This window comes from Onychostoma macrolepis, chromosome 07 (genome assembly GCF_012432095.1).
Source record: "Onychostoma macrolepis isolate SWU-2019 chromosome 07, ASM1243209v1, whole genome shotgun sequence".
Lineage (NCBI taxonomy): Eukaryota > Metazoa > Chordata > Actinopteri > Cypriniformes > Cyprinidae > Onychostoma > Onychostoma macrolepis.
In genome coordinates, this window is record NC_081161.1 from 25,287,668 (window position 1) to 25,431,846 (window position 144,179).

The 144,179-nt window shown below is 37.5% G+C and overlaps 8 protein-coding genes across 33 annotated transcripts in view; 2 read left to right on the plus strand and 6 right to left on the minus strand.

Moving 5' to 3' along the window:
* The first annotated feature begins 19,204 nt into the window (after window positions 1-19,204).
* On the plus strand, window positions 19,205-54,493 carry phf21aa (PHD finger protein 21Aa). Of its 14 annotated transcripts, XR_009271861.1 has the most exons (18): window positions 19,205-19,487; window positions 24,159-24,213; window positions 24,759-24,848; window positions 24,997-25,029; window positions 25,111-25,203; window positions 29,991-30,134; window positions 31,749-31,994; window positions 32,263-32,346; window positions 33,540-33,797; window positions 33,982-34,140; window positions 34,246-34,297; window positions 34,380-34,459; window positions 34,561-34,618; window positions 48,377-48,399; window positions 48,486-48,664; window positions 49,476-49,551; window positions 50,881-50,984; window positions 51,172-51,312. XR_009271861.1 is itself a non-coding variant. In XM_058780425.1 (17 exons), exons 2-17 carry the CDS (start codon window positions 24,184-24,186, stop codon window positions 51,748-51,750), a joined length of 2,109 nt encoding a protein of 702 aa, XP_058636408.1. In that variant the 5' UTR covers window positions 19,205-19,487; window positions 24,159-24,183; the 3' UTR covers window positions 51,751-54,492. The 14 variants fall into 14 exon arrangements, 13 of the variants coding, with proteins under 13 accessions (XP_058636408.1, XP_058636413.1, XP_058636409.1 ...); XM_058780425.1 differs by lacking the exon at window positions 48,486-48,664 and having other exon boundaries at window positions 51,172-54,492; XM_058780430.1 differs by lacking the exon at window positions 48,486-48,664 and having other exon boundaries at window positions 24,763-24,848; window positions 51,172-54,492.
* A 72-nt stretch (window positions 54,494-54,565) lies between these two features.
* On the minus strand, window positions 54,566-61,635 carry zgc:110699 (uncharacterized protein LOC325371 homolog). Its single transcript, XM_058780452.1, has 7 exons — window positions 61,119-61,635; window positions 60,812-60,889; window positions 60,663-60,719; window positions 60,495-60,568; window positions 59,693-59,840; window positions 59,215-59,308; window positions 54,566-56,701 (listed from the first exon to the last, which is right to left on the minus strand). Coding segments are annotated over exons 1-7 (642 nt in total). The 5' UTR covers window positions 61,120-61,635; the 3' UTR covers window positions 54,566-56,511.
* A 108-nt stretch (window positions 61,636-61,743) lies between these two features.
* Window positions 61,744-65,431, minus strand: harbi1 (harbinger transposase derived 1). Its single transcript, XM_058780451.1, has 3 exons — window positions 65,367-65,431; window positions 62,841-63,529; window positions 61,744-62,745 (listed from the first exon to the last, which is right to left on the minus strand). The coding sequence occupies exons 2-3, from the start codon at window positions 63,508-63,510 to the stop codon at window positions 62,369-62,371; spliced, it is 1,047 nt and encodes a 348-aa protein (XP_058636434.1). The 5' UTR covers window positions 63,511-63,529; window positions 65,367-65,431; the 3' UTR covers window positions 61,744-62,368.
* Window positions 65,432-65,625: 194 nt separating this feature from the next.
* atg13 (ATG13 autophagy related 13 homolog (S. cerevisiae)) lies at window positions 65,626-86,179 on the plus strand. 9 transcript variants are annotated; one of them, XM_058780441.1, is made up of 23 exons: window positions 65,627-65,832; window positions 66,909-66,989; window positions 67,094-67,174; window positions 67,277-67,396; window positions 67,510-67,556; window positions 67,694-67,834; window positions 67,953-67,993; window positions 68,077-68,173; window positions 71,380-71,478; window positions 75,129-75,222; window positions 75,903-76,001; window positions 76,401-76,496; window positions 76,680-76,819; window positions 76,926-77,013; window positions 77,708-77,764; window positions 78,222-78,299; window positions 78,430-78,543; window positions 79,160-79,288; window positions 79,630-80,890; window positions 81,731-81,897; window positions 83,471-83,602; window positions 83,865-84,055; window positions 84,149-86,179. In XM_058780441.1, the coding sequence occupies exons 2-19, from the start codon at window positions 66,921-66,923 to the stop codon at window positions 79,705-79,707; spliced, it is 1,668 nt and encodes a 555-aa protein (XP_058636424.1). In that variant the 5' UTR covers window positions 65,627-65,832; window positions 66,909-66,920; the 3' UTR covers window positions 79,708-80,890; window positions 81,731-81,897; window positions 83,471-83,602; window positions 83,865-84,055; window positions 84,149-86,179. The 9 variants fall into 9 exon arrangements, with proteins under 9 accessions (XP_058636430.1, XP_058636424.1, XP_058636425.1 ...); XM_058780442.1 differs by having other exon boundaries at window positions 79,630-80,775; XM_058780447.1 differs by lacking the exon at window positions 71,380-71,478 and having other exon boundaries at window positions 65,626-65,832.
* Window positions 86,180-89,073: 2,894 nt separating this feature from the next.
* On the minus strand, window positions 89,074-102,844 carry arhgap1 (Rho GTPase activating protein 1). Of its 2 annotated transcripts, none has more exons than XM_058783193.1 (13): window positions 102,698-102,844; window positions 99,182-99,326; window positions 98,125-98,217; window positions 97,953-98,040; window positions 95,431-95,562; window positions 95,238-95,324; window positions 94,998-95,096; window positions 94,780-94,890; window positions 94,496-94,572; window positions 94,198-94,275; window positions 93,965-94,093; window positions 93,632-93,735; window positions 89,074-90,958 (listed from the first exon to the last, which is right to left on the minus strand). In XM_058783193.1, the coding sequence occupies exons 2-13, from the start codon at window positions 99,315-99,317 to the stop codon at window positions 90,788-90,790; spliced, it is 1,305 nt and encodes a 434-aa protein (XP_058639176.1). In that variant the 5' UTR covers window positions 99,318-99,326; window positions 102,698-102,844; the 3' UTR covers window positions 89,074-90,787. The 2 variants fall into 2 exon arrangements, with proteins under 2 accessions (XP_058639176.1, XP_058639175.1); XM_058783192.1 differs by lacking the exon at window positions 102,698-102,844 and adding an exon at window positions 102,309-102,656.
* Window positions 102,845-103,584: 740 nt separating this feature from the next.
* On the minus strand, window positions 103,585-108,987 carry f2 (coagulation factor II (thrombin)). The gene is made up of 14 exons (XM_058782839.1): window positions 108,209-108,987; window positions 107,953-108,110; window positions 107,739-107,763; window positions 107,314-107,385; window positions 107,088-107,193; window positions 106,766-106,896; window positions 106,121-106,435; window positions 105,570-105,680; window positions 105,343-105,469; window positions 105,067-105,234; window positions 104,766-104,939; window positions 104,102-104,280; window positions 103,962-104,032; window positions 103,585-103,832 (listed from the first exon to the last, which is right to left on the minus strand). Exons 1-14 carry the CDS (start codon window positions 108,327-108,329, stop codon window positions 103,677-103,679), a joined length of 1,914 nt encoding a protein of 637 aa, XP_058638822.1. The 5' UTR covers window positions 108,330-108,987; the 3' UTR covers window positions 103,585-103,676.
* A 137-nt stretch (window positions 108,988-109,124) lies between these two features.
* znf408 (zinc finger protein 408) lies at window positions 109,125-112,947 on the minus strand. Of its 3 annotated transcripts, none has more exons than XM_058782835.1 (5): window positions 112,812-112,947; window positions 111,775-111,986; window positions 111,467-111,531; window positions 111,120-111,367; window positions 109,125-111,029 (listed from the first exon to the last, which is right to left on the minus strand). In XM_058782835.1, exons 1-5 carry the CDS (start codon window positions 112,834-112,836, stop codon window positions 109,222-109,224), a joined length of 2,358 nt encoding a protein of 785 aa, XP_058638818.1. In that variant the 5' UTR covers window positions 112,837-112,947; the 3' UTR covers window positions 109,125-109,221. The 3 variants fall into 3 exon arrangements, with proteins under 3 accessions (XP_058638818.1, XP_058638819.1, XP_058638821.1); XM_058782836.1 differs by having other exon boundaries at window positions 112,123-112,921; XM_058782838.1 differs by lacking the exon at window positions 112,812-112,947 and having other exon boundaries at window positions 111,120-111,389; window positions 111,775-111,848.
* Window positions 112,948-128,989: 16,042 nt separating this feature from the next.
* The window catches only part of syt13 (synaptotagmin XIII), an 18,188-nt gene continuing 2,998 nt past the window's right edge, over window positions 128,990-144,179 (minus strand). Inside the window, exons 2-7 of one of the 2 annotated variants that reach the window (XM_058780468.1) lie at window positions 143,257-143,461; window positions 142,074-142,211; window positions 138,892-139,208; window positions 132,691-132,814; window positions 131,767-132,079; window positions 128,990-129,227 (exon numbers count right to left, since the gene is read on the minus strand). In XM_058780468.1, coding sequence (XP_058636451.1) covers window positions 131,775-132,079; window positions 132,691-132,814; window positions 138,892-139,208; window positions 142,074-142,211; window positions 143,257-143,461 — 1,089 coding nt within the window. In that variant the 3' untranslated portion in view covers window positions 128,990-129,227; window positions 131,767-131,774. The other variant, XM_058780467.1, reaches the window with a different exon arrangement.

Sequence of the window (144,179 nt, forward strand, 5' to 3'; positions counted from 1 at the left end):
GGCGTTTCGCTATCCTGTTATCATAAGGGTGATAATGGCATTACAATTGTGCGAGAGAAATACCTGTGAATAAGCAAAATGAGGAAGAGAAATTCAGAACGGGTTGTTGAAATTTGAATTTTCACTTCTCAGAAAGCAATATCTATGCTTTAGGGTACAATAGTCCACAACAGATTGTTTTTATGAGCACTATACTCTCTTATAACACACACACTAAAAACAGATTAAAGCATCACTGTACTGGTTTAGCTAATTAGGTCAATTTGAGGTGTTTGTGATGTCTGCAGTGTTACTGGGGGACACTGGTGAATGTGGGAACAGGAAATAAAGGTGAACAGTCAATGCATAATCCACTCAGGCTTTCTTTTCTCTTAATTAACCAATTAGATGTCTGACTAATATGCTTACTGCTCCGCTAATGCTAATGTAGCCGAGGTGTAAGGTTATGGTTGTGCGCTGTTTGCAGGTCTGTGAGGGGTGTGTTGATGAGAGTACAATACAGCTGACAGTGGCATCAGTGTGTGACATCTCTGCTCTCGGTTCCCACAGCTTCATCTTATTCATTCATTATCTCCACTTCCTCCGTTCTTCATATTCTTCACTAATCACGCACAGCCATTTACGCTCACACGCATTGCTATCCAGAGGGCACGGGTGACACTGCAACGCACACCGCAAAGTGAAGGAAGCAGAGATGATCATCACTTTTTCAAAAAGCACCGTTGAGCCTTCGCTCCATAATTACAGACTACAGTGCACACTCTTGAGTGGGATGTGATTATAGCATTACTCTCTGTGTCTCTGTGTGTGTGTATGACCAGAGCTCTTTGCACCTGTGTCACCCTAAAGACAGCATAGTCACTCAGTTATGTAGATGAACATTACAATAATCAAGATCTCCTGTCAGGTGAGACCTCCACAGGACTCAAATGAGGTTTCCCAAATCCTCCTAGGGTGGACACCATGCACAAGCACTATAGGAACGCCACATCAAGCTCATCTTGGACTCTTACCCCAGACTAAAGCAAAGTGAAGCAGGCAAATATACAAGCTAATTTCTTAGGGCTATCAAAGTTAATGTGTTAATTATAATATATTAATATATTGATATATTAATTGAATATGTATTGTAAAAAATGTAAGGGAATATTAAAAATATGTTTAGCTTCAGGTTTACAGTGGGGGCCAAAATTTTTTAGAACACTAGCATTTTCACCAGCTAAAAATGGTTTTAAGTCAGTTATTTCTATCTTTTGCTGTAGTGTGTCAGTGAAATATAAGTTTATACGCCCAAACATTTATTTTGCCAGTGAGATTTTTGTTAGTACAAGCGGGAGTCTGACAATAGCCAGTGCTCCACACAGAGATCTGATTATCATCCAGTCTGGAGACAGACTAAATCCAGAAGAACTGTGGCAACATCTCCAAGACGCTTCAAGAGACCTACCTGCAAAGCTACAGTAGCCTACTGTTAAAAGTTTTAGGCACTTGTGTAAAAATGCTGTAAAGCGAGGATCCTGTCAAAATGTCATAAATAGATTTTCTTTATTAATTAACTTCTATTAACTAAATTAAATCAACGTTTGGTGTGGCCATCCTTTGTGTTTAAAGCAGCTTTTGCCCTAGGTGTACTTATAGTTTTTCTGCTTTGCAGATAGGCTTCTTGAAGCATCTTGGAGACATTGCCACAGTTCTTCTGGATTTAGTCTGTCTCAGTTTGTTTGGTTTCTTCATGTCACTCCTTGTGATGTGTTAATGGCACAATTAATGGCAAAATGAATGTTTGGAAAAGTAAACTGATATTTCCTACTGACACTACAGCAAAAGATAGAAATAACTGACTTGAACCCATTTTTAGCTGGTGAGAATACCAGTGTTCTAATCATTTTCACCACTGTATATGTCGAACATTAATAGATACACAGTCAATTTAATACAAAGTTGCGGCTGGAAGACACAGTGGGTGTGGTCTGGCCTCGGAAAGGCTTTTATTAAACAGAAATAATAAAAATAAATTGTTCAAATTGGAAAAAAATAAAATAAATAAACAGGTAAACAGAACGAATAAACAAAATAAATTCGTCGTGCTGGGAGTACGGTGAAGGAGGGGCAGTGTTCGAGAAGAAAGGGTCCAGGTAAGGGGCTGAGTCCGGCCGCCGCACGCGCTCCCCTTCCCAGGGCGCGAGGGGCGCTTCCGGGAGATTAAACGGCTCGACAGCCGACTCACGGGTCCGGCAGCGCTTGATCCCTCTATACTCCCTTCCTGGACCCACGAGGACACCAGCGTGCATGCACGGGGAGGAGGCCGGTCTCTCCAGGAGAGGCGCGCTCGGCATTTAAACAGCGGCGGCGATGAGGCTCCATTCGGTTCAGGTTCGCCTCATCACAGGCTGCCAGCCCTGGCTGTTTCAGCGCCCCTCCTCTCTCACACATCATATTTAATAACAATCAGGGAACATAATGATATATTTTAGAACAACAACAATATAAAAGCTATTCAGTCTAGAAAAAACTTTGTCTTTATAACACCAATATTTCACTTTAAATTTAATTTAACACCAATATTTCTCTCACATGTACAAATTGGTCTTTAGACAAAAATATATAACTGCCCAGGGTTGGAAATAACAGGAGCTTGGAGCAGAAATGCCACCAAAATGAATATAAGGCCCTAACAATTCAAGATAAGAGTGTTGTTTTTCCAAATATCAGCATGACTGCAAATGTGATAATGGGTTTACAATCTATATACAATCTATACAACTTCATAAAATCTTTGATTCAACTAATCATTTTATAATAATAAGGGACTTGTATTTTAAACAAAATGTTGCCAATATTGCCTGTTGTCACTTTATTATGGCCACAAAAATAATGGCACACAAAACTAAAGCAGAACCATCACACATCTTTGAACAACACACAGTGGTGTTTTGTTGATGAAGTAATCTGCACTTTTGAATGAACTGGTCGAGCGAATGATTCAATGAGCCATTTAAAGAGAGTCACATGCTTCATTTCTGAATAAACCAGCATTTTCAGCAATTCTGTTGAATGAATGATTTAATGATTCACTCATTAAGGCAGTGCTTTGTTGGGATTAGGTCCATATTTCGCTATTCAAAATGTTATATTTAAAATCTCAGCATTGTCTTAGCATTGTTTGCCTACAGTATCTTATTTCTCTTGAATTTGAAATATTACAAATACATTCAATAAGTCTTGATATAGGTAAAAATGTCCCTAAAATTCAATTCAAGTGGGCATATATCATCCCTTAAAAGAAAAAGCAATTTATGTCACTGTTGGCTGCCTTAAACTTCAGAAAGTTTGAAAGCCCCTGATTTGCTTGCTTGGGTGGGTACTTACTGCTCAAAGTTCACTTCAGATGGGTATGATCCCTCACACGCTAAATGTCAAGTCTGCACCCTAAAAGAACAGAAGTGCAAGTCTGTCACACTCTCAAAACAAAAACAATTATGCAATCTGAATGCCCCAGTGTCACATGTTCAGATAAACACTGAGTAAAATCTTCTTTCAGTCTCTCCATTCTTTACTGTATGTGAGGTAACATCATAGCCACAGGTGAAGGAGTTTCCATATACCCAATGAAACTGGATAACTGAGCCTGGGTACTGAAGACAGGAAGGTCAGGACACACAATCAGCGAGCAGCCTCCGAGAACAATCCTTCTATACTGCCTATCACAGCTCCGGGCCCTCTGACAAAGCAGGCCTGTGAAACCCAGCCTTTCTTGCTGAAACAAGCAGGGCCGATAGCCATCAATGTAGTTCAATATTTCAGTGAGTCGGGTGTGAGTCGCTCATTGAGACAGAAAGAAAGAAATGTCCTACAACACAGGGCAGGTGTGGCTTAGATCAAAACAATCTACAAATATTTCAGTTTCACAGGCTTTCAGATTAAATTCAATGAGGATAACACTGACTTTTTGTTTGGGAAAAGCAAAGTGTCTCAGTAGTTTGTGTTTATGTTCTAACATCTCACCCCCACATTTCACATGAAGGCAACATGATTTTTATTTTACATTGTCTGGCTCAGATTTAGTGAAAGTCTGTCTTTGGATAGGGACTGAATCCTTTGGCAAAAGCAGCGTTGCATTACACAGGACTCAAAGTTAATGAGACCTAACAGGTGCGCTGTTAATAGCTGCACTGGTATGATCTTGCCTTTGAGGTGCCGTTCTGAGATTCCGAGCCGTGTTCAAAATCCATGACATTCTAACTAGCTACTGTATCCATGACAACCACGCTCGCATTAAAGAACACGGGATCTGTTTGTACCGAGAGGGTCAGAGAAACTGCAGAGCAGTCAACTGCACCGAAACAAGAGCAGCCAAGTAAAAGACTGATGGAGGAAATGAAAACAAGAAAATATTTTGTTCATGTTTAACGTACGCTGCAGTGATCATCATTGTTTCCATGACGTCTGGAAGCAGGTGACACACTGACCGTATACCTGAGTCATGATGTCGTGACCGTATGCTAGTAGTTTACGAAGCAGTCCAGTGTAAGAAGAGCCAGTGGTACTATGACAACAGCTAGAGCAGGACTGATGAATGAACATTCGAGCATGAAATGAGAAGAAGAAACGCACAGAGAGAGAGAGGATGGAATAAAGAGGAAGACAGAACAACAGAGATGATGTGTTAAAGGATCTGAATGAAAATATTCAGACTCACAAAAGATCTTAATCAACAAGTGCTCAGGAGATCAATACGTAATTTGTTACAGGAATCAGTTAGCTGCACTAACTTCACATAACACACTGTACAGAATTGTAATGGAATGGCTCTGAGATGGTGGGTCATGAACCAAAAATGCATGACAGGTCTTTCATAGGGCCATCAATAGCAGGGAATAACAATGCTGAATACAAATAACCAATCATATAATTACAGTTAGGATAACAAAAAATCCCTCAGGTTTTCAGGTCACATTTTCCTCCAAAAATGGGAAATGTTACATACAGGAGTCTCATTCTCGTAACATAAAAGAATATATACATATCTTAAAATGTGTATACATTGATTTAATTAAAAAAAAATAATGTTTATTTAAAATATTCAAAATGGTAGGCCTATATTTTACTGTATACACTATTGTTTAAAAGTTTTGAGTCAGTAATATTTTTTAAGACATTAATTAATTTTTCATTCATAAATTCAGACTGAAGTATGCATTAAATTGATCAAAAGTGAAATTAAAGACATTTATGTTACAAAAGATTTATATTTCAAATAAATGCTAGTCTTTTGAACTTTCTATTCAACAAAGAATCCAGAAAAAAAATATATCATGGTTTCAACAAAAATATTAAGCAGCACAACTATTTTCGTTTCAACATTGATAATAATAATAAAAAATTAAAAAATTCTTAAGCACAATATCAGCATATTAGAATGATGTCTGAAGCATCATAGGCACTGAAGACTAGTAATTCAGCTTTTCCATCACAGGATTAAATTACATTTGACTATAAGAGTCAATATCACCATAGAGTGCCTTTCATCCCTCACAATACTCAAAAATGTTGGTTTTAATTTCCCATTCGCTTTGTCATATCATAAATAGTAGATTTAATATGTACTATAGAAACATATTAGCTGAGCTCCCACGCATTTTTTTTTAGATAATTATGGGCCATTATTCGAAGCATAAACCATAAGATATGTCCACCGTGTCATGGACATATATATTTCTGTTAAATACGTTTTCATTGCAAAATTAAGATGCAAATTATATTTTCTGAAAGGTATGATGTCCCTTTCCTAAACAGGGTTATTTGTTTGCTTTCAAATTATTAATACATAAAAGATTTTATGTAAACCTTGTGTTTTTAAAGAAACTCATACAATTCACACAATATTTTTTCGTATTTGGAGAAAACTGTGATATTTGGATGCAGTTTTTTGTTTGCATGTTATTGACCCTGCACCTAGCTATTGAACACACTGGATTATATAGATATGATTTAATTATTATTTAAAATATTATTGTAAAATATCAAGATGACAGGGTGGACCAGCACATGACGGTGTGGACACATAATGCAGAACACGCAAATCATGACAAAATATGAAAATGAAACATTTATTCAACTTCTAAAAAAATAATATAATAATAATAAATAATATAATTACATCCTCAATCACTGATATACCATCTCCTTCCCATTCATTTTCATTCAGTCCACCCTGTCATGACCACTCTATCAAGTCTAAATGGCCGACAGGGTGGACATTTTAAGCTTCAATTAGCATATTAGCTTACAACAAACTGTGTCTAGCTAAATATTTAGTCTGGTTGTTGAAGAGAATTCGGTAATGTCAGGGAGTCTCTGTCACCAGTCACCAGCTCTGGACTCCATGTCCCAGAATCCTCCCCGGCTCACACTTGTTCTCAGTCATGATCACCATCACTTAGAGTTCTGATTCCCAGCACCTGTCATCAGCAATCAAGTCACCATTGATAGCACGCTCCTTCCAGTCTTTCAACGTCTGACATATTTTGAAAATACTGTATTCTAATCACTTCTGGCATATTTTATGCCAACAGGGTGGACCTGTTAAGCTTGGGAAAAGCAAGTAAGCAAACTCAGACTAAGAAAATTTGTCAATTGAAAAGTCACCAACTTATTCACCTCCGCCACTGAAGAGACAAAAAATCTGTTGTCCTGATGTCACTAAAGGGGATGGCCTTTTCTTAAATGGGCGGATTTCCCAACACAACAGGGTGGACAACCGTTCAAGGGATATGGACAAAGTCTTCTTTTTTATTAAATACAAATATCATTTTTATTACCAAATGATCAATACACTCAAATTGAGTTTAAGAAAAAATTAACAAAATATTAATAGAGAACAAATTTTTTATTTTATGATTTGACTATTCTACTCTCATTCAAATTTAATGAGCAGTGCATTGGACAAAGCAAAATAACACGCATCCTCTTACACAAAACTAAACAAATCTAGAAAATGTATAAAGAGCCAGGTAATGCTTTTGTTATGAATATAAAAACTTAGACTAATATAACACACCCTTTCATAGTCATCATGGCAAATGAGTAATGTACAGGACACCAAAAGGCACCCTACAGTGATATTGACCCATATATTAAAAGAATACAATAAAATAGAATTATTATTGTAATAACAAATCGTAATAATTATAATAATGTTATAATTACTATTACAATTTATTACAATTTTGTTACAATTTTTTTACAATTGTTTTTGCTGTATTTACTGTATATTGATGAAATAAATGCAGCCTTGCATGAGACTTCTTCCAAAAATGTTAAAATAAATAAATAAACAAACAAAACCTTTACCATCCTCAAACATATGAATGGGGTATGTTCTAAGAGTCATGCATGAACAAATAATCATGGTTGAATCCAATCCACTCCCTGATCATGTGATTATAGGCAAATATCAACTCAAATATTACAAAAATATTAAGCAGCACAGATAATAGAATCATGTGCCACTGAAGACTGGAATAATGGCTTTTGAAAATTCACCTTTACCATCACATGAATAAATTACATAAATATAGCCTAATACAAAACAGTTATTTTACAATTTTAATAAAATTACCAAATATACTATTTTACTGTATTTTGAGCACATAAATGCAGATTTGGAGAACATAAATACTGCATACATGAATACAAATAATATATTACAGTAATGAGAATCATTATTAAAAATAAGACAATAGCAGATATCATAAAGTATAAAGAAATTGTGGGGTAAAATGCTAAATATCCCTAAATAATCTCATCATACAAAAAAAAGTCTAAGATTTTTCTTATGAAAAATGTTTTATACATTTCTTGACAAATTTTATGCTCTGCACCCATGCAGTCCATGGCCATTTCAATGCATTTCAATGTTTGGTTTTAAGGACATTTTGCTAACTTCTGTATGATAAACATTGCTGGTACTGTACTGGGTGACTCTTCTAATGCAATAAATTGATTATATTCTTATCTTTAAGTGACAGGGCTAAACATTGCATCACTTGTTTAAAAATAGACTATCAATCTGCGAAGGGGGAAGAACATACTCTATTCTGCTGCCTCTGATTTATGCATCTTTTAGCTGGGTTACAATGTGTGCACAACAGTGAGTCAGTGTGTTAGTCATCACCGGAGAGATTTTCTTTAGGGGGGTAAAACATTGTTCTGGAAGGTTCTTGTTTCAGACAAGCACTCTTATCACAGACAAACTGAGAACAATGTGACATTGCTACAAATGTAGTTTCATAAAGGTATGGACGTTTGTGTATTTGTATGCACACGCGGGGGGTACTGTGACAAAATGAGTGAGAAAAGAAAATGATGTTGTATGAGAGAGAGAGAGAGAGAGAGAGAGTAATGGAGATGACAGCATTGTACATGCCCTAAGCCAGATATTTGGAATATTGTAACATTTAAACAACATTATGCTGCGAACTAGACGCAGTTTAATTTCAGTGCATCAAAACATGTATTCCCACAGGGTAATGCACAGTGACCTGAGATTTCCTGCATTCCCGTTAGGAGCCTGGAGATATTTGCACATAATCACATTCATACAGAGATGCCATAGAAAACTGCAAACATCATTTTCTCCCATCTCTTCTGTTTGCCTCCTGATTCAGTTCAGACCAGCAATATCCTGCTGATGTCTCTCTTTTCACAAAGTGCAGCTTTATAAATTGAAAACATTTATATATCTTGAAAAGTAAACATTTGTTGTGTCTTCTTTGCCCAGTCCTAGTTATCTGGGTTGAAAGGTTTTGCTATGTGGAAATGAAGGAAAATTCAATGAAATTCAGTCAAGAAACTGAGACAAAATGTTATGGTATGTTAATTGATCACAATATACATATCGCCATATTAAATTAAATGCTTGCAAATGCATGAACCTGTAACTGAAACTCTGTGTTGTATGGGTTGTATGACTGCTGTGTACACTAGCGTAGTTGTGTATATTGTGTATTGAGAAAAATGTAAGCACTAAATTAAGGGCGGCAGAATTAGTGTAGCCATATTTAGTGTGCATTAGAGTAACACTGAGCTGTTTGCCACCTACAGTGCCTACTGTGACTGTGTGGGAACACTTATCGGGTTTGATTCATCCAGAGCAGAGTGAGACAGAGCCAGAAGAAAAGCGACAGAAGACAGACGAATATGAATAGGCTTAGTTCAGCAAAATATTGGAATTGTTTTGCTTTCAATAAAGTGACAGAAAAATGCATTTGACAGAAAATGGTTTTGTGTGTTCGGTACATATATCACTATGTGATGTGTTTCTGAGATTAGTTAGGTGTATGTGTGTGTTCAGTATGATAATTTAAATGTAATCATCAGCAGGACAGAGCCAGATCAGACTCAGAGGTCACAGAATGCGCAGTGAGGGGGTGACCTTTTCATGCATGTGTAGATGTCTGTGATCCTGACATTTTCCTATGACGCCTGTGAGAACAGTGCAGTTTGATAAACACGAACCCCAACTGAGGCAGATCTGAATGATTCTCACATAAACAACATGGACTATTCTAATGTGACTTTGTTATTGGAGTGGGTGGGATATATCCTAGAACCAAAGGGAGAGGTGACTCATCTTACAGACCTCCGGGACTGAAACATCATACGTCAAAAACACTTGAGGTACGTTCAAATCGCCTGATCACCATACCCAATAACAAAGTGTATGTGTGTGTGTGTGTGTGTGTGTGCATAAATTGTCATATTTAGGTTTTCAAGTGAAAAAAAAATTATATTTATATTAAAATTCAATTTAATTGTTTTACACATTTTAATTAGATCTTTCATTATTTCATAAATACACATGAATATTATATAATATTGACCATATCCTACATACCTAATCCTACCCAATACCTAAACTTAACAACTACTTTAATAAGCAGTAATCAGGAGTATATTGAGGCAAAAGTCATAGATAATAGTTCATTAATAGCACGAATTGGACCTTAAAATGTGACCATGTACACTGCCTTTCAAAAGTTTGGGATCTGTCAGGTTTGTTTGTCATCAAGGCTGCATTTATTTGATCCAAAATACAGAAAACAACTGAAATATTGTGAAATATTATTGGAATTTAAAAACAATATGTTTCTATTTGAATATACTTTAAAATATGATTTATTTATATGATGAAAAGCTGAATTTTCAGCACCATTACTTCAGTCTTCAGTGTCACATGATCCTTTAGAAATTATATGTTGATTTATTATAAATGTTGGAAACTACTTAATATTTTTTTGGAACCTGTGATACTTTTTCAACATTTTTTCAAAATAGAAATCTTTTGTAACAATATATGCTACTGTTTAAAAGTCTGAGGTCAGTAATTTCTTTCTTTCTTTCTTTTTATTTTAAAGAAATGAATACTTTTATTCAGCAAGTGAAGACTTATATTGTTAGAAAAGATTTCTATTTTAAATAAATGTTGTTCTTTTTAACTTCTTATTCATCAAAACAAAATCCTGAAAATGGTTCTAAAAAATTTGAAGCAGCACAACTGTTTCCAACATTGATAATAAAATCAGCATATTAGAATGATTTCTGAAGGATCATGTGGCACTGAAGACTGGAGTAATGATGCTGAAAATTCAGTTTTGCATCACAAGAATAAATTATATTTTAGAGTATATTCAAATATAAAAAAAATTACTATATTACTGTTTTTTTCTGTATTTTTAATCAAATAAATGCAGCCTTGATAAGCAGAAGAGACTTCTTTAAAAAACATAAAAAATCCTACTGATCCCAAACAATTAAACGGCAGTGTGCCCCCTCCCCACTACACATATATACACACACACACATATACATACATATATATATACACACACACATTATATATATATTTAGACAGACAGACAGACAGACAATATGTGTGAGCTTTAAGCTAAAGTGAATTCCCTCTTCTGTTCAAATTCTTTATTGTCTCAGATGCACACCTTACATACCCTCTCCTTCTCTCACTCACTCTCTGTGTCTTTTATTCTCTGAGGTTTACTGGTTATTTCGGTCAAAAGCCAAAATGAGACGCTTTAGGCAGCAACCCCAGAAGCAGCCAGCAATAAGAGGGATATTTATATCAATCCATGGGGTCAGTGTGTCTGCCTGTCTGAGAGAAAGAGAGAAGGGTGTGTCTACTCTCTGCTCCCACAGTCCTGTTCAGCAGCAGTGCTACCGCACACTCTTCTGAGGGTGGAGAACAGAGCACACGGCCGCACGGTTCTGATGTGGTGGTGTGTGTGTTTGGGGGGGATAATAGCAGAAGACTGGGGGGGCTGGTCTGCATGAGGTGGATGCCAGGAGGAGACTGAAACCCCCACTGAAGCAGCACTGCGCACTGACTGAGAAGCAGTCCACTTCACTCTGAGCTCTGTCATTTTCCTAAGTGATTCACGAACCACACTGTCCACCAAACCATGAGAATAATCCTTAAAATAATAAAGCTACAGCTCCCTTTTTAATCAAGGCATTGTGTTCCATTCCTCTTTTAGTTCAGTGATAGTTTTTTCCCTTCATTTCTCAGCGTGAGGAAAGTGGTGTCTGGATTCTGGTAACCTAAATTAGGTTTCTGTCTAGTTTTACTGGACAACACTAGTTACAGTACAGCGTAATATGACAGCACTGAACTGTTGTCAAATATTTTAATCCCTTTGAAAAATGCCTGCACAAAATCCCTCAGTAACATAAGATTGTAGAAATTGTTTGCATATGATGCAGCATAAACTCAATCACAGGTCATATGCATAAAATCTAGTTACTGACTCTATAAATGTGCACAATTTCAAAGTGATTATAATTGATGTGATTATAATAATTACAAGTGTTTAGAGTTACAAATAAATTTGACAAAGCCAACATACCACCATTATTCAAACTTCAAATCTTTCATTACAATGCATTAAATATTCAAACAACATAAGACCTAAATTACTTTCAACCTCAAAAGATGTTTGACTTTTAGTCAAGGCTGTTTTCCAATTCTTAAAATGGTCAAAAAAAAAAAAAAAAATGCAACAGCTTGGTTTATACCTCTTTTCCCTGCACACCAATTGGACCACATAATGACCAGCAGCTAATGGTATTTAGCCTCCCAGAAGCGTCCGATAACATGCATAACCTTGCAATGTGCTGTGAGGGAACACTCCAATTCATCTATTATGACAAATAAACTCCTCTGCGTATGGTGTGTGGGGTCTGGAGATTTTCATTTGAAGTCTGGTCTTGTCTGATCTGGTTTCTTCATCAGTACATTGCAAACAAATGTAGATGAACTCAACACGAGTCTGGGCAACATTTAAGAACAGATGGAGAGATGACTAGTAATAAAGCTATCAGCTCTCATTACACACACACACACACACAAACTGCACAGATGTACCTGACTATTCTGCAATGTTATGATTCAGACTTTCCCTCTTCTTTTCAGGACGGTATGCTACAGTGTGATTTGTGTGAGGCTGTGTATGATTACTCCCAGGATAGACAGATGAACATCACTCACAAAGTGTGCCTGTTAAATGCTGTACAACAGCACACATGCACATACATCTATACACACAATCTATACCAGAAGCCCCTGCTGTATGTTAGCACACACTGATATGATTCAGTGTGTCACCACTGTTAAATGAGTCAGAAATTACTCCCACAAGAGACATCCCTGGCCTTACTAAGGAAGTCTCACTGTATATTCCTCAGGGATGCCTAGAGCTCTGTCCAAGTCATCAGGACTGCCTCACTGCTCTTATTATGGTAATTTTATTCAGAAATCAAAAGGACTGGAGAAATTAAACATTTCTAGAAACACTGCCATGTAATAAGTTGTTTCATTTTCTAATGCAGAATGCATGCAGAGAAGTTAAGTAGGGTCAACTATACAAGCACTATTTAGGCCGAGACTAGTGCCCGAACATCTGTACTAAGCATACTACAACCACACACAGACACCTAGACATGTACATACAAGCACTAATGGAAAAAGACAGAAAAAAAAAAGAATGGACCTAATAACTGAATCTGGAGAAGGGATACAATTTGTTCTAGCAGAAACACGCACAAGTGATGTGTCTGTTTCCATGTGAATAATTCAAATGATTTCATATTCTGGGGTTTTCGTGTGTGTTATTCAAAAACCACTTCACAGCAGCCTTTCCTATTTGAGTTTCAAACATACAGCTTGTAAAGAGTTCTGCTATTGAGATTTCTATTCATTAAGTCTGTTGCAAACATTAAGGATGAAATATGAGCAATTTAACTGTGCTCTAAAATTCACACAATTCACACTGGAAAATCTCTGGGGAATTGCTGGTACTTGCGCTGGTAAGAATAAAAAAACTCAGTTCCTGGAGGGCCACAGCTCTGCACAGTTTAGCTCCAACCCTAATCAAACACACCTGATCCAGCTAATCAAGGTCTTCAGGATCACTAGAAACTTCCAAGCAGGTGTGAGTTGGAGCTGTTTGGAGCTAAACTCTGCAGAGCTGTGGACTAGACTATATACATAATATATATAATAAAATTCTTAGATTAAATAAATATTTTTTGGGTGAAATCTGGTAAAAAAAATAAATAAATAAATAAAGATTTACATAATTATTATAGTTTTTCTATTCAGAAGTAGTTTTAATTCACTAAAGGTAGGGTAAGTGATTTCGGAGAGGCTAGAAATAGCTTTGAAAGCATAAGATCCCACTCCCTGCAATCACTCTCAAAAGCCATGCCTTCTCCAAAACACATGAACGCAGACAGACCAGAAGCTAACCAGCGACACAATGTTGGTTGAGGGTTGAATGCAACACTGTAATATTACTTCATGTCTCATTAGCCAGTGAGAAATCATTTTAGTATAATGTGCATAATATGTATGGAATAACTGACGACGGCTGTTGAATTATTAGAAACACACCTGTGGTGTGCATTTTTATTTTAATTTTTTTGTAATTCATCTGTCTGGAGTCAATTGGGTATATGTCGAACGTCACCTGATCAAACCCGGAAAACAGGTCTCATCGCTTCTGCTTGTCGGAGAACGTATTAATAGCAGTATTAAATAATGGCGATATCAATGGACTTTTAAGGTAATCAGTTAAATCAGCTAGCTGTTTTTATTGTTGACGTTTTATTCGACTTTTATATATAAATGTTACTGAAAAGAATGAAAACAAAAAACTTTTATATATCAATCCACATATGTGATGGACATTGGTAATGATTATCTTTAGTGTCTACTTTGAAGGCATCTTGAGTAAAACAGCTTCATATTTAACGGGGCATTTGCAAAACGCGTGAACTGGAAGCAACGAGACCTGGTTAGCAGAATACGGAAGTGTGTTGCGCATAACCCCTATTATTCTGCTTATACTACGGTTACCACACCTCAAGACATCGGTCAGATTAATTTCTTCTGCATCTCATCCAATGCCTCTGTTGCTAATTCCATGTCATTTTAAACCTAGTAACGGAGGCTTGAGCTGTTGATAGCAGACTAATGCAGTTAATAACTTAGCTATTAGAAAGAGAGAGGGGGGGAGAAAACGTGTGAATTACCTCTCTAAGTCTGTCTGCCTCTCAACAGAGTTCAGCAGCAGCATCTCTACTAACAGTGAAACTTTAAGTTAATTTTCTTTACAAACAGCGCCGTTGTTACCTTGCTTGCGAGAAATGTCATGTAGCTTTTAATTTGCTAAATCATTTTACTGATAAAATCGAGTGTATTATGTTTCCGTATGTGTGTCTTTAAGGGAATAAGAGCGGGAGAAATAGAGTAGGCCTATGTGCTTTACGTACATAATAAAATTAAATTTTGTGGCAAAACATGGAAATTATCTGTTATTTTTATCCTATTGCTTACTATATTTTTTGTTTAGCCAGTGTAGTAGTGGGTTTTGGTTCTTTTGCCGTTGTAGGCTGAACAGCCCCATAGTATAATACAATAATAAGGCCTACTATTCTCGCTCGGTCTGCAATAGTGTAATGGAACGTGCTGATGACGTATCACGTCTGCGCAAACATGGTGCGCAGAGGTATGCAAATTCATACAGTACGTTGACAGGCAGGTAGGACAGCCTATCATAGCCCTTGGACCGAGGGATATGATTGGACAAACATTCCTTCCACAGATGATATAAATGCATAAAAATACATTTAGACCACTTAACTTAATGATTGCTATCAGGATGTGAAGAGACATTCAACCAGCAAAACGAAAAAAAAAAAGAAAAAAGTTTTTGAACCAAATCACCTACCCTGCCTTTAAACAGTAAGCACTTCAATCTCCATCTATATTTCATAAAGAAAACATGTGGTGAAGCACATATTAAAGAGTCGTTTAAAACTACAAGAACAACGAAAACAAATAGAATTCCTGAAAATATTTAGTTTTTTAGACTTGCATATCATTTTAAGTTTAAGGAATAAATTTACTTAGAATAATTAAGTAGATGAATTCAACTCAATGCAAGCTGTTTCCTTATTTTACTGTGTACCTCATCACCATTCATTCTTGTTTTATTTTTTATTTTTCTAACTGTTACAGTTTTATTTCTTGTCCTGCAATCATGACAAAATACATTACAAACCATACTTCAATTAAAAAGAGAATGCGCATATAAAAAAGAGAAACAAAGCCAGCAAGCAGGCAGACAGTGATTACTGGGTATATAAGAGACAGAAACATACAGTATGCAAAAAGAGCCCTGTGGTAAGAAAGATGGAAGGAAACCATCTCTTTTCCTAATTCTATCTCTCTGTGTGTAGTAAGGTCAGAGGGTTTGGGTCAGTGAATGGAGTTCAGAGTGAAGGATGTGGTCATCTTGATGAGAGGTTTAAGGCAGCAGTGGTTCAGCTATATAGTATAGTAGCTTCAGCATAGATGTCAGATCACAGCACTCTCTGCAGCTGAACACAGCTTTGCTTACTCTGTGCCACTCAAACTAACACCACACATTATATCTCTCTCACTATTGCAGTCTAGATGTCAAGAGGAAAATGTGTATCTGCCTGTTAAGTCGAATACTGCTACTCTGTTTCAAGTGACAATACTATCTCAACAGCTGTTTATGAGTGCAATTCATTTATAGCAAACCTTTAAACCCGGGGTCTCCAACCCTGCTCTTTGAGTGTTACCATCCTGTAGATTTCAGCTTCAACCACAATCAAACACATTTGAAGCAGCTAATCAAGCTGTTCATTGTTACTTGGTAATTACAGGCAGGTCTGTTGGAGCAGGGTTGGAACTCAAGTCTGCAGGAGCTCTCCAGGAGCAGGGTTGAAGATCCCTGCTTTAAGGGATTCAAAGGATCGCAGTGTCCTGGACACCAATATTTTAAACGATTTTGGAAAGATGAATCTCTGCTGACCAACTGAGAGTTTGCAATGGAGATTTTTTGGTAGTATTATAGCACAACGTGAGTGTATATGAGCACTGTTTGATTTTGGGATCTGGAAACTGTAATGTCATATCAGACCTAACTATCGGATCAAATAAAAAAAGAATTGAACAGAATAAAATAGAATAGAAAAAGTGGAATATATACCACACAAACAGTGACAAAAAATTGCACTACCATTCAAAACTTCGGGGTTGGTAAGAGTTTTTTTTTTTTTTTTTTTTGAAATCTCTCATGCTTACCAAGGCTGCATTTGACCAAAAATACAGTTAAAAACAATAATATTGTGAGACATAATTATAATTTTAAAATAATGTTTCAGTCTTCAGCAGTGTCACATGATCTAATATACCAGTTTGATGCTCAAGAAAAATTTCTTATTATCAGTGTTGAAATGAGTTTTTGTGGAAACGATCATACACATTTATTTGAAATATAAATCTTTTGTAACATTATAAATGTCTTTCCTGAGACTTTTGGTCAATTTAATGCATCTTTGCTGAAGAAAAAAAGCAATTAAATCTTTCTGACCTCAAACTTTTCAATGGTAGTGCATATTATGTATAATACACTATACTAATGCTATAAAGTATATAACAGCAATCAAAGTTTAGATGACTATAGATGATAGCTGTTAGAAAGAAGATCTTGTTTAATTGTAATGTCTTGGTTGTGACTGACCTTTATTGATCATGTGTTTCAGTATTTTGTTTGTTAGGGTGTCATGCGTCAACTGCATAATGACTGTGTAAAATACACTGTTTGGGAACGAGATGCTAAGCACCTTATCATGCGCCCTTTCATTAACTCTGAGAGTCTCCTTTGCTCTTTACTTTATGTAAACACATGTTGACAAAAAGAATGTCTGACTCAGTCTCTGGCAGCGTAGGACTTCCGGATAAATGGAGTCTTGATTAGTTCAGTCACCTCCGATTAGTCTGGAGGAGCAGTGCAGAAATCCATTTTTATACTTTATCAATGTCTTTCACAAAGATCACAGATGCAACAGCCAATCACAATCAGCCAGAGAGGAAACAGCTCAATGAGTTCCAATGACACAAGAGCTGAAGAGGATGAGTCACTGACTACCAGCTGATCTTTCATTGTGTTAGATGAAATAAAAAAAAAGATAAATAGCAGAAGCTACTGAAGATTCTGATGGCCGCTGTCATGCACTGCTGTGCAATGGATAGTAGGGTCAAGGACCTTAGCAATAGCAAGCATTGTGTATTCCTAGCTTCTTGTGCTTACTTTGCTAAGAAGGTCTTCTAGGAATGTCTATGTAAAGTAAATGCAATCAATCAGTATGTATGCATATCCCAAAATAGTAAACAACTACTTTCACTGATCTCCTGGAAATGTTGTGTTTTATTATAAGATCGATGGTACACAGGCGTCCTCAACTCTTCGTGCCTCCAAACCAAGAGTGCTACAAAAAGAAACAGAGAAACATCAGAGATCTGTAATTAAACACACACGGAAAGCAATGATGCGATTACATTCATTTACACATCAATAGCTTGTTTGCCATTATTTTCGGCTCTTTTTGTTTACACTTTCAATCATCACTTTTTTTTTCTTTGAAAGAAGTTTTTCGCTCATCTGATATATTAATTTCAACTGCTTCAGCATGTTATGTTTGCATCGTCTCGACAATGATGTCAGTCTTCTGTATTTCATTATTAAATGGATGTAAAAATGTTGAGGCTTGTACTTCTTGTTCTTTTTTCGCGGAGTGATAATTCAAAGCGAACTGCGATGACTCAGTGGTGCTGATGACAGAGAGTGTGGACCAGTTTAGGAGGCAAGGGCCTAGAAAAGAAAACGGTGCTGAGAGCAGGATCGATCGCTCACAAACACAGCCCTCTGTCTCCCCCTACCGTTCACTGCACGTGACGGGTGCCACTAGAAAACTGGCCACAACGTTTCTGTCAGTATTGACAAACAAATAAAGAAAGAAAAGTAACGTTAATTCTGGGGAAATTAGTTTGCATTCACTAATCACTATTTATATAAAATGACACCATACAGAACAATTTCACAGTATGCATAAACAGTAGCCTACATGGACCTACTCCTCAAAGGAAGTAGGCAGTGGAAATGCATTATAATGGACATATATTGTGTATGCATAGCAGAGCATTTGTACAAGACAGTTACTTGGCTAAATCACCAGAAATATACAAAAAACATGATGTAATGCAATATCGCTAGAAATAAAATGCTTCTGAAATGAGTAATTAAAGCACTTTTGTGTTGATCGCAATGTGAACGTTGTGTTTGAATGCGTCTAAAGCAGCTCTGGCGGCTTGACGCGACGATATAATAGGTTGACTTAAATTATCATGGATAAAACATAAAAAAAATGCCGTCATTTATTGAATCCGTGAGCAAATCTCTTTCCTGTTGTCCTAACAATATCTCTGGCCCACGCTGGATGCACATTATTGTAACTTCACTCAACATGAGTTTCACTGAGTTTACATCCGGGGCTTTTCCCTAGGCAATGGGGGGCGCACTACAACCGTTCCTTAGGCAAAGTGAAATAAATTCGCCGCACCGTTACATAAACTAGTTCTCTTCTTCTAAGTGTTCTTTCGCGCTCGGCAATAATCCTTTCGCCCCGGTTTGCGACAATATTGAATTAATTTCCAACGTTACGAATAATGTGTTCTGTTGGACGAGTTATTTTCTGCGTTATACTGCATGGTTTTGCTGTCCCATTATCTCTCTCCTGCGCGCATTGATACGCCGCGCGCACAAGCTGGGGGTGAATGGGATGGAAGAAGAGTTCTTGTTTTGTATATCAGTTTCTGTCTTTTTATGTATTTTTGGTTCAAAATCAAGCGAACAAAGCGAAGATTCCTTCTGTTACTCTGTACAAAACTTTAGGGCGCTAAAGGGAGCAAATTCATCCGCGGGATAGGGTTTTAGTGGTGAAATGCTCGGCTGTTTGTAGATATATATTTAAATAATTGGTGAGTGTGTGTGTAAGTGTATGAAGATCGGGGTTTGACTGCTGGAGGAGTGTGTACAAGGGTAAGTGCACCTCGGTTTTTTTCATCTTCATTTTGTGAACTTTTGGGAGCGGTGTCTTGGAACTCTTTTCGTGTTCTTTATGTGATTATGTTGGTAGTGATTTGAGTGGATGTGAAAGCGCAGAGCCAGCGCAGGGGGGTTTTGTTCATTTCTCTTTATTGTAGGAGTTGCAGGAGAGAGAGTGCAGCTGCAGTCAACGAAACGTTATAACTTACAGGCGTTACACAATAACGCCTCGAATGGCACCGAAACACCTTTTAAACGACACTTGGTTAGCAGAACTGCGTTAAAATGGATGAAAATGTGATTCCAGCGCGTGCCGTAGTTTTCACACCATGCCGCCAAACAGTCATGGGATGCCATTATAAATGCACTTTGCGCTTACATTCACATTCACACGAGCAAGGGACGAGATCTCGAGCAATAAACCTGATAAAGTGTGTGTATGTGCACTCTTGATGTGTTGAGCTCGAGCAGCTCTCGCGGTGTTGAGCTACTATTATTGTTAAGAGCCGCTAGGGCGACAAGACGTGTGATCATGAAAGATTTTTTCCCGGTTCGTGTTCTCGGCACCACGCCTTGACATATCAGCACAAACGAGAGCTCGCTGTAATAAAGTCTCCTTAAATCTGCTCTCTTAAATCTGTGAGGAAAGTTGTAGGCCCTGTGTAGTGAGTTTGATGTGTGATTGTGTGAGTATATAAAGTGATGGAGCTGTTTCCGGTGTGGATGCGCTGGAACGCTAATGATGCTGATGAGGATGATGACCTTCTCAAGCTTTCAGATGGCGCTCGGTCCGCTTTAACGACCGGGCCGTCAAGAGCTGCTTTCTCACTCTCTCAGTGTGTTTCACAAGATTGTGTGTCTTTTTTTGTATTAGTGCTGTTTTAGTGATTAGCTCAGCTGGTACTGAATAGCCGTCAAACACTATGTTCCTCATCAAAATCACACCCTGTTGTTTTTGATCTCTTTTATTCTTATTTTTTAGCTCGAAATGGCTACATGTACCAAGTTATTAAAGAATACAGGATTCTCTTCTCTTCAGTTTTGCCATGTTTTATGCATGTGTAGCTGTGCTCTTCCATTATCAACTATGTTGACTGTACAGCCATTTTTTCTTCTCTCCACCTGCTTTTTTCTGCGATGAATTCATCCTGTAAAATACTTGCATTACTTGACGTTTCACCCTTAATGTGCAATGAACTCATTATTTATGTATGCATTATCAAATAATCAAATTTCATGTTTTTGGTTGAAATATTGCTTTTATTTTTAGTTTTACAGTTGTTTATACACAGTTGTATATGTTGTGTCAATAACATGTAAAATATCAGCGTTTACCTCAAGGTTAGTGCTCTTCTCACTGCATGCTGCCATCATGTTACTTTAACATAAAGATGGTGAGTGGATGCTAGAGTTTATTTTATACCAAGTCACTTGACCTGAGTGGTTTCAGGGCCCCATTTTCAGTATTTTTTTTCCCTCAGACATAAGGCCCACACATTCACTGCCCTCCCCCCAACCTCTCAAACCTATTTGAGGATCAAACATGTCATAGATAGTCACAAGATGTATTCAGTTAAATAAAATATGTTCATGCTCTCAGCAGTACAGTGACAATCTCCAATATAATATAAACATGAATGAATTTTCTCTCAGAGTGAATGATTACCACTAAAATGACAAAATTTGTGATAAATAATCGGATGTTAGTCAAACATTATTGCAGTGTCTCAACTCTCAAGTTACTGGGATAGGCTCCAGCATTCATGGTGAATGGATGTTCTGAAGAGTTGGCTTCTCAACAGATAGACTAATTGATGGAGAGATGCAAAGGTTACAAAGACTTCATTAAATTCCAAATCTGTCAGTTCTGACAATTTGGCGAATCCTACATCTCTCTTTCACCTCATCTCCATTTTGTTTTGAATATTTTTGCCCTTACATTACCATTAATAAATTCCTGCAGTGATAATGTATTTTTGTAGGCCAACCCGGAAGTTAGCATCACCCTGGTTCCCTTGACAAAAACCCGATATGATTGGCTTTTGGATTATTGCAGAAAGTAAGCTCTGTTAACAACAAAAGTTACTCATGAATAAACACATCTTTTATGAATTTTGAAGCCTAAATACAATTAGCAGCAGTAAAAACTAAACATAGGCAATAAAGCTTCGAAACTTTTGGTCTTAAAAAAAAAAAGAAAGTTCAGTGTGATGACATTTAATGTCCCTGACAACCTCTGTAGTCCCATTTAGCAATCAACTTTTTCCACACACCTAAAAGCTTTAAAAAAAATCACTAAGGGGCTATTACTGATGTATTTTGTTGTAGAATAAAATGAGAAAATATCTTGAGTGTCAACCACAGAACTTACTTCAGGCATTTAATCAAAAATCCATTTTAAAACAAAACAAAACAAAAACATTTACTTGAATTGGATTGAACCGGAAGTGCAAAAATGCGAACTTATTTCAAGCGTGTGGGCTACAAAAATATATCATCCCTGCAGCACTCTATTAACATATATATTATTACATTAAGTATTCCAGAAAAAAAAAAGCAATCCATTCACCTTCATCATCATGAAGGATTATATCAATATGTGAACTTAAGAAATGAAACATATAACCTGCAGTGCATATTTGAGTGAATTAAGTGTTAATTAAGCAATTCCATATGTGAAAGAACACTGCTTTGAGCGCAGGCCTTGAAAGTTTGGTTAAATTTGATTAGGTTCGAGTGCAAGGACAGAGAATGAGAAAGGGTGTATCATGTTCCTTTTCTCTAAGGAGTAGTTCTGAATTACTTGTGCTTCAGCCTGTTTACTGAGCCAACAGGTGAGGGTTTGGTGTGCCAGTCTGATCAGGCAGGTGTAGTGTGTGTGTGTGTGTGTGTGTGTGTGTGTGTGAGTGTTATGATCACTGGCTGTTTGCCCTTACTGAATTGAGAAGTCCCAGAAAGTTGCCCTCTTTTTGCTCTGCTGTTCTGCTGTGGACAGTTACAATGCAGGATCTGATGTTCTTCATAGGAAAAATTGTATACTTTCTGTGGGTTCGTTATATACATTTTTATATTCCTTTGCTTAAATACTGTCCTGAGGCAGATACATCAGTGACTGGTGCAACTACAGATAGAGGGTGCCACTCTGTAGATGAGTGAGAAGCTCTTAGTGTGTGGAGTGCCCATCTGGTAGTCTCTGCTTTCATTCCGATGAGAAGAGAGTGATGATCTGTGGCAGAGACAGAGACTGATTCTGTGACACACAAGTACCGAGAACAAAAAATAACAGCTCAAACAAACCAGAGAAAGCAGGAAGTGAGTGAATTTGCACTGGCATCATTTAATTCGACTCCAAAGACGCATAAGATAGAGACAGTCCACTTGTACATCTATGAATGAGGAGAAATAACAATGTTCAAAATATAGTGTCTGGCTAATGGCTATAGTCCTGCATTACAATTTTTGATGGAGGCATTGCAACTCTCAACGTGGCGGCTGTTAAATAAGCCAATTGCCTGTTCGTTTAGTATAGAACGTGCTTGTTATTGGCTGAAAAATACCCTTTTGAGTGAGTTGGCCTTAAAAAGCACAGTTTACCATTATATTCTTGATTTGAATGATGTTTTTGAAATTAAGATTTCGGTCTTTCCCAATACAAGATAATAAAGCTTTAAATAGCTTCCAAGTGGTGTTACCAATATGGCCGCCAAGTGAACGTACTTGTCTTCAAGGGACTATGTTGGGCCTCTGTAAATATGCTGACATTGTACAAGGTACTTATTTTTTGCCCAGATTTACAGTCTGGAGAAATTGATGCTAGTTACCGAAAGTCAGAGCCAGTCTGCAGATTTGAGTTGACAAATTACATAGAAAATCACGTAGTATATGATTGTTACAAACTACGATTTTTGTTTTTAGCTTCAGTCTTTAATTCCATCCAGACGGAGGATATCAAACATGTTTGATATTTTGAGCTGATTTTAGAACACGTTTTCATTTGATAGCTTCTCCGAGCAACAGTGCACATGTTTCTGCATGAATTTGTTGTGATGGGAATGACTTCAAAGTCTGGTAGTGTATGATCTTCAGTCGATTAGTGTATGATGGACAGTTTTTCCTCTGTGACTATTACAAAGTCGGTAAGTGTAAGATGCCCAGTGTTTTAAAATCTGTTCTGATTTTAAAAGTCATGTAGTGTATTCCAGCCTTTAGGTACATGCTTTTTAGGGGACAGTTTTTCATATAAGCAATTTGTAGTTCTTCCATTTTAGGAACCTTGATTGAAAGGAATAGTTCACTCAAAAATGAAAACACTGTTACAGAAAAACCTCTGTCTGAAAAAGGCACACAGGTTTGGAACAACATGAGGGCAATGATGACAGAATTTTTATTTTTGGGCTGAACTATCCCTTTAAGTGACTTCAGCGAATAAAGAAGCATAGTTTTATTTTCCAGTAAGCCTCCAGTTTCTGTGTCCTATCAATTTAGGACTGAATCGGCAACCTTTGCAGGCAGCCTAAATCTTTTTTATTCCACAAAGCATCCACTTTATGTGTTCCTTCTGGTATCTCTTCTTCAATATTGTTCTGATGTAGATTTGTCACTCACAGAGCGCTGCTGTGTGTAAATGTGTGTGTGCTCCTTATCATCCTCTCTTGTCTATTCCAGCTCCACCCCCCACTCTGCCAGTTGGATGGTGTTCAAGACGGCAGACGTTGGGAAGGTATAGAATAAACCATTGTCCTAAGGGGGGTGCACAGATTCTGACACAACTGTGTGATGGTCAGTTTTATGGTGTTTCATTGGCTATCTAATTAACTGAAATGTTTTCCTGAACTACAGTGTAATTATTACTCAAAACAGCAGCATAGCATCACAGTTCTGAAGAGCTTACTTTACAACAGACTCTCAGAGGCTGGGAGCGACGGAAACAGTTAATGCATGCATCAGCATCATTTCCCCCCAAAGAAGAATGACAGAGGGAGAGAACAGGATTGTGTATGTGCAAAATAGCGCTGTTCAGTTTGATCCGTGGTGTTCAGGCAGGATTTGATGAGAGTAGTTCTGATTGAATCAGTACACAGAGATATATCCTACTCACACTGAGCAGATTTACGCACACTCGCACTAGCACACTAACAGATCTGTCATGGCATAGTCATGCACACTGTCAGACCTAAAAAGCTCTCTTCTTTTTTATTTGTAGTCATTCAATCAATACATCTCAATTAATGAAAGAATATCTGCTCTCCTCCTCTTATTCGCCAGGCAGCTGTGTTGGGTTTTGGGAAGAAGAGATCGATGATGGAACTGCAAAATTTACAGGAAGCACTCAAAGTGGAAATCCAGATCCATCAGGTATCCCCACAGCCCTCCCTCACACCATATGGATGGAGTGTGTAATTGTTGCAACTGCAGTACCCTCACCATCCTCTAGAGGTCACTGCATCGGCATGTGTTTCCCACTCATGAGAATGCTAAAACTTTCTCTCTCTCTTCCTCGCAGAAACTCGTGAGCCAGATGAAGCAAGATCCACAGGTGCGTCTCCCTCACTGAACATTTCCATTACTGTTTGAATCGATACGCTCTCATATACCGGCCGCTTGACTAGTGTATCAGGGAGGAGTGTGTGTGTTCTTTGTACAGAATGCAGATCTGAAGCTGCAGCTCCGTGACCTGCAGGCCAAGATCACAGCGCTGAGTGAGCGGCAGGTGAGAGCTGCTCTCTGAGAGAACACCTGCTGCCGTATCAGTGTTCTCTATGAGCTACACGTGTGTCTTGATCAGTTCAATTACTTGGGGTCTGAAAGTCCTCGTGGTGTCCCGAGAAAACGAGGCGATCTTGTTAGGTTATGAAACCTGTGTTGCATCATGGCATTGTTTTGTGTCGTATTGTGCTGAACATTTGTGGTGTGATTTGTGCGCTGTGGTTTTGTGTTGCCAAATGAACAATTTGCCAACACACACACGCACAAATCTATTCTCCCCCCTTTTATTTGACATCTCAGTAACTGATGATTAATGTCTGGGGATGATTACGTGGCGTACTGTCCTTCGCTTGAGCTTACTGTACAGAACCCAAAGTTCTGTGGAGGAGATGGAGAAAAGATGCGTTGTAGACTGCAGACAGCAGAGAGGAATTTTAAGCCGCTTTTCCACCGGAATTACCTGGAACAATTTGTCCCAGGAGCTTTTTTTTTTACCTCAGACCTGTTGATGTCTGTGTTTCCATCGCGGTCTAAAGTAACGAGAAGAATAGGCAAATAGTCTGGGGATGTAGGTCTGCGTGCGTTTCTCAATACCAAGTACGCAAATTTCGGACTTGCGTCCTTGGTAGTTCTGACTTCACGAGTTCGACTAGGAGTGTGAACTCCCGCGGACGGAACGGCACAAGTCCAGTAATTCTGCAAAGAGCAGCGTACTTGATAACATCAATCTGCTCGGCTCGGCTACTGCAATTTTCCTCACTGTATTTACAATAGGATGAAATATGATATCAAACACCACTACCTCTTTTCGTTTTCATTTAAACATATTTATATAGCCACAGAAATGTAGTTCAGGGAATGTACATTACAATGAAACTAAATATTATTTATATCAAACAGCATTGCCTCTTTTAATTTTCATTTTAAACATATTAATAGAATATTAGAATAAAGACCAAAGATTACCTGTTAGATTTACCCAAAGCGAATTATATCACTATACCAGCGAATTATACCACTACAGAGACATCAGAGCCAGCGGTAAATGTCAGAAGGACTAGCCGACGTTATGTTCCTCTCTTCGGGATACATGGGCACTGAGCGTCTGGTGATCGCGTGGAGCTTATGTCTCCGAAATCGGCGAAGCACATTTTGAAATAGGCGCTGTCTTTATAAATGAACTGCAGATTTGAGTTTTAAACAACTACATTCTTGCCTGAAATACTTTAAAAACTACATTTCATGACACAATAACAGTAATATATAATTTTTTTAATTATGCGAATATGGTGGTTGAACTACTGTGCTGTGTGAACTCAACCAATCAGCATGCTCAGCGCCCAAGTCCCGCCCCCAAAAGTTCCGGACCTTTGAAAAAGTATAGGTGCATCTAAATAAATTAGAATGTCGTGGAAAAGTTCATTTATTTCAGTAATTCAGCTCAAATTGTGAAAGTCGTGTATTAAATAACTTCAGTGCACACAGACTGAAGTAGTTTAAGTCTTTGGTTCTTTTAATTGTGATGATTTTGGCTCACATTTAACAAAAACCCACCAATTCACAACAAATTAGAATATGGTGGCATGCCAATCAGCTAATCAACTCAAAACACCTGCAAAGGTTTCGTGAGCCTTCAAAATGGTCTCTCAGTTTGGTTCACTAGGCTACACAATCATGGGGAAGACTGCTGATGTGACAGTTGTCCAGAAGACAATCATTGACACCCTTCACAAGGAGGGTAAGCCACAAACATTCATTGCCAAAGAAGCTGGCTGTTCACAGAGTGCTGTATCCAAGCATGTTAACAGAAAGTTGAGTGGAAGGAAAAAGTGTGGAAGAAAAAGATGCACAACCAACCGAGAGAACCGCAGCCTTATGAGGATTGTCAAGCAAAATCGATTCAAGAATTTGGGTGAACTTCACAAGGAATGGACTGAGGCTGGTGTCAAGGCATCAAGAGCCACCACACACAGACGTGTCAAGGAATTTGGCTACAGTCGTCGTATTCCTCTTGTTAAGCTACTCCTGAACCACAGACAACGTCAGAGGCGTCTTACCTGGGCTAAAGAGAAGAAGAACTGGACTCTTGCCCAGTGGCCCAAGTTTTGTATTTCATTTGGAAACCAAGGTCCTAGAGTCTGGAGGAAGGGTGGAGAAGCTCATAGCCCAAGTTGCTTGAAGTCCAGTGTTAAGTTTCCACAGTCTGTGATGATTTGGGGTGCAATGTCATCTGCTGGTGTTGGTCCATTGTGTTTTTTGAAAACCAAAGTCACTGCACCCGTTTACCAATAAATTTTGGAGCACTTCATGCTTCCTTCTGCTGACCAGCTTTTTAAAGATGCTGATTTCATTTTCCAGCAGGATTTGGCACCTGCCCACACTGCCAAAAGCACCAAAAGTTGGTTAAATGACCATGGTGTTGGTGTGCTTGACTGGCCAGCAAACTCACCAGACCTGAACCCCAGAGAGAATCTATGGGGTATTGTCGAGGAAAATGAGAAACAAGAGACCAAAAACTGCAGATGAGCTGAAGGCCACTGTCAAAGAAACCTGGGCTTTCATACCACCTCAGCAGTGCCACAAACTGATCACCTCCATGCCACGCCGAATTGAGGCAGTAATTAAAGCAAAAGGAGCCCCTACCAAGTATTGAGTACATATACAGTAAATGAACATATTTTCCAGAAGGCCAGCAATTCTCTAAAAATGTTTTTTTTATTGGTGTTATGAAGTATTCTAATTTGTTGTGAATTGGTGGGTTTTTGCTAAATGTGAGCCAAAATCATCACAATTAAAAGAACCAAAGACTTAAACTACTTCAGTCTGTGTGCATTGAATTTATTTAATACACGAGTTTCACAATTTGAGTTGAATTACTGAAATAAATGAACTTTTCCACGACATTATAATTTATTGAGATGCACCTGTACTACCTCGCGAGCAGGGACTTTTTTCAGGGGCAAATTTGTACCCGGAACTTAATTTAGATCCTGGTTCCTGCGGTGGAAACACAACGAGTACCGGCCCAAAGTCCTTAGTTCCTGGGTAAAGTTCCTGCGGTGGAAAAGGGCTTTAATTAGTGTCTCAATGCGCTTTAAAGCAACAGAACAGAGTGGCTGCCATCAACAGGAGAAAAACACACACCTGAAATCATTCTGCAGAGAAAAAGGAAGAAGAGAAACACAAGGTCAGCCCTATAATCACTGTGACTCGGCATTCAGAAATGTACCAGCCTGCAGCGCTGTTTAATAAAGTGCACTGCCTTCCTCGCTCGCACACATTTGGTGTCCGGTGGAATTCTCCCAGATCTAGGAGTGTGTGAGTCTAACAGATGGTGGAGGGAGCCTGTTAAAGCTGTAATCAGTGAGAGGACTGTGCTGGGGGGGTTTTGTTCATATTCATTAATGTATCTGTCACTCTGTCTTCACTGGTTACAGAATCAACACATACTCAGCTGAACACAAACAAGCTGTATTGCACATTTGTAGCCTGCATTGAGTAAAGCCAGGCACTCTTACAGCCATCTGAAAGTTTTGTTTTCTCCCTCCTTCTGTCTTCACTTTATGATTGTTATGGATCCATACTCTTTTAATGTTGCTTTGTGTACACTTGCTCATATGTATGTGTGTACGTGCAAGTTTTTTGATGCCAAACTGTAACATAGACAGTAAATGGCTTCAAACAAATTGCATTTGGAGTATGTGAGGAATGAGTGTGTTCACCATATAGAATCACATTCTTTTTTTTTCTCAGTAGTTTCTTATTTGCACAGTTATAACTGAGCTCAATAAGTGTGCAAGTATGCAGATTGTTTATTTTTCATTCTTCTACATATGACTTCAATTTCTGTCTCGTTCATTGTAAGATGACTGGTAATATGTAAAGAACCTACCACAGATGTCACTAAAGCATGTCTATTTTTAAAATGTTTTTCATAGGAGTGTTTTAAGCTTATGCAAATGTAGGGTTCAGTGTGTCCTTGTAAATGCTAATGGTCTAGTTCTTATTATGTGGGAATCTTTCTAAAATAGAAAAAGATTTGATGGCATTATAAATATGAACAGATGAACATTTTAACCTTTAAAGGTGAATTTATGTTCTACCAGCAGAGCCAAATAGAAATGTAATTAATGGTGTTTTCTAACAAGTTAACCAAACACTTGTCCATTTGTCATTGTTTAGACTCTTAAAGGGGAAAGTCCACTCAAAAAATAAAAATTCTAAACATTTATAAAAATACTTTATTGTGCGGAAAACAAAGATATTTTGACAAATGTTTCAACTGTTTTTGTTCATACAATTAAAGTAAGTAAGGGCCAAACCAACTGAAGGGAACCTTAATAATGGTCTTGAGAGGAAGAGTTTTAGACACGGTTCACATTAATTCAATAAATCTTTATCTAATTACTGAGGTTACGCTTGATTTGAAGAAGCACTCCTTTCAGCTGTGTACCGGACATAGTTCATAGTCATAACTGATGCTAATGGTAATATATTCCTGTTATGCCGTAATCCATTTGTTTTTTTTAATCACTTTTAAGATGTTTTTGAAGGCAGAATACTGTTGGCCCCCTGCCTGAGAGAGAAAAAGACAAAGAGAGTGATGTTCAGCTGTAGGGACTCCATGTTCCCTCTTGCTGTCAGTGCAAATGGGCCCAAATCCAACATCACAAACTCTCTTATCAACAGTAGGCAGAAAGAGAGGGTGTGAGTGAGAGAGACTTCATTGCAGGTACGAGTGACAGAACACACAAAAAATGAACAGGCGCTTGTTCTCTCTTTCTCCCTCAGAAAAAGGTGGTGGAGCAGTTAAGGAGGGATCTACTGGTGAAACAAGAAGATATGAAGCTGCAGACACTACAAGCCGATGGGCAAACGTCTACCTTGCTCATCACACAGACGCCTCTGCCTGCTGCCAGCCTCACTACTCCACAGGTACCCACACAAAACACAAGAAGCAATACCCTGTCAGATGCAGTAGGACTCCATACAGGACCCCTCTAAAGACAATGCCTTGTCTTTGCTGAACATTTAAAGGATTAGTTCACACAAAACTAAAAATTCTGGCATTAGGTACTTGCTTTCATGTCGTTCCAAACCCATATGTCTGACTTTGTATCTGTGAACAAAAAAAGGAATGAAGACCTTTGCTAGCAAGCTCCAAAATTACAAAGACGTACCATAGAAGTATTATAAAAAAGGTCCATGTGGAAATATTATTCTGAGAAATATTTGAATATTGTGTTGGTTATGCTTTTCCATGCAGTTGGGCTGAGCAGGGGCACCTAAAATTGGTCCGTGTGACTCCTGAAGCCATATTATTGCTTTGTGTGAAGAATGGGCTTAAAGTTTAATTTTGTTATCCACTTGATATCTGCCCTAATTTTCTTTGGCATATTCATGAAAGTCAGTGAAAGAAGAATTGGTTGTTTTGAGTCAGCAGCTTGAATTATTTATTCATGAATCAAACTGATCTTGTTTTTGAGACTTAATAGCTACGTTTACACACATCCAAGTAATTGCATTAATGGCTCAGTTGGACTAAAAAACCTTCATGTAAGCACCAAGTAATCAAACTGTTTATTCAAAAATACTTGCACAGTTTATATCGTGTGTATGCTTATTTACGTCTTATGAACAGATTACTAGTGGAGACTGGATATTTACGTATTTGCTAAAAAAAATAAAAACTCTGACATACAGTATGTCAGCTTTCTTTTTAGATATGGCAGTTACACTCACCATAGCTTTGGTAACGTTATCTCAGTGGCTTTTTTTTCATTATGAGAAGAGTGACCAGAATATTCTGCAGAGCATTATGTTCAGTAAGAAGACTTATGGAAGCCCAGTCTGCCACAAGGTAATTGCTTTTTATCTCGCAATCTGACTTTTTTTTCTTAGAATTGCAAGTTGTATATAAAAATATATGGTAACACTTTACAATAAGGTGTCATTTGTTAACATTAGTTAATGTATTAACTAACATGAACAAACAATGATCAATACATTTATTACACTATTTATTCATTTTTGTTAACGTTAGTTAATAAAAATAGAGTTGCTCATTGTTTATTCATGTTAGCTCACAGTGCATTAACTAATGTTAACAAACACAACTTGTGATTTTAATAATGCATTAGTATGCTGAAATTAACATTAACTGAGATTAAGAAATGCTGTAGAAGTATTGTTCATTCTTAGTTCATGTTAACTAATGTTGTTAACTAATGTTAACTAATGAACCTTATTGTAAAGTGTTACCAAATATATACTCACAATTCTGAGAAAAAAAGGCAGAATTCTGAGTTCTCGCAATTCTGAATTTCTCGCGATTGCAAATTTTTATCTTGCAATTCTGACTTTATTTCTCACAATTGTAAGTTTATATCTCGCAATTCCGAGTAAAAAAGACAGAATTGTGGGAGAAAAAGTTGCAATTACCTTTTTTTTAAAAATGTTATGCAGTGGCAAAAACAGACTTCCCTACCTGACCTATAAAAGGAAAAAGTGAACACGTTTACAACAGCGTATGTGTTTGTGACCCTGTAGAGCTCTGTGGCCCCTGTCATTGCTTCAAAGACTCTACCTCTGGTGCTGAGAGCTGCCACACCCACCTCACCTATCATCATGACACCAGCACCTACTATCACCGTGGTTACAACCCTTGGCAGCACACTCCTGGCAAGCCCTCCTAGCTCAGATCCTCAAAAGTCCCCAGTAAACTTCCAACCGGTCATCCAAACGACCAATCAGGGAGCAGAGCCAGTGCGAGTCATACCCAATAGCACCGTTGTTGTAAGTATTTCTTCAGTTGTTTTGCCTCTTGTTATAGAACAAGAAGAGTTTTGTTTTCTTATTCCCGCTTGTTTTGCAAACTGCATGCGAGTTGGGAGGCAATTTAATTAAGATCCCAAGAGCTCAGGGCTGGTACTTTTAGATTTTAGACACAATTATTCCAATGCATCTGCCTCTATTTATGGCTTAAATAGTTAGTTACTTGTTGTAGGATGTATGTTGGACAGGTTAGTGAAGTAAGGGTTTCTAAATGGCGGTCTTGTCACAGGTGCAAGCTGCCTCCCAACCAATCAAAGTTCCTCAGTTTGTCCCACCAACCAGACAGACAACTCGGCCAGCCACTCTACCGCAGGTTTGTTTCCATAGAAACCCTTCACACCCTACTGCCTGGCTGGACTAGTGAAAACCCCTCAATGCTGAGTGTTAGTGTGCATCTATATGTCTTGTTTTTTTTTTTTTTCAACTGCAGGTGTTACTTTTATGTGTGATATTTTCTTCATGCTCCACCTTGTTTTCCTGCTCTGGATTTAATTTCTTTGTGCTTGCATAGTGGTGACATTTGCAATCCCTGCTTTGGCTGTTGCTTTTGACCCTACAGTAAATTGATCCTTAACCCTGATCTTTCTCCAGCAGTATTTTGTGCTTTTGTATTCTCTGTTGTATGTGTTGTTTGTGTGCCCGTGCATATAATGCTAGGGTTGGTTGGTATAAATCATGCATCACATAGTAATTTTATATTACATATCAGGATACAAGTTTGAGGTCCGTAAGATTTTTAAAAAAAAGTTTTTGAAAGAAGTCTCTTATGCCTACCAAGGATGCATTTATTTGATCAAAAACTGGTTAAAAAAATATTCATTAAAATAACTGATTTCTATATATTGAAATGTAATTTATTCCTTAAATGGCAAAGCTGACTTTTTAACAGTCATTACTCCAGTCTTCACTGTCACATGATCCCATTTTATTTATTTTATAAATAGTTCAAAAGAACAGCATTTATTTAAAATAAAAATAATTTTAACGTTATAAATGTCTTTAAAAGTATTAATTTAAAAAACAAAAATCTCACTGACCTCAAACGTTAGGTATTGTATTTCACATAGAAATAGAGTCATTTGGAAATGTATTGAAAAATGGTTCATATTATATTAAATAATAAAAAGTTTTTTATAATTCTGTAAATTACATACTTCACAAATAAATGGTACTTCATCTCGTTTTATTAAACTCGATGGATGCAAACTAAAAGATAAGGATTATAACAAATAATTAAACATTATTATAATTAATTATAATATTAATAAATAATAGACAATAAGTAGACAACTTTTAATTATGTTGGAGTGGAGCTGGTGTTAGTGGTATTATGGAATAGTATCTTTCTGTAAACTGAAATAGATGTGAAAGACCTGCTGTGTTAAATTGCTGAGTTAAGCATCACTTTTCTGATACCTCAGTCATTTTTCTCTGCTTAGGTCCACCTTTTAATTTCTCCAGTCATTACACAAATAATTCTTCTCTTTTTCCTGTGTGTATGAGCAGGTCAGGCCAAAACCTCCAGCATCTTTGTCTCCAGCGGCTGGTCAGGTTTCTGTTCACACCTTACAGTCACCAGTGTTACTGAGCACTGCCCTTCCTTCCTCTGGTCACGTCCAGCAGATGCGAATCCTCAATGGCCTGCCCTGCCCCAACAGCTCTAACAACACAAGCATCCTGATCTCCCCATCTACACACACGCTGCCGTCTGCGCAGACACACACACAGCAGTTACCTCACAACAGCCCAAGCTCTGACAACACGGTGAGAGAAATGTATTTAGATTTACTCTAAAACATTGATTAGTACATAAAACGTTTATTGTATTTTTGCAGTCACGGTGAGCATAGGAAACTTCTTTTAGAAACATTTTAAAACAACTTTACTGACTACAAACTGTTAAATAAACTGTAGTGTATGTATTAATATATCTTTGTTTCTGCTTCAGATACCCGCAGTGGAATATGGGACAGAGCCAAAGACTTCATTGCTCATCTCTCCAGACACGCCTACACACACTTCACCTCCACTGTCTTTAGATGCGCCATCTTCACCTGCCCCCACCAACACACACACTCCTTCCTCCAAACATCAGGAGAGCCCTCTGGTAAAATACACTTATGTTTACATCACACACAGTTTATAATGACGATAACGATAAGTATGGTGATGTAAATTATGATGATGAGAATGGCACTCATTCTTTCCACAGAAACTGGCCTTCATGTTGTCTCTGGGACTGGTCACGCGCGACTATTTAGAAGGTCAGGAGAAAGAAATGAGTCTGCATGTGGGTTTGTTTGTGTGCATGCAAGTGTATTGACCTTTCGCGCTTTGTTTGTGTAGAGATTCAAAGCAGGCGCCAGGAACGCAAAAGACGAACAACAGCAAATCCAATATATAGCGGAGCCACGTTTGAACCAGAGGTAACAAACACACATTAAATGAGCAGTTCTGTGCAAACTGATTAGAAATATCCAATGGAATGATAATTATATTTACGTATCCATGCTTCTGTGTGTTTCAGCGGAAGAAGAGCTCAGTGTCGTATCTGAGTTCCATAAACCAGTCCAGCAGGAAGAGAGGTGAGCTTTCTGTGCCTATATTAGATACTCTGCTTGCAAAAATCCAAGAGCAGACATCACAGGTTGTTAGAGGTGTTTGCTAAGGCAAGCTTCACTGTTGCTTTGCTCATACTTTAGGGATTTAACTTCTCCTCCACCATTTGCGCTACTGACATTAAAGGGATAGTCACCAAACAATGTAGATTCTGTCATTAATTACTTATTGGAGTTCCAAACCTGTAAGACCTTTGTTCATCTTCGGAACAAAAATTAAGATATTTTTGATAAAATCCGTGAGCTTTCTTGACCCTCCATAGACAGCATAAATTGTGACATAATCCAAATGCAATCGCAAATACCGTTTGGATTTTTGCGAACACACAGTGACTACCACATTTCAAATGAAAAAGCAAAGTCCATTTGCAACTGTATTTCCCCATGACTTACGAGTTATGAGCCTGTCATATTTAAATAGCAATATTAATTACCACATTTGCTTTTTCACTTTCTCTGCGTCGTGCATGTAACCTGCCAAAACTCAAATGGCATCGCAATTCCTTTTGCACTTGAATTTCTTATGTCTTCACAAAAAGCTGTCAGTCAATGTGAGGGGGCGGGACTATACTAGGGGGCGTGTATGTATTGAGAGGTGATGTCACTCACAGACGAAAATGCTTTGATCAATGGAGGTAATCAGTAAAGGCTCCATTAAAGGCAGCTGCTAATCAGTTCGTGCCTGTGTGAACGAACATACAACCTTCTTGGCACAATACATAATTCTGTCTTTTTACCCCAAATGCAGCGATTATACCCTGCTAACAGCGGGAGCAACAACGGTACGCACAATAGGTCAATATTCACTATTACCCAAACGCTTTTCACCTGTCTCAACATCTCTCACTGTTTCTCTCACTCCGATTGAGTGAGTAAACAGACTGTTTACTACATTTATTACAGTACATTTTATTCCTTTCTTTTAATCTGTAAAAGGAGGCGCGTCACACCTGACGCTGTTTGAAAAAAAAAAAAAAAACAGTGCCAATCTATATTTATTTACCCATTTTCCACCTTATATTTGAACAATTTTAATCCGTTATGGAGCACGCGTCCCGTGTGGTACCAAAGCGTCGCACAAATCTCAAGATCTCTCATATTTACGTTGGTTAAATAGCCGCCGATAAACCAAGAAGAAGAAAAAGATCTCTCATTGTGTACAGCCACCGGACACTGCGATTGATTCACATGATTTTTAATATTAATTCACCTTGGCTGTGGCATGTTCTGTGACAGCTGCGCCTAGATCATTGGTGTAAAGTGAAGTCTCATCTAGGGCAGGCAGAGTAGGACTAGCAGCATTGTCTGTTTTGTCACGTGGATCAATTGGAGTGTAAAAAGACTGACAGTTCTTGACGCAGGAGCTCTATTATAAGATAGAAATAAGAAATAAAAATTGTTTTCTCGTTATCACAACTTAACTTTTCTCGCGATCTCAGCATAACAAAAGTTATATTTCGACCTCACTCAGACAGTCACCACGGTCTTACCTTGAATGATGCCATTCTGCTACCCATCTGAGACCTAATGTAAACAAAGTCAGATAACTGATCCTGAGTGGTTGGTTCAATATAAAACATCCGGGTGAACGAAGCATTTCCTCTTTGCCTTTGTCGCCTCTTCTGAGACCGGTTCAGAGAATCCGCGTGTATACACTGAAATTGGAATATTACCCATTCAATCCGTCACTATAGTGCAGGCGCCTGGTGCCCCTGAGGATTGCGGTAATTTGTTTTCCCTCTATATTTAGGTAAGTGGTTGGGTGTTTATATTATTCTGATTTACGAGTTTGATATTTGTTTACAGATTGTATTCCGGCGCTTTTGGAAGCGTACGGATTGGTAAGTAGCATTTTTGTCCTATTATTCATAAAACCAAAGGAGGATTTTTGTTTACACTGTTACACTGTTCCGCTGTTCGCAGCGTGGAGATTTTCCCACCTGTTGATCTGTGCGTTCGTGCATAGAATAGGTTTCGGTACCTCCTAATTGGTCTAGTTTGTCTTATTGACTGACCGAACTGAGAATTAATATGCTTGCTCTGTGATACTACTGTTCGCAGTGGATTGAGTGAGATTTTATTTGGCTTTGGTGGTATTTGCACACATTACTTACTAACAAATTCCTGTTCGCAGGAGTAAGGTATTTATATTTTGGGTGTTATTTGTGTTACGGCTGTATGCAGCTGTATTGGATCTTCAACAATCATGAGTCAACCATTGTGCTGTTACTGCCATGCTACTTTGCATCCTCGTGATGGTCACCGGGAATGTCCATCATGTTTGGGCGTGACTCATTTACTGGAGGACATTGAAGATCCATGTCCTGCTGCTGTAAATCTCTCTGCAAGAAAGGCTGCAAAGGGCCAGGTTTCAATGGTTGATGCACACTCCCTTAAACGAAGAAGAGAATGTTCTCCTAACTGTTCTGAGGCCACCTGTGAGAAAAGGTCAAAAGTTTCAGATTCACTTTCTGACACCCAGCAGCAAATTTTGGCCACCTTACGAGATCTGGCTGGGAAGATGGACCATTTTAGGCCTCAGGAAATGGGGAGAAGCATGCAATCTGTTGTCTTTTCTGAAGATGATTTTCCTTCATATCGGGAGGAAAAAGGTAACCCTCCTGATGCTATTTCTCTTCATGCTCATGACTCCCTGTTTGGCAGCAATGATCAAGACGTGAGTGAGGAAGGTCAAGGGGATGAGTCAAAGTCTTCCCTTAAGGATGGAGACTCTGCACAGCCCGATATTGTCACTCGAATTTTTAGCGCTGCAAGGATTTTGGAGTTGGAAACACAGACTGAAACTTAGACAGCGTCGGTGGGGCAAGGGGTGTGGGCAGGAGTCTCTCAGTCCCAACCTTCTGTTTCGACCTTCTGCCCGTCAATTCAACGCTGGTTGCAGGCGCTTTGTCAAAATACAGTATGCTACAGAAACGGGCATGCCAGCAGTAGAGCGTGAAATGGCAGCATTAGCACCTCTAGGTCCAGACCGGGGGCCTCATTTATAAAATGTTGCTCAGAAACTATCCTAAATTTGATCTTACGATCATTTCTCAAATATGCGTAAGTTTGATTCATAGAATGAACGTACGAACAGAAAACGCGCGTCTCTTTCAGATGTGAAATCTATGAATCGCAAATGATCTTCAACTTGCGCGCAATTGAATGGTTTCAGCTCTCTGCCTTGTAAACGACTCCTAACTAATATCATTAACATATAAAATATTACCAATCATCATAATTTAGAACAGCGAGCTACAAGAACAGCTTACATTTTAAAAAACCTGCAATACTCTGACAATAAAAAGTGTGTACGTCTGCTCTGACCCTGATGTGACGCTAATCACTTTTCCACGTCAAAGACCGTCTTTATAAATATGAGCGCTGGCGTGGATTTAAGCGCACACACACTCTAAGATCAAATCTGAGCGTACGCACGCTTTATAAATGACTGATGACCCCTGGTGTCCCAGGAAAGAATGTGAAAAGACCGATAATCTGGTGTGTCAGACTTTTAATGCGGCCACACGTGTGGCCTGGTGTGGTAATGCACTAGCCATAATTTTGGTGGCTCTGAGAAAAATTATAAGTCAGGAGGATCAGGATGTTTTAGGTTTAGTGGATGCAGCCCTTGCTACACATGTACAGCTTACTAGGAACATTGGTGCCTCTATGTCATCTGCAATACTTTCTCGTAGGCAGATCTGGTTAGCACAAACCTCTCTGCCTGACACTATCAGAAAAGAACTGACTTACATGCCAGTTACTCCTGGTCGAGTTTTTCCACCCAGATTCTCAAGCAATGCTTGACAAAGCAGAACAAGCGCGTTGTAGAAGAGAGTCAGTGCAGCGCACATTTGGTCACTCTAGGATAACTAGGCAGTCATATCAAGGCTGTCAGCCTCCTCAGCCTCCGCCCCCACTTTAATCGGCCACAACCATGGGAGTTTGGTGGAAGACAGAATAGTAATTTTCGGAGATTTGACGACAGTTGAAGTGCCAGGCGGGAACCATGGCGCAAACAGGTGGCTCAGTCCCGGTCGTCAGTTAGGAATGCACCGCAGAAAAGCAGAATCCCAGGGGCTCAGGCCCCCAAGGAGGGACTGCATAGCAATGCCAAAAGGGTGGCCGGAACGTGCTCCCAACTATGCCTGGTAGGGATGTCCAGATCCGATCACGTGATCGGAAATCGGGCCCGATCACGTGGTTTCAGACTCGATCGGAATCGGACGTTATACCTCCCGATCAGGACTCGGATATATATGTATATATATTCTCATTATTTTTTAACACAGCTATAGTTATGCGGTGGCACAGAGTTACGCCGGTTTCACACCGCACGCGTAAGCAGAGCAGAGGCAGCGCAGAAGCGGAGCGTATGCAGAGCGTGAGCAGCGCGCGCCCATTGTGCTTTCACACTGGCAGCGTTTGTTGCGCGCAGCTGAACCACGGCTTGTGTACTGCAAATACAGACGAGTATCGTTCATTCGGTCACGCTTTTCACGTGTTCTCCAACAGCTGTCTGTCATGTGTTTTGATATGGGCAGCATGCTGTCATGCGGCCGTGTTCCCCTCTGTCACATAGTATATAACATGCTGTACATATAGTTTACATGATAAAAAGTAATCTTAAAGTTAATAAATGCCTCTAGTTTTAATAATTTAAACAGGTCTTTGAAGTTTGGGCAATTTCTCCTGGCAGTGATGTGTTTTCGTGTAGTTGATTCTGTGCTAAATCTAATATTTGATGTTTTGTATTTTAAATGTTGTAGATTTAAGTAGAAAATGAGAATCGCTAAAATTATTGAATATATTTTGAGACAAAGGTCTTAAGGATTACCAGTTTGGTTTAAGATAATTAAAGCAACAGTTTTTCAATAACTAGAAGAATATGTAAAAGTGTGGTATTTGGGGTAAAAAGCGCCCCTGCTGTTGGGGCGAAAGCGGATAGAGTTGGCGCAGTTTCAAAAATTATTGGGGATGATATCAGCGGCAATAAAAGTAGTGCCTCTTGAGTTGCTCAAAGCAAAGACTCATGGGTGTTCCCCTGGAACATGGAACATATCAATGTGTTAGAGTTGAGGGCAGTTTACATGGCCTTGAAACGACTGATTCCTTTTCTGCAAGACAAGCATGTCCTGGTAAGAACCGACAACATGTCAGCAGTTTATCAAATCAATCATCAGGGAGGCACCAGGTCATTGCGTTGCCTCCAGGAGTCCAGGAGGCTTCTGTTTTGGGCCCATCCAAGACTCGCCTCAATCCAGGCAATCTACATACCTGGAGTAGTGAACCGGGCTGCTGATCTTCTCTCTCGAATGGGGCCTCCCCCAGGGGAATGGCGCTTGCATCCAGAGGTGGTAGGTCTGATATGGGACAGCTTTGGGAGAGCTCATACCGATCTGTTTACATCAGCCGAGACGACTCATTGCAAGATGTGGTTTGCGATGAGCGACCAAGGTGGACCTTTGGGAGTAGATGCATGAGTGGCCAGGAGGATTGTTATACGCTTTTCCCCCCCTGCCATTGATTCCTCGTGCTCAAGCGAGTGGAACTGGGGCATTACAGAATTGTATTGATTGCACCAAAATGGCCAATGAGACATTTGTTGCCGCTTCTTTTACGTCTAGTACGAGACTGTCCCTGGCCATTACCAATCAGAGCAGACCTTCTCATTCAGGTGGAGGGTCAGATTTGGCACCTGAGTCCAGCCATGTCCAACTTTGGGTTTGGCCTCTGCTCAGTCCGTCTCTCATGAGCTAGAGGAGGCGGTAGCAAAAACCAGTAACAATGCTAAAGCACCTTCCACTTGGTAAAACTATTCAAATCGGTGGCATTTGTTCTCTAAGTGGTGTCAGGATACAAACCTGGTTCCCTCTGGTTGTGGTCTTGAGTTTATTCTGTGCTTTCTTCAGTCACTGTTAGACTCAGGAAGAAAGGTCAACACTGTTAGAGTTTATGTTGCAGCTAATTCTCATTTCCACAATGTTGTTCCACAGTGTCTCAATTTCTAAAGGTGCCATGACGCCTCCATCCAGAGAGGAAGTTAAGATCACCATCCTGGGATCTTCCTTTGGTTCTACAGTCATTGACTAAAGCTTCATTTGAACCATTGGCCCAGGCTGATCTTAGATCATTAAGTTGTCAGTTCAGCAAAAAGAGTGAGTGAGCTACATGCTTTGTCAGTAAGTGACGATTGTTTAAGATGGAAAGAGAGATTACTCCGGAGTCTCTCTCTGGCCGAATCCGGCTTTTCTTCCCAAGATTCTCAATCCTTGCACAGTCAATCAGGCAGTTGAACTTGCAGCCTTTAAACCTGACCCAGATTCCTTATCTACCGGACTTGACCTTTCTAGTCTGTGCCCAGTAAGAGCACTCTGCACATACATTGAGCGCACACAGGGGTTGCGACAGTCACATACTCAGTTGTTTCTGTGTTTTGATAAAAAAAAAAAGCATTGGACAACCAATCTCGAAGCAGCGTCTCTCACACTGGATAGTGGACACTATTGCACAAGCATACTCCACCCAGAGCTTACCAGTTCCAGGGAACCTGGTGGCTCATTCTACTAGGAGTTTAGCCACATCATGGGCAGCACTGAAAGGTGTGGCACTTACAGATATATGTGCAGCGGCCTCATGGAGTTGACCTTGTACCTTTGCCCAGTATTGCAGGGTCAATGTGGCAGAACCACTTTCGTTTGGGTCTGCAGTTCTGCGGTCAGCTTCTAAGCAAGGATGAGAGGCTTCTCACCCCTCCTGACCCTGATGGTACTAGTCATCCAAGGTAAGACCGTGGTGACGGTCTGAGTAGGGGTGGGCGATATGAGCTAAAATTCATATCACGGTATTTTCCACTGTTCAGACGATATCGATATTATATTGCGATATGATAAAAAAAATTGGAATCACATTTTAGTAGACCTTAGTTAAATTACAGGCATAATATGTATTTTAACCTTATATAACAAAAAAAACATGATTTCAAGATCTAAGGCAAAAATAGAATGGTCTGATTTTAGATATGTGAAATTATGCTAAATAAGACACCTGCGCAAAAGAAAAACAGCAAATGGACTGAAAGAACATGCAAATTCAGTCTATGATAGCAGATGGCGCTTATGGCCTCAATTTAGCGTTCCTTTGGTTACCGCTGTAAATAAAGCTGCTCTGCGCTACGCTTATGAAAAAAAAAAATGGCATCTAAAGTTTTCTGAAGAGAGTTCCCTTCAGATACACATTCATATTAACCCCCTGCCCCCAATTCATTATTTATATTTTTCTTCCTATATTTCGAGCATTGTGAACAGTGATCTTGCGCTGCCTGCTACAGTATTTTCTCTCTTTGTGTCCGAGTCCTGTGTTAACGGCCGTTTACAGACTTAGTAATATTACCACACAAATTACATTTTGGGAAATTATTGTAATTCAGTTTGTGTGCAGTTCCAAAAAGCCGATCGTGTGTTTGAAGCAAAAACTATGCGGTTCTGATTTATTTCCGATCAAGCAGGGCATCTCTTTCTCTGATGATGCAGTAACGACCGCGGGGAAAAAAATCTTTGTCTGTCCATCCAATGAAATCCATGAATATGTAACGGTATTCACGGTATAGCAAAATCCATATCATGGCACAACATAATACTAATACACTAATACTAAACTAATAATAGTCACGTTAATACCTGTGTAGCGCCCACGCCTAGATCTGAGTGAGGTCAAAATAGATCGTAAGTTATGACTATAACTATGGATTAAGGCTGGACGGTATATCGAGTTTGTATGATATATCGATATATTCTTTATAAGCAATACGGTATGAAGCAATACCGTTAATATCGATATACACTAGTTTGATAAGAGCGAATCTTTAAAAAAACTATCTAGGGAGGACACAGACTAAACTGCTGCGGAGAAAGTGCATATTACAATTTGTTCTAAACATGTGACAAGTTTTATATGAAGGGCTTTAAAAAAAACTCGTAAGATATACTAGCCTATAGTTTATAGTTTCAGTTTAAAGCGGCTTGCCCGTCAGATGCTCTGACAAAGGCTGCGTGTGCCACTGACAGAGATGCTACTGGCGCTGTTTAATGTGTTTGAGATATGCTGTTTTCCTTAATGTATAACTTACATTTCACAGGTATATTCTCCATCTGTAAATGTTAGAAAGCCATGGAAATATTTCCATTTTGCTGTCAGAAGTGCATGAGCTTTTGCTTTGCGATTCTTCGCTAAACTTAATTTAGAACGAGCGCCGTCGAGCGCATGCGCGCCAAACAGACAGAGCGCAATGAAATAGGAGCGCAATAACTCTGCCTAAAATATACATTTTGCTGAAATATTTGTAGTTGGACAATAAATGTGACATGTAGAATTTTAAACCTACAAGTAAGTGTATTTGTATGATAGCACTAACTGTAAAGTGTAACGGGGTAATCATAATAGCCTTTTTTACTCAGCCGAGTCTGTGCTTTTTTATTATTTTCATTTTTAGTTTAGTAAATTTAACTTCTGCTTAAAAAGCATTATTTTTGTTTTAAGATTGCAATGTTAATATGTAATGTTATTTAAACCATTTTTGCACATATTATATGCCTACATGCTTACATTCACTTTATTTGTTTAATCCAAATCCAAAATACAGAGATATATACCGTATACCGCAAATCAGCCAAAAAATACCGAGATATGAATTTTTGCTCATATCGACCAGACCTACTGTGGATCTATGAGACCAAATGATGACTGTCACCATCTCTTGTCACTCGGTATGAACTGAGGCGTTCCAGGCAAGAGGAAGTGCTTTGTTCACCCGGATGTTTTATAGTGAACCAACCACTCAGGGTCAGTCATCTAACTTTGTTTACATTAGGTCTCGGAAGGATAGCAGAATGGCATCATTCAAGGTACAACCGTGGTGACGGTCATCATTCAGTCTCATAGATCTATAGTTATAGTCATAACTTATGTTCTCTAAAGGATGGAATACACTACACGACTTAAAATCTGAACAGATTTTTAAAACACTAGGCATCATACACTACACGACTGAAGATCATACACTACCAGACTTTCAAGTTGTTCCGATCACAACAAACTCACGCAGAAACGTGCGCCTTGTTGCTAGGAGACGCATGACAAATGAAAACATACGTGTTCTAAAATCGGCTGAAAATATCAAACATGTTTGATATCCTCCGACTGGATGGAGTCAAAGTCTGAAGCTAAAAAATCTGAGTCTGTGACCATCATATACACGATTTTCTGTGGAATCTGTCAGCTGTAACCTGCAGACTGGCTCCGACTTTCCTCAACTAGCGTCAACTTGTTCAGACTGTAAAATCGGGGGAAAATCAGGGCAAAAATCGTGTAGTGTATTCCAGGCTTTAGTTACACAACTGCGCCAGCAGCTGGCAGTATAGAACTACTGATGGGGAGTTGATACTGTATCAGCTATAGCCTAATGTATGCATTTGGGACAGAGAGGACCTTCTTAGTGATCACTATAATTTATGCAGTTCATTACTGATATTTAATTAAACTTATAAATGTTAAATGCTTGAATAAATATGATCATTTTGCTTGAAATTGTGTATGTTATTGTTACGTTATTACTGCTGCACGACTCATCACAGTTTCTCATTTACAAGGACATATTTGTAATGTGCATCTTTCTTATTTTTAATATTGGTAATAAATGTATATTAATAAGCAATGTGATTTGCATATGTGTATAATTTAGTTCAGTGATGTTATACAGTGTTGTAGCCTAATCTCTTGTATTTTCTACATTTCTTTGTAAGAAACTATTAGTGTAGAATTGCACTGTCTGTTTACTCACTCAATCGGAGTGAGAGAAACAGTGAGAGATGTTGAGACAGGTGAAAAACATTTCGTTAATAGTGAATATTGACCTATTGTGCGTACCGTTGTTGCTCCCGCTGTTAGCAGGGTATAATCGCTGCATTTGGGGTAAAAAAGACAGAATTGTGTATTGTGCCAAGAAGGTTGTCTGTTCGTTCACACAGGCACGAACTGATTGACAGCTGCCTTTAGCGGAGCCTTTACCGATTACCTCCATTAATCAAAGCGTTCAGCACGGTCGTCTGTGAGTGACGTCACCTCCTGATACAAACATGCCCCCTAGTATAGTCCCACCCCCTCACAATGATTGACAGCTTTCCGTGTAGAAATATGAAATTCAAATGCAAAAGGAATTGCGATTTCATTTGAGTTTTGGCAGGTTACATGTGCGACGCAGAGAAAGTGAAAAAGCAAATGTGGTAATTAATATTGCTATTTAAATATGACAGGCTCATAACTCGTAAGTCATGGGGAAATACAGTTGCAAATAGTGTTGTAAAAAGACCCGGTACTTCGGTACGAAGTCGGTACTAAAAAATGAAAACGTCACGGTACCAGGTTTTTTTAAGTACCCGGTCAACCCTGTTCTTGATGCGTACGGCCCTATGATTTCCGCGATGCAGAAAACGCGGACGGAATCTCGGAATCCAGTTATAAAAACAGAATTTACAGTTTAGCACGGAATGTCACGGAATTTGTCAAAGTTTGGATGAATTAATCAAAAGTACATTACACTTAAATCAAATCCCGACACGGATTAGTATCTGTAAATATTAAGCCGCAAAAGTCGATTTAAATATGAATCCCGCATGTTCTGCGAGTCTCTGTGTGAATGAGTGAATGGCAGAGACGCGCGTTTTTTATTTATTTATTTTTTACTACACACACTGAAGTGCGTGACGATCGTGGTGATTTCAGCATCTGCCGTCTCAATTATAAGGACATAAATACATAAACATCTACAGAACTGCTCTGAGAGTCACTTCACGAGCATTTACCGTTTCATTTGAGTAAAACCAGCGTCATATCATATAGCTACACACAGAAATTTAAAGGTATTCACGGCAAACCGTCAAAATATCTTAAAGACACTGTGCCAGAAATATATTACTATTATTTAGTAGAATGTATGTGATACTATTACTACTGTTGAAAAAAAAATATATATATATATTTTTAAAGAAATCAAAATATTTCTTCCATATTTTAAAATGTGTTTAAATTTAATTAATTAAAAGACAAATCAAATTTGGGTGAATCTTGTTTACTGTTTTTCATACTTTTATTACTTGCGGAAAAACTTGAAACACAATTTAAATAAGTATAAAGAATGGCATTGATTTTTGTACATTTTATTTTTGTTTGACTTTATTATTAAAAATAGTGTTTTTTTTAATTAGCATGTGGTACCGAAATTGGTAACGAGAACCGTGGATTTTCACTGGTATCAGTATCGAATACTGAAATTTTGGTACCGTGACAACACTAGTTGCAAATGGACTTTGCCTTTTCATTTGAAATGTGGCAGTCACTGTGCGTTCGTGAAAGCGAAAATGCAAACGGTATTCCAAGATTTGCAATTGCATTTGGATTATGTCACAATTTATGCGCCCACATGTGGAAAACGCAATTGAAAATACAATTTGCAATTCCTTTTGAAAATAGTCTGGAATATTCTTCCATACAGAAAGGTAGTAAGGACATCGTTAAAAAATAGTCCATTTGACATCAGTGGTTCAACTGTAATGTTATGAAGCTACGAGAATACCTTTTTTGTGCAAATAAAACAAAAAAAGTCTTTATTCAACAATTTCTTCTCTTCCATGTCGAACTTAGATGCACGTTCACAATAGTACCACGACACATTACTTTAAAGTCACGATTCAACTGATGAAGCAACAAATCTTTTCTTCCATATTGCAACACATATCTAAGTATAATGGATTATTGAAAATAAAAAAGGCAGAGACTTGGTTCTATACATTGGTTGTTGATTGGATTGGAGGCAGATCTGATTGGGGGTTTGCAGTAGATTGTAAGAAAGGGGCGGAGTTTAAGCAAAAGAGGTCTGTTGTTTCACTGGAAGAACAAATTACAGCATTTGGTTTGAATGTTACAAGGTCAGAAAAAGAAACATTTAGTCAGAAAATGCAAAAATCTAATTTTGAATGTTTCAGGTTGAAAACTAAATGCAAATGAGCTTATCACAACACAGATATTATCCATATCTGTGAAATGTGTCTAAACATCCACAATGAATTGTCTAGTTTTATTGCTAAAAAAAAAATCACTAGCCAGTTATTATTCAGTACCTCTCTTTACCTCTCAGCCTGAACTGATCCACTCTGCTTTACTCCCATCAGTCAGTCTCTCTCTGTCTCACACAAGCACGCATTCAGCAGTAATGACTGTTTGATTATGTAATGTGCTTACAGGCACTCTGCTGTGGAGTGGCCCTGGAGTGTATGTGTGAGGCAGAAAGAAATGACCCTGCAGTGTGTTAAGTGGGATAATGACTGTCTTCAGGCTGCTGTAAAAGTGTATAAATTTGTAAAAGACTCAGACAATGTTCACAGCCTACTTTATAGATTTACAATTAGGCAAGTTGTGCACCTCCTAAAGGTGCGACAATTCTGCATCATTACTGTTCCATTAGTACTTGTATTGGACAGACTCTAGTACAAAACCTCAAAAAAGTTATCTTTTGATATGGCCAGTCGGAAATGTCCCCCCAGAAATGAAAATTTAAGCAATTATTTTCTTACCCTTACCATGTTGTTCCAAACATGTATGACTTACTTTCTTCTGTGGAACACACAGATATTTTGAAGAATTTTTCAGTTGTTTTTGTCCATATAATGGAAGGTCAGAGATGTCTTAAACAACATTGGACCTCCTGACTTTCAATGTATGGACAGAAAAAAACGAAGACATTCTTCAAAATTTCTTCTTTTAACACGATGGTGAGTAAATGATGACAGTTTTCACCTTATGGTAAACTATCCCTGTAAGCTATATCCTGGAAGAACAAGTGGCTTGCGACAAATTTCAATCAGAAAGTGAAGTATGTGAGTATTAATGTGATTAAAGACAGAATCAGAATAATTGCCAAATTTATGCTTCTTGATCTCAGTTAATTTATTTTTTGAAGGCTGGTTATAGCCTACCTCTCCAGTAACTTTCTGTGTTTGTTGAGAAGATAAAGGAAATATTTCTTAAAAAGATTTCTAACACATTTGGGACCAAGTCTCCTGCCAAGTTATATTATCAGCTATATTGTTTAGTTGAATTTAGCTCTTGACTTTGGTCTACGTGCAAAATGATTAGAGTTTATTTTAAAATACACACACACATATATATATATATATATATAAGTCCAAAACAGAAATATTTCCTTTATCTTCAAAATGTTTTTTTTTTTTTTTTTATGATGTTGAAACTTTGCTAACCTGTGTAATGTAATAGTGCTTTTAAAGTACTTGTTGATAAAGGACATCCATACCTGTTCTGTTAATGCCCAGTGCACACATGCAATATTTGTTGATATATGATGCTGCATATTCACTTAAAGGCTCGTCTTAACATTTGACAGCATCTGTGTTAGCTGTAGATGAAAATAAGCTTCTTGATGCCTGATAAGCTTCTTTGAATCATTGCCCTCTGATCCTTCTTTGTTATTGGCATTTCTTATCCCCATCTGCCTAAATGTAATGCCTTCTGCCTTTATCAGCTGATTTGAGGCCAGCTTTTGCAGAATGTGTTGTTACCCAGCATGCAATGCTTCCTTTTGTGATCTAACGTTGCTCTCTCCCTCCCAAACTCCATCACACCACCCCCACCCGCTCCTTCCTGCTACCCTAGCCAATGAGGACAGCTTGTCAGAGGTATGCTACACCAATGTTATGTCTTCCTTTTCCTTTTCTTTTCTTTTCTTTTGTGTTTTGTTTGTCCTTTGTTTCATCTCACCCAGGTCGCCTTTCTAAAAACCGCAGTATTGTGGAGCGGGGGCCCCTCCCCCCAACCACCAGCAGCCATCATTCTACCTCCCCAGACCTACAGTGGCCCACCGCGGGCAGCCCATTCTCCCCTGCCCTTTCACTCACCCTTCCATCACATTCACCCTCACCCAGCCCCAGCTCAGCAGGGGATGTAAGTAGCTGTGATAGTCCACTTCAGTTACTGAGACACAATTCAGACTTCCCTATCCCAATGTTCACCGTGCTCACCAGCGACACCTAGTGGTAGCGGAGGTGAATTAAGAGTCTCAGGTAACTGAGAGATTCATTGCCGTTTACTCTCACACTCGTAACTCATTTCATTTTTGTACCATGTCATGTTTCACTTTTGTCACTGGTCTTACAAAGTAGACAGTCTTTATAGAGTTATCTTAACTCTTTCAGGTTACATTCTTTCAAATTAGAGACTTTTAATATTAATGGCATTGTAATTTCAGAGCAAAATTGGACAAAAATAGAGGACAAAGAGGCTGCTATTGTACTCAGACCAACCAGAAATGCTCTATTTAAAATCTAGTGCAGTTTAGATTGGAATAGAGACTGTAAGTATGAGGTTTTGATTGGCAAGTGAGTATTTAGTGGCTGCAGCAGGCAGAATCTCATATGCGATACTTGCTAATCATCTGGGCGTCATGCAGCTCTGCCTAAAATGCCAAAACCAGAGGCATGAGCCCACAATTCTGCTGCTTAAGACCTCGGAAGTAGGAAGAAATTGATGCAGGGCCTAATATTTATTCCAAATACTGAAAACCAGAATTTACATCAAGACTGCTCAAAACTTTGTAAGTTTAGGTAGCCTCATTTCTTTCCACTTCATTTTTTTCACTACTATGAATTCATTTTCACGTTCATTTTGAGTGTTTATGTTTTTGTGTGTATTGCTTTGAATGCAGAATGTGAACAATTGTATATTTCAGTATCATTCAGTTACATGTTTTCTTCAGATTCTGCAGAAGGAAGATGCCATTGAGTGGCCAGGGACTCTTGCTATTGTCCATTCCTACATCTCCTATAAAGCAGGTGAGGAGTTTCACATACAACTAATGCTAGAACAGTGAACCTGCAATGACAGAATGGTGATGTAAGATTACTTAAAACTATATTTAGAGTTTAAATTGGAACAAAGTCTCTTGTTATGAGTTGCTTATGAAATGCATCAGGATCTTTAACTGACTTAATTCAAGTTATGATCCAAACCAACTAGCTCAGAGATGAACCACAATATTGCACACTTTGAGAAAAGAAATAGTATATGACAATCAGGAGAAAATCTTTTTATGAACTACATAAACTACAGTCTTTTGAAGCATTGCAAATTATGTAATAATGGTGGTACAATATACCACTTTAGATGGCAGTGAATTTCACAACCTGAAATTTGGCAGTTAGCCTAAATGACCATTTGTTAGTCCAAAATTTGAAATTATATTGACCCAAGGCCTGTCCACCGTCAACACCTATTTGAATGTTTGGCATGAAAACTCATTTTTCATATGCGATTTGTATGTTCAGACCAATGCAAAAAAAAAAAGAATTGGCAGATGAAAATGCAGTTTCACTCTCTGACAGTAGATAGCACTTAAGGAAAAGCTGAAATACAGCGAGACACAAGGACAGAAGTATAATATGCTATTTGCTGCTTTTTTTTTTTTTTTGGTAAATTTCTGTTTTTCTCAGTATTTGATTTGCTTTTACTATCATACCTCCCATTAATTATGTTCAAAATGTTACATTGAAACAACTTAGAAAATAGCCTACATGTAATATAAAGCTTTGCTTGAAAATATGAAGAAACTTTTCAATAGCTCTGACTGATTTTGAATTGTAATATTGGCCACCCCTGAAATTGGTCGTACCATTTACAGTTGAGTAATTATGCTAGAAAACCCAGCTTTTTCGAGAAAGAACACAAATGTCTTAAATGCACATTAACAGTTCAGTTGAATGATAAAGTTAACCATCTTTAACTGAAAAGACTAGCAACAATTTTTTATTTTCATTTTTAATATTATATATTAATTCTTAATGATACTACATTCATATTTTGTAGTACTATAACGTATTAACATTGTCTGGCAATGAACAAGAGCATATTTATAAATTAACATCAACCAAGATGGACAAATGTGTGAAAAAGTTCCCCAGCCCATTCTCTGATCCCCTGACTGTGCCGACTGTTGGCTCCAACAGAAGCCTCCACAATTGCTTAATAACCTCTGCTCCTACGTAGATCTGTTTGAAAAAGGGTTGTACAGAATTGTTAAAAATCATTTTCTCTGTGAATTTTTACTTCTAGAACCTGACTTGTGCGTTAAGTTGAGATTTAAACATGCACTAATTTCCCCACAGCTAAAGAGGGAGAGAAAGATCGTCTGAAGAGATGGAGCACAGAGCTGCGGCAGGAGAGAGAGACGCTGGAGCACAGAATAGGACAACTCAGCAGCTCTATAACAGTGAGAGAATTCTTAAGTTCATATCCACTTTTGCTCTGGGCCATGAGTCATACCACTGAAATTACAGATCTAACTGATGCATTCGTTTATCATCCCATACCTCCAGAAGACCACTATTCCATAACTATATAATGATGAGATTTTGGTTGCATGAGTCAGCAGCACTGTGTCCTCTCTTCCCGCACAGAGATGTATGGACAGCAAGAACAGCGTACTGGCCCAGCAGAGTGAGATGGAGGCTTCGCTTGAGAAAATGAGAGGGCTGGTGTGTCTGATCAGAGGGATCCAGTTGTCTCCCTTCATCTGCCCTGGGGCCATGGCTAATGGAGAAACCTCCCACAACGGAACTTCCAAACCCAGCAGCTCCAGTGCAGTCACCACAGACACAAACAACAACACAAATGCCCCAACAACCTCTTCAGAAGCTACGGTGATAATTAGCACCCTCACAAACACGAGCGATACCTTAAAGCAGATCGCCACGAATAACAACCCAGAGGCTGCAGGTGTGAAGAGCGATGAGAGCAGTGAGGAGAGCGCACAGGTCAACAGCACGTCCAGAATCAAGAGCGAACCCACAAATGCAAACGCCGCAGCCTTCAGCAATAACAGCAGCAACCAGGCGGCTCTCAGTACCAACGGAACCATGTCCTTAGGGGAGGAGAATACAAAAAAACACAAAAACAACAGCGACCTCAGCGTCATCCCACAGGCCCTCCTCGGCTCAATCGTACCCCTTACAGAAGTGACAGAGGGGGTGAAATAGCATCAGCTACCCTGCAGCAGTTGGGGCCCAAAGCGTGCCAGTTAACAGTGTTGTTGTTTCGTGTTGTTGTTTCATCTCTTGTGTCTATGAGGGAAAGAAAATCCATAGTGCCATTTACTACATGCAGGAAGGAGGTTCCTAAAGTACCAGCAATGTGCATGCTCACGTATGCACACCGAAAAGATTTCTACAAAGAATAATGATATAGAAAAGAGTAATAAAATTTAAAGATATCACACCATTGTGTGCCTGATACAGTTGCCATAGCACCTCTGAGTGGGAAAGCTTCTGAAGGCTGGATCGGGTGAAGGTCTCGTCCTGCTAGATGAGTAGTGCAGCTTCCTATCAGGTCCTGTAGCTCTGATCTAAGACATAAGATATGGCGTGTTGAGGAGTTCAGCGTCCGTTTTGTCTGTGAAACGCAACCGAGGTGCAGTTGTTTCGTCTAGTTTTCAGTTGTTGTGTCTCCAGGACAGAACTTGGAGCGCAAACACAGGTTCTTTATCACACACTGACAGAAATACAGGTCTTCCAGGCGTTCTTCTGGAGGTTTAACTAGTATCATTTGCATTTGTCTATTTTGTGGTGTTTTTAAAAACCGAAACATTTCTGTAAATATGTTTTGCTATTTTTTACACATGACCTTATTTATAATTTTCTTCTTTCTTACAAAAATATTCCGTAGTTCTGTTCTGCCAAATAATCGATGCCACAGGGAACTCTTCTTTTACGTTACTCTGAACATTAAATAGCTATTTAAGATTAGTAGAGTAGTATTTGTAGTGTCAGTCCTGAAGTGTCTGTGAGGTAAATTCTGACCATGCCTTATCTACTGAACAGATGTGATTTACTGAGAGCGCGGTTCAGGCGCCGTCACAGAAGGGAATGATCTGAGATGTCTCTCACATCGCTCTCGCTCCATTTCCACATCCAGAGGATTTTTTTTTATTTATTTTTTTTTTACCCAGACTGTAGCAGGGGTCTCATGCCTTGTCCAACGACTTGGGAGGAGTCATGCAGTCAGAAATATCCCATGAAACCGCTATGCCAGTAACGTTATGCTTATGGGCCAATTTAAGGGCTTCTGTTCTGTATCGTTTTAACATACTTTACTACACTGTTCACTGTAAACCTGTCCAAAAGCACAACACGGCAGACGTTATACGTGCCTAGCGCAACTACTTCTACCAGTGTCCCTTAGGGGCTCTTCTGTTATCGCTTTATTTACCATATTGGAGCTCTCTCACCGCTGTGTATTTCAAAGCGTGTGACTGCACACGAACAAGCACAGACAAACACACCAGACCAGTTCTAACACCTGAGATACAGCCGCGGTAGCTTGAACACTGTATCATGTGCCAAGACGACACTTCCATAGTGTTTAAAAAAAAAAAAAAAGCACAAGAAATAATCCAGAAACACGGTGGTGTCAAACACGCTTTTGATAAAAGACAGAAATATCTACAGTGTTTATATTATCTTCATTTCAGGTTCGTGAGTGTTTTCAATGCTAAACATGCAGCTCTGGCCTGCTGTAGCCTCTGTGTATTGGTTGCCTTAAGTTCTATAGACTATGTTAGGCTGTTTCATCGTAGTGTTATGACTTGTCGGTGTCTTAGATTCAGTTGTCAGCAAAACGAGTGCGTATTTTTCCCTTTTCGGAAACAGAACCTACTTTGTCATCTAGTGTGTGATCATTCAGGTTGTGTTAGTGAGGACAGTGCCTGCGCTGCCTATAGTGAATCTGACCACTACACATAAGAACTCTAAAGTGCTTACGTCTTATCATCAAAACACGAAATAAATTGCTGGTATGTTCGTTCATCTTTTTATGAAAAAACTTTACTTTTAGTTAAAGGATTCCATCCCAGTCTGATGAGCTGGGTATCCGCTACCCCTAAAAGTTTTCAACAATCACAGAAGTATTCACACATTGTGTCTGATAGAAGCTAATACTATAAAATTATAATCATCACAATTGCGAAAATTCCAAAGTGACATGTAGAGAAGCTGCGTTCTGTTTGGTGGTTTAATGGTATGTCAGGTTTTCTAGTGTATTGAAAAAAGAAAGAAAGGGGAAGAGAGCCCTTACATAAATGCTCATCAGATGTGACATTTGCAAATGTCATCTCTCGTCCTTTAGGGCCATGAATCCTAAAGCCAGATGTGGTTAGTAGGACTGACAGTGCTTCTGTGACAGATGTTCTCTGATGAGATAGATGGGAATCTACTGTGTCTCCTCATTCATGTTCCTTACACATGAGAATTGGGTATTGTGTCCTGAAGTGTGTGAAATCGGATCTCCTCAGATATTAATAGTGTTTACCGAGAGCTCAGGCTTTTGTTCATGTTTTCAAGATACGCATAGTAATGCTTATGAAGATTCACATTCTTACACCTCATGCTGTTACCTCATTCAGGTTGATGAAACCCTCAAATAAAATGAAGGAGAGATTATTGCAATGTGAAAATATCAGTGCTTAATCTAATGTCCTTAACTATAAATTAAGAACAATTTACATCGATTTGTTGTATAAAAAGTGTCTAGATTCTTTCATAATAGTTTTTAAAAGGGATGTGTATTGCTCTTTTGTTTCATTTTACTTTTCTACATTTTGTATGTTTTGTTTCTTAATCTTGTGTGTTGCCTGATGTCTGTTTACCTTTTCTCATAGAAGTCCTTGTGTAAGTTATTTGAATATATAACTTCATGAATTCTTTCCGTTGAGGAGGCTGGATATTACTGGAGCATTTGATCAATTTGTATTTATTTATTTTTACCATTTTTGCTAAATAAAATTGTAAATTAAGTAGTTTTTTCTCTCTAAATCTGTTTTACATTGAAGCAGCAAATGGATATTAACACAGTCTTACCAATGAACATTTAAACAATACATGCACAATTAATAATACAAATTTAGCATTATGATACACTGTCTTGTAACCCATTTTGGAAACATTTTACTCCACAGAATGGATTGTGCACAACGCCAGGATGTAGCAAGTCTATAAACAGCTGTGTAAAATAGAAAAACACCATGTAATTGGTTCCGTTCCCTCGTGACATTTCAATCTCATAGAGGCACATGACAATGAAATTGGATCAAAAGAGCATCAACATACCAAGTCAGAAGACAGATCATCTACCACAAGGTGCTTCACCTGCCTTTTTAAGCATGACTTAATCATACAAGTGACAAGCTCAGTCTATCAGAATAAATTTGGTGCCTAATAAGCATTTATGACTTCTCGCACATAAAATTCACTTTAAATACAGAATGAATGTTGCACTGGAATGACATAATTTACAGTAAAATTGATGCAAAAGAAGAGGTATACTTATCTCAAGAGGTCAAAAGGATCCATTTTAAATGTTGAAATACTTTATAGTAAAACGGTTTAATGCACAGAGAGGTTGGCTTACTGTAGAATCTTAACTTTGTTCTGTTTGTTGGTCCAACATCCCTTACGAAAAAGAAGTTTATTCAAGTGAGCTATTAGTATACTTCTTTTAAACTAAAATATATAGCAAAGTGTACTTTTAGTCTACTTTTTATGTACTTCTCAGAAATGGGCTTTATGTACTTCTCAGAAATATACTTAAAAATGACATTTAAGTATACCTGACTTATACTTAGAAAAAGTCTAAATATAATTGAGCTATACTTGTGCTCTGAGAATTTTTTCATATTGTAGGGGACGCTAGTACACATCTTCTGTACAGAATTTCCAAAAAACACAAGCGAAGAAGAAACCTAAACAACAGATGCTTCCACATGTAATCTAACACGATCATCAGACATAAAACAGCATCAAAACTGAGTAACGTTATGGAATAAAATGTCGACCGATGAAGAGGTAATAATGACTGTCAAGCTTTGGGGTGTCAAGTTTTGATTATCATTCTGAATCCAATTCATCTTCTTTTTTCAGCTTTTTGTTCAAAATTTTGTTTATTTCTTTATTTTTTATTTATAAAACTTACCCAGATTCAAGTGTTTATAAAAAAGGATGCATGAAGCAAGAATAAAATGTTTTCGTTTACAAGCAGATACCCTGTTCTTTCTTTTGATGTTTTGTATGTTCAGATATTCATATAACAAAATATATACAAATGAATACCTAATAGAGACATAGTAGTATAAAGTATGATGTAAAGTTCACATAAAGAAAGCTTACGAGTATACTTGCAGTATAAAACTACTAAACTAGTAGTTTACTGAGACTATACTTCAAAGTATACTAAAAAAGTATTTAATTAGTAAACTATCAGTATACCTATAAGTCCACTTTTAGTATAGTTGCAGTACAAGCTAAAAACTTTGATGTAAACTTGTTATGTACTCAAAGTTTACTACTGTTATACTTAAAGAAAGTAGGCCAATTTAGTTCCAAGGAGTATTGAAATAGTACACTTACGAATATACTACTATACACTGATATCTGTATACTTACTACATAAAGTATACTACTTTTTGGTAAGGGATGTCAGCTTCTGGCTCAGTCAGTTGCAAAAGTTTGAGGTGAGACTACCTGTTTGTCCAAACAATGGTAGGGAGTGTTTTAAGGGAGCCAGTGCCAGTTCACCTTTAAAAACACACTGCTTTTTGTTGCTTTATGTTGTCTGTCATAAACACACACACACATAATGTCCACGACACTATTTGGAAATCCATAAGGCACTTGTTGTTCTCTGAAAGGTTGTTACGCCAGAATACAGCACTATGGTAGTCATATCCGAAATGCGTTTAGTCTTTCTGGTCACCACTGCATGGTTTTACTCCGTGTGAGCTTGTTTTTGAGCGCATGTCTCATCTGCAGCATCCGCGAGCGCTTGTCCATAGCCAGCAGGTGGCGCTGAAACTCCTGCCGCACTTCACGCACCAGCTGCCCAAACGCGGCCTGCACCGCTGAAGCGTCCTCTGCCACAGACAGCTCAAAGAAACTGCACCTACACCACCAGTGAAACCCTGACTTTAACACACAGCAACGCCTTCAAATCCAAAATATCAGGCATTTAAATCAAATTGAAAATCATCTCAGTGCCTTTAAAATTTGACTGGTAGTGAAGTGATTAATTCACAACTTTTGATAAAGATGGAAAATAATGATAATAATAATAATAATAATAATAAACCAGGACAAAATCCTGTAGTAAATAAATAGCCCCTTTTAATTTTGGAAATTTTGAGCAATCCATGGAGCGTAAAGAAGCTAATTATAATTAGAATTAAATATATGAGTATATTATAAATAAATATTCTTACTGACAGAACATACAGGTGCATCTCAATAAAATAGAATGTCGTGGAAAAGTTCATTTATAACTCAAATTGTGAAAATTAGAATACTTTAGAATTAGAATACTTCATAAGACCAATAAAAAAAACATTTTTAGTGAATTGTTGGCCTTCTGGAGTATGATTATTTACTATATATGTACTCAATACTTGGTAGGGGCTCCTTTTGCTTTAATTACTGCCTCAATTCGGCGTGGCATGGAGGTGATCAGTTTGTGGCACTGCTGAGGTGGTATGGAAGCCCAGGTTTCTTTGACAGTGGCCTTCAGCTCATCTGCAGTTTTTGGTCTCTTGTTTCTCATTTTCAGGTCTGGTGAGTTTGCTGGCCAGTCAAGCACACCAACACTATGGTCATTTAACCAACTTTTGGTGCTTTTGGCAGTGTGGGCAGGTGCCAAATCCTGCTGGAAAATGAAATCAGCATCTTTAAAAAGCTGGTCAGCAGAAAGAAGCACGAAGTGCTCCAAAATGTCTTGGTAAACGGGTGCAGTGACTTTGGTTTTCAAAAAACACAATGGACCAACACCAGCAGATGACATTGCACCCCAAATCATCACAGACTGTGGAAACTTAACACTGGACTTCAAGCAACTTGGGCTATGAGCTTCTCCACCCTTCCTCCAGACTCTAGGACCTTGGTTTCCAGATGAAATACAAAACTTGGACCACTGGGCAACAGTCCAGTTCTTCTTCTCTTTAGCCCAGGTAAGACACCTCTGACGTTGTCTGTGGTTCAGGAGTGGCTTAACAAGAGGAATACGACGACTGTAGCCAAATTCCTTGACACGTCTGTGTGTGGTGGCTCTTGATGCCTTGACACCAGCCTCAGTCCATTCCTTGTGAAGTTCACCCAAAGTCTTGAATCGATTTTGCTTGACAATCCTCATAAGGCTGCGGTTCTCTCGGTTGGTTGTGCATCTTTTTCTTCCACACTTTTTCCTTCCACTCAACTTTCTGTTAACATGCTTGGATACAGCACTCTGTGAACAGCCAGCTTCTTTGGCAATGAATGTTTGTGGCTTACCCTCCTTGTGAAGGGTGTCAATGATTGTCTTCTGGACAACTGTCACATCAGCAGTCTTCCCCATGATTGTGTAACCTAGTGAACCAAACTGAGAGACCATTTTGAAGGCTCAGGAAACCTTTGCAGGTGTTTTGAGTTGATTAGCTGATTAGCATGTCACCATATTCTAATTTGTTGAGAATTGGTGGGTTTTTGTTAAATGTGAGCCAAAATCATCACAATTAAAAGAACCAAAGACTTAAACTACTTCAATCTGTGTGCATTGAATTTATTTAATAAACAATTTTCACAATTTGAGTTGAATTACTGAAATAAATGAATTTTTCCACAACATTCTAATTTATTAAGATGTCAAAATTCCATTTGAAATGCATACGGGTCATTTTGCCCCCCTTTTTGATTTGGGGTAGTGATAAAATTTGTATTCTTTTTTTAAGAACCTATGTTACCATTATTATTAAATACTTTACAGTTCAACAGTATTATTGAGATATTTATTGATTTGTTAATTTTTTTTATAATTTTATTAAATAATAATAATAATAAATATAGTTAATAATAATAAATTGCAATTAGATATTCATAATAAAAATATGAACATTGCAATTAAATATCTTTCTCCAATTTGTTCTGCCTGTGTATTAATGAAATAATGTACATACAGTTTCATGGCCAGTAAAGGCAGGTGTGGCAAAATGGCCCTGTAAGCCAAAGAATTATATAATTTTATTGGAAAAACTACTGTGAGAATTTGCCCCCATTTATGCATTCTATTTACATTTATTCATTTGGCAGACGCCTTTATCCAAAGCAACTTACAATTGAGGAATATAACAAGCAAATTACCATAAAATGGCAATAAACACGAGAAGTGTCCATTACACAAGGTTTCAGTCATCTTTCAAAATAGTAAAAGGTAGGACAGGAAGGGATAAGAATAATAAGAAAAGAGAAAAGTGAAGGCATTTTTTTTTAAGAAGAGGTAGTTAGATGCTCACGGAAAAGATGAGTTTTTAGTTGTTTCTTGAAGATTGTGAGGGACTGTAGGGCTAAACACTGTTAAATTAACTTATAATTTGTATATATTTCATACTATCACTTATAACTGTGCAGTTATCAGTAAGAGCAAAGCATACGGACCTCAGGTCTGAGGCTAAAGCCTGTCCCTCATCTGTCCTCACCACTCGGCCATTCTCCATGTCGCATTTGTTGGCAACGATGACTGTTGGAATACCTGGAAGACACATACGCATACACAGACACAGAATGATGTAATGGATGCTGTGGCTCTGAAGAAGAACAGACTGCCATTAAAATGACAGTACCTGGAGATGGATGGCATAATAAAAAGACTGCAGTGTTGTGATGCTTTCTCTCTCTCTCTTTATCTCTTTCCACGTATCTATCTGTCATTTACAAACTTACACTCACAGGCTGCAGTGTACTATATAAAGAGTTCATGCCTGAGGTGAAATCTCTGAACTGAGACCAATTAAGGCAGGCTGAGTCACAGCGATGGATAACAGCGCTATTCGCTAGTTGGAGGGTCCATATACATAAACATGACTACTCGCGGTAGCACTAATAGCAGAACAGTCTGATCGAGTCTTAGCCTTACCGAGTGTTTGTTTAACGTGGTCAATCAGTCTCTTCAGGCGCGACACAGCCTCAAAACTGCTGTGATCTGTCACAGAGTACATAATGAGAAACCCATCACCCCATTTAATGGAACTCTCCAGAGAGGACGCCGCAGGACCTACACATTCCTAAAAACAAACAGATCTGTGAGGATAGAGGTGATGCACATCTGGACTTTCAAAGATGTGATTCTTAAGGCAGTTCTGGAACACAAAGGATGTAAATTAAATCCACAGACCCAAAACCTCCCGCTTTTTTATTTAAAATAATTATAAAATTATTTTGTGCTCTGCAGAGGAAAGAAAGCCATACAGGTTTGGAACGGCATGGCGATGACAGAATTTAAATTTTTGGGTGAGCTATCCTTTTAAGACACCTGCCTTATATCATCAGTGCATTATAGGCTCCAAGACCTACACTGGGTGTATCAAAGTCATCCAAAACATCAGAACTGCTACTCTACTGCATTCACACAGATGGTAAAGCTTCAGCCTAATCCTATGAATTAACAAGTGCTGCTTTACTGTGTAACATGATCAATGGCAGGCGGGCTGTTAAAGCCGCTCCACCAGCCTGAGAATCAGCACAGCAGCAGACATGAAAGGAATGGAATGGTTCAGAGTCCTGTGTCTCATCAGCCGTTTGACAAGGTAAGATCATCCTGCTGTCTTTCTGTGAGTCTGTGGATAAATATGACTGTAAAACAGCATGGCGGCAGATGCACAGCGACAAAGAGATGAGAGCCAAAATACAACACAACAACACAGTTTAGATCACTGTACCTTATTAACAGTGTCTAAGATCTCCAGCTCAATCGCCTCCTTGTCCACAATTTTCTGACACCTGTAGGTGACCTCTAAGAGACACAAAAAGTGTATGATGCAGATCACTTGACTAGAGCGTGAAAACAGCTTTACAGCATCAGTGTGTTTGTATTTCATTTGTGTTACCCCTTTTATGTTCATACTCTCCAATGAAACGTCTGGTGATAAATCTGACACACAGAGCTGGAGTTCAAAAAAGAAAAACAGATCAGTTAAGAGTCATCGAGACCAACCAATAGTCATTAACCCCAAAAAAAAAAACACCACAGTGTTACCTGTCTTTCCACAGTTATCTCTTCCCAGCACCACGAGCTTCGCCCGCAACATTTTCCGTACAGGTTCTGACATGATCACTGTGGATAATATTATGTCTGAATATAATAATTACACTCTTAGAGGTAGGCCACATAAATGACCGCAGCTACTGTTTGTAACGGGTGCTTTTTATCGTATAGCTTCCGCTATACTATAAAGATGATAGATAAATGCGGCAAAGCAGAGATGCAACTCTGAGCATAATACAAAGTTAAAATACAAGACACTGTGTTAAAAAATGAAACAAAGTTCCCCAGAAATACTTACTTTGCTCCCCAAAGTTGTTAAAAGTGCGAACTGTGCTTGACTCTATATCATTGTGTTCCAGTGGAGAGTCTTGTGGAGTTCATATGCTGCAGACTCTGCTGCTTCTGCGCTCTCCGTCTGTCTACTTTTAGTAATGACATTAGAAATAGCGCGCGTGCACACACACACACACACACACACACTCACACTGCGGACAGCACGTCATTGTTCAGCTTGGTCTCTCTTCTTATTCCACACATTCATCACCGAGCTCCACTGCGAGACTCATTAAACAACCAGCTGATTTATCGCCTTTGACAGTCGAGCCTCCGGAGCAGCACAGACAGACCACTCGCTCTTTCCGCCAACAAAACCATTAATTAACCCGGGCTAAAATTAAAGCTTTGTAATTTTGCCTTGATATATCTTTTACTCAGATTACAGAGCATCAGTGGAGACCTGTGAGAAAGAATCTCCTAGTAGGTAAGTGTTACTGATGATATGAACTAGACAAAATTAACAACGTGAAAGAAGGTAATAAATAACTAGCAAGAGGTTTGCCTTGTTTGGAAATGCAGTTGTTCCTGTCGAATTCAAGTTTTGAAATAAATAATGCACTGGCAGAGATATAGACAGACACAACTACTGTTGAGGTCTTATTTATTGATTAAATAATTTTACAGGTCTATCAGTTTTCAGTAAAATGCTGTATAAAAAAAACAACGAAATTAAAATGACAGTAACTTGTAATAAAAGACACTGTCCATTCATTCCTAAAGTATTTGTAAATACTAATTAAAAAAAAAAAATAAATAATAATCCAGCTTTGCAGTTTTTGTGTTCACAGGACCATTAAAGAGTGACAAACATCACATTCATAAAGAGATAATTCACCCCAAAACTTCCATCATCATTCACTTAGTTATTCTAAACTTTGACTTTCTTTTTTTCTGTGGAACATTAAGAAGATATTTTGAGAAACATCGCATTGTTTGTATTTATTCATTTATTTATTTATTTACTTGCTTGACAATTATAGTGGTGACCAAAATATTCTTCAAAATATTACTTTTATTTTCCACAGAAGAAATATAGTCTTATGAGCTTGGAACAACCTGAGGTCGAGTAAAATGATTAAATTATGATTAAATTACAGAATTTAGAATTTTTTTTTTTTTGATGGAATATTCCTTAACAAAATGTTAGCATACAGGAAGACAATAGCATGTGTATCTTTAAAAAAAATTAAATGTTGAATTCCATATTCTATCCTAGCTGAAATGATTTTGGATGAGTTCCTGTCGAACTCTGAGAGCCTCTGGGTCGACAGTGTCAGTGGGATCAATATCCTCCCCTGATTGGTCTGTGGCCTCAGTCCTCTCAAAAGTCCAGGCATCAAGGCCAGACTGCAGAGAAATGTTATGTAGCACACAGCAGGCCTGGATGATATGTGAGCATTTCTCTGGGGAATACTGCAGGTAACCTTTTGCCCCATCCAGGCACCGGAAACGTGTCTGAATGGCTCTGAATGTGCGGTCCACAATCTCGTGCGTCGTTGTGTGAGCCAGGTTATAGCGGTAGTCAGCAGGGGACTCTGGACTCTGCACTGGAGTCATCAGCCACTTTTTTAGAGGGTAACGGTTGTCACCTGGAGGCGAGAGACAGAAAGCACACTGAAATTTTCACAGGATTCTTTGGCAATGTTAAGAAAAGTCACTACAGCAACCAAACTATGTGTCTCACCTAAAAGCCAACCTTCGTCATTGTCTTGCTCTTCAAACAGCTTTGCCACACTGGATTGCTTAAAGACAGCTCTATCTGTCAGACTACCTGGCCAATGTGTCTCAGCGCTCAGCAGCAGTCCTCTGGCGTCGCAAACTAACTGGCAATTGATTGAGTGAAATCCTTTTTTATTTACATAGGAAGAGTCATCTGCATTGGGAGCTTTAATGGCTATATGCGCACAGTCCACTACTCCCAAGACATTAGGAATTCCTGCTATTCGGTAAAACTCCTCTTTAGACTGCTGCCTGGTGGCCTCATCCCTAGTGAAGCCAATAAACTCTGGTGCTTTCTCAATCAGAGCTTTAGTGACGTTAGAAACACAACGGCTCATGGAGGCCTGGCTGATGCCGATCGCATCTCCCATCTTGCTCTGGAAGGACCCGGTTGAGTAGAATCCCAGGGCTGCGAGTATCTGAACATCTGGGCTGATGGCTCGTGACCTCTGTGTCCGTCTCAACAAACTGTCCTTTAGCAGTTCCACCAGGTAATAAATGAACTCACGTGGGAAGCCGAATGTTGTCAGCAGAAATTCATCTGACACTGTCTCAATATCAAATCGATCAAGTGTTTTGTGCCCACGGCCATGCAGCAGCAGGTCACAGTCTAGGACTGCAATAGAGATTGCCATTCCACATACTCAGGAGGACCTGTGGGCAAATGGCACATGTGAATGTCAGCTAGTGCCATGTCAATAACTAAAACATGATATATCCAAATTTTCACATTTCTGGGCTTCTCAGAAGCAGAAGTCATCATAGTTGGGTAAACTTAAATAGTGGTGGATGAAAACTACAACAAATATTATTTTAATATTTTGTTACACAGTTAGGTCCATGTATATTTGGACACAGGCACATATTTATTATTTTAGCTGTTGACCAAAACATATTCAAGTTACAGTTATGTAATGAATATGGGCTTAAAGTGCACACGCTTTAATTTGAGGGTATTCTCATCACAACTGGAGGAAAGGTTAAGGAATTACAGCTCTTTAATATGTACCTCTCCCTTTTTCAAGGGACCAAAAATAATTGGACAGTTGACTCAAAAGCCATTTCATGGATAGATGTGGGCTATTCCTTCATTATTTCTACATCAATTAAGCAGGTAAAATGTCTGGAGTTGATTCTAAGTGTGCCATTTGCATTTGAAAGCTGTTGCTGTGAACCCATATCATGCAGTCAAAGGAGCTCTCCATACAAGTGAAACAGACAATTGTTAGGCTTCAAAAATGAAACAAATCCATCAGAGAGATAGCAAGAACATTAGGAGTGGCCAATCAACAGTTTGGTACATCTTGAGAAAAAATAATGCACTGGTGAGCTCAGCAACATAAAAAGGCCTTAACATGCATGGAGGACAACAGTGGTGGATGATAGGAGAATCTTCTCCATGGTAAAAAAAAAAAAAAACCTTTCACAACATCCAGCCAAGTGAAGAACACTCTCCAGGAGATAGATGTGTCACTGTCAAAGTCTACAATCAAGAGAAGTCTTCACCAGAGCAAATACAGAGGGTTCACCACAAGGTGCAAACAAGGCCAGGTTAGATTTTGCCAAAACACATCTAAAACTTCATAGTACAAATGTACGATAACCTAAAACATACAGCAAAACAACTCAGGAGTTTTTGAAGGTAAAAAAGTGGAATATTCTGCAATGGCCAAGTCAATCTCCTGATATCAACCTGACTGAACATGCATTTCACTTGCTGAAGACAAAACGACAAAAAAGGCAGAAAGACCCACAAACAAACAACAGTTGAAGTCAGCTGCAGTAAAGGCCTGGCAAAGCATCATAAAGGAGGAAACCCAGTCTCTGTTGATGTCCATGAGGTCCACACTTAAGGCAGTCATTGCCTACAAAGGATTCTCAACAAAATATTAAAAATGAACATTTTATTTACGATTATATTTATTTGTCTATTTACATTTGCTACATTTTTGTTCAACCCCTTGAATCAAAGCTTAAAGTCTGCACTTCAATTTCATCTTGATTATTTCATTTTAATTCTGTTCTGGTGGCATGCAGAGCCAAAATCCTGAAAACCGTGTCAGTGTCCAAATATATATGGACCTAACATTGTGTGACATAACATGACATAACACACACACACACACACACACACACATATATATATATATATATATATATATATATATATATGCTAAATGTTTCTGCATGCACCTCTGCATTGATTTCCTCAATATGTGACTGCTTACAACACAAGCTTAAACCCTATTTTGACATAATCACATATTTTATTACAACATTTATCTCAATTAAACTGAGCTGGTAATATGATCGAGTTTTTTTGTCGGCTGGTAACGAGCTCAGTAACGTTACAGTATTTTACACAAAACCGAAACCGAACGTCACCAACTCTTGAATCAAATTATCTCACCGTGAGCAAATTATTTATGTATTCGATAAACACAACGGTAGTGTAAATCGTCAGATTGCCTGAAAATGTCTTAATCGTTACCTGCGCTGGCGATCGTCTGTGTACGCCGACATTGACATCTGACGTCATTCACTTAACAAATTTCCTGTTCAGGCGCTGCACTTTCGATATTTGTATTGGTTGTTTTTAAGAATAAATTAAGAGAAGGCCATATTAAGTGCATATCAAAATGTAACACATATGTGCATATAATAGTATTAAATAATAATTGCATTCACTCCTTTATTCAAATTTCAAAAAATAACGAAAGTGGCGTGGTCAAATCGGTACAGGCAACACGTCATTCCTGACCTAGCCAAACAAGCAAAATAAACAAAAAATGGGGCGCCTGTCAGTGTGTGGCGTAGTGGTGCTACGATGTGATTAATTGAAAATACAGGATCGTTTAAGCTGTATTTTATCATTTCACGCAATCAGCCACGGTGTATTGCACACTTAACGTCCTACTCTAGGTGTTAACAGTTGAATCTCCGCTCTGTGATGAGCTGTAAGTACATGCGCATGTTTTGCTAAGGGGTTAGCATTGGCTGCACAAAAAACAGATAATTGTGAACAATTTGAGATATTTGGCTGTGACAAATGGCAGGTCTACGGATTTTAGATCTCGAGTCAGATGAACTGGCAGCTGTCATTTAACGTTGATTGAGTCAGTGTTTTAGTGTTGTGTTGTGTAACTTAATGCTGTGTTGTTGTTGTTGTTGTTGTTTTCAATTCAGTACGTTTAAATGCTTAGAGGCGAGCTGCCGTAAAGCTGTGACAGTAATAATGACACTAAGACATCAGTAAATGCGTTAATTATTACTATTATAAGAGTAGGATGGTGCAAGATGATCTCCACCTTATTTATTTTTCTTCTCTTCACTACAGAAGGCACACAGTCTCACAAAGACTATAGAATACTCTTTGATTATCAACATTTTTAAGATTTTGTTAGTCGAAACAGTTTTGAAGTTAACTTATCTAATTTTGTATCTTTGGAAAATAGTCATCTGTGACATTGCATTATGTTAAATATCAAAGATTTTGTGTCTATTTGTTAATTGGGAATTTGTGGACCAATTAAAGTTTTTACATCTATGGAGAAAAATATATATTTTGAAGTTCTGTAGCAGTTCTGCCCCTAGAATTGGCACAGAAAGCCTTTGTGGCATGTTATTATTATATTACAATAATGTAATATCATATGTTATTATATAATGGTTATTATTCAGTAATTATATGAGGTAGATGTACATTTCAGACATCTTTGCTATTCATTAAAACCTGCTTTGTCTGTCATCGGTCATTCAAATATTCAACAAAATTGTCAAAGTACAATTTTAAGTAGAATAGATGATGCAGTATTTGACATTATAACACTCATCTTGTACATGTTGTATCTAAATATGTTACTATTTTAAAATATGTTGTGTAAATGTACATTATTATTAAGGGGGCTTTTTCCTCCATCCTACCCTACCAATTCAACTGCCTGTCAGTTATGTACTTTTTCAATTATTGTGTTATTTATATTGGCTTTTTCACTGTGCACTGAGGAAACTGTCTTTAATTTGTATGTCTTAGGTGCGTGCGACAATGGATAGTGATCTGAGCCCACAGGACAAGAAAGACTTGGATAAATTCATCAAATTCTTTGCCTTGAAGGTGATTACATTAAACACTACAGTACTAAGGGTATTATTGGATGCATGAAATCTGGTATCCCAGGTGACAGGGTGATGATATCCTTTGCTTTATGTGTCTTTCAGACAGTGCAAGTTATAGTTCAAGCCCGGCTTGGAGAGAAGATCAGCACTTGCTCATCTTCATCACCGACAGGTTCAGACTGGGTAAGACACATCCAGGATACTTCACACACAATGGTCCTGTTTTGTTTACATCATAACTAACATGATATCTGCATGTCTGGTCCTTTTCATGTTTTTATTCAGTTTAATCTGGCAATAAAAGACATCCCAGAGGTGACTCATGAAGCAAAAAAAGCTCTTGCTGGACAACTGCCTGGCATCGGCCGATCCATGTGTGTGGAGATCTCCCTCAAAACCTCAGAGGTCTAGTCTTTCTTTTAGTTCACCATCAATATAATAACAGAATCATGACAAAATGCCCAACTTAATAAAAAGATGTTTACTTGAGTATTAAGAAGTTGTGTTTACCCATGCAGGGAGACTCCATGGAGCTGGAGACATGGTGTTTGGAAATGAATGAAAAGTAAGCACATAGAATTCCCCTATACAGACAGGACAAAGCAGTCAGCTGAGAACTGCTCTATGTTGAGATGGATACATTATCAGCAAGTCAATATTTACTATACTGGGGCATAACTCGGGTTTTGCATTTTCTTCCAGGTGTGATAAGGACATTAAAGTGTCCTATACAGTTTATAATCGTCTCTCTCTGCTGCTCAAGTCTTTGCTGGCCATCACAAGGGTGACACCTGCTTACAAGCTTTCACGTAAACAAGGGCATGATTATGTCATACTCTACAGGTACTCAACACACTTTCTTCTACACTCCACAAAGCCTTATATTGCCTGATACATGAGTTCATAGAGGGGGAAACAGGATGTCATGTACAGTCAGATTTTATTAATATCTCTTTGATAGGATCTATTTTGGAGATGTCCAGCTGACAGGTCTCGGGGAAGGTAATAGTTTGATGGGCTCTCTTCAAAGTACTAATAAAGGCTGTGTAGATGTTCTGTAGTATCTTCTTCACTTCTCTCTGCAGGGTTCCAGACAGTACGAGTGGGTATTGTAGGCACTCCCATAGGCACCATCACTTTGTCCTGTGCATATCGCACTAATTTGGCCCTCATGTCTTCAAGGTATGCATTACATCTTCCTGAATGCAAGTGCTGGGCCATAAACTGTTTTGAATTACACAACCAGTATGAATTTTGTGCCTAAGCAACATTGACAGCATCGTGAATTGAGAGTTGACTGTTAACTCAACGTGCAAATATCGCTGCAGCCTCAGATTATTGTTGTTTTACATTCACAGCACATTAAAACATCTTAACTACTTGATCTGGACAAACTGTTTATCGTTAGAAAGACTCCAGCTTCAATATTTGACCACTGTTATGATAAAACATGGTTGCAGTGACAGTAATTTCTTAATTTATGTTAGGAGTGCAAAATAATTCATGATATTTTGAACAGAATGAAAACACGTATTCATATTCAGTCACATATGCTGTGGTTTATTTGTGTTCACATAGCTTCACTGAACAGCTTATACAGTGAGGAAAATAAGTATTTGAACACCCTGCTATTTTGCAAGTTCTCCCACTTAGAAATCATGGAGGGGTCTGAAATTGTCATCGTAGGTGCGTGTCCACTGTGAGAGACATAATCTAAAAAAAAAAATCCAGAAATCACAATGTATGATTTTTTAACTATTTATTTGTATGATACAGCTGCAAATAAGTATTTGAACACCTGAGAAAATCAATGTTAATATTTGGTACAGTAGCCTTTGTTTGCAATTACAGAGGTCAAACGTTTCCTGTAGTTTTTCACCAGGTTTGCACACACTGCAGGAGGGATTTTGGCCCACTCCTCCACACAGATCTTCTCTAGATCAGTCAGGTTTCTGGCCTGTCGCTGAGAAACACGGAGTTTGAGCTCCTCCAAAGATTCTCTATTGGGTTTAGGTCTGAGACTGGCTAGGCCACGCCAGAACCTTGATATGCTTCTTACAGAGCCACTCCTTGGTTATCCTGGCTGTGTGCTTCGGGTCATTGTCATGTTGGAAGACCCAGCCTCGACCCATCTTCAATGCTCTAACTGAGGGAAGGAGGTTGTTCCCCAAAATCTTGCAATACATGGCCCCGGTCATCCTCTCCTTAATACAGTGCAGTCGCCCTGTCCCATGTGCAGAAAAACACCCCCAAAGCATGATGCTACCACCCCATGCTTCACAGTAGGGATGGTGTTCTTGGATGGTACTCATCATTCTTCTTCCTCCAAACACGTTTAGTGGAATTATGACCAAAAGTTCTATTTTGGTCTCATCTGACCACATGACTTTCTCCCATGACTCCTCTGGATCATCCAAATGGTCATTGGCAAACTTAAGTCGGGCCTGGACATGTGCTGGTTTAAGCAGGGGAACCTTCCGTGCCATGCATGATTTCAAACCATGACGCCTTAGTGTATTACCAACAGTAACCTTGGAAACGGTGGTCCCAGCTCTTTTCAGGTCATTGACCAGCTCCTCCTGTAGTTCTGGGCTGATTTCTCACCTTTCTTAGGATCATTGAGACCCCACGAGGTGAGATCTTGCATGGAGCCCCAGTCCGAGGGAGATTGACAGTCATGTTTAGCTTCTTCCATTTTCTAATGATTGCTCCAACAGTGGACCTTTTTCACCAAGCTGCTTGGCAATTTCCCGTAGCCCTTTCCAGCCTTGTGGAGGTGTACAATTTTGTCTCTAGTGTCTTTGGACAGCTCTTTGGTCTTGGCCATGTTAGTAGTTGGATTCTTACTGATTGTATGGGGTGGACAGGTGTCTTTATGCAGCTAACGACCTCAAACAGGTGCATCTAATTTAGGATAATAAATGGAGTGGAGGTGGACATTTTAAAGGCAGACTAACAGGTCTTTGAGGGTCAGAATTCTAGCTGATAGACAGGTGTTCAAATACTTATTTGCAGCTGTATCATACAAATAAATAGTTAAAAAATCATACATTGTGATTTCTGGATTTTTTTTTTTTAGATTATGTCTCTCACAGTGGACATGCACCTATGATGACAATTTCAGACCCCTCCATGATTTCTAAGTGGGAGAACTTGCAAAATAGCAGGGTGTTCAAATACTTATTTTCCTCACTGTATCTATCTTATCTATTAGGGCTTATAGTCCAAAAGTGTGTGTCCTTGGAGAAGTATTTGTATATTTACACATGTCTACTTCATATTTCTTCATGCATAATAATTTTTGTTCATTTTCCATTGATTTACACTAAATTAAATTTTCTACCTATTAGATTGTTTTATTAACATCTACACCTACACCAACCCTAAACTTACCCCTTACAATAATGCAAAAACAATAATTATTGTTGTACAGTGTGTTCTCAGTAGCCGCAGCTCTATCCCTTATAGCCTTGATTCTGCTTCCAGCGCTGTCTGTCTGTGTTTTCTCTTCCGTGATCGCTGTTCTGACTCGGAGGAAGCTCATTCGCTGCTCATAATGTCAGTCATATCAAAGGGACTTTGATCATATAATGCGTTCATAACACGCCCTGCCTCTTATAACGAACTTCCACTAGGTGGGTAAATGTAGCTTAAATGTATACTGGGATCAAAGAGATGTGGCTAATCCATGAAATGCCAGAATAATGGCTGAATAAAAACAAAAGAATAATGATGATTACTTCTCATACCTGGCAGAGGTCGCAATACAAAGAGGAGCAAATACTGTAGCAGGCAGAGCAAGCTCACTGTTCACGATGCGTGAAATATTGGAAGAAAATCCTAAATACTGAATTTATATGAATGTATTTCTGAGGTGAACTGACTGTCTTCAGAAAAGTTTAGATGGTATTTTCTTTTCATCATCTATTAAAGTAGTTTCATAAGCGCAGCGCTGCTTTGTTTACAGCGGTAACCAGGGAAACGCTATACTGCTGCTATCCCTTAGCGCCACCTGCTGTCAAGAGAGAGAATTTGCGTTCTCATTCATCCCATTTGCTCTTTTTGTTTCGTTTTTATGTAGTACACTTTCACAAAGCTAAAGTCAGACCTTTCTGTTTTTGCTTTAAAATGTGAAATACAGTCTAATTTAAATCAAAAACTTGCGGCCCCTTCTTGTTTGGTTGGTTTTGATTAAAATTCTGATTCATGCAAGGCACATTCAGGAAAAATAAGGTTATAAACCGTGAAACCGCCACAATCCTAAAAAAAAGTGATACAGATTTTTTGGTCAAACTGCCCAGCACTAATGCAGCACATTCAAGTATTCAGATATTCTGGGTAGTTTTGTAGTAGTGTTGTGCAAGATACTGTCCTTGTGTGTCTCACAGGCAATTTGAGAGGACAGGCCCTATCATGGGTATCATCATTGATCATTTTGTGGAGCGTCCCTTCACTAATATGGCACACATGCATCCCTGCAGTTACAGGTGCGTAAATAAATAATCACAGTATAGATAGGCTACTGTTCAGAGGTTTGGGGTGAGAAAGTTTATATATATATATATATATATATATATATATATATTAGGTGCATCAAATTTGAATGGGAAATTTTAATTTCAAAATATCAATTTGGCTGGCATTGCATTTTGTTCCAATTAACATAAAAATTACTTTTGAAAAGTTTTGAGGAATTCCACTGAGATTTAGGGGTGCCACCTAACACATGAACTTTGGCGAAATTTCAAAAATGTGCTATTTTTGTGTAATTGCCAAAAGGTTGACCTGGAAATGTTGAGTACAGTGAACTTTTATACAGTAACATGTTCTATAGGGTTATCAAAGTAAAGTTGTTTGTTTGCCCTTTGTGCAACTTGGGCATTTCTCAGAATTCAACTTTCAAGATTCTCCATTAATTTGTCCTATAGACAAAATGAATGGAGGTCAATGGGACATGTTCACGTGGTCTTACCCTGAATTTTGTGCAGCAGTGATGGATGTCGGACACACATATAAAGTTTAATTGACTTTATTGTTAAACACAAGGCGATACTGACACACTTAAAAGAACAAACCCTCTCTAGTGGCTAACTCACTGGCAACTAACAGGGCCTAAATGGTAAGAGCTGACACTAACTAAACTTAAAACTTAATTGCTCAGTCTGTGCCAGAGTCTGCTCCAATGAGCAACATCATGTTAATTTACTGTAACAAATACAATGCTACTCTCAATAAACATGAGACATCTACAGTATACACTGAATATGACATTGTCCACTTTAGAATACTGTTGATGTTAAGCTATTAAGCTTAGCTAACATAGATACCTAACTGTGGTTGGCAAACTAACATTAGCTAGATGTAATGAGCACCAAATACCTATAAATATGACTTAAATGACTTATGATAAATAAGTATACAATGACACAACTACAGATATGATAGTAATATGTAATAATACATACCCAACACAGAAAGATCACCTCAAACAGAAAGATCACCTCAGTTTTCTTGAGCTGTAGTATTGTTTACCTCAGATCTCAATGGCGACCATTGAGCACTGTTAACCACTTTATCCAACAAAAACAGATGTGCGGTGGCACCCCTAAATCATCATGTACTGGAAAAATATTTTGCATGTGTTGTTTCTACATATATTGGAACACTTTTAGCACCCAGCCATATCAAAATTCAAGAATTGTGTTTTTTGATGCACCCTAATATATATATATATATACAGGTGTTGGTCATATAATTAGAATATCATCAAAAAGTTGATTTATTTCACTAATTCCATTCAAAAAGTGAAACTTGTATATTATATTCAGTTATTACACACAGACTGATATATTTCAAATGTTTATTTCTTTTAATTTTGATGATTAGAGCTTACAGCTCATGAAAGTCAAAAATCAGTATCTCAAAATATTAGAATATTTACATTTGAGTTTGAATAAATGACCATCCCTACAGTATAAATTCTGGGTATCTCTTGTTCTTTGAAACCACAATAATGGGGAAGACTGCTGACTTGGCATTGATCCAGAAGACAAACATTGACACCCTCCACAAAGAGGGTAAGTCACAGAAGGTCATTACTGAAAGGTGTGGCTGTTTACAGAGTGCTGTATCAAAGCATATTAAATGCAAAGTTGACTGGAAGGAAGAATTTGGGTAGGAAAAGGTGCACAAGCAACAGGGATGACCGCAAGCTAGAGAATACAGTCAAGCAAAGCCGATTCAAACACTTGGGAGAGCTTCACAAGGAGTGGACTGAAGCTGGAGTCAGTGCATCAAGAGTCACCACGCTCAGACGTCTTCAGGAAAAGGGCTACCAAGCCACTTCTGAACCAGAGACAACGTCAGAAGCATCTTACCTGGACTGTGGAGAAAAATAACTGGACTGTTGCTCAGTGGTCCAAAGTCCTCTTTTCAGATGAAAGTAAATTTTACATTTCATTTGGAAATCAAGGTCCCAGAGTCTGAAGGAAGAGTGGAGAGGCACAGAATCCATGTTGCTTGAAGTCCAGTGTGAAGTTTCCACAGTCTGTTATGATTTGGGCTGCCATGTCATCTGCTGGTGTTGGTCCACTGTGTTTTCTGAAGTCCACAGTAAACGCAGCCATCTACCAGGAAATTTTAGAGCACTTCATGCTTCCTTCTGTTGACAAGCATTATGGAGATGCTGATTTCAATAGCTGATTTCAACAATGCAGATGAGCTGAAGGCCACTATCAGAGCAACCTGGGCTCTCATAACACCTGAGCAGTGCCACAGACTGATCGACTCCATGCCACGCCGCATTGCTGCAGTAATTCAGGCAAAAGGAGCCCCAACTAAGTATTGAGTGCTGTACATGCTCATACTTTTCATTTTCATACTTTTCAGTTGGCCAAGATTTCTAAAATTCCTTTCTTTGTATTGGTCTTAAGTAATATTCTAATATTTTGAGATACTGATTTTTAACTTTCATGAGCTGTAAGCTCTAATCATCAAAATTAAAAGAAATAAACATTTGAAATATATCAGTCTGTGTGTAATTAATGAATATAATATACTAGTTTCACTTTTTGAATGGAATTAGTGAAATAAATCAGCTTTTAATGATATTCTAATTATATGACCAGCACCTGTATATATATATATATATATATATATATATATATATATATATATATATATATATATATATATATATATATATATATATATATATATACTTTTAATTAATACTTTTATTCAACAATGACACAAATTAATCAAAAGTGACAATCAATACTTTTACATTGTTACAAAACAGCTCTATTTCGAATAAATGCTGTTCTTTCTATTCATCAAATAATTCTGTAAAAAAACATACAATATACCAAATATACAAAAAGTACTAAAGTCAAGTCACCTTTATTTATATAGCGCTTTTAACAATACAGATTGTGTCAAAGCACTTAACAGTATCAAATTGGAGGATAGAGTGTCAGTAATGTATAATGATAAGATTAAACACTCAATTTTCAGTTAATGGCATTTCATTATTGAATTCAGAGATGTCATTGTTTAGCTCAGTTTAGTTTAAATAGTATCTGTGCAACCAAATTGACGATAATCGCTAGAAATTTAGTGAAACTGTTTTCAACTTTGATAATAATATGAAGTGTTTCTTAGGCACCAAATGGGCATGTTAAAATGATTTCTGAAGGAATGGCTAGTGAAAATTCAGCTTTATCATGCAGGAATAAATGACATTGTAATGTATGTTAAGATAGAAAAAAACATTAGTACTGTTTTAACTGTACTTTTGGTCAAATAAATGTGGTCTTGGTGAGCACAAGAGACTAATTTACAAAACATTTAAAAAATCTTACCAACCCCAAACTGTTGTGTATATTGCAATGTCGAATATCACATGTATTATTTCTATCAAAATTAATATTTCATTTTTTTAGAGTACACTAGAAAGACATACAATGTTTAAATGTTTTTTTCAGCATTCAGAATAAGATGGAATTAAACCATTAATAACAAAAAATTTTTTTTTTACATATTTTACTTTTACATATTGATAGTTCAGGGATTCAAACTGATGACTCTGCTTTCTTGTCCTCTGCCTCTAACCAGCTCTTTTCTTTTTTTCTCTTAGAGCACCTGGAGAAGATGAGGGAGGGACTTATGCAGGAATAGAAGACTCTCAGGAGGTGTGCACCACGTCCTTTTCCACCTCCCCACCATCACAGGTAATGCCGTCTCGTATCACCTTTCCATCTATCCCATTAAAAATAACCCTTCACCACCTTCCTTGTACAAGCCAGGCTTCAGTACAGGTGCAGTGCAGCCTGTCATTAAGAGATTAACTGGTAACCTCTCACAATGGATAAGTTGTTTTCATTCACGAGTCTCTTTCAGCAGTTCCCTGATGAACAGGTTTCATTCTTTAAATGTGACTTATAGTTTTTATATTCCTCCAGCCATGAATATGATTTGAGATTGCTGCTAAGTACAGTACATATCCTTCCTATACTTGTTGTTCCTATACTATATCTTTTTTTTTTTTTTTTTGCTGTGTTTGGTTAGTCTGCTGTCTTCATCAGTGTTGTTTTTGTTAACTAAATTCACTATTTCACATAAAGCTGAAATAAACAAAGCCAAAATAAAATATAAAATTAATATATATTTTAAATAGTATATAAATAATACTAAAATAATACTGCTCTTGGTGTATTTGCTTCAGTACAAAAGTGTTCAAAAATCTTCAGTTAGCGTTAAAAGTCATTTATGTGACCATGGAATCAGTTTCTTTCTCTCCCCATTATCTCTTTCTGTGGTAGTGCTTTCATTTCTGTTGTTGCCCTTCTTTCTTTCTTTCTTTCTTTCTTTCTCTTTCTTTCTTTCTTTCTTTCTTTCTGTGTGCATGTAGTGTGTGTGTACAGTAAGTCAGGCACATTTTAAGACACCAAAGCCGACTCTGATGGCCACACTGAAGGTTCCCCTCATGGGGCTTGGCATCTCACACCAAGTGAGTCCAGTGTGTGTGAGAGAGAAGTGTGTGTACACGCATGCAGCTGATAGATTAATTCAAGTAAAAAGTGTGTGTGGCCTGCCCCAGTAACCTATACTCCACTGCTTACCCTTCATAACCTTGTATAACCTTTTAATTAAGAGGGTTATACAGTGTCACTCACACAAGAGATTGTTTGAGCACTGCTCAGGCAAACGCACACAGTCACTGCTGCCTTCTCCTTGAGCTGACCTGCCTGCTGTTTTACTTGAAGCATTTGTGTGTTTGCTCTGATAACTTCTCTGATCCTTCTTGCTCTCTGCTCTGCAGTGAGGTTTAAACAGGACCAGACTTGAAAAGGCCTCTTGATCTGACATTTGACTCTTATTGTGATATGAATCTCTCTCTGTCTCTCAGCTGTACAGCTCTCGTCTGTCATATCAGACTCCTGGCCTGGGAACTGTGGATGTGTGCCATCCTACGGCTTGTACTGCTGCTGCACATCCTCACCAGGTACAGCACACAACACATTACGCACATGCAAAAGCACTACTTTCCCTATCATAACTTCATGCCCCTCATTCCTTCTGATGTAGAACAGCTGCTTGGAATTACTTGCACCTGTTTACAGAAGTGTGTGTGTTGTGTTGTTTTGACCTGACTGCGGTGGCCAAGTATGTGTCTCTTCCTAATCAGATGGTTGTGCCCGGTAAAGAAGGTGGAGTCCCACAGGTGCCGGCTCAGCCTACTCATGGCACTGCAGCTGAGCATGGTCGTATCCCCTCATGCCCCACTGGACAATCCCCTCAGCCAGCACCACCCACATCCTGTAGTAGGTAAGAGTGTGAGGAGATTCAGACTGTTCAATGCTGATTTTTCATTTGTCAGTTCAGCAAAATTTGATTCCATGTTTGTTTGTTTGTTTGTGTGTGTGTGTGGTAGCGAGGTGAAGACTGTGTCCCCCTCTGATGCTCTAGAGACCACCTTCACCAGGAAAGTTGGGGCTTTTGTCAACAAAGCCACCACTCAGGTTAGAATACATTAATAATATATAATAACTTAGAAAACAAAAATTACTTTCATGTACATAAATCTACATGAACTACTGAGCAGTTAAGCATACAGTTAGCATTCAAAAGTTTGTGGTCGGTGAGGTTTTTTAATGTTTTTGAGTATCTTATGCTCACCTAGGTTAAATGTAATCAAAAATAGTAAAAACTGTTGTTAGAATTAAAAATAACAGTTTTCTGTTTTAATATGTTGTAAAATTTAATATATTCTTGAGGTGGCAAAACAGAATTTTTAGCAACCATTACTCCAGTCTTCAGTGTCACGTGATGCTTCAGACAACAATCTAATATGCAAGAAACCTTTCCTCTTATTATTATTATTATTGTCAACGTTGAGCAACATAGCGCACCTTAATATTGTGAACATTTTTTTCTGAATTGTTTAATGAATCGAAAGATCAAAATAACAGCATTTATTTGAAATAGAAATATTTTTGTATCATTTTAAATGTTATAATTGTGACTTTTGATCAGTTAAATGCATTCTTTATGACTAAAATTGTTCATTTCTTTTTTTTAAATCGTACAGACCCCAAACCTTTGAAGGGTAGCATATATATTAAGCTTGTATTTGTTAATATTGTTACAATTAAAAATAACAGTTTTCTGTTTTAATGTTGTAAAATTTTATTTATTCTTGTGATGGCAAAACAGAATTTTCAGCAACCATTACTCCAGTCTTCAGTGTCACATGATGCTTCAGACAACAATGTAATATGCAAGAAACCTTTCCTCTTCTTCTTCTTATTATTATTATTGTCAATGTTGAGCAACATAGCACACCTTAATATTGTGGGAAAAAAATCTGAATTGTTTTAATGAACCCGAAAGATCAAAATAACAGTATTTATTTGAAATAGAAGTCTTGTTGTAACATTTTAAATGTTGTAACTGTGACTTTTGATCAGTTAAATGCATTCTTTATAACTAAAATTTTTCATTTCGTTTTTACAAATCGTACAGACCCCAAAACTTTGAAGGGTAGTGTGTATATATTAAGCTTGTATTTGTTAATATTATTAAGTCAAGACTTGCTAGTAACGTGTTAGTAATTTACGTGTTAGTGTTAGTAATATAAAAAGTATTACTGATAAGTGCAAAAAGTCACTGTCATGTTCAGTGGGAGGTGAAAATGCATTCTGATGTGTTGTGTATGTGTGTAACTCAGGTGACAACAACCAGTTTGGATCTTCCTTTTGCTGCATTCGCTCCAAGAGCCTACGACCTGGAGGAGAATGACCCAATGGTATTGAAAGAAAACAACACCCATACTTACTATGCATTTCAAATTAAGAAAACCCAATGCATTGTCCACTGTCTCCTAATAGGTTTTGTGTGTGTGTGTGTGATTTAGAGGTGTTTTGCTCTGTTTGCAGGTGCACCCTCCTCCATCCCCGGCTCCTTCCTCTCCCTTGCAAGGCAGCCTGCACTCAAACAGCTCGACCCACAGCGTGGGGCAGCCGCAAGACGACTTTGTCATGGTTGACTTTGTAAGTGCACCAACACATAATAAAAATTAACTTATGAAGAACTGCTTTCCTCTCCAGATATTGAGAACTATGAAAGGCACTGCATCAGTACATTGAGTGAATGGGAACTGTTGAGTACCAGAGAGATGGGTACTGGTAGGCATTTTGTTGTTTTTGATTCCTCTTGTGAGAGTTTTGACAGCAGAAAGGAGTTGTGTTGAATGATGCAGTATCCCACACCAATTGGAAGTCTTTGAAGCTAGTGAGCTGATGTTGCATAAGAGAAGCCCGACGAGACCTACTTGATCATGTTATTTTTTAAGTCCGTTTCTGCATGACCTAGCAGCATTGTTCTGGTGTTGATCAGAGCTCTAGTGTTGGGATAAAATCAATACAAATGTTACTAGAGAAGTAAAAACAAGAAAAGACTAGCTCCTAAATAAACACACATGAAAATTCGAACTCAAATCTTCAGAATTGCTTGAAAATTACAGGCAGGTGAGTTTGATTAAGGTTGCCAATAAACTCTGCAGGCCAGTGGCCCTCCCGGACCAGATATTGTTCTAAATGTATGGTAAAAGCCGAATATGATCCATATTATGTTTAAAGACCAGTTCTGTGATTGTGTGCCAAACAGAAACCAGCATTTTCTAAGGATGACCTTCTGCCAATGGATCTGGGAACTTTCTATAGAGAGTTTCAAAACCCTCCTCAACTCGCAAGCCTGTCCATCGATGTCAGCGCTCAGTCTATGGCTGAGGATTTGGTGAGAAACAAACAAATTCTTGTCAGAGCACATACTGAACATTTTTGCAGTCTATATGGGACAGATTGACCTTGAGGCATAGAGAGTATTCATATACTGTAGGTATAATTACAGATCGTTTTTAGCACCAAACCAGGGTTGGTGTTAAAGTCTTAAGGAAAATGTTTTATTGTGTGGATAGTAAAATTAAGAACCATTGAAATAATTGCAAGTATTTTTTTTATATGTAGTTCACTTAAAAACAGAATCTGTATACAAATTTTACATAGGGTGACTTATTCACATTCATGCCATAGTAACATTGTGATGATATTTGGTACAGTGAACATGTTTTTTTGCAGGACTCTCTTCCAGAGAAACTGGCCATTTATGAGAAGAACATTGACGAGTTTGATGCATTTGTGGACACGCTACAATAAAACAGAACAGAGATTGCTTTCTTCACAACTTCTTTACTCTTCTTGCTTCCTTCACTGAAGCATCCCTCATTGGATGTCTACATTAACTATGTTTTGTTTCAGTTTTTCCTTGTACTATGAGGAGAATCATCATTCAAGAAAAAAAGTGAACTGAGGTATAAGGAGAGCAGCATCTGTTACAGGAACAGAGCAACATTAAATTTCCAACCCTTGTATTTATTAAAATAGCAGAACTGTGTAAGTAAAGCTCACTGTAATGAATGTATAAACCTGTACCAGCCTTTATTTTTGTTTTGCTCATCACAACACCACATGCAGTTCACTGACTAGTCACTGAAGCAGATTTCTGTCATTGTACCGCTGGCACCATCTGAATTCTCTTACGATGTTAATTCAAGGGAAAATGTGAATAATCTGAGAATATGTCCAGTTTTTCTTTATAGGCTTAAACATGAACGACACTACAAGTGAACACTGACAACAGTGAGTCGCGAGTCTGTGTCTGCTTTACCTGATTCCTGTAAATGCATTTAACCATCAACTTTTAATTTTTTTTTTTTAAATTAGGGACAGTTTATCATTACTACTCGTCAGGTCTTTAAACGGTGAGGAAGGTTTTTTTTTTTTTTAAAGCTTATGTTGGCAAGTCATTAGGAGCTGGACCTTCTTTTATTATTTTAAGTGTCTTCTTTCTTTCCTCACGTTGTTAATATGGCATGTAAATGTTGCGTAATAAACTGATTTATTTCAGACAGGCCTGTTTTTGTTTCCCCTGTATGCTGAACCGGTCAATGACATTGTGTCTCCTTTAGGCAAACCTTGGAGTTCACTAGCTAATGAATATTCGCTAGCTCGACGCTCGCCCAATGGAGCGCGACGGCTTGGCTTATGAATATTAATTAGGGTGCGTTACTGGAAGGCTACCAAGCAACGTCAGTAGAGGCTATTTTATAATTCATGAGCGCCATAGCACAAACACGCCTACTTCCATATTTAGATAAATCCAGTGTTGTTTTGACAGCAGTTGTGAGATGTTTTTCTATCGTCCAGCTGTCTGAACTTCCATAGGTAAACTTGACTGTGTAGTCTTTATTCCATTTTAAAAGCGGATTTCAAGTGCCTAAAAGAAAGTTTTAGTTTCGTCTTCATTTCACATCGGATTACATAATTTAGTGTACACTTGGTAAGTCACGTATGTTTTCTCTATAGTAGATTATGTGTACATCGTGCTCACTCGTCTGAACGGTCGCTTTGAAATATCAAGAAATAGGCTAGATAACTCAGCATAGTACACTCGTTGTCTGTATGTGATAATAACCAGTGTTGGGCTAGTTACTCAAAGAATGTAATATATAACTCATTATTAGTTACTCCTTTCAAAAGTAATATTGTTACTTTACTTATTACTTTCTGGCAACAGTAATTAGTTACATTACTTTTTCTTCACGCCCCGCAGAAGTTGTAACTGTGTATCTTCCAGATCAAATTCTTCTACAATGTTACTAACAACATATTTCTGCCTCATCATTTGACCAAAATCCACATTGGATCGCAGTCAGAAGTTATTACAAACACTCAATAGTGATTGATATTGACATTCAAGTAGAAGTGTTGTATTCATCTCATTAATTGTCATGTGTAGCTTGAAGTAATTTTTCCGTTACCCGTATGTGATTCTTTAAATTATGAAATTAAATCTAGGAATTATTTGATTGTTGGATTTTAAATCAGCGGGGTTGAGGCATCAAAAGTAACTTAAGTTGTTTTATGGAAAGTAACTGTAATATTATTACTGAAATCTTATTAATAATTAGTTACATTACTAGTTACTGCAAAAAGTAATATTATTACAGTAACTAAATTACTAGTAACTGCCCAACACTGATAATAACATATGCATATTAACTTGGAAATATTCGAAAGATGGCAAACTAGTTTTGCTTTTGGTAATGGGGATATTGGGTAGCTAGAAGTTTTTTTTTTAACTGTACAGTCATTGATGTATGTATGCTGTGTGTTGTAGAGAGCAAATGTTGCGCTCTTTTAGAGGTCACACCTGGGAGAGTTGGGAATGGGATCCAGACAGTAAATCTCCTGATGCTCATCTGTCTCTGTGCCGACAAGCCGTATATTTTCATATTAGCCCTCTGCTGGACAGTCAGGGTACTGCTGGGGTCAGAGGCACCAAAGGTGGGACTAGTGAGTGAACAGAGCTGGGTAGAGTACTTACAAATTGTAATCCGTTACTGATTCCAAATTACATAAAAATTGTAGTCAGTAACATAATCCATTACATTACACATTTTAGGTAATATAAACAGATTACTTTTAGATTACTTTGACCTAACTCGTTTATTACATTGATTTAAACAGGATAATCTTGAACCATAATGATTTAAAACTACAAAGAGTGAGAATATATATTCCTTTCATTGTAATTAACAACATGAAGTGCATGAAACATTATATTAGATCAAGGTTTCCCAAACGGGTTCGTAAAGGAACTGCAGGGGGTTTGTGAGTTTAATGAAAGGCAAAAATAATTAAATCACAAAAATGTAAAATTAAAATAAATCATTTTAAAATCACAATCAAAATAATTCACTTACTAAAAAAGAAGAAATATTTTATATTTACCTGCGCACCATATGACCATTAACCAATGTCAGAGAACTGTGAACATGCAAATGTGATACTTAATAAAATATTTATTTTAAAATCTCTGGGGTACTTAAAGGGGTCATTGATTATGATTTCACATTTTTAACTTTAGTTAGTGTGTAATGTTGCTGTTTGAGCATAAACAACATCTGCAAAGTTACGATGCTCAAAGTTCAATGCAAAGAGAGATATTGTCTTTTACAGAATTGCTGATTGACCACCCCTTTAAAGTAAATATATTGGGTGAAAGGTTCAGATTTTTAAAAAAGGTTTGAGATTGTCTGCAAATAAGAAATAACGAGATTTTGTGCATTTTAATGAGTTTGAAAGACAAAAGACTTTCAATAATACATAATACATGTTTAAATAACCTACTGAGTGATAATTTAAATAAAAATGAATGCGTTCATCAGTAGTCGATGCAATGTTGAAACACTTTTTAAACCTGAAATGATTTTTGTAAATCCAATAGTCAAATGCTGTGTCGCCACCTGACCTGACTAATGACTAGTCTATGTGTGAATATCCACAAAACTGGACTTTCTGAGTGTATATAAGCAGTAGACTATTTTTCTATTTTAAGATAAAAAAGAGGAATTAGAGAGAATCAATAAATGATGAATAATTTATTGCTATTGTGTGAACAATATGTAATCATGTAATCAATAAAAAAGTAACTGTAGTCTGATTACAAGTATTTTAAAATGTAACTTACTCTAATTACAAGTACTTAATTTTTGGAATCTGATTACGTAATCCAGATTACATGTAATCAGTTACTACCCAGCTCTGTGAGTTTGTTTTTGTTGTTCACAAGTCAGCTAGTTTTATTATTAAAGTACAGTGTCACATTTCATCAGGCTGATACTGTTTTAGGATTATAGACGTTCAGTGATCAGTAGTTGTACATTAAGTGCTAGTTTCCTTTGCAACAAGCCTGGTTCAAGTTAATTTTTAACTAGCAATTCAATTGTAATGTTAGTAAGGCTTTTATTATTCTCTAGTAGAGTATTGCTCAGTAGTCCAGAGGATAACCATCATGTGTTGTGGTAGAAATTTCTGATAATTGATTACCACAAAATAACGCATATTTCTGTGTAAGGTTTCACTCATGGTGAGCATTACTGGGAGATTGAGTTCCTTGAGCCTCCGTATGGAAGCTCTGTGATGGTGGGGGTCGGTACCCAAAATGCACTTCTGCACACAGGGGATCAAAAGTTTGTTAACCTCATAGGTGAGTCATGTTCTTCTTAGGAATGCTCATATTCTTCTTCAGCCAAATCAGCCCAGCCCAGCTCCACTCAGCACAGACATAAACTCCCTCAGGTTGATGATACTTGACAACCTAAAAACGAATTACATCATTTAATTATCAAACAGGAATAGATAAACAAGGGAGGAAAAGTACAGAACAATCAGTGTACAAAAGCACATAATGTTTTTCTTTGAATTATTGAAACTTTATGTTCTGATTGTCCTGTTTCTTTCTTTAAAAGGCATCGACAGTGAGAGTTGGGGTTTATCATACAAAGGCTTCATCTGGCATAATGGGAGGAGTCGAAAATACACAGAGCCTTTTTATGAAAGAAATACAGTCATTGGGGTTTTGCTGGACTTGAGCGCTAGAACACTGACGTTCTTCCGAAATGGAGTGAACCTTGGGGTGGCCTTCACTGGCCTGGAGCAGGTAAATATCAATGCACTAAGTATGTGGAAATATTGGATGTAAGTTAAATGTGGGAATTTAAAATGCTCCTGGAACTTGTGTGTTCCCCTGAAGGTCAACAAGGCTCTGTATCCTCTGGTGAGCTCAACGGCCCCTGAAACTGAGCTTCAGCTGGGTGTGAGGAGCCAGAGAATCTCCTCCCTACAGGAACAGTGCATACACATCATCACACAGTCCCTCTCACATTATAGACATGCACACGAATTACCATTACCCACACCTCTGCTCTGTCAAATACACACACATGTGCATTTATAAGTGGGGCACAACCCGTTTCTCCAACTTCAAATAACACAATTCTGTCCAGTACAACAGATCCGTTTTATAAGAAGCCATACCTCAAAAATGTTTTATATCGTTACAGTCCAATCATTTAAAAAGGTGAGATCAGTCGTAGAGACTTGAAACATGGATGGATGGTAGTCACACCACCTACAATATGACCGAGGCTCCCCCCGATCGGCCTGATGGTGGCGCTACAGCGACCGCGAGTACGAAATCGCTCATAACTCCTAACCGTCGGTCACAGGCTGAAGTGTTTAATTTCGGTGGAATCCTTGGCTCTTTCCGGACGAAACGAACGATCGGTCGTCGTGTATTTTGCATTTTTTGCAAAACATACTTTTGTGAACTAGTAACTAGGTTTTTCGCCCGATGTGAACCAAACCAGTGCAGAAAGATTCTCTGGAGAGTGAATGTCAGTAATTATCAAAAAAAGTTGAACTTTAACTCACCGTGGCAAAGGGAATTATTAAAATATCATCTTGTGATGTTGGGTGCCAGATTCGACGTAATACAGCCTCAAATTAGAAATTTTATCGCATACCTGCTGCCACTGCCAGACAAAAAAAACAAAACGACGACAGCTGTGATTAAACGATATAAAACGAGTGTACTGGACAGAAACGATCGTCAAAAATGCTCGCGTTTGCAGCGCACACTTCTTATCAGAAAGGGTTCAATCAGTGTTGCCAACTAATGTTCAGAGAAAGTTGCTATAGGAAGGTCAATTTGTTGCTAAAAGTTGCTAAATGATGTCACTGCGTAATCACGACGCAAAAATTTGTCACATCAAATCTAAGCAAAAAAATATGTTATATGTGTTAATTTAGATCTGTTTGTAAAACAATATGCATAATATAATATAAATAACTGTATTTTTAATACATTGAATTATTGAACACTTACACATTTTTGAATGATTACAATTTAAGTTTTTTTAATAGCTAGTAAACTAGTAATACTACGCATTCTCAACAATTATGCTTTAACAAAGTCCCTTTCAAGGGTTTCTATAGTCTTTGGCTTTAAGCAGTGTATTAGTAGTTAGTGTGCTACACTCTTAAGAAACGTCTGTAAAAAAAAAAAAGGGCACAATCTATGTTAATATGAAAGACTTTTCGGTATTGTTTTTTTGTTTAACCTGCATTTTAAATTACGCATTGTGTTTTCAGGTTACAGGGTGATAATGGATAATGTCCTAGAAAATTACTAGTATCTTTTCCATTTTTCTTATGGTGTACTAACTGATCAACAATCGCAGGTACAAGCTACTAATAAAGTGTGTCATGAATAAACAATGATTCAATTATGAAATTATTATTATTAAATTTAACAATTACAAACTTTGGTTTCCTCTTTTTGTGTAATTTGGATGGAAAATGTGTGCTTTTTTATTGTCTGAGTCACTTATCAAAAGTTGCTAAAAGTTGCCAAATAAATTTTTAAAAATTGCTAAATTTGTTGCTAGGTGCTTTTGGAAGAAAAAGTTGCTAGGGTAGTCTGAAAAGTTGCTACATTTAGCAACAAAATTGCTAAGTTGGCAACACTGGGTTCAATAAAGTATTGTCTTTTGTTGTTATGGGCGCGGGTGCGTCTAAAGATTTCTTATGCATCTCACGACTATGTCATATATGAAATAATGTCTGTGCTCGTGTGTAAAACAACAAAATGACGATTTATATGTTTAATCATTTGTAATTGTATATACATTGTTGTGATTAATTGTGGCTGGAATAATAATGTAGCTGTAAAAATAGTTGCCTGCTGAAATTGAAATGTGTACAATACATCTTCATGAATAGACACAGTGAGTTTGTCTTACTATACATGTTAGATGTGAGTCACTCAAGCCGGAGGAAATCCTGTCAGATCCTTTGAATGCGCGTGTAACTTTACGGGTCGCCGATTTGGTTCCGTCTGTTAAAGTTAACATTTTCAAATAACAATCTCGGTCCCGGACATATGATCTTACATATGCAGGTAAAATCGGATTTTGTCCAGTTATTGTTCAAAAAAAAAAAAACCAGCAAACAAACTAATAGCTAGTGTTAGTAAAGCGGTCAGGGGAGTCACACTGCAGGCTAAAGTGGCCCAAATCCGACTTTTTGCCCAAATGTGACCTATATCTGATTTTCTTATGACAGTCTGAACAGCACAGATCCGATTTTTTCAAATCAGGCCCAGGCCACTTTCATATGTGGTCCTAAATCGGATACATATCCGATGTTTTGCAATGCGACTTCAGTCTGAACGGCCATGTCGCATTCCATGCGATTTTTTACGTCATTGAAATGCGACAGACGTCACAATTCTGCGTTGGAGGAAATCGTACTCTCCTTCTTCTTAATATTCTTCTTCTTATCACTTCGTTATTTAAGCTCCGATTGCACATTAACTTAAAAATGGCTTAACACGAGCAGCATCCATTTTTTTCCCCCCGCAAACACAGTGCGCTGCGTCTGACGTCACGTCTTCTGCGCATGCGGGTCACTTCAGGGCCGTATACGGTTCACACATGAGACTGATGGACGACTGATGATGTGAACAACAGCGCAAAAAAATCGGATTTCAGCAAAAAAATCCAATCTGAGCATTAAGACCTGCAGTGTGAACTAAACTGCCTCCACCTAAGCCCCGCCCGTAGAAAAACGTCACAATGTTTACTAACAGAAAAGGGTCTATAACTCCTGGGGCCTGTACCATGAAGCTGGATTAGCTGGCTAGCCAGGTAAGTTTCAGTTTAGTTTGCGCCAACTCTGGGTTTTAGGTACCACGAAAGTGGCTTGGCTTTTAGCTGCGTTCATTGCCATAGTAACTTGCGCTCCACAGCTAACCTGCTCAGGGGCAGTTTATGTTCTGAGTTAGAGATCGCAAACTGAAATTGGACCAATCAGATGTGAGCAAAGTGACACATGTCTGACACAAAAAAAGTCACTCTCCCAGTTTCTCTTACTCCAAATTAAAGGACGCTACATAGTAAAACATTTTTAAAGATAAAATCATCTGATTTTTACAGATTATTATTTTTTATAATTATTTTATATTATTTATATAATTATTATACCCTTAATCCATTACACAAGCCAGCTTAGTTTAATAGTAATTATTAAGCTTTTATTTAAAATCAGTGTAAACATATAGATACTATGCAATATAAATAAGTTTTAGAATCAATAGCTTTAAACATGACTACATCTGAGCTTAGATTAAGTGTTTTTATACCTATAAATATTATCAACTCTATAAACTAACTTTACAACATTTACTTGCACTTATATGGTAAGATGTTTTCTTTAAGTTTTCCTCTTTCATGGATAAATCGTTTCATGATCGTGCTGTGTAAATGTGTTTAAATTCTTCATATTGTTCAATCTTTTAATCTTAGCACTGACTCTCACACAAGAAGTGAATCATAGTTTTAAGGCATGTGATTGGCTGCTTATTACTGATGTCACACTTTCATGTGCACATGAAGCCTAAATTGACAGAGAAAGTTGATGATCAGCTTCATGGTACCAACAAAGCCGGATTGGACTGGTTTGGTTTTGTCAACTCAAAACTAATCCTGTAACCCTGAGTTTGTTCAGCCACCATCATGCTACAGGCCCATGGGGGATGTTTCATAAAACAAGTTTACCAACTTGGGGTGGGGGCATGTGACACAGCAGCCACAACAGCACTTATGTTTTATTGTTTTATTCATTTTTTCCTTTCTATTCGAAACATTCACAAACGCATTAACTATATCATGAAATATCTTGATTCTCACCTTTTAGGATTATGTTGATAGTGGGCATATTTTTAACATAACATATATTTTATAATATTTTGAATACGACTGACTTTATATTTAATGTGAATTTAACATTGAAAGTTAATGTGAATAAAAACATTGCAAATTAGGCTACTAATCATAACACTTTCATTGTACAGAAAGAGAGCAAAGAACAATTACATTATCAAAGAACATTTCACTTTCATTTCACTGACAGTCTAGTTCTAAAGAGCAGTTTTTGAAATTTACCCTTTGGGAAGTTATAACGGGGTCCTTTAGAAAAGGGGCATGTCCAAATATTCCCTAAAGCCTAAACGAAAACTCAAAACTTCATGAAGCCCGCTGAGCACATGCAGCAGGTGATTCTAAACAAGCATGCAAAGTTTCAGGGAGATTGGACCAAAGCTGGCGCTATAACTGTCATAAATGTTATAAAAACATCATATTTCTATGGTAAATCACCTGGATTTGCCAAAAGTGCTTTTTTAATAATTGATTTAGCTGGTTACAGGCTTGCTAAATAATATCTAATGTCTTTTTTAGGCTTAAATACTTAAAGCGCTAAAACCCCAGTAATCGCTGCTTGCAGTTATATTTTTATTACTTAAATTGAACAAAAACAGCATGTGTGACCTTTAACTATGTAATTATGTTGCTTTTTGTATTCTTAATATGCCATTTCTGCACTTTCTAGATGATGTTGTTGGCAATGATTGTGTTCCATAATAAGATATAATTACCTTTATTTATAATTAGTTTTTTTTATATATACTTGCAGGGTAGTTATTTTTAGGACAAATATGTAAAAGCCAATAAAATATATCTTCCTGCTTTTATAAGAAAACTCTTAAAAGTGTTTTTATTTGCCCACAACGAGAGCATGTTCTAAAGCTTACAAAATAAACCCACAGAGGGAAAAATATTACACCATCTCTAACAATTTATTACTCTGAAATCACAACATGATATACAAAAGTAAAGATTTCAAAAGCACAGAATACATTTTAACAGCCAAAATGGAAGAAAAGAACCTTCACAAAAGAAGTAATGCAAAGTTCCACCTGGAAACCAGAGATACACGTCTACAATACAGGTAAACAGGTAGATGTTTGGATACAGGTACAACAAAATGGCACAAAGTTCACAGATCTGTCCAGAGAAAGGGAATTTAACAGCTAATATCATCGCCAGTTCACTCCATTAAGGCACACAGACACTTGGGTTTGAGGGCGCTTGTCTAAAACTATATAAGCCACTGGTCCACATGTCAATGCTCAGATGCATTGACATGAATAGGACGTTAACATGACACAGTAAACAGTTACAATTCAATATCAAGGCATATGACACTTAACTCGTTAATGCTAAATAATTAGTGCCCAAGTACCTGCTCAATGGGTCTTTTGGACTTCAGACCCATGAAACCGGACTCAATTGTGCTAAATCCGTACGATTCAAATCCATTAATCATAAAATTAAAGCGAACACGTACAGAGCTCTGTGATACAACTAAAATGTTGCTGTACTTGGACTTTATGCACTCTAGTAATAACTCATTGCACTATGATATGTTTCCTCATAGATAAAACCACAATTTTACTAAGAGGACAAAATGACATCAAATTGTTCTTTGCCATTTGTGTCTTGATTTGGGCTTTTGTTTCAAATGCGCCCATGTGTAATGGCACCGTCCCCGACAGGCAGTATGTCTTCTAGTAACAAATAAAATTGATCACACAAACATTTTAACCATATAATCTTTGGCCAAAATAAATATGTCTGGGGTAGAATAATACAACGGAATTACTGAACAGACCACACACACAAATTACACACAACTCCACACACACAGATAGAAGAAGCGGAAGTTTTGATCAGAAAAATAACTTTTCTTTTCTGTTCAGCATCAGGAACTTTGTGCTGGCCATAAGCATCTGCCCTGTTCCTAGAATCACTGAGACACCAAAAAAAGACAAAAAGATTATAGAAAAAATAATATAATGATATGATAATATAAATGAAGACTGAATGAAAGTTCTTTGAGATAATAATATCATATATTTTATGTAATAAGAAATAAGCATGTTTAAAATAAGTGTTTCAAGTTTGAGTAGTAGTGCTTTATACTTGTCCATAGCTTGTGCCAACTATGGCTTACAAAAATGAGGACGTGTGCATGTAGTCTAATTTTACTTGGAAAAATGAACTGAAATGAATACGGTCAAGTCGAACAAACAATATCCAAACCAAGCTGATGACCTACCAAAACATACAAACAAAAGCAGCTACCTGTACACTTGGTTGGTTTATTGATTTAGGCCTCTGCTAACAGACCATATAAAAACTCTTGTGCCTGTGCAGTACCATTATGTTCTGACAACAGCTACATGACTTCTGCAGGAGAGAAAAGGAGACGATTGTCAGAATTTGATCATAGCCTAAACGTTTGTGACAGCTTGACCGCTCTGTGCCCTCCAGTATCCTTTTTTTCATAGCTTCACCCAGTTAAAATACTCATGCATTTGGCAATACTGAGGGAGACACGAAGGACAGGTCACAGCAACAGAGGAACAAAGCTATGGAACGGGGAGGGACAATAACTGGAGAGGAGTCATCGTGAAAAATTCTCCCGCTCCTCACTGGATAAAGACCTCCTGATATAGGTCGAGCAGGATGCGGGTGAAGTTGTTGATTGGTCCGATCGCGCTGAGTGTCATGGAAGCATCCTGCCCCCACAGCAAGTTGGGCCCAAACACCACAGCCAGGTTGGCATTGGTCATCTTATTGACTTCACTCTCAGCAGACACCTGCACATCAATAACAATAAAGATCAGAAATACTTTAGAAGGTAGGAAGGAAATACTGGTAAAACTTTACAATAAGGTGTCATTTGTTAACATGAACAAACAATGAACAATGCATTTATTACACTTTGTTAATGTTAGTTAATGAAAATACAGTTGTTTATTCGTGTTAGTTCACAGTGCATTAACTAATGTTAACAAACACAACTTGTGATTTTAATAATGCATTAGTAAATGCTAAAATTAACTAAGATGAATAAATGCTGTACAAGTATTGTTCATTCTTAGTTCATGTTTGCTAATGTTGTTAACTAATGAACCTTATTGTAAAGTGTTACCAAAATACTCAGCAAGAACAATTAGAAGGGCTATTTATCGATGCCTTGGGGATTCTTGAATAATTATCAGCTATTATTGCTATCTTTTTAAAGAAAATATTAACAGAATATAATGTCAAATGGGTTTCTTTTTTACATAAAATATAAAAATGCATGTTAAACAATAACAAGTTACATTCAAAATTAAAATGTAAAGATAAATAAAACGTTTGGGGATCAGTTTTTTAATGTTTTTTTAAAGAAGTTTCTTCTGCTCATCAAGACTGCATTTATTGGATCAAAAATACAGACAAACCTGTAATTTTGTGAAATGATATTGAAATTTGAAATAACAATTTTCTATTTTAATATACTTTAAAATCTAATTTATTCCCGTTCAGTGTCACATGATCCTTCAGAAATCATTCCAATACACTGTTTTATAATCAATGTTGGAAATAGTTTTGCTGCTTAATATTTTTTTGGGAACTGTGATACTTTTTCAGGATTCTTTGATAAATAAAAAGTTAAAGGTGCAATAGGTGATCGTCTTCAGAAACATTTTTTGTTATGCTGGTTGAAAGTCTCTTCACATCCCGATAGCAATCATTAAGTTAAGTGGTCTAAATGTATTTATCTGTATTTATATATTCTGTGGAAGGTGTAGGACCAAGAAATGTTCGTCCAGTCAAAACGCTCGGTCCGAGTGTTTTTATTGACTTTCCTACCTGCCTGTCAACGTATGTATTTGCATACCTCTGCACACCCTGTTCACGCAGACACGATACGTCATCAGCACATTCACGTACACTGTGCAGACAGAGCGAGTCAGCGAGAATGGCAGACAAACATCAACAATCCAATCTTCCTTCCTGGTATTGTAGCTGTGCTATAGTTTTCTCACCGGCGAATGACATGATGTAGCCCAGCGCGGTTCCCAATTCCAGTCCTCGCGCTGGAATTCACTCACGGATTTACGCTGCACAGCGTCTTCACACACACAGACGAAACTTACTAGAGAAGTGTGACATAATATACCTCTGTAAATAAATACTATTTAAATTTACGCCTCGCACACTTTAATGCCCTTTGTGAGTGTATATGCGTTCAGGGGGCGTGGCTTTGGACGGCGACTGCAGGGAGGGCGGGACGTTCACATTTCAGTGCTATCAGGATAAAGTTATCATTTTCCAAGATCTCCTACTGCACCTTTAAAAAGGACAGTGTTTATTCAAAATAGAATTTTTGTGTTACAATATACACTACTATTGAAAAGTTTGGGGTCAGTAAATTTTTTTTATTTAAAGAAAAAAAAGTGATAGTAAATACTAATATTGTTGGAAAAGATTTCTATTTTGAATTAATGTTGTTCTTTTTAACTTTTTATTTATCAAAGAAAAAAGTATCACAGGTTCCAAAAAATATTAAGCAGCACAACAGTTTCAACGCTGATAATAAATCAGCATATTAGAATGATTTCCAAAGGATAATGTGACACTGAAGACTGGAGTAATGACAGCTGAAAATTCAGCGCTGTGTAAAAGAAATAAATTATATTTAAATATTATATTTAAACAGGAAACCAATATTAGAAATTGCAATAATATTTCACAATATTACTGTTTTTTTCTGTATTTTTGATCAAATAAATACTTGATGAGCATAAGAGACTCCATTAAAAATCTAAAAAATCATACTGATACCAAACTTTTGAACGGGAGTATAAATATATAATACATATGTATGTATATTATATTTTATACATTTACACACACACACACACACAATATATTATATATATATGGTAACACTTTACAATAAGGTTCATTAGTTAACAACATTAGTAAACATGAACTAAGAATGAACAATACTTCTACATTTATTAATCTTAGTTAATGTTCATTTCAGGATTTACTAATGCATTATTAAAATCACAAGTTGTGTTTGTTAACATTAGTTAATACACTGTGAACTAACATGAATAAACAATGAGCAACTGTATTTTCATTAACAAAGATTAATAAATAGTGTAATAAATGCATTGTTTATTGTTTGTTCATGTTAGTTAATACATTAACTAATGTTAACAAATGACACCTTATTGTAAAGTGTTACCATATATATATATATATATATATATATATATATATATATATATATATATATATATATATATATATATATATATATATATATATATATATATATATATATAAACATACATATATACACACACACACATGTAGATATATAATTATAGAATATGTAAATATATATATCAATTAAAAAAAAAAGTTACAATTAATTTTAAAAGTAAAAATTCTTATTGTTGAACATTGCCGATTACATTGAGTATTACCTGAGCAAGAAACTGTATGAGGAAGCGCAGTGATGCATAGTTCTCCTCAGGAAGTGATGTCAGCATGTTCCGAATCCTTTCTGCCTGAGACTCTGTGTCAACATCTGATAACACAGCACACAACGAATGCAAACTAAGTTTGTGTGAATGTGTGTGTGGTCACGTCAATTTCAAGGCTCACTGTAAACAGTCTACATGCAAAAACTGTGGTTTTAACAATCGCTTAACAAATGTCAGTATAGTAGGCAGACAGATGTGTGTGTGCGCGATTATGTGAGCTTTCTGGAAGCTGCTGGTGTTGCTATTTGAGTGCGTTGTGTTTTGTGTTCTTACTGTGGAAGTTGACAATGTCGTTGTAGAGCTGATAGGTGAGCAGCGGCTCTGGCAGTTCTCTGAGGAACATCTTTAAGATCACAGCTGTCAAGTGGACATCGTCCAGCTGAGAGAAACTAACTTCCTCTCCTACAGACACACACACGCAACATTTTAAGGACTGATGCCAATCATTCTTGTGAACAGGAAATGTGTGAGACTTCTTCTGCATACAGAGCATCACACGACTTTACCTGAGTTATATTTCTGCTTAACTTCCTTAACCAATGAAACATTAGCAGAACGCCGGAATATTCCCTCTGTCTTAAGACCTACAATAAAGAAGGAAATAGAATTCACATTCTCAATTTAAGAAAGTAAGTAAAAACATAAGTTTACACTATTCTATAATAAAACTGGCCCAGTACCCTACAACCCACCCCTGAGGCTAAACAAAATGACTACTATTAGTATATACATAGAATACATTCATGTTAAGAGGTACGTAAAAGTTTGATTGAGCCATAAATCTGACTAGACTAAAAGACCTACCATTCTCTTGCAGGAATCCAATAGATTCACGCATGACTAGTGGAATTCCCTCTGAGTCTGCCGCCCTGTGTCTCAATCTGATTACAAACAACAATATAAAACGACTCCTATCTAAATATGAGTGTCTCACAGTGCACAATCAAAATGTACAAGTTTTTCTATAAAAGTATAAATGAGACCGTCTTCCTCTTCAATTACATCAAGTCCAAATATTAATTTAATGCTTCAGTCAGTAACAGACTGTAGCTGTGCGAGATATGAGAGGAATTGTTAGGGACACTTACGCTGACAGTGGGACCCCAAACTGCTGGAAAGGAAGAGGAGGACTACGAGGGGGAGAGATCGGTCCAGGGACTACAGACGGCTTCAGGGACAGACGGATCTTATCATCATACCTACACAAAGAAACTCTTGAATGCGCCTCAAAAGAACTGTTTATCTGGGCTAAGAAATAACAGTGTGATCTGAGCACACGTATAACTGTGTATATAGAATTTCTTACTCTCGGACTCTATTGGGGATCACCAGCTGATCACATTTCACAATCTCCTCCAGCTCACTCAAATAATTTATGTAGTTTATCTTACGGCCGAACTTAAAGCTGAAAACAGAACATAAGCACATCGGTCTGTAGTGTATTATGAAGCACAGAATACAGGCTGTAAGATTGAGATTACAGTACAGATCACACTCTACAATCAGTGTGAGAATAAAATAATATTGAGTATAGTGTGGCACTGACCTGATGATGGGTTTGAAGAGAATAAGGATGGTTCTGATAAACATGGTGGGATGGACAATGTACAGCGCCTTGATATTTTTCTTATACCTGCAACAGATACAGCGATACTGAAGCTTGACAGAACCAATGATGTTTGCTTGTGTACTGCTGTTAAAGCACTCATGAGCCTCTCACTAACAACAGCATCACTCACTTCCTGTCAAACTCTCGATAGGCATCTCGAAGCCAGCTTAGAGAGGGCTTGTTCTCGCTGGTCAGACCATGATGGAAGTAGATGAGGGTATAATCACTCTCCACATACTTATCAAGAGTCTGCTTCAAATACCTGCACACAAATATCAATAAATGCAGTTTGAGTTCACATTAGACACTAAAACAAACAGAATGAACATCTTCACTTAATCAGCTGTCAGTTACTGAAACTTCAGGTTTTATTTATTCACTTCAGATTCATTTAAACATTCAGTCTAGACATTTGTTCTAGATTTCATTACACAAGCCATACTCTTCTCAGAAAACTTCTGAAATTCACAATAGGGAACTAAACAAAGTCTTGATTTCACTTCATTAAAAACTTCATTGTCTTAGGACACTGTCTCATGGTGCTTTGACTCACTGAACACAAGATTCAATTATAACTCAGCATATCAGTGGTTGACATTCAAGCAAAAAATTGAGGAAGGAAAACCAAGAGAATATGAAAAGAAAATAATACAGTTGTCCTAAATATATTTCTCACAGGATATGCCTTTTGGCATTTTAAAGTCTAGAAAAAACTGACAGTTAATCCCTAAACATGTCAAATAATGTGACATATCATACATTTATATAAAAAAAGTAAAATAACAATTATTTTCAATAATTACTCTACTGAAATAAAGTTTCTGATAAATGTGCTGAACAAAATCAAGTTATAATTGACAACAATCAAACTCTAAACATTTTATTATTATTTTGAATGTCAAATACCAAATTCATCTGTCACCCCATAGGATAAATATATATACAAACACATTGCCGCTCAAAAGTTTGGGATCAGTAAGATTTTTAATGGTTTTTTTTTTAAATAAGTTTCTTCGGCTCATCAAGGCTGTATCTATTTGATCAAAAATACAGAAAAAAACTGTTATTTTGTGTTTTCTATTTTAATATATTTTAAAATATAATTTATTTCTGTGATCAAAGCTGAATTTTCAGCATCATTACTCCAGTCTTCAGTGTCACATGATCCTTCAGAAATCATACTAATATGCTGATTTATTATCAATGTTGGAATGTTGTTGTTTTTTTGGGAACTGTGATATTTTTGTTTAGGATTCTCTGATTAATAAAAAGTTAAAAGAACAGCATTTATTTAAAAAAATTAATTTTGTGTTACAATATACAATGCTATTCAAAAGTTTGGGGTCAGTACATTTTTTCTTTCTTTTTTTTTTTTTTAAAGAAATTAATACATTTATTCGAGAGGGATGTGTTAAATGAATAAAACGTCATAGTAAAGACTTATATTGTTAGAAAAGATTTCTATTTTGAACAAATGCTGCTCTTTTTAACTTCGTATTCATCAAAGAAAGAAAGTCTCACATGTTCCAAAAAAAACAATATGAAGCAGCACATGAGTTTCAACACTGATAATAAATCAGCATAGAATCATTTCTGAAGGATCATGTGACACTGAAGACTGGAGTAATGATGCTGAATATTCAGCGCTGTGTCACAGAAATAAATTATATTTTAAAGTATATTAAAATAGGAAACCAATATTAGAAATTGCAACAAGATTTCACAATATTACAGTTTTTTTCTGTATTTTTGATTGAATAAATACAGCCTTGATGAGCAGAAGAGACTCCCTTAAAAAACATTAAAAATCTTACTGATCCCAAACTTTTGAGTGGCAGTGTATGTATGTATATATGTGTGTGTGTACATACACATACATATATATATATATATATATATACACACATACATGCACACACATATAGAGGTGCATCTCAAAAACTTAGAATATCGTGGAAAAAGTTTATTTTTGTAACTTATTTCAAAAAGTGAAACTTTCATATATTCTAGATTCATTATGATGTAAAGTAAACCATTTCAAAAAAAATTTTGTTTTCATTTTGATGATTAGAGCTTATAGCTCATGGAAGTCAAAAATCCAGTATCTCAAAATATTAGAATATTTCCTAAGATCAATCAATACATTTTTCACGATATTCTAATTTTTTTTAGATGCACCTGTATATTATAAAAACATAGTATTTTAAAATTGACATAAGCTTGTATATTTTAACATTAAACAAAAAAAAAAAACAGGATGTAAGAATGTAAACAATATACTTACAAAATATCAATTAAAATCTAAATATATTATTAACCAAATAAACTGCACAAATACAGAAAACATCAGTTGACACGTCAAAAGTGCTGCTTAGATCTTCTCTTTGTGTCTCTAGGGACAACTTCTCTCCTTGGATCGTTATCAATGTTTTTTTTTGTTCCCTACACTTGACCCTGCACTTTTAAGTGTCTTGTGCTCATCTACGTATGTTAGTCTCATCAAATAATAAACCAGGGCAAGTCAACCACCCATATTCAGGAAAAAGGCGATGCAGTATTATTAAAAACACAGCCGATACAGTGTATTGAGCCCAGCTTATTATATTATCTATTAATGAACCACATAAATGAAGTAAGAGCAGCAATGCCTACATGAGAAGTTTATGATGGTCCAGCTGATGTTGGGGAGGCATGCGGCAAGCATTAAAAACAATGACCTTCCGACCAAAGTTATCATCACCTACAAAGAAAGAGAAAAATCAGAAGACTTTAGAACTAGAATTAACACTAGCTGGTGATGCTTATGCATTTCACAACACCTCACCTGCCACCTCCACAATCTGATGTCTGGCAATGTCATAGAAGGGGTCGTCCCAGGGCAGATGTGAAGTGTCACCAAGGCTTTTAATGTCTGAAGCTGCAGGTAAGAATATAATAAATGCTACATTTCAAACAAAAAAAACATGTAAACATCCCAAACACAAGGAAGTCATCCTCTCAGATCCCTCTCAGCACTAGCTCAACCAGAGGGTCAGGTTTTGAAATGAACACCCACCAACCCAACAAATACAGGTAAAATCAGCTGTAGTTGGTAACATGTCCTCCAACCAGAAGCCTTCAACATCAAAACAAAACAAAAAATAAAAAGGGCTGCACACTGGAAAAGAACCATCTACATACACTGGGGGCACATATGAAATATAATATGGATTATCCTTTCTCTTTCACTTGAATTCAAAGTCATTGATGCCATTTTGTTATTCTTAAAGTGAACTTTTGCCTGTATACTAGTGATTGTGTCCACTGTTTGGACTACTGCCATAAATTTGAGAACAAGAGTACAGAATGACGCATCCATTGTGGGATACCTGCTTCTCGTCCAGTGTGCGACTGAACTTTTCTGAACCATTCTCACTTTTCTTTTTTTATAGATGTCAATGGAGGAATAAATTCATTTTGTGATATAAACTGAATCAATTACACTGGATTTCACCCACACCCGCCCAGTCATAGTCATCCTCTGTAAGAGTGGTAAAGTATGTCTCTGGGAGTATGCCTGTGTCGTAAGCGTGCATATATGTATGTGTGTGTGTACTGTATGAGTAATGCTGCATGACTCCTTGAGTTCTCTGCTGCCTCTTAAATAGGCCGTGACAATTATGTCAACTGGAAGGTTTCAGCTTCACTTGCCTCTAAAAATACAGCAAGCATATGATTGGTATTCATGATAAAATGGTAGAGCTCTTGGCAATTACTTCCTTTTTCTTACACTACTTTTTTCTTTGAAAAGATCAGTATAATTCTGCAAAATGAAACTAGATTTTAAAATGACTACTATTCTGTATGACAAACACGCACAATTCCCACCACCATGCACTCACCGGATTTGCTCAAGCTAACAGGGTCATCTGGTGGCCACTGTTTGTCCTGTACCAGTTTGAGCTGGTCCAGGGCAGCGCTAGGAGAGTCGTCTCCTCCCAGATCATCGTGAAGGTCCACCAGCAGGTCAGAGGACATGATGGTCCTCTAAGACAACACAATTCACACATAACGGTTAGACACAGAACTGCACATTACAATACCACACAATTTTATGCCGAGATCTGTGAAAGCTCAGCTACCTTCGCATTGGGTCTGTCCAGCATAAGCCTGGGTAAATGCTGCATTTCACACGTGCACATTTACATGTTCAGTGAATGACTGACTCACACGAGTGACCACAATGATGCTGAACAGGTCATTTGAGTTTGTTTCCTAACTCAATCTTGCCAACTATGAATCTGCCCCCCATGAGAACTGTTTAACACAAGTTCCTTTCATAATACAGCACAGTACTGACATAACACATCACTAGAAACTGGCTAATATTAGCTTTATTTTCTGGATTACATACCAGTTTATACTTTATATACTGTATTATTCACAATAATGTATATATGTGAACAAAATTATTTAATTCTTTTGTTATTGGGAAACCAGCATATAAATGAATAATGTATTTGTATTTTTCAGGATACATTTTTATTCATAAATGACACAGCTAATAGGAAGGACTAGGAAGCAACTGCAGAATTAAGGGGGTATTTGCTTTTGTGCTGACTCAAAACAAAAAAATAATTTCTTCATTGCAACAATATCACATTCAAAAGATCAGGTAAATTGTTGCATTAACTTTGTTTTAAATTAGCAAATTGGGTCCATTTAAAAAAAGCATGATTAAAAATGATTAATTTCCAGATCACATAATCTAGCTGCTCTTCCATGTGCACTCCATCGTAAACAAACTACCACCGACAGTTAATTACCATTGGTTCTTTCTAAAACAGTACATAACGCATTCATCTGAAAGCTTGCCAGTAGAATTCATTGAGAAGATCATGTAGTGGACTAATAAAGCAGCAAAAACACAGCCTCACTGCATTAAAGGGAAAGTTCACCCAGAATGTTTGAGCTTCTGTGGTCATGTGATGAGCTCTGTGTATGTGTGTCAATCATTACGCATATGTAAATAAAGTCTAAATTAAATCTGGATAACCATAATGATCACAATATCAATCCTCTCTTTTAGATGTTGTGGGTCAAGCTTTGTGGAACTAAATTCTTAATTATATTATCATTTCGTATGTTACATTCTGTACTTAACCTTTTAGGATTCAAATATTGTGGCATTGTGAATGTGCCATATTTTTTAATCTGTGTGTGTGTGTAGCCACAGGGTCACTAGTGCAGGCGTCAGTAGGGCTCAGACAGTGATCTGCTGTGACAGTCCCTCGCTTTGGTGCCGCGCGGCAATGTGGCCGTCCAGCCGTATACTGACTAGAATTCTCGGTTTTACCCTTTGCTCTTATTTAAATCCTCAACCCTAGAAGAGCCAGTTTCACATTTACTAACATTTGTGACAGCCTTTATTCTGCTATGACATCCACGTCCATATCTCTAAATAATGTGATAACAGCCTTCAGGTGACGAAACCCGGGTCATTAATCTGTCGCTCTGATTAAAAACATCTCAGTTTTATAGCCTTGTTGCTGACAGCAATCTTGCTATAGATTGCTTGCACTCAAAGACATCATATAAAGAAGCTTTCATCATTCTTAGATTGCTAGTTGGACTAATGTCAATACCTGATCACACATCTTTTGGTTCTAACCAAACAGTGCCAGTCCAAAATCAGTCCTGTTCAACTCTACAGTGCCTTATAATTCATTACCCAGTTCAAAAGACAATGAGCCTCATTCACAGTTGTGTTTCAAGGCTGCACTCAGTGAATCAACCAGCACTTCAGACAGAAACAAAGACCCTAAAGAGAGCTTAAAAACAAGAGACCTAAAGAAACCCCAACACCTCCAAAATCAACTATACGCTTTCTAAAATATGAAGACCACAATAAAAAGCAATAATCGCCGGGGAAAAAAATTAATAGCTGGTGCTTTTCTCATGTACTAAAGGGCTTATAATTATTAACAAACAAGGTACAATCAAGATTTCATTATCATTTACAATCTTATGAACAATACTACAGGAAAAAAAATATTGGGATCTGTGCTCATAGCTTGATTTCTGTCCATACACATATATCTGTAGCTGGTCCCCAGTAATGCTGAGTGCCAGACATTGCTCAGACGAGCTGTAACATTCCTCATTCAAAAGTTACTAAACGTCTGCTAAAAAAAAATGCAAATGTGATAATTATCAGTTCTGTTTCAAGTAGAGCCAGATGGTTTAGATGTGCTCAGCTGACAAACACAGTGAGATGCCATAGAATCGTCTGCAGAATGAAGCAGATGAAAGTAAAACTGAGTGTGTGGTGGTCTAGAGCTCAACGGTGTCATGTGATTCTGCTAATCTCTCTGCAGTGTCGCCATCCACACATGGATCCAAGGGAAAGAAAAACTAACAAATGATCTCTGCGGGCCTCAGATGAGCACATTAGCAAATGGGTAGGTTAACTGTGATAAGGTAACTTGTAGAAATGTATTAAGGTACTTAATAAATTGTGAGGGTAGGATGGATATGAAGGATCATTCTACATGGCCCTGTGGTGAAACAAATGTTGTTGTTTTTTAATATAAATATTCTATGCAAGTCTCTCAATTAATAAGAGGTCATAAAAACTGCATGCACAATATTAATAATAATAATAAAAGAACGAATGGTTTTAGATGAAGTATACGGTGTTACACTGAAGTGCATGTCAACAACACAAAACCCCATTTTTGTTAAACTGTTACGAGCAACTCCCATGTACTTTAAACAACCATGGTACAGCCAAGATTTTACAACACTTATTTCATAAACAATTCTACAGGAAAAAAAACAATCGACATTGGGATCAGTGTTCAGAGTTTGATTTCTGCCCATACATATGGTAGTCTTACGTGCGATTTATCTGTGGCAGGTCAGTAATTTTCTGTCAGACAGTATAATCGCTCATGTTCTTCCAACTTTTAGAGCATTTTAGCAAAATGGCAAACGTTTACTCTCTTTTTCATTGTCGTATGTACTTACACGTCTAGTCTCCAGCTCAGGGCAGATAGTGACGGATTCCCCAGCGTTTCTAGGGAAACGCAACATCTGGACACGCAACCGCGCGGTTACCCAGCAAGAACAGAGTCAACATGCAGGCATGTGATTTAAATAAGACGCAATAGTGTAGGTCTCAGTGACGGCGTTAATGCAAAAAGCCAGATGCCGTACATATTTGCTCGTTATTATGATCAATCGATAGTCAGCTAAGCTAACTAGCTGCAAATCTGTTTCATCTTGACTTGACAGAACGGAAATTCTAACAAGTGTTGCGCTGCCGTATGAATAGAGGCTTATGCGGGTCAGAGGGCAAAATGCTGAGCAAAAAAAACTACAGATGTTATTAATCAGATATGGAGAAATGAATTTACCTAATTTTCAGCGCTCCCTATTGAAGTCTTCACAACTCTGCCAATCTTGCAAATTTCACGCAGCACTTCCGGTTTGCGATCCGTGTAGTTTGGTGTAAACGGCCCGGATGCAGGAGGAGAGCGCGTTAGCACGCCCCAGAGAATGTGCTGTTGTCATAACGATTGGTTGAACAACATATAAAACGCACCACATAAAAATAAATTATCTAAAACGTACACATTTGTGTGTTCTGCTCTTTGTGTGTTTAGTCAAGAGCCATAAATGTCAGAAGTCTCCCGCTGTTCATTTAGGGACCATTAAATCTGAGCAACACCACTACTGAATTATTACATTATAACCTTTAGTTTAAATTAGTTTGATTTGTGGGTATTACATTAAGCCTGTTCAAATGAGGCGGTTGCACTGAAACTGTTTTACATTTATCCTATTGTAAGACATTTTGATGTGAAATAGCCTACAGAAATTCATTGATAAGAGCATTTAGTGATCATTGCACAGCTTCACAAATTCTTTTGGAAGATGAAAAAAAAAATGATTCAACTAATCTTAAAAATCGTTCATTTTGTCTGCTTTCCCATTTATATAAATTTACTAATAGGAAACTGTCTGACCTTTAAAATGTCCTGAAAAAAATTCTTCTTTCAAAGCATCTCAACCAAAAATACAGTAGTTTTTGACAACTATGAAAAAAAAGAGCATCTTTGGTGTTTGTTGTAATCACCCTTGAAATTTGTATATCAGTCACTGTTCCTTAATTCTGTATGGCAAAAACCTGATATTTAATTTTATAATTCAACCAGAATTTCATCTGTTTCATTATAAACAAGAAGTATGCCCATTCTCACTCTCAATACACAGAAAGAAACTCCATGCTCACACACTGGTATCAACATACAAAGAATTCAGATTTATTTATCCATTTGCAGATTTGATCACATTTGATCAAAGTGTTCATTTATTGTGTGGCAGCTTGGAAGATCACTCCTCATCTGCTGAGCCAGTTTTTTCAATGACTTTTTTCATCCAGCGGCGCATACGGAATAAATGTGTGTAGAATCCATATTTGCCATCGCGGTCACAGCCCTCACCCCACGACACAATGCCAATCTGATACCAGCGTTTATCTGTAGGACTCTGTGGGCAGTAATGGGTTTTAAAAGAACAAGACGTTTAAATATAAGTGCGAGTACAACAATCAGAGCTTTATAGGTCACTGATAAGTCAAACTTGTTTGAGGAGAGAAAAGCATAAACATTATTATACCTTCATCACAAAAGGTCCGCCACTGTCTCCTTCACAAGCGTCACCTCTTTTTGTATCATCTGGCTGGTAACCTACAAAACAAAAGTGTGAGTGCAAAAGGCCTAGGGTCTAAAGACCATGAAGAATATGAATTATATTACCGGCACAGAACATGTTATCAGTGATGATGACCGAGGTGGAATTGCGACAGATGCCCTGATCCACGATGGGCAAGTGAATCTGTTGCAGCACTGATGGAAGATTGGTTGGGTTTGAGGTCCACGATTCCCTGAGGTTCCCCCAGCCAGTTACACGGCCCTTGTAACCTGCAAACATCAAACTTCAGAGCGAAAATCTGTCAATTACAAGTATATGTATACTGTCAATTTGTTATAAAGTTATGCTAAAATGCATTTTCCATACATCGTTGATCCCCAAGAAAATGTGTTCTTAATAAGTTTCATCATAAAGGTAAACAATTGTATAAAATGACCCCTTCAAGAGATTAGGTAAGTTCCGAAATCAGCATGAAATGAAAATCTATTTTCTAAATGCATGTAATTAATCTTATTGCGAATGATTCAATGATTCATCAGACTTCTTGAATCATTTAGTCTGCTGAAACTCTTACAGCTGACTGCAAACTCACATTCAGATAGGCCTATACCTCCATTCGATTAACAATAGAATCAAGTCCCTGCCCTACGTGATTTTCTTTTCCAATAATCTGTTCACTCGGATATACAATATGGAAGAAAATATCTGATTCTACATACATCTCATTGTGATTAAATATGTCTATATTAATCTACTGTATTTTCTTACGTTTTTGCTACGTTCTTGGTGGGCAGACAAACAGGGTGGATCTCATTCGTAAAGGCAACAGGCTTCTTCATGTGTAAAAGAGCAATGTCTCGATTCAGGTTTTCCTTCCAGTTATATTTCGGGTGGACAATGATTTCATCAATGGCCACAATCTTCTCAGTGCCCCTCTCATACCTGAGAGAAACAGGAAAGGGTTCAAAACAGCTGTAAACTGATATTTCTAAATTGCTTAGCATAAATAAAGAATGTATTAGTGAAAAGAAATATATGCCGTTTTCTATAATTTTTTTAAAAGGCTCACTTGGTACGAGAGTGTTTTCCAATGCGGACGATGATATCATTGATTGTGAAGTTTTTGTTCCACGGTGGGTAGAGAATGCAGTGGGCGGCAGTGAGAATCCATTCATCACTGATCAGACTGGCTCCACACAGCAGCTCCTGAGGACTGCGCTTATACAGCATCACCTGCCTGCAAATGACATCAAACACAACATTAAAAACAAAGCATTCGACATGATCAATCATGCCAAGATATTTGAAAACAGATGTTTAAAAACAGCCCCTGTGCTGTATTTACCATGGAGCACTGCCCACTTCAGCCTCATCTCCTCCCACTATTCTGCTTCCAGAGTATGACATCAGTAGCTCTTTCTCGTTCTTATCTTCTCTGTTGGCCTTCTCAAACATGGGGCGCTCTCCACACTCTGACGAAAGACAGAATTGTACAATAATAATAATAATAATAATAATAATTCCTTACATTTATATAGCGCTTTTCTAGGCACTCAAAGCTCAAAGCTTTACCTTGCTCTCCATTGCCAAAGCTACGGGGATTAAAGAAAGCTTTCCTTTTGTCTTCGAGAGTTGTTCTCTCTCGACCACCTGATTCATCGACAAACTTGTCCAAAGGGGCATCTGAGAGTGAATGACAAAGACAGAATGATGTTCAGTGTGGGCTCAGTGGTGTGTTAATGATTTACGTCTAATGCACCTATAGGCTTTCTTAACATTTGAAAGTTACATTTAATCCTAATTTAAAGACTTTGTTCCAGATGTCACTTTTAATGGAGCTCCAAGGTTCAGGGGAAGAAATTAATATTTTGCTGTTAAAGGGAGAGTTCACAAAAGAAATTAAATTCTGTCATGTAGTTCCAAAGAAGAAGGTATTTTGACTTCCATATTTTTTTTTTTCCAAACTTTGAAAGTCAATAGCTACCAGTGTTCAAAAGAAGAAAGAAATTCATATAGGTTTGTAACAACATGAGGGTGAGTAAATGATGACAAGATTTAAATTTTGGGTAAACTGTCCCTTTAATGTATGTGTGTTTTTGTAGAAGGCAGTACTGTTCACTCACCACACAACTCTAAGTCACAGTAATCAATGGTAATGTTTCCGCCTGCACCCTTTACATAGCACCAGGGACCCTCCATATCTCCATCTGGGTTTCTGCAGTGGTTCTTCACCAGCTTAACTTGAGGCAGCAACTCTTTCCCCTTTATTAAGGTCTGCACTTCTGCTGCACTCCACTGCAGGCATGAGTGCCCTCCCAGAGTCTCAGACATATCCCCTGTGTAGATCTCCCCATTTCCATCCAGACAGTCTTTAGTCTTCAGGTAACGCTCCGCAGGTTTCACAGTAGGTGGTCGAGGAGGGTGAACAACAGCCTCACCTGAGGAGGAAAGTGTGAGATGATCAGTGCTGGTGGGCCAGCATAAATTGTTGGAATGAAACATGTACTTACACAGAAGCATAAAATGTGCCATAAACACAGGGCACAAATATGTGTCAGTTGCTATCAAATATGGTAATATGCATGTTTTGGTAAGTCAGCAGATCCAGTATACAAAACATCCAGTATACTTATTACAGTGACAATTTCTTCTCAGCAACCTGGTACAATGGCACAATGGTGATGGCTCAACTTTCTGGTTGCCAGCACAGAGCTGCAGTTATTGCACCACAGGATGTTTTACTGAAACGTTTTAGTGATTTTCTCTACCGCATTTTGGAACGCTGCAGGACTCCCTCCTAACTGTCGGGTCTCTGGTAAAACACCAAGGCCCTTCATTGCTTCTATCTGGGTTTCTGCAAAAGTTCTTCGGTAGCTTCAGCTGTGTCACATTAAATTCGCTAGGGGGGGGAAACAAGTCGGTCATAAGACAGAAGAGCTGCTTCAACATCACTGAAGGTTTGTAAAGCTAAATGCATGAAAACAAAACAACCTTTTCTTTACTAAAAGCATTTGTGTTTTCTAATCAATCAATATAAAACGATTAAATGTGGTTCAACACAAGAATAACAAAAAGAGCAGAAGTACATACTGAATCCTGTGGGGGAAGTTGCTTTTCCAGTACTGACACGACTTTCCAGACTTGGTGACAGACACATTACCAGCGTAGTTTTCACCATTATTAATGTAACAGTCTCCTGTCAATCACATGTCCAACTTACAGGGTTATTTTACAACATAGAAACTAAAGCTTTTACCAAAAATTTCTCATTTTAGTTTTATAAACATATTCTGTGTTAAGTATGCATCACCCGTACCCTCTGTATTCACACATACTCTCAAATTGTTGATGTTTGCTGGTGTTCTAGATAATTGTATTCCACCACATCCTGTGAAAAACAAAAAAACAAAAAAAAAAACCTTGTAACAAAACTAACAGAGGTGCCAGGTTGAACAATTTCTTAAAGTTGTAAACAGTTAATATTCAGAAATAGCTCAAAAATAAAGGATTACCACTCCCACCAATTGTATTTATTCACAAGCTGTCATTCTTAAGGTTTGTTTATAATTGCTGCTGTTTTAACCTGATACTAATCTTTCTAATTTGTAAATTAAGCAGGGAAAGCTCAGTGAAAATGCACTTTGTCCCTAGTTCAATAGAAACTGTTTACACAAAATGTTGTCACTGTTTACACTGAAACTTTCTGTAGTGTGATATATATATATATATATATATTCTTACCCAAATATTTCGCCCAAAAATTCTCCTGTGAGGCAATGGAAGAAAAAATCATTAACATTAAATACTACATAAAATGAATTATACCTTACTTCAAATATCAAATTACTTCAAATATCTGTATTTATATAGAGATATACCACTGAAAAAATTCACTGGTAGAAATTTAAACATTTCCATTTATTTCCAACTGCAGCTAATCTGTCCAACGGCTCACCGTTTTATCAACTCTCTCGAACACTTCTCGAGCTTCCTCGTGGTCACAGATCTCTTCCATACACTCTCTCTCCAGATTCCCTTTTTTCATCTCCTCAAAAACACTGTTAGCCCTCTTTGCTCGAATGATCTGAGAGGCTTCCTTGTTGTCGATAAACACTAAGGCACAAAAGTCAATATTTCTCCAAAAACATAGACTCACATACTATATGTATTATATTAGCCAAAAAGGCAGAGAAATCTCTGTTAATGCTTACCGTCATTACACAATGTGAGGTGGAGAACTTGTCCAAGAAGTAGGGATAGTAGAAGAGGTGCTGCTTTTGCTCCCATTCTTGAGGATGACTGAGCCTGTAATCCTGAAAAAACTTGGAGCATCTCATTGAATCTAATCGCCCACTCAGCCAGAAAGCCCGCAGCTGGAGTTACTGGAGTCACCAAGTTAATATTGAACTACCAGAGTTCAAAGAGAACAAAGTGTCTGAACTCTTTTCACTCAAAAAAAAAAAAAGCCACTCTTCTGTATCAGATCACCCTTATATCAATGTGGAACATTCTTTGCTTTCTGAGGAACATGAATCACAGATAAATTGAATGAAAACAAGATGATAAGCTTCATATCTCCAAGCTATGTGAATTCATGTATGAGGACATATTCTAAAAATTCTAATATTTATAACAAAAGTGCTCTACAATATATATCCTAAAACAACTCTTTTTAAATATTTCACATTGCTTTTTCTTTACACAAATTTATTTAAATGTAGATGCATTTGTTACATGTTATCAGAAATAGCTTTCATCATGAAATGATGATCTTATCTATGTAGCTGAAGAGCTCTGTTAGCGCTCTGCTTATCCTTTCATTGATCAGTAATCAGTATGTACTTCATGTAAAAAGTACAAACATGTCATTTCAATTTAACTGTTAACGCATAAATGACGTGATAATTTCAACGAATTATTATTTTTTTATTTAACTTCAGCGCAACAGATATATCATAGAATTTCCTCTTGTATTAGCTCATTTCCCGACACAGCTGTGTTTTGCTGATGTACTTGTACAATGCCTGTATAAACAGTGATGAAACAAGGTCCACTGTGCACAGGAGTCAATATTTACTGATATGTGCCACAGACCCTCCTAAAAATCAGAGAACAGCAAGACTTAAATTCAACAGAGCTTATACATTTATTTCACAAAGGTTGTTTTCCTTTGGTGTGAGACATAATATGAGGAGAATATATGTGAAATGGAAACACTTAAGTGTCACAGCCCTGTCTCTATTTCTACAGTCTGTGCCACTGAACTTAAACCATCCGGACCTTGTAAAATGACCAAACAACTATTAGCATCCTGTTCTGGAACTACAAAACAGCCACTGCTGCCATCATTTTCCTGCACAACTAGGCATTTAGCATTTGCTTCCTGTTCCTGAAGCTCTATACACTTAGAAGGCTGTTCTTGCACTACTATACACTTGGTATTTTCATCTGAGACAATAATCTCAATCATATCCTCACTGAGCTCAATGCGTTCGAGCCCCTTCTCCACTCCTTTTTCCAAAACAATTGTGCCATGGTGATACACTCCAGAGTCCAAAAAGACACCTTCTGTGTGAGACACCATAGTGAAGTCTTCTGAGGCTTGAACGTACGCCACAGCCTGTCCCTCCTCCAAACTACTGAATTCAGTCCTACCCTGCTCATCCTCTGCCTTCTGGCCCGACTTTTTGGGTCGACCTCGTGTCGGCAATTCATGCCCAGAGTCTGACTGATGTTTGTGAGACTGCAGATGCCGCTGTAAACTCTGCATCATTGTGTATTTGGCTCCGCACACCTGGCAAACATGTGGCTTCTCCTCTAGGTGAGACTTCATGTGGCGCCGTAGCTTGGTTGCCATCGTGTACCCTTTGCCACATTGTTCGCATTTATAGGGCCTGTCTCCTGTATGCAGTCGTTCGTGGGCCCGCAATGTGTGAGGGTCCCGTAGAGCCTTACCACACACAGGACACAAATACACCTCACCTGTGTGTGAAATCAGATGCCGGCGCAGTTCAGGAACTTGGGAAAAGTGCAGTTCACAATGGTCACACTTGTAGGGTTTCTCTCCCGTGTGGATGCGCATGTGTCCCAGCAGATTGCCACGTTGGCGAAAGCTCTTGTTACAGTGCTGGCAAACGTACGGCCGTTCTCCAGTGTGCAGACGCATGTGGTTCCTCAAAGAACCAGAATTGGCCAGTTCTTTATTACACTCTGGACACTTGATTTTGGGAGCCTGGTAGTCTGGTTCTTTCGTCCGATGGACTTCCCTGTGGACACGTAGCGAGGGCCGGCGAGCGAAAGCTTTTCCACAGATGTCACAGACGAACGGTTTCTCGCCTGAGTGAAGAACCTGGTGCTCCTTGAGGTCCCGTTTCAAGCCGTAGCTTTTATCACAGTGCTGGCATTGAAAGGGCCTCTGACCGCGATGCATCAGCAGGTGGGCTTGGAAGCTCTCCTGCGAACTGTATGTTTTACCACACTCTGTGCACATGTAAGGCTTCTGATTTTGATGTGTGAATTTGTGTTTCTTCAGATGGCACAGCTGAAAGAAGCTCTTGTCACACTCGTCGCATTTGTACTTCCTCTCTCGGATAACAAAATGAGGAAAATCCTGCTCATTTTGCTCTGCGCTGGCATCCTCATTAGTATACAACATCTGCGTTGTGTTGTCTTTGTTATCCGAGAGCTTCTTCTTGCTGCTGAGGTCTGCCCTGTTTTTTGGATCTTGTCGTTTGTAGATACGGATGGTTGACGAGTGCACTTTTCGAGGTTTAGCAGCAAGACGAGAGCTGGCTCTCAGGCTTCTCTCTGGCTTCAGATGTTCTGATGAACTCTGGGCTTGTGATGTACTATCACTGATGCTCTGAATCTTATCTATAGCAGGATGTTCATCACTTTGCTGACCTTCACCTTGTGCCTCATCTACCCCATTCTGCTCCAGGACACTGGAATTACATGCTCTAGACTCCTGCACAAGATTTTTCTCCTTGATTGGAAGTTTTGTATCCTCTTGTGTGGCACTTTGAACAGGATCTGTTAGAATACAAAAGATTTCACATTGTCAGAAGAACAACAATATATCACGGACCTCTTACACAGTGCAAATATTATGTATAAACTCGCCTGCACAGCCTGAGAGGTGATCTGAAGTGATGGCTTCTAAGGCATCTTCTTGTTGTCTGTTTGGAGTACTACTATTTTCACAGACTTTTAGTTGCATGACTTCTTTTTCAAGAGGGGCTTCTTGTTCTTTCCAGAGGAGCAGTTCTGTTCCTGGTTGAATGTCCCGACAGACCCTGAGGCCTAATTTCCCATCCACCTCGAGCACACTTACATTGCACTCTTCCTCACTTTGAGCACTGCAGGCAAACCTGTGAAGGCAATTAAACAAGTCTGATTCAGCGATGTCTTGATATGTAACTTAATAGTTCTACTAAATATAATAATTACTGAATTCTGGGTAAATTTACCTCATCCAGTAGATTTCACCTGAGATTTCATTTTTGAACACATTTTGGCATGTATGTTGAATCCCCTGGATAATAAGAACGTGTATTTATTTCTTACTTGGGGCTATTATTCAGTTAAAAAAGAGAAAAAACTATAACAATGCTTCTGAACTTATAAAGTACTTGCAATATTAGATGAGAAGTAAATGTAAATTATTATGATAAATGTATTGTCTTGAAACACATTTGCTGTAGTTGTACTAAACAAACAAACCTTTATCTCAGCTGTATGGTGCAAAATTAAATTGGAAACACACTAGTATGCATACCTCAGCTTTTTCCTTCCTGTTTATTTTGTCAGGTTCCTCCAGACCTAGCAGAGTGCCTTTCTCTAGCACTCGCCCAACACACCACAGACCCAGCTGTCCATCTTCAGCCAGAGAAGGACCCAGGGTCAGCCCTCGTGGCACTGATCTCAGCACGCTGTGGATGGAGTCTCTCATGTTCCCAGAGCCTTTGTCCCTCTCAATGCCTGTAGCCACTAGATAAAAACACACCACAATTAGACAAGGTGGTAGTCTCACACACTTTCATCTTGAAAACTGCAGCTCAGACAATTCAGCAATAAAAATGGGACATTATTAAATTAAATGCAAATACAGATGGACAGCACTTACAAAACAAACTCTACTCATTCTTGATGAATGATTGTTATTGGGCTGTGCTCATTTTTAATTAAATTAACTTAACTTTTCTTTCCATTTCTTTTCTCTTTTTTTTCTCAGACACATCAGAAAGATTGATTTCTATATGCTTTCTTATTTCTTACTGTTTGAAGAAAAGTATGTATTAATTTATTATGGTTTTACAGTAATAACAACAATGATTATAACTACTAGTAATTTTTGTACTGTGAATATCATGCTTAGATGCAATACGGATTAATGGTCGTTACAATGCGAATTAATGCAGTTCTTAATTTTTAAATGCACAATATTTAGAACAATATGGTAGATTTAAGACTTTGGTAACCTTTCACGTGATAATTCTGTTTGTAAGTTTATAAAGCGATGTGCAGTTAGTAAACTATAAAGTATTATGGGACAGATGCTGCAGATGCAAATGATGACAAAATATATTCGAAGATGAATATAATTGTCCAATGCATTCCACATCTTTCGTAAGTGAAATAAAACATTATGAAGTAAAGCGCAATGCCCTATAGATCCCCAGCAAATATTTTGTTTGCTGTGTATCTTTAAAGCTTCTTCATAAATACACATTGTGCTAAAAACCAGTGGTCATCTAATAGGTAACTGGTTGAATCTGAAAATATAAGCATGAAGCAAAAACACTTTCAACAAACTCAGGGCTATATTTCCTCTGCGCATTGGCCACACGACGGTCTTGTTTATCCTTCCAAAACTCCGGGAAAATTATCGTTCTCCAGCCAACGGTGCATCGACCGGAAGTCAGGTAGCTGACTGTTACACAGAAACGGTTCCCTCTAGAAACAGCTACCGCTTCACTCACCCTCACCAAATAAAGCCGAAAGTCATTTTTGTTCGGAAAGTATGCTAAATAAGATGTTCATGGATGTATTATAAAGGCTTTTAGCAGATGTTTTTAGCAAGTGTCGTATATGCAGGTATATAGATGTTTCTTGGCGTGCCCTATATGTTTTTTTTATTCAATGCTTTGAACAATAACACAGAAAGGCATTCATAACTGGGAGATTTACTACTAAAGACTGAGATTACACTCAATTTGCATTCACACTCTACATCATATAACACATTAAATTTAACATACAATAAATAAAAAAAGAAAGAAGTAAGGGAGTAGGAGGTTTTCACAATTATGAAACCAAAATCCTCTAATAAGGTATACAAATATCTTGCTTTGGGACTTTTCATCCCTCTTAACGTCTCCAAATATATTACAAATTCCTCTTTAAACACCACTAAACGTGGCCCTATATGTTTTTAACTAACGTTACTAGGAGAACCAACATTATTTCAGATCTTTAAGGGTCTTTTCCTGAGCTATGTTTTAATTTTAAATTAAATTTAACGTTTTAATCTTTTAAAATTAAACAGATTTTCAAAACAATCTAAATGCAGACAAGCTTTCTAGCACAAGGTGGAGCTACAGGCACAGCTCTGCTTTACACGCCTGCAGTCGGTAGAGGAGCACAGCTAGGGCGCACGGTACAGACGAAAGTTTTTGTGGACGTTTTGACAAAATAAAATGGCACAAGTATACTTTAAAATATAAAACACCACCACCACCACATTCTGATGTAGTGTTTTTATTTTAAACCAGGGATGTCAAACTGAGTTCCTGGAGGGCCACAACCCTGCAGAGTTTAGTTCCAACCCTAATTAAACACACAAACCATGTAGTTTTCAGATAAGCCTGAAGGACTCGCTTAGCTACATCAGGTGTGTTTAATTAGGGTTGGAGCTAAACTCTGCAGGGCTGTGGTCCTCCAGGAACTGAGTTTGACACCCCTGTTTTAATGTTTTCATGCTCACAAATTGCCCACAGTGTCAGTACAAATGCAAAGCATCATATCACTTTAGATTCACAGCTTTATCATTCTACATGTTTCAGCTCTACAAGTTCTAAATGGCATAACATTAATTTCCTTAGAAATACACAATATAACAGCACAATAACTTCTCAATGCCATTAGAGCCGATAGCCTTAAAAATAATAAATACATCCATACACTACCATGTCATAAGTTTTTGAACGGTAAAATTGTAATGTTTTTTTTTTTTGTTTGTTTGTTTGTTTTATAAGAATTCTCTGCTGCTCACCAAGCTTGCATTTATTTGATCCAAAATACAGCAAAAGCAGTAGCTAATGTTGTGAAATATTTTTACTAGGCCTATTTAAAATAACTGCTTTTGAATATATTTTAAAATGTAATTTATTCCTTTGATTAAAGCAACATTTTCAGCTGGAGTTACTCCAGTCTTCAGTCGCGTGATCCTTCAGAAATCATTCTAATATGCTAATTTGCTGTTCAAGAAACATATTTTATTATTATTATTATTATTATAAATTTTTAAAACAGTTGAATACATTGTTTTCTGGATTATTTGATGAATAGAGCATTTATCTGAAATAAAAAGCTTTTCTAACATTATACACTGTACCATTCAAAAGCATGGAGTCAGTATTTGGGGGTTTATAGAAATGAATACTTTCATTTAGCAAGGATGCATTAAATTGATCAAAATATTGATTATAAAGACATTTATAAGGTTACAAAATAATTCTATTTCAGATAAATTTTGTTCTTCTAAACTTTCTATTCATCAAAAAAAATCTAAAAATTCTAATTCTGTTAACATATAAGCAAATAAGCAAATCAGAATATTAGAATAATTTCTGAAGGATCATGTGACTGACAGTAATTATGCTTTAAAATCACAGGAGTAAATTACATTTTTAAATATATTCAAATATAAAGCAGTTATTTGAAATAATAAATATTTTACAATATTACTGCTTTTGCTGTATTTTGGATCAAATAAATGGAGGCTTGGTGAGCAGAAGAGAAACTGTTCTTTTGAATGGTATTGTGTACATACATTCATACATCCATAAAGTCTTTTTCATTTTAATAATTTATTAATAATCTACTTCCCAGTACTTCAGTCTAGCTGAGATTATAGTGTAGGTTTAGAATATTACTATCAAAGAGGCAATTTCAGATTATTTTGCTATTTGCTACTTTTGTGTCAAAAGTTTCAAAGGGTGTATTGAACATATGCTATATGCATTTTAAAGATTTCAAGAAAGTGAATTGAAAGTAATAGTCTTTTAGATTATGTGAGCTGGCCTTGTTTGTTATAATTCTGCAATCTGTTACGTGCTAGCCCTTTTTGTGTCTAGAGGTAATGGGCATAGCAGTAACAAACTTTGGAGAGAGAAAGCACAGGGACCTCTTGTCTCCAGCCCCAATAACACAACTCCAAACAAAAGAACTTGTTATTGTTTTTTTATTAAATCATAAGAAAAAGATAAAAGGAAACATTAGCTTCAGGAGGGGGCAAAGGCCAACATAACAAACAAAAGATTTCTAACTCAATTTTAAACATAACTTACCTATACATAAACCAAAAACAAATGAATAACAATATTGAACTTCCCTAACTCCTTGACTACCCAGATAACCAGGAGAAAAGCAATTAAAGAAAAAGGCACCCACCTCCCTACAAGTTTCCTTACAAAACCCTCGAACCCTAAACAAATGTACAAATCTACAACCAAATTCACAGTAGCACCAATGGTTAGCACTCAACAACAAAACAAAGTTAGCTGGAGCCAGAGAAAAGAAGTCCGCGTGACAGGTTACAAACTGCAACCCTCTCTCTCTCTCTCCTTTTGCTGAGACAGTGCTGGCTTTATGCTGCTTCCTCCTGAGTGCAGCCAATCAGTGGAGCAGAGTTGAATGGGTAACCAGCAACAGGTGTATCCAATCACCTCCACGACAGTGACAGCAGTAGACATGAAAAAAAAAAGAACAACAACAACAAAAGCATACATACCACAAAACACAGAACAAATCAAACAAAATACGTCTCAGGACGTAACAAATGGAGAGACCTGAGCAGAGGAGTAGGCTGTTGCAAGAAACATATATTAATAGAAACAAAAAAAACTAAAAAAAAGCACCAGGCCCAGATTGTGTTACACCAGTCTGTCTGAAATCCTGTGCTGACCAGCTGGCCCCTATCTTCACACAGATCTTCAACAGATCACTGGAGCTGTGCGAAGTCCCTTCATGCTTCAAACGCTCCACCATCATCCCCATCCCAAACAAATCCAAAATTACAGGACTAACATCTGTGGTCATGAAGTCTTTTGAAAAACTGGTGCTGGCCCACCTAAAGGACATCACTGGACCCTTACTGGATCCTCTTCAGTTTGCCTGCAGAGCAAACAGGTCTGTGGATGATGCAGTCAACATGGGACTGCATTATGTTCTGCAGCATCTAGACAGACCAGGGACTTACAGTGGGGCAAAAAAGTATTTAGTCAGCCACCAATTGTGCAAGTTCTCCCACTTAAAAAGATGAGAGAGGCCTGTAATTTTCATCATATGTATACCTCAACTATGAGAGACAAAATGAGGAAAAAAAATCCAGAAAATCACATTGTAGGATTTTTAAAGAATTAATTGGTAAATTCCTCGGTAAAATAAGTATTTGGTCACCTACAAACAAGCAAGATTTCTGGCTCTCACAGACCTGTAACTTCTTCTTTAAGAGGCTCCTCTGTCCTCCACTCGTTACCCGTATTAATGGCATCTGTTTGAACTCGTTATCAGTATAAAAGACACCTGTCCACAACCTCAAACAGTCCAACTCCAAACTCCACCATGGCCAAAACCAAAGAGCTGTCAAAGGACACCAGAAACAAAATTGTAGACCTGCACCAGGCTGGGAAGACTGAATCTGCAATAGGTAAGCAGCTTGGTGTGAAGAAATCAACTGTGGGAGCAATTATTAGAAAATGGAAGACATACAAGACCACTGATAATCTCCCTCGATCTGGGGCTCCACGCAAGATCTCACCCCGTGGGGTCAAAATGATCACAAGAACCACACGGGGGGACCTAGTGAATGACCTGCAGAGAGCTGGGACCAAAGTAACAAAGGCTACCATCAGTAACACACTGCGCCGCCAGGGACTCAAATCCTGCAGTGCCAGACGTGTCCCCCTGCTTAAGCCAGTACATGTCCGGGCCCGTCTGAAGTTTGCTAGAGAGCATTTGGATGATCCAGAGGAGGATTGGGAGAATGTCATATGGTCAGATGAAACCAAAATAGAACTTTTTGGTAAAAACTCAGCTTGTCGTGTTTGGAGGAGAAAGAATGCTGAGTTGCATCCAAAGAACACCATACCTACTGTGAAGCATGGGGGTGGAAACATCATGCTTTGTGGCTGTTTTTCTGCAAAGGGACCAGGACGACTGATCCGTGTAAACGAAAGAATGAATGGGGCCATGTATCGTGAGATTTTGAGTGAAAACCTCCTTCCATCAGCAAGGGCATTGAAGATGAAACGTGGCTGGGTCTTTCAGCATGACAATGATCCCAAACACACCGCCCGGCAACGAAGGAGTGGCTTCGTGAAGCATTTCAAGGTCCTGGAGTGGCCTAGCCAGTCTCCAGATCTCAACCCCATCGAAAATCTTTGGAGTCCGTGTTGCCCAGCAACAGCCCCAAAACATTACTGCTCTAGAGGAGATCTGCATGGAGGAATGGGCCAAAATACCAGCAACAGTGTGTGAAGACTTACAGAAAACGTTTGACCTCTGTCATTGCCAACAAAGGGTATATAACAAAGTATTGAGATTAAATTTTGTTATTGACCAAATACTTATTTTCCACCATAATTTGCAAATAAATTCTTTAAAAATCCTACAATGTGATTTTCTTGATTTTTTTTTTTTTTTTCTCTCGGTATACCTATGATGAAAATGACAGGCCTCTCTCATCTTTTTAAGTGGGAGAACTTGCACAATTGGTGGCTAACTAAATACTTTTTTGCCCCACTGTATGTTAGGAACCTGTTTGTGGACTTCAGCTCAGCTTTTAACACTATCATTCCAAACCTCCTCCTGCCCAAACTAACTCAGCTCTCCGTGCCCACCTCCGTCTGTCAGTGGATCAACATCTTCCTGACAGACAGGCAGCAGCTAGTGAGGCTGGGAAAATACACATCCAGCACCCGCACCATCAGCACTGGAGCTCCTCAGGGCTGCGTTCTCTCCCCACTGCTATTCTCCCTTTACACCAACGACTGCACATCTAAAGACCCCTCTGTCAAACTCCTGAAGTTTGCAGACGACACCACAGTTATCGGCCTCATTCAGGACGGTGACGAGTCTGCGTACAGACAGGAGGTTAAGGAGCTGGCTGTTTGGTGCAGTCTTAACAACCTGGAGCTCAACACGCTCAAAACTGTGGAGATGATTGTGGACTTCAGGAGAAACCCCCCCTGCCCCCAGCTACCAAATCTGACCTCAGAAGACTACAGAGGGTAGTCCGGACTGCTGAGCGAATCATTGGTACAACACTCCCTGCTCTCCAAGAACTGTACTTATCCAGAGTGAGCAAAAGGGCTGGCAAAATAGCACACTCCTGCACACTCCCTCTTTGAACTGTTGCCGTCTGGTCGGCGCTACAGAGCACTGAGCACCAGAATGACCAGGCACAGGAACAGTTTCTTCCCTCAGGCAATCCATCTCATGAACACTTGACAATAATTGTGGAACACACACTATTTATACACTTGTTTATCTAACACACATACTTAGTCTACATTTCAATTTGCACATAATATACCTGTACATACAACTGTCTATTGTTATATACCTGTACATACAATTGTCAATTTGTACATTTTTATTCCTTATTTACTTTTTTTTTTATTATCTGTGTTTTTTGTTCTGTCACTGTCATTCTGTTGTGCTGTGGAAGCTTCTGACACAAAAACAAATTCCTCGTATGTGTAAACATACTTGGCAATAAAAGCTCATTCTGATTCTAATTCTGATTCTGATATTGCAGAAATATATGCTGCAGTAGTGTTACAGTATATCCCTGAACAAGTTTGTGCCAAGGGAAAGATTTTCATTTTGTTATGCTACCTGAAACAGATGTTGCAGTGTGATTCGTAAAAAGTTAGCTGTAATGACTGGCTCTAATCATAGCAGCTAGCAGCGGCACTTACAATGGAAATGGATTTGAGAGTTCATTTTTTTGTCTGATGTGCAAATAAAAAGTTTTTGGCATAAAGAAAAATTTTACCTATGTTAGATCTATTGATAAAAGTGCAGTTTTGTCCAATGCCTAAAGCTATTTGTAGTTTCTAAACATTTTGGGGAACCTGCTCTTATAGGGAAAAGTAACATTAAATCTTATCGCACAACAATTATTTATGAGTGGAACTGTAAAAAGTGGATGTTACATTGCATGTTTTCATCAGTCAAAAAGAAGTGCAAATTATTACACTGTGCTCTCTCTCTCGCTATATATATATATATATATATATATATATATATATATATAGTGTTTTTTATGTTTTTGACCATAATAGCCATCAAAGTAGAGCAGCTTATAGTGTCAGAAGACAAATACAGTCACAGTGAATGCATTAAGCAGCTAATTCTCTGCTCGTTTACTGTCTCTGCATTGAAATTCTATCAGTTTGTTTTCTTGAAGATCAACCCCCACCATTAGTTCTTTTACTTTCCCCATATCCTGTTATCCTCTTATCTCTGTCTTCTTGTCCCAGTTATTGATCTCTCTACTCTGGTCAAATTGATTGTTGAATTGTTACTGTTAAGGACTTGCACGTTTTGTGTCTGTTAGTTCTGAGTCAATTGTTGAGGAGATGGTCTGAACTGATGTTTCTAAACCATGATGTTGTTCAGCAGTCATTCCTCTCTAAATTACCAACCAGCCCTCGTGATGAATGCAGAAAGGATCTCGATCGCTCAGCCTTCTCACATCACCGTGGCAACATGGATCAGTCTAAGCCAGGAGAGGCTCAGAGGGCAAATTGGATGCAACACAAGCACACACACGCACACATGACCCGGTCGCTTCAAGCTGTGATTTGTGAAACATGTAGCAACCTTCATTCACAGGTTTTATGGTGGCTCGGATGAATGGAGAACAAATTCTCATAAATCAGCACCACCTCTTTCTGTACATTTGAGAAGGAGAAAAAGGGTGTACCCCTGATTTTTTTTTAATCATTAGTTTTTTTAATCATTTTAATCAAAGTTCATTATCATCTGAATGGAGCTGCAATCATTTTGTGAATCAAGATTATACATGTTATTAAAAGAATAGTTTAGCCCAAAATGAAAAATTTCTCACCCTCAGGCCGTCTAAGATGCAGATGTTTTTTCATCGAAATTAGATATTTAACAATACATCAGTTGCTCACCAATGGGTATTTTGGCCAGAAGCGATGGGTCAAAGTTAAAATGCCTTAATGGTGGATTTGTTAATTGATGGACTATGTTGTAAGTCTATAATACTGAAAACTCTTCTTTTTTTTTTTTTTTTTTTTTTTGCATAATGATGCATTTAATAGTTAAAAGACCAAATGTATGTATCTGTTTTACTACTGTGGTTTTTGTATATTTATAAAACTGAAAATGAAAATGAAAATGAAAAATGAAATTTAAAGTCCTTAGTTAAGTTAGATGCCATATCGAATTTAACACAGATAAATTCAAGCCACATAAAAAAAAAAAAAAAACAAGGCTGTGTGAGGAATATCTTATAGTCTTTACAATGACATGCACTCTATAAAAACTGTTTTATGGACTTTCAGCAACTGCAAGAGAAGTTGGTCATTCCAAATCTGTGATTTCTTGAATATTGCAGGTTTAAAATGACACTAATTCATTCAAGTACCCAAAAAGACTGGCTGTCCACATAAGACAGATGCATGAGAAGACAGGATAATGCGGAGAGTCAATGGAGAATCGGTTCAACACTGCAGCTGGAATTGCTCGCCAGTTGAACACTGAACATGGTAAGGACCTGTCTAAGAGAAGTTGGACTGAAATCGCACTCTGCACTGACCAAGCCTCTCATCAGCAGAAAGAATCAAAAGGCTAGGCTCACCTTTGCTGAGGAGCATATTGTGTGGACAGAGGAGAACTGGTCTAAGGTTCACTTTAGTGATGAGAGTTTAATTTATTTGGGTCTGATGGGGAACATATCGTTTGGCGTCAAACTGGGGAAACTAACTATGGAAGAAGAGTGGACCAAGATCGCCCCAGCGCAGTCTGAGAAACTAGTGATATCCTGCGGTCGCAGATGTGTTGAAGTCATACAATGCAAGGGCCTGTACACTTCCTACTAATTTCTGACTGCTGCAACCCTCCAAAATTTTAGTTGTAATCATCTTTCGTGCTACAGTCGTTACTGTTCTCTAATTTTGATCACTGTGTCTTCCACAAAATAAAAGTTTTTATTGAAATGCCTTGGTTATTTTGTCAAACACGTTTAGTGGAACAGTATACCTACAGCTAATATTCCTTCAAATTCTGAGCGATGAAGATTAACAATATTTCAGAAAAATCAATAGATTGTTCTCTAATTTTGATCTCCAATGTGTATATAATGTGTGTGTGTGTGTGTATTAGGGGTGTCAACGTTAACGCGTTAACGCATGCGATTAATCAAAAACCTTTAATATTAATATTTAATATTATATTTAATAGTTAATATTTTTTAACGCAGATTAATTGTTTGATAAGGTTTGACCCTAACTTCTTCCAGTCGTCGCAGCGCGGAAGGTTATCCATCATTGTGTGATGAGGGTACAGCACCAGTGTTGCCAGGGCAATGGCACAAGTGGGCTATTTTGAAAATACAGTCGCGGGAAAAAATTACAGAGCTGTGGGTTGCGGTTTTTTGGGCTACTTTTAGTAATGTGTATTATACTTGAAATGTATACCTGGCAACTTAAGAACGGAGAGGCGGTTGTAACATCAAACAACGTGAGTTTCAGCAGAGCATACATGTTGAGGCTTTTACACAGCAGAAATAAACATGACAACAGCCACTATAGCTTATATAAGATAATAAACACACAATTACGATAGATATGGTCTGTATGTGATTTTCTTGAGATTGAATGTGTACATCTGAAATGCTAATTTGTGCAGCGATATAAAAGGCTATAAATAGCATATTTTAACAACAGTAAACGACCAAATTCCATGTGATCGCAAAAGAAAGTTATTACAAACACTCGATGGTGGTTTGAAGTGAGTTCTGAGTAAAAGTGCACTATTAATCTCATAAATTATCTTATGTAGCATGATGCTAATATTGCAGAACAGGTCCAATTTTCTTCATAATACATTTTGTCATAATACTTAACGTAAGGTCGCAAGAAAATGTTTTTTTTTTTATTTTTTTTTTTATTTAGAAATACTTTTGATAATAGTTGGGTAAATGTATACTGACTTGGTAAACGTTTTATTGCCAGTATAAACCATTTCAAGGGATATTCGGCTGTTTAAGGAAGTGAGGTCTTTGGTCCTCGGACGTTTCCGGTTATGCCGAGTTCACACTGCACGATTTTAGCCCGATTTTTCACTCGCCGACAGGTTTTGATAAATCGCCGACAAATGCCCGACATCGGAGGCAAATCGGAGCTCGTTCACGCGAGTGACAATCGCGCAGTGTGAATTACCAAAGACGCGATCTGAGAGAATCGCCGACACGTCGCCGACGCCCGTGAAATATTTGGCATGTTAAATATCTGGAGCCGTCGGCGATTCACAATCACGCTGTGTGCAATGATTTCTGACTGAAAACTACATCACGATGACCTTCAGCCAATGAGAGACAAAGATACAGGGCAGAGGGAAGTTCAGTGAGGAGTTATAGACCATATCAGTATTTTAATGTACAATATCATACAGAAACAAACGCTTGACCAGCCGCAACATCAGCATAACAGTTACTGCAAAATTATTATTTACCACTCTTTGCAGAACACAATCCCTGTTCCCTGCATCTCCCTCCTGCATAATCTGTTTTTGTTTTTGTAGCTGGAAATCAGCACACAGACAATTTGCAGGCTATATTTTTTTAATATTTCCAGTCTAGCTCGAGAACAACGGGCTGACACACGCAGGTTCTCACGTTATTTCCTTATCACTTCTCGCATGTTTTGTTGTGAAACGTAGTCTGCGGATCAGACAGAGTTGTCGGCGATTCTTCCTATTGTGAAATCGTGCAATGTGAAAGCCCCTGTCGCCGATCCATCGTGCAATGTGAACACAGCACCGACTGAATGCTTCCCCAGATAGTCACGCAGTGTGAAAACAACAGCGATCCGACGAGTTTCAAAATCGTGCAGTGTGAACTCGGCATTAATGTTCGAGCGCATTCAAAACAATGGCGGCAGGCACAGTAGGATTGCGATAATTTGTTTAATCCTGCTGTTTAAATTGTCAAAATTAAAATTGAGATCCTTGTCGCTCAGTGGTTGGGTGCTCCCTCTGGGCTGGAACTAACATTCATTTATAAATAATCGGAAATTAAAGGGTTATATTTCCGAGAAACGCGCCTGGATTGCAGCAGTGAAGCGAGAAGCAGAATAGCAGCTAGCAGCTCTAGGATATACAGCGAACATTTCCATCCAGGTAAGGAAATATAGTTTTTGCCCCCCATTTGATTATTTGTATTTCTTTACGTTAACTCTTCAAGTATGATGCAGCATTGTGTTTCCATCATTGTTTACATATGCGCCTAGCGTTTTGATTCTTTTTTAGTGAAAAAGGCCAAGCTTTATTTCCGTTTTATTGCAAACATTATGAGGGCTTCAGCTATCTTGTCAGCAGATAAATGCAGTGCGTAACACATTATAGAAATGTATACTGTAAACTTGAATGTTGCATAGTGTAACAGCTAACTGCAGTAGTTTACAAAAGGTAACGGTAAAAAAATGTCATCATTTATTAAGCTTGTCTAATGTTAATTCCAACATGTACTGATGTATTAAACAATAATAGCATTATTTTTAAATATTGTGCATTAAATTAAATCATTGTTTTTCTACTTTTGTCTTTAGGAAAGCCATCATCTGTAATGTCACTGAGTGCTACAGGGAGACAGGACAGTGCCAAACTACTACATGTGACCATATGAATGAACACCCAGATGTGTTTGAGAACTTGAGGATGAAATGCAATGTAGTACTTAAAGCTGCTCATGGCCAGGCCAGATACTGACTGCTTCTTTTGATATTGATCACACATTAATGAATTTGGTGGAAACAGTTGAAAGTGAGAGGATGTCTTTTGTTTATATGCAGTATTGGTCAAAAGTCACACTATACATTACTATTAGTATTAGATTTATTACTATTAGACACATTACTATTTTTAATGTTTTTAAAAGATGTCTCTTATGCTCATCAAGCCTCCATTTTATTTGATCGAAAATACAGACAAAAACAGTAATATTGTGAAATATTATTACATTTTAAAATAATGGTTTTGTTTTAATATTCTTTATATTTATTTCTGTGATGCAAAGCTGAATTTTCATCAGCCTTTACTCGTCTTGTCACATGATCCTTCAGAGATCATTCTTTTGTGCAGATTTGATATTTGGTTATTGTCAGTGTTGGAAAAAAATTGTGCTGCTTAATATTTTTCTGGAAACTGTGATGCTTTATACAGAATTGATTGATTGAATCCTGGATCTTCAAAATATAGAAATCTTTCCTAACAGTATGTCCTTACTATCACTTTTTTAATCAATTTAAAATCCTTGCTGAATACATGTATTAATATTCTTTCAAAAAATAAATAAATAAATAAATACTGACCCCAAACTTTTGAACAGTAGTAGCATGTTGTTACAAAATATTTATATTTTAAATAAATGCTGTTCTTTTATTCTTCAAAGAATCCTAAAATTATCACAGGTTATAAAAAATATTAAGCAGCACAATTGTTTCCAACGCTGATAATAAGCATATTAGAATGATTTCTGAAGGATCATGTGACACTGATAACTGGAGTAATTATGCTGTAAATTCAGATTTGATCACAGAAATAAATTATATTTTAAAGCACATTAAAATAGAAAACCATTATTTTAAATTGTAATATTTCAAAATATGACTCTTTTTGTCTGTATTTTTGATCAATTAAATGCAGGCTTGATAAGCATTGGAGACTTCTTTCAAAAAGTCCGTTTTGTTTTGTTTTTCTCGTCTGGTCGACGCTACAGAGATCTGAGCACCAGAACGGCCAGCACAGTTTCTTCCGTCAGGCAATCCATCTCATGAACACCTGACAATAATTGTGGAGCACACACTATTTATACACTTATTTATCTAACACACATACTTAGTCTACATTTCAATTGCGCATAATATACCTGTACATATAACTGTCTATTGTTATATACCTGTACATGCAATTGTCAATTTGTATATTGTAATTCCTTATTTGCTTGCTCTATTGTTTAATTCTTCTTTTTATTATCTGTGTTTTTTGTTCTGTCGCTGTCATTCTGTTACACTGTGGAAGCTTCTGTCACGAAAAAAAACAAATTCCTCGTATGTGTAAACATACCTGGCAATAAAGCTCATTCTGATTCTGATAAAACATTAAAAATAGTAATAGTGCCCACACTTTTGACCAGTACTACTGTATGTGGATGTGTTTACAGTAAATGTGCATAAACACATTTATACCCACATATATACTGTATTTAGTGTGTGTGCATTTATTAATCTGCATGTAGGCTATACTTTTATCTTTTAAAAAAACTAATAAAGGTGTGTGCAAAACACTGTAGCCAGCATTGAATTGCATTCATCTTATTTGTGACAACATGATGGCTGATAGAGCATTCAGATTCTTTCTCGCACTGTTCCACAGCAACAAACTTAACCAAACTAAGCACACACTTTAAAACGAATTAAATCAGTAATAATGGCATGTAGTGATTAGTTTATTAGCATTCATATAGCGTTGTAATATACATGCATGTTCTGTAAAGCTACAGTGAAACTATATGTATTGTGAAAAGCGCTATACAAATAAATATGTATATGTATATAAATAGATATACAGACTGACCCAGCAATGCAAGTGAAATGTCAACTAATCAGCTCCCCGGACATCTTGGCGACAAACCATGGTAAGTAGGTAAGTGACACTGTCTAGCTTCAGTTTAACCAAACATAAGACTGATGTCATCCATTGTACGAATAAATGATCCCAAACTTTCCGCTATGGAGTTAATTGTAAGCATCCAGACTGCGATACATTTGCCGCCATCTCTTGCATACACGCACAGGCAGCATCAGTCAGAGCCGCTTTGAGCTGTCCGGAAGACTACTTTTAATGCTCTTTGTAGGTTTGCGCCTCAGAAATATTTAGGTTATTCCAATCACCGTTTATTTATTTATATATTTATTAAATAACTTAAATATTACGTTTTCGCTAGACTTAAATAGTATGCACTTGTTTTGACAGATCTGAGATTTAAAAATGGCGCTACCGGAAATGCTTCAGGACCAGACATGCGCAGTAGAGTTCCAACGCCTTTGTTATTGTTTACGTCCTTGAAATGGTCTATAAAGGCTGATAATGGCTGAATAAAAAAAGAATAATGATAAAAGAATAATAAGGATTATGTCTCATACCTGGCAGAAGTGTGAAAGGTTCTGTTTCCTTAAACTAGTTTCATGCATTTCTTTTTCAACACATTTACAGGTAAATCCTAGTATTTTAAATTTGTGATTAATCATGATTAATCACAGCCCGTGACTGTGATTAACGCGATTAAATTTTTTAATCGATTGACAGCACTAATATATATATATATATATATATATATATATATATACACAAACAAAAGATGTTTTGTCAACAGCAGGCCTTCCGTCATGAATCTGGTTCGTGGCCTTCTGTCCGACTGCCACAAGAGATCGGCTCTCCATCATATTGACTCTCACATCACACAGACTGTTTCCCATCATCCATTGCACTGATTACACACACACACACAGCTGAATCCAATCAAACACGCTTTATAAGCCTTGGACTTCTGCTTTCAGATCACCAAGTGTTGTTTAGTGTATATCTCTCTCCTAGCGATAGCTACATTACGGAGCCAGTTTTCTACCCTAGTTTCTTGTTCATAGTTCTAGTTTAAGTCTAGTCTTGCCTTGTGTTGCCTGTTACCTGATTCTTGCCTGTGTGTCTTGGATTTACCCTTTGCTTTGCTGTTTTGGACTTTGTTTGCACCTCGCCTGAACTGTTGCTTATGTTATTGGATTACTCTCTTCTCAAGCCCTCTGGATATTGTTCGCCGATCGAAGACCCATGCTTGCCTTAGGATTACTCTTTGTCTTGCCTGTGTTGTACCTGTTTGCCATTGTTTGACCCTTACCTTTTTGTCATCACGTCTTGGAATAAAGCTTGCAAATGGATCTGCACGTCTCGCGTCTCGTTCGCCCCGCAACACCTACAATCCATTAGACGCACTGTCCTTCTACCCCTCACAGTCTCACTTTCATTCCTGTCAAAAATTAAATATATGACTGTCTAAATAAATAAAATGAAACATTGTTCCTCAGGTTAGATATTGATTATTAATAACTCCTGATCAAGGTACTACACTCATAAAAACTGTCGCCACTTTCTGGCGTAACGTAATGTTACTGAATCTCTGAAAAAAATCCCAACCACTAATGGACAGACGGACAGTCTGTCAGGAACACACAGATACAGACAAGTGGAGTGATATAAACAGTGAGAACTCCCAGTACTGGTATGTCAGCGCTCAACCAAACAGTTTTGAAGACAAGAACTAACTGTTGTAAAATCCTAAATATTTTGTTAATTTTACAACATAAGATTTCATTACAATTTTGTTACATCCTAAAACATTTCTTATTAATTCAAGGTTCAAATTAGATTTTGAATCCCAGATTTTCATTAAATCTCACTGCACATGGTAGTGAGTTAAGAGTGTTTGTGTGTGTTCAAGATGATCTGCACCTCTTCCTCTGTTTCTGTTTGTATACCTGCAGATACCACAGTAATTCAGCAAAATTAAACAGACCACGCAGAGGAGACAAAGACAGAAGAGATTATACAAAGCAGCACAGGTTGCTCCATTCGGGAGCTTTTTCTGTCCTTTTTTTGTCTGAGAGCAAAATTTCACTCAGCTCAGCATCAAAAAGAAACATTTTCTAGGGCAGCTTTTGCATCTATCTATATTTCATGTGTTGTTTCTTTGGGAAGGACTCCTCCCAGTGTGACGGGGAATTTCAGACGGGTTTCTTCAAAGCAGTGTTGTGTTCAGTGTTTTTAATGCTGTCCATGCTGGGCAGAGAAAGTAATGAGGTGTAATTTTGTGGTTTTCACACAGGAAACCATAATGAGAGCTTTAACGAGCTCTCTCTCTCGGTACATTTAAATAGGCCTATGTGTGTATAACTAGGCAGAGAGATGAAAATTCTTTCCACAGGTCATTCTTTCCATTTAACCCTGATCAATAAGCCTATTATCAGTGATCAGCTATAATTTTTCACTCAGTTCTCCTGAAATAAGGACAGAAACAGACAAAAGACATTTGTCATGTGATGTGTAGTGTATTCTCTAATTCATTCACACAAACACACACACACACACACACACACACACAACAAACAAACACAGCTCCTCCAGGAAGAGCGAGCCAGCAAAATAATTTTTAGCTCTGGCAGGGCAATATGTAGCAGGTGGGAGTTTTTATTTTTTATTTTTTTATCAGCGGGATTATGTAAGAAACTCATCAGTGATGCATTGCAGTTACCGCTGGTATCCTGTGCCATTTTCAAGGCTACCGAGCAGACAGACAGTGGACTCGTCCATTCTGATTATACAAACTATAATAAGGCATACTGTGCCCTGTCATGCCCTGCACCAAAAACCACACAGAACTCATGTTCAGAACATATGTCACCTGTTATGCAACAAGACACTATTTATTTTGAAGATGAGAGGGAGAATTACAAGGTAAAAGAAAGATGACTTTAATATGCTGTAATCCATTTTGTTTTCCATTCTTGCTCTCTTTCTTTCTCTGATATATGTCTCAGTGTGTGTTCATTTGCTGCTGATTGTGGGAGGTGCTGTTGGTCTGGATATCTGTCACTTCCTGATATTGCTCATCTGCGTGTCATCAATCAAGTCTGACCAATTCTATAAATAGAGTGGTAAAATCTCTGACATCAAACAAACACAAGTGAGAAATAACACATTTGAGAAAGGAATATTTATTTCACATCAACACACGGCTATTTGTTTCAAGTATATCTGTGGGTTAAAAATACATTTCTTTCAGTATGAAATCAAGAGTGTTATGCTGTAAGTCATAGGCTATAGATGGATCAGATTGCAGTGATTAACATTCCACTGGTCATCCCTCTCTGGAAAAGTATCAGGCACAGAAATGATGTTCATTCGAAACCATTGCACCGTAAATATTCAAACATGACTGAAGGGCAAACTGAGATTGTTATCTAATGTATTTACCCACAAGACAGGGATTTCACTGCTTTTAACTGCTACCCTATACAAATATATTTAAAGCTAAATGTATCAAAATAGTGACATAAACATATCTTTTTATGATCTAATAATTAACTGGATTATTAGTAATTAAAACATTGATTTTAATTTGATGATATTAAAAAGTAAAAATAATTAAAATAAATTCTGATGAATAATTTCACACATAACAGATTAACACTAAAATACACACAACGAATACTTGAGTGAATATCTTGTGTGACTTATTTGCCTAGCTGATTGATTAGATTTGACATTTGACTGAATGACTACTGTTGGTTATAGCACAAAATATGCATTCCTTCCCAGATAGATGCACAATATTTGATTTTAGTGGCATTTGGCATGTCACGTGTAGAATGTGAACTCCTGGTGAAACACTAATGCATTTTTGGAATAAATCATTGCTGGTTTTGTTTGGCTACAATTTGACTTGGAATTGGAAAGAAGGAAGCATATAATAACTTAGGTTGAAGTCCATACTTTTAGGTTAAAAAAGTCCGTAATTTTACATGGAACCAACATCTTTAATGACAAATTATATATATATATATATATATATATATATATATATATATATATATAATTGTTCCCACAGAATAAACAAATAAAAAAAGGTAATAAACTTTATCTCACAATTCTGACTTCTTTTCTCACAATTTTGAGTTTATAACAGAACTGCAAGAAAAAAGATCAGCAGTGCAAAATGTTAACTTATAATTGCAGTTCTCAGAATTGCAAGTTTCTTTTATCAGAGAGATCTAATAAAAACTCAGAATTGCAAGATATAAACTGATGTAAATTTGGAAAAATAAAATTTTGTAAAAATTTCAGAATTCAAAGTTAATGTTTATATCTCACAGTTCTGTGTCTGTAGTTTTTACTCACAATTCAGATTTCGATTTCTCAAAGTTATGAGAGAAAAAAAAATCAGAATTGCAAGATACAAAGTCTGAACTGTGAGATCAAATTTGCAGTTACCTTTATTATTATTGTTGTTTTTAAACAGGCTTTCAAAGGTCTCCAAACTGAGTAATTTTCATTCATTTTCATTCAGAGTTTAATTTTTTCATCCAAAATATCCTAAAGTACAATAATGGTAGAGAGTGTCATCCTCCATTGCTCTCAAGTGTATAATGATGATAAAGTAACTGCCCATAGTAACTTTCCTGGAGCCAGGCATCATCCTGCTAATACACATATATAGTATACATATCCTGCTGTTTATATATATTTACATTTTTTAAATTAGAAGACAGTGGTAGATTTACATTTTTTTTCTGTCTACATGCATCTTGAGAAGAAAAGCTGCCCTATTGAGACCCTGTACATTTATTTAGTGTGTTACTGCTGTAAAGGTACTAGCCACAATCTACAGTTAGTGAGCAGGCCTCCATCTTTCCAGCTGTGACAGTGTGACTAAGTGGATCCATAAGCCTTCATAGCAGGAAAACCAAAACTGCTAGCTATTGAACTTAAAAAAATAATTATTTATATTTGAATGTTTTTCTAATTAAGTGTTCCCAACCACAATAGACTGACAGAAAAGCTCTGCCTGTGGATCATACAAGGGCTTCATCTGACAAAGATCGTTTTACCGTAATATTTGTTGTGATTGTTCATTTATGATGAGTTATGAGGGACATCTGTTCTGCCAAACCTAGTTAGATACAGTAGTTTAACCTTTCTTCTGATCTGATCCAGCCAGGCTTTACACAATATGGTGTATCAGATATGAGCCGTTTGCCTCTCTCTCCCATCAGTCACTATGATATTGACTGAGTGGGCTGTTCAGTCATATTTTATATCTGACAAGTGTTAGAAGATGAGGATGGCTTCAAGTTGGACCAGTGTAAAATAGCATTGAGTAATTTGAAGACACATTAACAACAACACCAAAGGTAAATTCAGTACTGCTTACATTAAAATACTCTAAACTACTGTGTAACAATATTAGTACTGTATGTGACCTGTCTCCCGCAGCTTTTACCTTCAGAGAAAATAGTTTCATAATACGTAACGAAAACAACTGGGTTCACTCATTATATCTAGGTAAATATTATTATATTGGAGTACTACATATTTTTACACAGGTATAGAGTACTATCGTAAAACTCCAACCACGTTTAACCAATCATTGCGTGTAGGTGGTGTTTTGTAGAATATTAACCTGTATTCTTAGGTGTAAAGTGGATGCCACATTGCAATTTGCTTGCGTGGATTATCTAGCATCTGTTTCCAGTGCTGCAGGCCGGTGCCTGAGCTGTGGAGCCCCAGCATGCAGCGGCCCAGAGGGAGCAGGGTCCCGGGACTGGCCAGGTTCAGTACCTCTAACTCCACGCTGGATTTAGCCAATAGCTCACTGGGCAGCTCCAACATCATCATTTCGTTCCATACCGGATTCATCTTGTGCTTCACTCGCCGTGTCTGCTTCTTTTTCAGCTTGGCATTTTGGTGTTTCAAGGTCAGCTTCACCGATAAATCTATCAGAAAACATACAGGATACAGTGTTCTCTTTATTACACCTATTGACATTAATATTGTATGTATTGTATTTAGGACCAGTGGTTTGGAAAGTGGGTGGATGGATAAAAACATTAAAGACATTTGAATGTTTTTGAAAGTTATCCCTTATGCTTACCCAGGCTGTATTTACTGTAATATTGTGAAATATTATTTCAGTTTTAAAAGAACTGCTTTCTATTTGAATATATAATTTATTCCTGTGATCTACCAGTCTTCAGTGGAATAAGTTACATTTTAAAATATATTCAAATAGAAAACCATCCTTTTCAATTGTAATAATATTTCACAATGTTAAAGTTTTTATTGCATTTATTGTATCAAATAAATGCAGCCTGGGTGAGCATAAGAGACTTCTTTCAAAAAAAAAAAAATGTATTCCAAACTTTTGACTGGTAATGTATTTAACTTAATTTAATTGCTAAATGCATTGCATTGAGCTGCTGAATCTCTATAGTTCGCTTCCATTTTAGAATGCAATACAGATGATAATGTAATAGTTGACTTTGGATTATTTTTAATGTTCACATTAATTTAAGTGTTGATATGGTCATATGTTGGTGGCAAATACCTATGTTGTCTTTCAGTTTGTCTGACTGAAGTCCTCTAGCCTTCATTACCACCACCCCAAGTCTATTGGCTGCTGGCAGATAACTGAGTGACAATAGTAGCTCTCCAGCTGATGATGCCACTTCCTGCGGAAAAATACAGAGAAACGTTTGGTTAAAGTTTTTTTTAATAAAAGCACTGACCTGAAAAAAAAAAGATATTTTAATTTTTAACTCTGTGTTCACATAAATATGGCTTTTAGAATTTGCATATTCATAAAGATCTTTCTGCAGGGTTAATGAACTTGGCTTTTGACTGCATAAAGAATCATTTCATGCAAATGTTCTGGTAATTTGTGAGGCAGACTGAATGTGGCCAGCTCCTCCTTCAGGGTAAAAGTTGCTGATTTGAAATTGTCATTTTGTCAGCACAATCCTTACGCTAAACACTCTGAATGATGGAATTTCATTAGCGTCATGACCTTACACTAATCTGCCCCTGCCTTCAGTCTGCCCTATAATCAGCTGGATAAGCAGAACGTGACATTTTCTTTCACAAATTTACTGAAATATAATCTGGTGCTTTTGAATTAGCTCTAACTAGGCTGGATTTGTCAAACTGTTGTGTTTGATATTCCAGTGCAGTGACGATGAACACGGTGTCAAACATTATTGATAAATATTTTTCAAATTAACAATACTGAAAGCTTTAGTGTAATGCAATCATTATTTTGATTAACATTCTTGTCATTGAGTCAAATTAGCACAGTAATATTCAAACTGATAACATCTAGATATGAACTGAAATCACATTCAAAGCATGCAGATATATCTGCCCATATACTACAGTACATACGTTTCTGTCTCATTCCCTCATTCATCAGTGATATTTAGCTGCAAGAATGGAATTAGAAGTTAGAAAATAAAAGAGTCCAAGATCTTCATAAGCCAAAGCGCCGTCCTGAATAATCAAACATGAATCATATGGTAAATAAGGGCACTCAAAAGATAAAGAGTATGTGAACAAATGAACAAATACTACATTTTTAATGGTGCTTATACAACCCAGTTCAACCTGCGTCATCCTTTTCATCACAGGCCTGAACCATTACATACAGGACATGCAAAACACACACACACACACACACCAAATACCTCTACCCTTACGGAAAGAAAATATATTTTATTATATATGAACGGCCAATATATTAAAGAATTTTCAGTATATTGGTAATTATATAGAATAATACATTGAGGTAATATATTACGATATACTGAATAATACATAAGGAATTGCTGTATGTCAACATGGTGCTCATATAGTCACATTTATATGGGAATATGTATTAACAATATATGAACAAAATTCAAGGTAAATATTTATATTAATATATGGAATTATATATTTGTAAATATATAAATATTGGCTACACATATAATTCAACATATGCAGTAATGTCACATATATATGTGAACATGTATGCAAAATATATGTATCCAAATATGAGCAAATTTATTGTTTCATGTATGTGAATATATATGTGTATGTGTGTGTGTGTGTGTGTGTGTGTGTGTGTGTGTGTCTGTGTGTCTGTGTGTGTGTATGTATTTTCACATGTAGCTACTATATATTAGGGGTGTGCCATATCATACCGTCCAAAATAATACCGGTATATATTTTTACATGATTAAAAAAAAAAAAAAGTGTCATTTCGCGATATCAGTGATGTAGCGACTTGATGACGTATTTACATATTAAAGACCGAATAAATTGTACCAAACAATAACGGGACGCGATCAAATAGAGGCGCTCTGCAGCAAACACATCTGCAGAGTGAAAGTATTTAAAACTGTCTGAGAAAGACGCAAAAATCATTACAAACACCGACAGCGAGAGACCGTTTAGCACTTCATCTCATGTCATGAGAAGAGGAAGGAGTGGTTGTTGCTGGTTTCTGTATCATTATTAAAATCTCAAAATAGCCTTAAACAATTAAATCCACTGCAGAACGTTATGTTTTCTTGCATTCAAACAGCGCTGCAGGAGCTCGCGACGCTGTCTAGTTCGCCAGGGTTCAAAAACCAAGAGGGAAATCTGCGCTGAAACTGGGGCGCCGTTAGGGGGGATGCAGAGTATGCCAGGCATACGGGCCCAGGCCGCTAGGGGGCCACAAATGACGACTTTGTTTATTTTTTAAATTTTTAAATTTTTATTTGAGCGCATCTTCTAGCACTTTAAAGAACAGATACCTTGCCAATTTGCTAAAAAAAAAAATTTTGTATGGCTGTCCTTAATATTTTGTATTAAATGTGACCAAATTTCTCTGTGAATGAATGACATTCTTGAACTGACCCCCATGCGCAAAAGAACAACAAGACGGCATGAAGCGCGCTGTCATACGGAAGTAAACATGGAGGCCACTGAATTTTAATAGTTTACCCTAATTTTACACGTTTACTCTTTCATTTATAAGCTAATGTGCCACGAAAGCCAGCAAATTAAAATATTTCAATGTTACTTGAAATTAGGGATGCACCGAAATTAAAATTCTTGTCCGAAGCCGAACAAAATGAAACACTGGGCCGAAGGCCGAAGGCCGAATACCGAACACGGTTTTTCCCCTTTTTTTTTTACCCAGGCCTGTTTTTTTTGTCACCACTGCATAAATTAAATAGCCAAAATGTGCTTTTTACTGTTTTGTCCTGCTTTTCAAAAAAAAAAAAAAAAAAAATCAATTACAAAACAAAAATCTTCAACATTCTATCAGACATTATACCAACAAAGCAAAATTTAACTAAAAATTAATAAGTTACTAAAATAATATTTTTGGGCCATTTTTGAGACCCCCTTCTTGAATCAGGCATGTATTTTTTTACTGTACAAATAAATGCAGCCTTGCTGAGCAGAAGAGAATTCTTTTAAAACATACTACAGATCCCAATTTGAACACTATTGTGAATGTTATAATAAATGTATAGAGCTGTTGTAGGGTAATTATTATTATTTTTATTTTACTTTACAGAACAACAGTAAAATTACAATACTAACATTTATGAATGTTGATGGAGTTGTTGCTTTTTCTTAGACTTTATTTTGGCAGAAACCCGCAGGAAGATCTTAGTGCTTTTTTTTTGTTGACAACAGCATGCAGATATTTAAATGATTCTCATTACGAATTTGGGAAGATGTTTGTAGCACTTATCACATTGTCATGTGTCTTTAAAAAAAATGTTACTGAGCAAAAGACGAGTAGGCTACAGTGTTTTAACGCAGATGTTCCTCGCGCTTTGGACTTTGAACCCTGGCGCCGCACAACCTGATCTCACAGAATTCCGTGTAATGTTCACGGACTTAATTAACCCCGAATCTGTGGTGGCATCACGGAATCGCCGAAAATTCCGTGATGGACTCACAGAAAAAATTCCGTGATGGGCTCACAGAAGTGATACCAATGTAAGTCAGTGACAGGCATCAGCCGTGCTCCACGCACGGAAACCCTTAGCATCAACATGCCGACGCGATACTGGGAAATTTATCGTCATCATTATTGTTCAGAACTGGGTAGGTTTAGGGTAGGGGTGGGGTCAGGTACTCCAGTGAAAGTATAACTGCATCGGAGTCACTCTTTTTACGTGGTCCGATGCAGCGCTGGTGTTGAACCAGTGAATCCATGCATGGACCACGGCTGATGCCTTCTGTGAGCCCATCACGGAATTTTCGGCGATTCGGTGATGCCTCCACAGATTCAGGGTTAATTAAGTCCGTGAACATTACACGGAATTCTGTGAGATCAGGTTGCGCCGCAAGCTCGTGCAGCGCTGTTTGAATACATGCAATCCCTGCGTGTATTAGATAACATAACATTCTGCAGTTTATTTACTAATCAGTTGAGGCTATTTCGCGATTTCAATCATCATAGTAACCGGCATCAACCACCTCTTCCTCTTCTCATCGGAGACATGAGATGCAGCGCTAGCATCTAACTGTCGGTGCTTCGTGCTTGGAATGATTTTTGCGTCTTTCTCTGACAGTTTTAAATACTTTCACACTGCAGACGTGTTTGCTGCATTAGTGCACGCCTCTGTTTGATCATTGTTCGGTACAATTTATTCGGTCTTTTCGCTTATTCAGTTGCCGAACACTCGGTGCATCCCTACTTGAAATAATATAAATATTAACAGATCAATTATTTAAATTTCTTATAATTATTCTGTTTCTTTCAATTTCTTGTTAAGCGTTAAAATAAAAAAAATCATCTGGAAGAAGGGGGCCCAAATTTCTGTCTTGCATACCCCCTTAAAACTCTTCATTGCGCCCTCATCAGCATTACTCATCAGCTGCTCAGTAACACTTTTATGAATTTTTACTAGGCATGTGACAATGTGATACGTGCTCATTGGAAAAGGATGGCAAATGCCCTTCGTTGTGTTTGCACTAATAAATGCTGCTGCCTGCCAGCTGCGATCACCAACAAAACGTTGTTCCATATTTATTTTGTATATCGTCATAAATATCAATATCGCAAATATTCTTAAAATATCGTGATATAATTTTGAGGCTATATCGCACACCCCTACTATATTTTAACATTTATATACATTTATATTACATATATATATATATATATATATAACCAAATATGACAAATATATTTTGTAATATACATCCATATATGTATGTATATATGCCGTAATGTATGATATATATCCCGTGTGTGTGTATATATTAATATATAGTAAATATAATACTGTTAATATCTACTAAATGTATGTGAAAATACATTTGTACTATATATATATATATATATATAAACACACACACACACACACACACACACACACACACATATATATATATATATATATATATATATATATATAAACTTGCTACGTGTACTGTCTTAGACTAACCGAGACTTGTCACAGCACTTACATTATTGCTCTTTTGTTGGTTTGATTGCTATTGTCCTCATTTAAGTCACTTTGGATAAAAGTGTCTGCTGAATGATTAAATGTGGACATTAATTTGCCTGAATCTGTATAGAATTGGGGACCTTTGTAGGCATATTGGGAATGTATTTTTGAGACATTTGATTTTGTATGTAAACCCATGTGTTAATAAAAAGGAATGAGTGTTTCAATAAAGCTATGTAGTTCTGTATTGTTTCTGTCTTATTGCTAAATATATATTTTATATACATGGTTCACGCATATATTGCAGAATATTGAAAAATATAAGTATTAGAGTCCCATATATCAAAATATATTATTTCATATATCACATTATATCTTCCAGTATATTCACATATATATTTGTTTCGTAAGGGTAGGCCCGCTCAGGCATTACTCCCCCTCCTTCCCTTCCCTTCCCTTTTCTCTCCCTCTCTGCAGTCCAGTGGTAGTTAGTAATTCCTGGCATGTCTGTGTGTGTGTCTGTTAGAAGCGGATCTCCTCTGGGAGGTGTGATGACGCAGATAAAGATCTCCTGCTCTGGAGGTCGACATCATCAACAGATCACACAGCAGTGGGGGTGGACTACATGTGTGTGTGTGTGTTTCATGCATGGTTTGGGACCCAAGAGATTGATTTGAAGCAAATAAGGTGTAGAGGGAGTACAATATCTTAAAATAAAGTCTCAGATCCATTCTCCTACCACCTCTTATGAGTAATGACTTGCACATATGAGGATGTCCAAAAGAAATGTCTGAGCTATTTCTAAACTGTCAATATGTGCACTTTGCACTTTTGGATACTGAGAAACACATAAACACGGTCAGCATAGCATAATAAAGTTATAATAAAGTGTGTCAGAAAAGTCTAAATAAAGTGTGTGTGTGTGTGTGTGTGTGTGTGTGTGTACTTGTTTATGCTACATTGTGGGGACCAAATGTCCCCACAAGGATAGTAAAACCTGACATTTTTGACATTTAAATGCAACAATGTATGATTTTAAACACACATGAAGTGTTTATTTCGAGAATATAAATTATATTTAACAATAAAATATTTTTTTGCTCAAATCAGTATTTCATATCCATGTTATATTAGCACACAGTAAACCCCAAAATGAGAATCATCAAATATCACACTGACGAAGTTTATTTTGTGATAATGACCAGCTGAAGTTGGTATTAACTGTATCACTCAGCTGAAATTAATAGTGATGAATGTGTAAATTAATGCTTCAGTCGTGGACTTTTATTATATTAAGCAATGTTGCTCACCTGTTTGGGTGGCTGCAAGTCAACCCAGCAATCAGCGTCCAACATCATGCTTATATCAGCCAGCTTAAAGCGCATCGTGCCCAGAGTGGAATTATGGGAGAATCGATCACAGCAGTGAAGTGAGAGGGCCACCTCTCCATCTAGACTGTCTGTGTCTTCTGTGCCCTCCATGGGGAGAGCGAACACCAGCTCCTCTCCCCACTGCACATGCGCTGCCAACTTGTGGACGGCTGTGTGAGCGTGCTTCTGCTCTTCAGAGACGCTCACACACCCTGATATATATCCCTCACATCCGGCCTCCACTGATATATTCTCCGCTGCAGAAAAAAGAGAATATGAGTCATATTATAACAAGAAGCAGGATGACAAATTGGGCCACATGAAGCTGCACATGAAGGCACCAAGCGTCACTTATTCTCTTTTTTATGACTCCTCACTTTTCATTCCTTTCTATCTCAGCCGGCATGACTGATCCTTTCCCCTTTTCCTGTTTGGATGAGCAGAATAGAGGTTTTGAGTTTAAAGCAGATTTACGCTCATTACCGATAATGATGTGTATCAATCACGGCTGCTGCTATTGAAATGGTAATTCTGTGATTAAGAGGCTTTAAGCTGCCTGAAAGAGGCTTTTATTTCTCTCAAACATTGGTTTAATCACAGAGAGTTTGAATATCAAAACCTCCCTCTGTTACAGCCTTGAAAGCAAAACCTCTATCCCACAAACACAACACACCTGGCTGAGCAGTGGTGTAGTGGAGGGTATACGCAGGTATACGGCGTATACCCACTTCTTTATCAGTCGAGATTCTGTATACCCACTTCTAAATCCTGGTGCGCGTCCTGCACTAGCCAAATCATGACAGTCCAGCATATGAGTAACTAATACAATCGTATGTGAATAAATGCAAATATTCTCTAAAACATCCAGTAAAGACAGTGATGCGGTCAGGAACGAGACGTAAACACTCTCATGCAGTGTATGTTTCATTTATAGGCTACTCGAGCGGATGGCACTCTCGCGCAGAAAGTCCAAATCGGCCTCGTAGAAGTAGCTACTAACTTACGAGTCACGACGTGCAAGAATCCAGCTATCGCTGTAGCCAAAGATATCTCTACTGTTGCAAAGCTGAATAAAAGAAACGTTAAGAATGTAAACACATGATTGCAACTATATGGTTTATGTGTGTTTTCAAGTCATCTCCAGGTAATAAAAAGCATCTGATTCTGAATAATGCAGTGCTAATTGATAGCATTTATTACACTTGGCAATAGATAGGCTACTAGGCTACAAAATATATATTCTGCCTTATTCTGTGATAAACATGGGGAAAAATGTAGTATATAGGCTAAACAAATCATAAAATTGTCATTAGGAAAATACAGGAAAAATATTATAAATTATATAATATTATATAACTATATAATAGTCAAGCAGTGTATTTGATTTCTCAGCCAATTAAAAGCAAGAGGAATAATTAATAAATAATAATAATTGTAATAAAACCTGTCAATTAGACAAAAAGTTATCATATTTGACATTTCTGTCCCCCTCACTTCTGAAATGATTGAGAATCACGATTGTTTTGTTTGTTTCAAATGGAGATCATAATTCTCCCACAATTCTGAACAGACAACTAAACAAAATAGCATGCAATTTACTAGAGGTTCTGACAAAATGTCAGTTGCTGCAGTCTATTTATATTTGTTTATTTATTTTAATTATTTATTGCTAAATCTGCACCTCTTCTGTGGATAATATTATTTTCATATGATCCTTACTCAAGCAGCAGAAGTTAAGTGACAGTGTGCAAATATTACAATAGTGAACTAAATATGCAAAACTAGTTTTACATGTCACTGTTTATGACACAGGTCGGTTCATCCTTTGCCGGGTCATTTAAAAAAAAAAATTGGGGGCATATATTAAGAGTATACCCACTTTTCCAGGCACCACTACACCACTGTGGCTGAGCCATAAAAGGTTTACATGTACAACACCAAAGCCAGCTTTTTACAGATATCTGCTCATGTTGTGTGACCTTCTGATGACTTGCAAAGTCTGCACATACTGAAAAATGCTCCTAGAGCATCGCTAGGGGTTGAGAATTGCTTGTGTCTGTCGTCTGATGTATTTGTTAAGGCCATTGCACTGATATTTTGCCCCGATTTGCAGTAAAGTTTCTTAAAGTCAGAGTCAGTCTGCAGTTTTTGGGCAGTCGGAGTTGGCATAGTTTGCAGAGTAAAGTGTATCACATTCAGACTCCATTTTTTAGCTTAAGTTATGATTCCATCCAGTATCCAAAGGATTTTGGAGCTGAATTTAAAACACATGTTGTTTTTAATTGCCACAAATTTCTTGAGACATGTTTTTGTGTGAGCGTCTTCATTTTAATAAATCTGTTGCTCCAGTTCACAAACCAGTCTGAATGACTCATTTATGAAACAATCTGATTCAGTTGTCAGGTTTACTGAACTCACTGAATTAATCATTTGGCAGCAGCAGCCAAATTATCTGTAAATAACAACTTAAATTAGCATTATTTTAGTATTATTTATATATGCATTAATATAAACTTATAAAATAAGTTTTATTTTTGTTTTAATCTCAGTTTATGTTTTATTAATTTTATTATGTGCTTTTGTCATTTTCACAAGTTTTTTTAATATTTATATTTAACACTATAATTTATTTTATTTCAGTTTTGGTTTTTGCCATTTTAGTACTTCAGCTTAATTTTAGGTAACAAAACTTTAGTTTTAAGTTTAACTCAAAGATTTTTATTTTAACTGTATTTTTACACATGTTTTTTTAATCATTCTGATGGTACACTAATTCCTGTGGAAATGTTTTCTGACTTGTAACACAGTGAATGGTGAATGATTCTTCAGAATTTTAAAGTTACGTTGTGTATTCTTGTGTTTTTGTAATCACCTTTCTGAAATTGAAAAGATGAAACTGTGAATTTGTGATTGCAGTGTCAGGGTGAAGTGTTGCTAATTAGTCTTACAACATGACAGCATTTCCACAGGAATCCAGGATGCTGACACTTATTGTATGCATCCTCTGAAACACCTGTTGGTAAATTATCACCAAAGGGATGCTACACAATATAAGATTCACCTGCATTCACAGGTGCCTCACTATCTTTCTAGACACATCAGAGTAGATGAATGTTTATTACCTTCTACAATGCTGATGTGTAGCTCTCCATTTTCTTTGTGCAGGCTGATGAAGAAGTGCAGTTTGGGATATAGGATGGAGCTACTTGTCGTCATGGCACCGGTTTGCTCAGATGTGCAGGGTGTTTCATCTGTGGAAGCTAAAATGAAGAAAATGAATATAAGTGAGATTCAAGTCTGAGTAAATAAAGACTATTTTAGGGGCACACTTTCTCATTAAAATCCTTTGGATTCCTTAGTCCAGAAAAGCATTCCAGACTGTAGTTAGTTCTGGACTTTTCACTGTTTGTATGCATTAGCGATTGGGATTGTTCAGTGAATCTTTCTGCAGTTTACATCGATAAGCCAGTATGTGGCGACAAGTGATCATCTTTTTAAAGTGAGTCATGGAATGATTGACATAACCGAATCAATCAATAACATTAATTCATTCAGGATTCATTCATTCGTGAGTACTGCTTGAAGACACACAGCGTCAAAAATAGACAATGTAAGCAACAATAATGCATCTAAAATGTTCCTATAAGCAATCATTCGTGACATCACGCTGTTGGTCTGCCAACGCAGCACAAAATTGAGTAAACAGTACACATGCTGTTACATTTTTCAAAAAAGGTAGCTTCTTATCTTTCTTTCTCTGCATCCGCTAGAGGGTGGATAAACGTCAAGTCTTGCTCAGAAAGGAAGGCCTTGATCTTGAATTATTGTATTGTATGTAATCTTTACGTGACGTGATAGAAACTGTGAGTCAGATCAATGTATGTCAACCAACAGTCATGATTATAGTAGCAGGTTTCACCGCTTTAATGTGAGAGGTTGCCTCTGAGGCACATATGCACAGATTTTAACAGCATCAGCAAATGTCACTGGTATCTAACATGTTAATGGTGTTTAATGGCTGAAATTCCAGTTTGTATCTAATTCCTTAAGGGATGGGATGACTAATAGTTCACAGTTATAATTTTTCAGCCCCATAAACAATCAACTCAGATTTTCCTGAATTCAGACTGGCTGAAATTAGCTGGTCTCTCCCTCTAGCTGGAATGCATATACAAAGTATGAAATGCATAGGAAAACCGGTCTCACAGACACACAGACACACGCACACACACACACACACACACACACACACACACACAGCCTCCCCCATTATGTTCCATTAGATTTTAGCTGTCATTTCCTTACCTTGCCGCGGGAGGGAGAAGACCTCCTCACGTTCGGTTGCCTGGTTACAGGTGTCGAGCTCAGCAGCAGACGTGTCGTTGGCAGCTCCATGTTCTTTGTAGTTTATTACCTCTTGAGAAGTAACAAAGGGTTTGGGGCGGTAGATTTTAGGAAACTTCAAAGATGCTTGAGGCTGGATGGATTCTGTGCATTTCTGCACACTGAACTAAAACATGCAGATAAAGAAGAAAGAGAAAATGAACATGGTTAGGTAAAAAAAGAAAAAAGGTTACCTCACTCGAACCGCTCAACCTGCTCAGAAATTTCTTGAAATTATGATGGAATATGAAAAAATTGATTATGCCAGGTAATACCATTCCAGTACCAATCCAGCAAAGAATATATTCAATAAAATTAGACTAAGCCCAATCCAAAAAAACAAAAAAAAAAAAAATAATATTGGCTCAGCATGAATGAATCATTCCCATTCCCAGAGGAACTAATGCCCAAAACGTAATCAATTGCATTCATTCTTTCATATTCAAACCTTATATTACACAGACATATTCTGTACTCTGCATTCATTTTAACCATCTTGACATGAGACAGGGGCATTTCACTTAGGGGCTTTCTTATGGCTGTATGTTTCATTGAGGTTTTGATGTGTAGAGTCTGAAAAAAACAGGAAAGCATGAATGAAAAAATCAATACCAGAGCACTCCATTTCCCTCAGGTGGGCAGTTATCATGCTGAAATAGAGTGCACAGAGAAAGGAGCAAGAGAGGATATTCTTACACCTCTCATCTTCCTCCACCCCCCTCTTTATTAATAATAAATACTGGTGCAGTGAGACAGTGCTCGCCTACTTTAAAATCCAATATGAGATTGACCTTAACGCTAAATATATACTGTATAATGATATACTTGCACACACAATCACATAA

Coding starts and splice junctions, on each gene's coding strand:
- phf21aa (XM_058780425.1), top strand. CDS start 24,184: ATGGTGTTCAAGACGGCAGACGTTGGGAAG. Junction 25,030..25,110: donor AGATGAAGCAAGATCCACAG/GTGCGTCTCCCT, acceptor CTAGTGTATCAG/GGAGGAGTGTGTGTGTTCTT. Junction 50,985..51,171: donor AACTCAGCAGCTCTATAACA/GTGAGAGAATTC, acceptor CTTCCCGCACAG/AGATGTATGGACAGCAAGAA.
- zgc:110699 (XM_058780452.1), bottom strand. Junction 60,720..60,811: donor AGATAACTGTGGAAAGACAG/GTAACACTGTGG, acceptor TTTGAACTCCAG/CTCTGTGTGTCAGATTTATC. Junction 56,702..59,214: donor GCTTTAGCCTCAGACCTGAG/GTCCGTATGCTT, acceptor CTGGTGGTGTAG/GTGCAGTTTCTTTGAGCTGT.
- harbi1 (XM_058780451.1), bottom strand. CDS start 63,510: ATGGCAATCTCTATTGCAGTCCTAGACTGTGACCTGCTGCTGCATGGC. Junction 62,746..62,840: donor TGACGAAGGTTGGCTTTTAG/GTGAGACACATA, acceptor TCTCGCCTCCAG/GTGACAACCGTTACCCTCTA.
- atg13 (XM_058780441.1), top strand. CDS start 66,921: ATGGATAGTGATCTGAGCCCACAGGACAAGAAAGACTTGGATAAATTC. Junction 67,397..67,509: donor TCTCCCTCAAAACCTCAGAG/GTCTAGTCTTTC, acceptor TTACCCATGCAG/GGAGACTCCATGGAGCTGGA. Junction 67,835..67,952: donor GATTATGTCATACTCTACAG/GTACTCAACACA, acceptor TCTCTTTGATAG/GATCTATTTTGGAGATGTCC.
- arhgap1 (XM_058783192.1), bottom strand. CDS start 102,374: ATGTTGCGTTTCCCTAGAAACGCTGGGGAATCCGTCACTATCTGCCCT. Junction 99,327..102,308: donor CTGAGCTGGAGACTAGACGT/GTAAGTACATAC, acceptor GTGTTGTCTTAG/AGGACCATCATGTCCTCTGA. Junction 95,563..97,952: donor GACCATCATAAACTTCTCAT/GTAGGCATTGCT, acceptor ATTTGTGTGCAG/GTATTTGAAGCAGACTCTTG.
- f2 (XM_058782839.1), bottom strand. CDS start 108,329: ATGCTCCAAGTTTTTTCAGGATTACAGGCTCAGTCATCCTCAAGAATG. Junction 108,111..108,208: donor CCTCACATTGTGTAATGACG/GTAAGCATTAAC, acceptor TTTGTGCCTTAG/TGTTTATCGACAACAAGGAA. Junction 107,386..107,738: donor TTTTTGGGCGAAATATTTGG/GTAAGAATATAT, acceptor TGTTTTTCACAG/GATGTGGTGGAATACAATTA.
- znf408 (XM_058782835.1), bottom strand. CDS start 112,836: ATGCGCAGAGGAAATATAGCCCTGA. Junction 111,987..112,811: donor CAGAGGAAATATAGCCCTGA/GTTTGTTGAAAG, acceptor GTTTTTATCTAG/TGGCTACAGGCATTGAGAGG. Junction 111,532..111,774: donor ACAGGAAGGAAAAAGCTGAG/GTATGCATACTA, acceptor CTTATTATCCAG/GGGATTCAACATACATGCCA.